At 46.3% G+C, this 144,179-nt stretch overlaps 2 protein-coding genes and 1 pseudogene across 12 annotated transcripts in view; all 3 read right to left on the reverse strand.

The window, feature by feature from the left end:
* Positions 1-8,570: 8,570 nt before the first annotated feature.
* On the reverse strand, positions 8,571-106,173 carry LOC144116282 (uncharacterized). 11 transcript variants are annotated; one of them, XR_013311814.1, is made up of 9 exons: positions 43,160-43,295; positions 38,207-38,274; positions 30,203-30,494; positions 26,648-26,749; positions 25,002-25,383; positions 20,832-21,256; positions 16,744-17,035; positions 12,762-12,872; positions 10,933-11,039 (listed from the first exon to the last, which is right to left on the reverse strand). XR_013311814.1 is itself a non-coding variant. In XM_077651019.1 (9 exons), exons 6-8 carry the CDS (start codon positions 21,141-21,143, stop codon positions 12,832-12,834), a joined length of 645 nt encoding a protein of 214 aa, XP_077507145.1. In that variant the 5' UTR covers positions 21,144-21,256; positions 25,002-25,383; positions 26,648-26,749; positions 30,203-30,494; positions 38,207-38,274; positions 43,160-43,295; the 3' UTR covers positions 10,933-11,039; positions 12,805-12,831. The 11 variants fall into 11 exon arrangements, 10 of the variants coding, with proteins under 10 accessions (XP_077507137.1, XP_077507136.1, XP_077507140.1 ...); XM_077651019.1 differs by having other exon boundaries at positions 12,805-12,872; XM_077651011.1 differs by lacking the exon at positions 12,762-12,872 and having other exon boundaries at positions 8,571-11,039; positions 43,165-43,288.
* A 24,129-nt stretch (positions 106,174-130,302) lies between these two features.
* LOC144129159 (uncharacterized) overlaps positions 130,303-144,179 on the reverse strand; it is a 22,857-nt gene continuing 8,980 nt past the window's right edge. The window contains exons 6-8 of the mRNA XM_077663110.1: positions 143,820-144,179; positions 137,676-137,961; positions 130,303-130,430 (exon numbers count right to left, since the gene is read on the reverse strand). The exon at positions 143,820-144,179 is cut by the window's right edge and continues 22 nt beyond it. Of these exons, the coding sequence (XP_077519236.1) occupies positions 130,303-130,430; positions 137,676-137,961; positions 143,820-144,128 (723 nt within the window). The 5' untranslated portion in view covers positions 144,129-144,179. The remainder of the gene's footprint in view (positions 130,431-137,675; positions 137,962-143,819) is intronic.
* Positions 141,118-143,250, reverse strand: LOC144103467 (uncharacterized; annotated as a pseudogene).

Here is a 144,179-nt window from a genome sequence, read left to right on the forward strand (position 1 = left end):
CCTGTGGCAATTAATTCAACCGCCTGGATAGCTTCTTCAGGTGACATAACTAATGACTGGAAATTATGAGAGGACATGAGCTGTTTCCTAGACCGTAGAAAATCGAATAGTGCACGTCAGTTGCCCGCCTTTGAAAGATAATCGAAGTCTTCTGAGTCATATTTTTCATTCGCGCGAGAAACTGCGTTTAAAAATGGCTGCAATAAATTTATAATCACTCCAGTTATTCGGGCATTGGTTATGAAGAAGCTTTTTCCATGCTGCCTTCCTCCGCCTGTAATCTCTTGTACAGTCTGCATTCCACCAGTTAGAAGAATTCCCTTTTGTTGGCCTCACCAGGAACTCCGACTTTTTACGGCTTTCCTCAATAGCCAGACATATGCTTGCTGACTGGTGGACTTCGGCGATGTTAGACACTGAAGCAAGGGTAGAGCGCAATGCCGTCTGAAATCTGTCATAATTTACATGTGACCGCAACTGAGAAGACGCCGGAGTAACACGACATATGATATCAAAATGAATAGGTATATGGTCAGTTGAGGTGCCGCCATCAACAGTCGACCAATTCGTTACGCCAATTCCAGTACTAATGAACATGATATCTAAAACAGATTGAGTGTATGAGCGAAGATAAGTGGCCGATCCTGAATTTAAGCACATCAGGTTGTGATCAGAAACCCAGTCCCAAAGGCGCTTGCCGAATGTATTAGTCCTAAAACCCCACGACACATGGTGAGAATTGAAGTCTCCAGCCACGAGAACTGGGTTTTTAGTTAGCGAGTAACAAGTCCAGAGGTCTGACATCCTGGACTCCATTGGGGAAATAACAATTTGCTATTGAAAATGGAGAGCACCCAGGAAGTACAAAGTCTAGTGCCAAAATCTCACAGTCAGGAGACATTTGTTGAAAAGATACCATAGCCCTGCGGCAAAATTTTGAAGAGACTAAACTTAGTAAACCCCCTCCTCTTGAATGGCGGTCTAGGCGAAATGAACGGTAATTTTTGATATGAAAATGCTTGTCGGTTGAAAGCCACGTTTCTTGCAGAATTATGACATCCGGATTAAGCTGGGTAGAAATGCAGTGTAAATCAGTGGAAGCGGAAAGAATAGAGCGACAGTTCCACTGCAGAACTCGCAACGACACTATATGGTTGCGAAAGCCTAGCAGCAGCAAATGCTTGCTCCAAAATGGTATCCTTGGGTTTAGTGCCAAGCTGCTGCTTCTTTGATTTGGGCTGGGTGCCCAGAGAAGACAACGAATGAGACATGGGGGACCCGCTGCGCTTAAGAAGCCGCGCATCAGGCTCCACCATCTCGGAATCATAGATTATACCAACATCCCTCGAAGTACCCGAGGTAGGTACAGCGGAAGGGGCAGAAGTTTGTTCCTGGGGCTGTGATGCTACTGGAATTGTAGACCGGATAAGAGGAGAGGGAATTGCTGTCGAAAGAGGTGCCAAACCGGCCTGCAAGGCATGCGTAAGCTGAGTCGCTAGAACGTTTGTAAGGCAATCCGACACACTTGCGACAATCTTTTCTACCATTTTAGACATGGAAGCCTCCACAGCAGCCACAACTGCCTGGGACAGCGTTGAGTCTAGCTAACATGACACCTTGCCGAGCGGTCACACCGGCATAACCGTGGGCACGCTCTTTGACCTCTGAAATAGCGTCACAGCGCGAACAGCGTTTTCTGTCAATTATCTCCAGAATTTGGATTTCCTGAGCTCGAGAGGGACAATTTGAGTAGTTTGCAGAGTGCGCACCACCGCAAAGGTAACACAACTCATTCTTCTCAGTGCAGGTGCTCGTTGAATGACCATCCCCACAGTTGCAACACCTCTAGTTCAATCTGCAACCGCCGGCGCTATGTCCATAGCGCCAGCAGTTGTTACACTGCAGAGGCCTAGATGACAACGGGTCTACCCGAAAAATTAGAGGCCATGCCTTGATTTCAGAGGGGCAGGAAGTGCCGGCAAAGGTAGCAGTCACTGATTCAGTGGGCATCCGCAAGTTGTTAACATCCCGGCTACAGCGGTGCACAGCAACAACACCTGCAGCCGACAGAAGCTCAAGAGTCTCTGCCGGAGACAGGGAAGAGTCTACGCCTCGTACAATACCTTTCGTGCACGCCAGATGTGAAGGGATGAAGGAACTTACCCGAAGGGAGGCAAAGGATGAGGAGTTTAGCAAATCTCTTACACAGGCGAGGTCTGGCGATCTGCACAGAATCCCCGCCGCGTCCAAACTGGCGTACCTCGGAAATTGACTCATAATGAGAAGTCGCCGACTGGAGAGCAGCCCGAACAGCACCAGGGTTGTTCATCTTGATTGCACCAAAATCCTTAGGCACCAGTGCGACAGGCATACTGCCGACACCACTGCGCAAAAAAGCTTCCAACGGCAGGAGATTAGTGGACAGAGAAGCCGACCAGAGGGAGCTCCCCTGGCCGGGAGACTGGGCCGACATAGCCCGGGCTTACTGCTTTACCGCGCAAAGACGCAGAGAGAAAAGGCCACAACCAGCCACCCGAAACTTAGCCGATCGTTCCCAGCAGAGCAGAGCTTTGTCCCCGCGTCCAAGCGTACGCGCCGAGTTATTCAGTTCTTCTTATTATTATTAGCCTATCAAAAGATGGCACATACCCACACTGGGGTTAGTGGGTGCGAGTCAGCTTCTTAAACAGTTTCTTCTTCTTCTTCACCCCAGGTATATGAACAGTTTCTTTCGGAAGCCTTTTCATTGTCTTCCTGACTTCTGGATTGTCTTCACCAAAGCGGGACAGTTTGCATCACCTTTCAACATTGAAAAGTACAAGAAATATACAAAACTGAAGCTTATTATGTAAACGAGCAATAAATGAATAACAAAATAAGCTCGAAGTCTTGCCCCCCCCCCCCCAAAAAAAAAAGTTCAGGAGTCCCCGATTGACCATATTAGGTGTTCACTGGATGGCGGTCTTTTAGTGGGTGCCCACGTAGTGGTTGACACAGTTAACCATAATATCCTTTTTCTAAAACTTGAATCATTTGGTGCTGGTCCTGCACTTGACCCTTTGTGGGACAATGGGACACGTACGTTCCTTTTGTTCTCCATCCTAGGGGCTCGTAAGAGGCAAAGGGAAGCAGCAGTCCCACTTATATGTTATGCGGCCACCTATCTTAATGTTTCAATGATTTGTTTAGAAATGGTTTCAGCTGCGTCCACTGGATGAAGTAGTGATCGACTAGAAACCTGGAAACTTCGTTCTTTTCTTCGTTCGCGTTGCAAGTTTTTGGTATATTCAATGTAGCAAAAATAAATCGAAATGCATGGTGAGTGATTCCTTTTTTCACACAACGTGCACTCGTTCAGAAGATTTGAGATGACAAGTAATAAGAGAGAAGCATTTTTTTTACCATGCTGAAAATAGCTGGGCATTTAAAGACTGAATATTGACTGGTAATATTCAAACATTAAATGTAAAGTTTGTTCTTGGGCTTCAAATCATCAATAGCCAAACCTTTAGAACTGCCTGCGGCAAGAAGCCCTTGGGAATGAACATGGAGGGTAAAAAAAAATGGCCAAAAATAGCAGTTGGCATCTCGCGTGAAGTTTGGCTCATTGGCAAAGAACACAACCTTCTGAAAGTCGAATAAAGACGTGGATACCGTTGGTGTTCCACGCGGGAAAAGTAGTGCGAACATGAGGTGGTTAGAATCATGAGGTGGTTAGAAGCCAGCTCTGGAAATCCATGTAGGTCAATGGGACAAATATATCCCATTTTCTTTATCCCACTAACTCTTTGTACTAAAATTGTGAAATTTGTTGAGAACCGTTTCTGTGCACCATCATATGCTCCTGCATTAAAAAATGTTCCACAAATTTGAAAAAAATACATGCATTCCCATAAAGGCTTAACCTAATCCGCAACTGATAGTTTGCAGGTTGTTCAATTTGGTGCCACATATTCTAACGCAAAGCTAATTGATCATGGCGTACCACAGGGGCCCCATCCTAGAGCCCCTCCTTTTCCTTGTGTACATTAATGACTTGGCAAAATATTTTTACTAGTGTAATTTCATTCGTTGTGCCGAATTCACTACCAATTTTTCCTATAATAGTAAGATAGTTACACTAAGCACGAACTTAAAAGCTGACTTCCGGAATATTTATACTTGGTGCCAAAATAACCATTTGCAAATTAATGCAAGGAAGACTACCTTTATGGTTTTCGATTCCCGCACCACGGAAGGCATTCCAGTGTCCCGGATATATTTTAGCACCCATACTATTTACCCACCTGACTTCACCACTTTTCTTGGGATCATTTTGATAGTAATTTACAATTTGATCAGCACACTAAACTCATTAGGTCAGAAACTGCTTTTGATGTTCACGTGATAACTATAGCCTGCCATATTTCAGCTACTATCCATGTACGTTGTAGTTTTTCTTTCATACATAGCCACCATACGTATTGCATATCATCTAGTTGGGGTACAACTAGTAACATTTATCATGTACCCACCACCTTCAAAATCAAGCTCTCCGTCTAATTACTTAGGTGTCCAACGATATATGAGACAGATACTGCACCATTTCCTTTCCCCCAAAACCAATTAATAATAATTAATAATAATTACTTACAGCCATTTCAGAATAGCCATCCTCGATACTTGCTACAATCTAAGCATTCTCCCATTATCATCAGAGCTTCATCTCAGGTTAACATCTCTTATCTTTCATACACATAATAAAATTGTTCTTCATATTTTTGAATTGTCCAAACTCTTCAGTGACAATCACACATGGGTTTGCCGAGCAACCAAATCTGCTACTAATGAAAGTGCATGCTAAGTATGGAAAACAAACAGCATACTTTTTAGCCATCTTTGTGTGGAACTCATAGCCATCCGTAATAAAATCGGACCATAATTTACGTTCATTTCACCATTCATTTAGGACCTCCTTAAACCCTGGCTTCATCAGCTCACTAGCGCATTTTTCCCCCTCTATGTATCTTCTTTGCCGGTGTTAACATATTAGGTAAAGTATTGTATGTGTATCTTACCTGTATTACTTTCATTTTCTACTTTGCTTTGTTCTTGTGCACTTTCTTCTTGCACTTATGTTTTGTTTGCTCGTTAGCATTGTATTATGTTTCCTTGGTTTTCATTCCTCTATTTTTGCATACTCTAATGGCCATGTAGCTTAACCACTGTAATTTTTCTCTTTTGGAGCAGGAGTTCCCACAGACAGTTATTACTTCATGATCTCCTTCAGTAACACTACAAACACCGTGTATTGAATGTACAGCCCTTGGAAATGAATGGATGAATGCTGCACACTGCAAATAAAGATTCCTGTAAGGATCTTATTACTTTAATTCCACTTTATTCTATCAAGTTTTAATTGACTGTCCACTATACGTTATAAAGCAGTTTGCTTAGTGGCAGCAGCGTTGCAGCGAGTGAAAATGAGATTCGAAAAGTCTGGCAGTCAGGTGCAGTGTATTCTAAATATTCATTATTCTTAGGCGTTTTATTTGTGGGGCATGTTGCAGTGCCATGAAAAAGTCCGGGTAGTCTAGCATGGCCAAAAAAAAATCAGGTCTGAATTTTCGGTCGGTGCCTGCACCTTTTAGAGAAAACTCTCAGAACACATTTCCTGCCGTAACATTTTATTGGCCACTGCCCCATAGCAAAGGCAGCTCTTGAAATTCAGCATCGCTGTTGCTGCACACATGCTATAGGGCAGGCAGGAGTCTTGGCAAAAGAAAGCGCTCTTTTTCTACTAGCAGTATTTCCCAGTTGTATTCGGTATATCTAGTATGAATGCTGCTGCAATGCTTGAGGCTGCTTTTGTAGACCTAACTGTTGCTTCTTTGCAGTGTGCAGCCTGGTTGCAGTCCTGTTGAGCAGAGGGGAGAGAAGAGACTTGACTACCACCGCCATGGGGAGGAGGGGTGGGCACAGCCGAACATGCAGACATGGGTCTTCAATTGGCGACCTGCGGGCGCAGCCCCTTTTTCTTAGCTTTGCACTCCAGTCGTCAGAGGCCCACTGCTGCTGCTTAACTCTGTTTCTGTTTGCTTTTGGTGCTAGGGATGAAGAAATAAAGGTTTTCTCTTCTTTTCTGTGCCCTCCTAAGAAGAATGGGCGGCCGCTCAAATCTTACCTTGCCCCTTTTCTGTCGTGGTTTAGTCAGACTTGATCACTTTGTCCACTATATGGGCATGAATCTTCATTCCTGCTGTGTAGTTGAGCAAGGGGAGAGGTGGGAGAAGCGGCAGCGGAGCATTGTTGTGGCGCAGTGTTGTGTTATCTGTGCATTGCCTGTGTTAAAACATTCCTCGCTTTTGCATGGAGGCTCCACACACCCTGTTTTATTTTTTTCATTTTCTTCTGATCTGCTGACACGTACTGCAGGCTTTATGTGGCAGCCACAGTCATCGACTCTCTGAAATTGTCGCCACTCTTGCTACTGTGCAGCTTCTTTCTAATCTACCCATGGAGTGACATGAACCTCTGGCTGTGGGTTTTCTTTTTTTTTTCCCCTCCACAAACCCACCACTTTCAGAAATTGTAGTTGTAGTCTGAAATGCAATCTAACTGCAAAGCTCAGACTGCATGGCTTTCATGCACAGATAACGCTTCTATTTTCCTGATTATGTTGCGATTTGCCTGTCCAATGTTGCCCGGCAGCTCTGGTTTTCAGGGATGTTCGGAAAGTGGGGAAAGACGAGAGACAGACAGAGCTGGCTACTTGCTTTCGGAGATTTCTCTACTGGGCTTTACTTTGCGACGAGAGTGTGTGCTGGCCGGTTGAGGTCGAGGAACTATTCTTCCCCCAAGTCGCTTGTGTGCTGCTTTTGTGTGTATGTGTGAGTGATTCATTTTGATTGTACATTAAACAAAATGGGGACAGAAAGGCTTCTCGCTCTGTAGTCCATTGTTGGTTGCAGAGTCCTGTTCACAGCCACTTGATGTCGGGTGGTTATTCGGGATGTGATAGTCTTATGCCTTTTTTGCCTTTCCAAGTATTATGGTACCTCTTTGTGTTGCAGACAAAGAACAGAGTGTTTATGCGCCAGATGCTACCATTAGCTTGTTTTGTATAGAACTCGAGGCTGTAAACAAATGCGTGCCCATTTTGTCTTGCTCTGTTCACAGCTGTGGTGATTACTTGCAGGCCTGGGAGCTGCATACAGATGTGGCTGTGTGTGTAACCTGTGCAGCACTCCTGTGACCCTAGTATTGTACGTAGGCTGTTCGGCGAGTTTAATTTTTTTTTCCCCTTGAGAAGGTTGCCGGCACCAGAATGAAAAAAAACTCCGACTTCAATTTTTAAGCAGGTTTCCACTTTTTTTTCCCTAATGTAATTATATCTTCCACCTACATAACTGAACACTGACACACATTGCAGATGACATTGCTGATAAAAGGAAGAGCTCATGAAGTGTGTGGCTGCCTCTGCTCTTATTTGCTGGTTTCTGCCATGTTGCATCAACCTGAATGCAGCACTGCTGTTGTTAAGGTGTGCAGAGTGATTGAGCTTTGAGTCTTGTGATAAGACCGTTTGGTTCATCTATGGCATAAGCGGATTTGAGCCTGGTTCTGCTATCCGCAGTAAATCCTGGGCACAACATACCCATATACATCAAATTGCTGTTTTTATTGAACACTCTGAATATCCCCTTGAAAATCCTATGCACAAGCATAACTCGTGTGCAGAACATTCCATATCTGATGGTGCACTATGCTTCTGCGAGTGGTGCTTTAAATTGCACTCTCGAGGTGTCCTTGGAACACCTGCTGCAGCGCGAACGCTGTGCAACTGCGCGACGCTGTGAACAAGCGGTCTCATACTCTATGTGGCACCACTATCGTGCGGACAAAGCAGTATTTGGTGCACAGCTTGTCATGTAGCGAGGCTAGCCCGACTGACTGAAGCCTAGCAACAAACCTCGCCCTGCTTACTTCGATGGGGAAGGAGTTGCGGAAGTTTAATGTGACGTAACTCATTCCTTACTGTGCCTTCGGCCATTGGTCATTATAAGACCGATATTTTAGTCTGCACATTTAGTTGCCAAAAATTAGGACTCCAGGACAAGCTGCGACATCTGGTTTGCTCGTATAACACTTTCTTTGGTTGCAGTTTTGTTTTGTTTAATTTTATATGAAACCTAGACCAGATGTAGTCCACCACCATTTTGTCGCACACTCCTCAAAGGTGGACGGCTACACCAAGCACTGGGGATCGAACCCCACACCTTTCACATGCAAGGCGGATGCTCAGACGACTAGGACACCGCTGCGGTACAAGAACAGACCTCTGAACAAGTGTAATGCACAGCACATCCCACATCTACCTCCACTTCATGTCCTCGCACAACTGCTTTCTGTAGTGGCACAGCAGTCATATTGCCCAGCAGTCATATAAGGGCACAGTAAGTGCAGTGTATTATGTACTCAGCTGAAAACCGCAAAAATGATAGCTAAGAGCATGTGCAACATTTTGTATATTTTAATTTTCTTTTAATCAACTTTTGGCTCGGTGCAGCGGTTTATTTTTGTTTTGCTTGTATTCTGTGTTACCAGTATACCTAACCAATAAATTTTTGCAAAGTTCTGCACACCAACTCTGCAGTCTTTTTTTCCCATTCCGAGTTATAATCAATAAGCTAGTTTGATGTATTGCACACTTGAAGAAAATTGATTTTAAAATGCTCGATATGTCATTTTTTGCACTAAGGAAACTTAATAGCACTGAGAGGTGGCTCTTGCGTGTACTAGTATTAGGGTTAGACCTGTAATAATTGGGGGGACTACTTCCAAAGCGGTGTCTGCTGTGGCTTCGATAGTCCTTTTCATAGGGTGCCTCTATGGTCAACACCTCTTTCAGGGTGAAGACTCCGCTCTCGACGGTGGCATGTTTAGTCCCCCTCTCCACCGGCTGCACTGAGTGCAATTATGCAAATTTAGTGTTGTGCCAAGACTGTTCTACAAGAGATTGTTGAACCAGTGAATTGGATCCACATAAGTGCAGCGTAAAAAATTCCGAGCACAAAAAAGGGGAGAAACACATACGACACGGTCGTATGTGTTTCTTCCCTTTTTTGTGCTCGTAATTTTTTACGCTGCAGTTATGTGGAAACAAAGTAACCAACTTGCCCAAAAGCTCGTTTTACAGTGAATTGGAGTTGCACAAAAAAATATTTTTTGCAGCCGATCTGCTGAGAAACTGTGCCTTGTCCACAGTCGTTCTTGCGCCGGGCGTAGCATATTCTGGTGCAATCTGTTGACCCGCATACTATTCATTTTGATTACTACTCCAACAATCGGGATTACTTATAACCAGCTGATATTCGCCAAAGGCTGCCAATCGGACAACTTCTCGCTCACTATGAAATCAAGTGCAGGAATTCAATTGCCTCTGACGGCTGCTATAATTATGGTAATAATGAGGGTGCAAAGTTACATTATAGCTCCAACCCCACAGGAACTTCTGGAATATTAGCCTTCCGCACGCCTTACCTTGTATGCATCGCGGAGTAGTCTGTTGGTTTGCAGCAGTCTCATTCCCACTTTTTTCTGCACGTCGCTGTCCGGAGCACAGCAAAATAACCACTGTCATTTTATAGTGTGGGCAGAACACCCTCACACAACAGGAACTCGAAGAAAGGGGTGCGGCCCAATGGCGAAATTGCCCACTTTCGCCTAGCTTTTGCATGTTTCGAGCGTTCCTTGCCGGATTTCTTCTCCCAATTAGAGACGCTTTGTTACTCGTCACAGCCCTCTTTTCTCCACATTACAGCTGTCTCTGTATAAATCGCACCTTCTGCACCAGACATGGGAAGCTGCATTTTTGGTCCACCGTACTAGAAGCACGTGCGCAGATTACAAAGGCTGTGAAAGCTGAAAGACGAGTGTTAAATCCTGCTAGGCCAAATCAAAATTTACAGTGCTTTGTTCAGAACTTGAAGACAGACTTTTCCCAGTAAGGTCCGGGCCTTTACCGTGCTTGGCTGGGGATTCATGGCCGTAGAACGCAACAGCCAACTGTGCCATGCGATGCAAAGGCACAGCGGGCACAACAGGATAACCAGGAAACTGCGGAGATGACCCTAGCGAAATAAAAGATGTAGGAAGGCAATAGCCTATCACATTACTGACAGCTAATGGTGTGAGTGTACTGGTCGTGTAGGCTTTCTGGTATATTGGTCTTATAGTCCAAAGGGTGTATTGGTCTATTCCAATAGACCTATAAGGCCAGTATGCTGGCACACCAATAGGTGTCACTAATCTGATTAGCTATTGATTTCCTAATTATATTGTAGGTCTATGGTGCATGGGTCTCATTGTCTGCTGGTCCCGATTTCTGGAGGGTAAGGATAGCAATCTTCCTTGTGCCTCCAGAGCTCAGGAGTTCCAGGAATGGAGTTGTGCAGCAGTTGCAATTACTATATACAATTCAATACTCCATGAGAGTGGCAACACATACTGGAACATCACCAAAGCTTTGACTGCAAGCAGCTCTGGATTAGTAGTAAGTGGTTTATTACAAATAATGAAAAAGGAAGGAAAGAATTTTTGCTAGCCCCAGGCATCTGCCATCGATATGAAAGCACCTGGGCTGGGGCAGAGGAAATAAAGGATAGCAGGCAGAATGGAGAAATGAAATGAAAGAGGTGAGGAGATAGATAAAAAGGATACGGGAGGAGGTACAATACACCAATAGGCCATTTATGCAATAATATATGTACATGATGAATGTGTGTTATGTTCATAATAAAGAGAAAAGCACACACGCACAACGCTACAGTTGTTGGATGTCTGGGGCTCGGAGCCGCACTCTGACGGAACCACGGTCTCGACGACGCCTGCTCCGACCACTGCCACCACCAGGACAGGACTGCCAAAGAGTTAAGAGTGGGGTGATGGGAGGAAGGTTATGAGTGGGTTTACTGACATTTTTACAAGCGTCGTCCAACTCTGGATTGCAAGATTGTGAACTCTGGCCCAATGCTGTAGTCCTTCCAAACCTAAGGCACCTGAAAAATAAAAAGCACATTGCAGTTTGCAAATTATCTAAAATGTAGGACACTGCATCACTTTTTCAAAAAATTGCTACTTCCCATTGTAGAGCAGTGACATGCGACTGATGCATGCATATAAATCTCCAACAGTAGGTCAACGTGCCACTGATCTTACCCGGTGATGGCACTGTATGTTTGGAAGGACTGTTCGAAAGCTCTGAAAGACAAATCGGGCTGTGGAATGCTCTAGAGCTGTCCACCCTGCTTTCAGTTCCAACGTGACTATGCATGCTTGGCATTGCACAATCTGCTATGCGAATGCGTGCCGATATACAGTGGACGACCGCTTTTTCGGACCCTCTAGGGACCGTGAAAACGACCGAAAAATCAGGGAGTCCGGAAAATCAAATTTCACCGAAAAAATCACGAACTTATTGCCATTACGCTGGAGGAAGAAGTCAGTTGTGTTGCACACATTCTAAAGCTCCTAATAACTAAATTTCGCCGCACGACACGTGCACAGACAACGGGCAGCGACTGCTTTCATGAGCTCGGCCTGGCTGTGCTGCCCTCGGCATGTCGCCGATGAACGCATGGGTTGGGACAAAGTCTAAATGGGAAAGCAAACATGCCGCTGCGGGAACTGCATTGTGCCCGCAATACGATGGGCCCAGAAACAAGAACTCAAAGATGGCAAAAGAATAAGAACCGAGAAACAGCCGAAGCAAGCGCTCCGCCGGCATTGGCCTCCATCATTCGGCCTAGGACTAGAGCCAAAATCTGCATCGTATTCGCCGATATGCACTCTGCGGTGGCTTGTGCATAATGAGGGGCGTAATCGAAACGCGTTATTTACGGTTTTACGAGAGGAAAGTCAGGGTTGCGGTGCGTTTTGCCACGGATACGCTGACCTCGCTTAAAAATGCAGCACCATTTCCTCCCGCGCTCGCCGTCTCCGTGAAGGTTTGTGCCTCCCACGCGCTTCGCTGCTACCGCTTTCCGTATTCAAAACGAAAGACTCGGCATAGATGAGTTCCACGAACTCTGAATGCTTTTCAAGTTCGTGGGCGGAAGACGTTCAAGAACCGTACGAACTCGAAACCACGGGGGCGCAATGTGCCGACTAGCGCAAAATTTCAGTATCGCAAGAGGCCCCCTTTAAGCTTGAAATTCGTTTTATTTGATCAAGTTTTCGATCTCTCCTGCAGTCTGAAGTAATGAGGTTCCACTGTACACATTACATGGTGGCGAGTGCAAACGAGGTCCATAAAATCGAGCAGTAAGTTGCGGTGCATCTGAAATTTTAGGCGCTCTTATACATTGGCTCTATGGGCCACGTCGCGGTGCCGCGAAGAAGTCCGAATAATCTAGCATGTCCGAAGAATCAGGCGTCCGAATTTTCGGTCGTCGAGTGTAGTCTCTTGACACGACTGTTAAGCTTGGAACACATCTGTGCAAGCCGATTACACCGGCTATCGACCTCCGAGGCGGCGCGTGCTACCGGCGACCGCCAGGGGGAGATAGTCGCGTTGGAATTGAAAGTAGGGTGTTCAGAGCATCCCCTGAACCGCAACAGCTGGTGTAATTGTATAAAGCCTGGGCACTATAATAATAGTCTCACAGAGGTGTGTCCCAATCTTAAGGAGGGTTGTGGGGCTAAAATACTGATTTTCGGAAAAAAAAAGCGGCGTTTAAGTTCGAGTTATTTTAGATTGCTTATTTAATGAATATTCTCACCAAGTTCAGTTGTTATCTGAGAAGTAGAAAAGAAGAAAATTACTTCTTTTCACGACGTAGTGGTAGGCTGTCAAAGGGGTCTATGAATGCTCTTCTCGAGACGCGGCCGCACTGCAGGCAAAAAACCAAACGAAATGTGAATGCCCGCGTTAGAAAATTTGTTTTTCGCGCTTTTATCTTCTGTCGAGAATAAGCAAGGCTACTAACGAAAAAGTAAAAAAGAAAGGCATATGGCATATTTCTGGCCGCGGCAACTGCAGAGTGGCTGGCAAACCAAAACAGAAGCTTGGAATTGCGGAAATTAACACGTGACCACCTAACGCTGTTTTTGCGCCATTCGGAGTCGCTCCCGCTTTGGTTGTGTTCGATGCTTGCTATCTGTTCCCTTTTCTTCCTTCTATGGGTCTATTGCGAACGGTGGGTGGCCAGTGGTGTGACCGGAAGATGCCCCTACTGAAGGCTTCGATATGGAGAAGTTTGGGAAGCGAAAACTCACCACGAAATCGAGAGGCTTACACATCACTGGGCGACCACCAGCAAGTGAGCGTCTGCTTGTGCGTTCGCCAGGCACAAGCCTGCTGCCGGCGACCGAAGCAAATCCTTCAAGCTCCAATGATGGTTCATCACCCGAAGACCGAATTTGCATCACTAAGAACCGTGGAGACTACAGCAGCATTGGCTGTACTAGAAATTAATGAGGGTGCACATGGCATCAAGAGAGTGTTTGACAAGCTGGAACTAGAACATGGGCGAGTCGAGACGATGAAGCACGTCCAGCGTGCAACCCATCATATTTCACGAGCGAAGGAAAGGGCAATGGAAAGCTCTAAAGCTGAAAAACAGAAAAGGCTTGAAGCATTTGCCATAGAGCAGCGTCCTGTTGAAGAGGAGGGCCCGACCTATGGATCAGGGCCCCCACTTCAATTTTCTTTACCCCAAAATAAAATTAGGTCAGATTAGAGCAGGGGTTGCACGCACCCGGTAAGAACTTGAAACAGCCAAAGCTCACTGCGTTTTTTGCACCTAAATAAAGTTTTGCTCCACTGAATACATTGTATTTTGACTTCCTCGCCGCTGCGCAGCAGTTAAAGCTCGACTGTTTTAGATTTTCTTGAGTGGTCGCTTGTATCGAATTACCGCTTATAACAAATTTTTTCGCTGCCCTGCTGACTTCGTTTTGGTAAGGGATTACTGTATAATGGCAACAAAAAACTGAACTTTGTTTTTAGAGTGATAACATTTTTATAGATATATTATAAAAAACATGCGAAAGGTCTTATCCTGCACTATAAACCATCTAGAAGGTATCTAATTAGAAAATATTAGAATATCTTCAATATTTTGGAAATGATGGTTTTCCTAAGCTGACACACCTGATTGCTTAATATGACAGCTATAACTTTTTTTCTGTTTGAGCTAAGAAGCTGATATTTTGAATATTGCCTGATGAGAAGATACACTCTTCCTAAAAATTTTATCAAAATCGGTGCAGTAATTCAGAAGTTGACTCTTCAGCCTAGCATCCCCCTAAAAAGCCATAGCAAGAGGTTATATGGACGTATATCCGTGAGGCGAGACGTGTTGCAGGGCGCCGCTACTGCGCAACACCAATGAGAAAACTGCCGAGCTGTAGCATCGCGAGCAAGAACGAAGCAAATCTCTGTACAAGTTAGCAGCTTGCTTGCCAGTGAAACGAGCGTCATTTGACTTTACTATGCAAAAAACAAAATGGGGTAGACAAGACGTATTTTAGTGGCATTAATGATGAAAAATTACTAATGAAATAGACTATCGAGTGCTCCGAGCGCGAATTACTTGACCCAACCTTCCGTTCCAAGCTTCCGGGACACGACTTGCCACTTAAGGAATACAGCGAGCAGCACAGTAGAAAGCAAAATTAAGGTTCGAAAGTTTAAACAACAATCCCAAGAAATCCTGCATACCATTTTAAAACTACCCACCGCACTCCATAATACTGTGCGATTGAAATTCCTTTGTCGCGCATGCGACAGCCATTGTCAACGCAACGCTTGATTCAAACACCCTTGTTCACGCAGGCAACAGCATTTAGCAACGCAAAGCCACAGCACAAACTGAAAGAAACTAACCTCCAGCCTGCATTCATAACGAATTCGTGCACCCGGGGTTAAAGTCAGGGTGGTCTTGGGGCGGTCTCAGACCCCCTCCAATATTGACGAGGGGTTTGAGACCTCCCTTGCCTTCATTGTCTTTGGGTATTGTTCAGAAAAGTTAAGACTGTAAAGTAGTGGTTTCATAAATATGCATACGGTAAAATTACCGACGCTTCGTTTCACTGTAAGATGTTTTACACAAGATACCATCGAGCATACTGGCAGAGCAAGAGGACCGCTTGTTTAAAGGGACGCAGAAAGGGATGTTTGAGCTTGGCTTTAAAATGCTTGCACTGTATAGAGTACAGGCCACCCAGCGTCCGTGCCACGTAAGAGACCACAAAAGCAAGCGGGAAATTAACAATACATTTTTAAAAAATCCCTCTTTCGCACCTCGCGGCGACGCACAGTCCCGGGCTTTCATGTGAAAACCTGGCATACAACATCATGCCGTGCAAGTGATGTCAGCAGCAGGGGGTTACCATTGGTTCACGGCGCCTAATTCTTTCAGACGTCATGTGCTACCACGGCCGCTCCGTGCGCCGCAGCTGGCAGAGGTAGTGGAGCGGCCGGGTGCGTGGGGCTGGCAGGGGAGTGCTGCTGTTCTGGCGTGCGAGAGGAGAGGGAAAGGCACGAAGACGCGGAAGTTCAAACTTTATCTGCATTTAACTCGCCTTCCACAGAACGAATTAAAATAATTCTTGCTGAAGGAAGCGTTACACAAAGGTGCCCCTGTGCTGTTAAAGATCCTCAGGTGGTGGAAATTATTGGAGCCCTATATTACGGCACATCTTTCCTCCTTTCTTATTTCACTCCCGCCTTTATCCCTTCCCTTACAGCACAGTTCAGGTGTCCCCGACAGTGAGAAGAATACTGCGCCATTTCCTTTCCCCAAAATCCAATTTTCAAATTCATTTTTTTCGCTTTGGAGGATGAACATAGTGCATTTCAATAATTGCACAGTTCAGGTGTCCCCGCGCCATTTCCTTTCCCCAAAATCCAATTTTCGAATTCATTTTTTTCGCTTTGGAGGATGAACATAGTGCATTTCAATAATTCCGGTCACATCTCTTTCAAGTCTCTTCCGAGGTCTTGTGTGCGGAACCACTCCCTGTGGACACATTTTGCGGTCAGGGTTTGCGGGGAACTTCTGGTGACGGCTTTTCGTTCGCAAGAGGCATGTAATGCTTTCCCACTCAATGAAAAAAAAAAAAAATTAGCTGCGGTCCAACTACTGCTAAACCTGGTTAGAGCGAAAGCTGTATTGAGCAAGAAGAGATGGCTTGGAGTCATAACATTGAGCGCGTTCCGCACACCAGATACTCAGTGCACCCACTTTGCCAGCCTAGCAGGTGGCAGTTAAATTAATGGTTGATCACAAAAGGGTCGTCCCCAAATGAACGCTGCACCTTACTGCTCCAGTGCGGCATGTCTGCCACAATGCAGAAACCGAACGTGAAACAGCATAAGAGAAGAAGTTCAATTATAAAATATTTACTGGTTGTACGCAAATAGTGCAGAAGAACCTAGTTCGTACGTTTCCGGTTCAAACAACTGTCCAAACATTTGGTATTTCAGTGACTGTTGCCTTCCCTTGTTCTTGAAGTCATTTTCAAAACCAAAATACTAGTTTTGGATCACACATTTTTCCAAAAAATAAGTCTTCGCGTCGCATTTAAAAAAAAACAACTTATGACAAGGTTCTACTGAACCACATGGTGATCCGTGTTTCACAGTAAAGTCTTATTACATCAATATAGTAATAGCATCATGTAATATCAATATTACGAGAATAAAACATGGTACTAAAAATCTGGTGTCTGTAGTCCTCTCATTTCACACTGACATACCCAGATCTTGAGGGTCCTGCAGATGGCAGTCACAGTGGGGCAGTAGGTTCGGACTGCAGCATAGCAGAAGAGGGTGCCGTGGGTACAGCGCTGCGAGAGCCATCCAGCCACCCGCCACGCCAGGGAGTGGTCCCGGATGACCAGCTTTAGGATGAGGCTGCCCCAGAGTGAGGAACCATAAATGCAGCCAGCGTAGTGGGGCAGCTGCCGCAGCACTACCGGTCTTCGCGTGATAGTCGTTCATCACCTCGCCCATCAGCATGGCAGGTATCTTCTTCAGGTTGATCAGCACCTGGTGGGTTGTTTCAAATTAACAAAACTCCACTGCATTTACCAACAGGAATTTAGATAAATTTTTTAAGCATCGAGAGCACTAAAGCACTTCCTGTTGCTTATTTGGCAAGAATTTTCACCGCAAATAATGCAGAGTGGTTGTCTTGTATGTAGTGCTGTTAGGCACTGTTAACGTCTGCGGTTCCAACGCTGTTTCCATGACATGATCCAACTACTTGCTCAGGACGTTGCCAATGGAGTTCCCACTCCTATCTTTTCTCAATCCATGGCTGGCAGCTTGGCAGTTAACTTGCTCACTTCCTACGTTTTCAGTCTTCAACTCAATTCCATCACAGACAGCATAAAACTCTTGGCACTTACAGGGCTAACCCTTAATACTTTACTAAAGAAAGCATCTACCCCCTCCCCATTATAAGAGGTGCTATATTGTTCACTGACCATCCTGCTGCTTTTTTATACACCCTTCACATCTGTCACAAAATTCGGCGCATTTTCGAAAAAAAACAGGCGCTGCGCCTAAGCAATCGTGAACGCGTGCGGTAAAATAAAACAAAAACAGCGGGGAAGGACCCCGGGGAGTGCGTAGCTTTGAGTACTGCTGCAACTCGGCTCGCCAGTGGGGCACCAAAGTAAACATAAGACACGCACGGCATCGATTTTTCTCGAATGTCGAAGTTTTCGCTCGTGGACGGAAAGGGGGTAACCTTGACAGCGCCAAAGTGATACCTCTCCCCTTCGCTCCGGCACCGATGACTCAGCGTGCTGCAAATGACCTAGATTGTTCTAGAAGGTGGTCTCCGCGCTCGACCAATGGGGTCACGCACCCGGCGCAAGTAGGAGGAGCTTGTGCAGTTGAAGCGGCGTGTGTGTGTGCGCCTGCCCTGGCGTGAAGAACAGACGCGGACTGCACCTATAAATGAGGGGCTTCAACCGCTGTCTGTTAGCCCGAGTCACCATTTAAGCTTCCGAGAAGCGCGCCCGCTCGACTCCCGGGAGAACACCACTCGACTAGCCAAGGACGGACCAGCGAGGCAACGTGCACCAGTCTGCGGATCGGCCCCGTCCTCCTGAAGTCGTTGGACTGTCGCAGTGCCCGGTGAACAAATTGCGTTTTCATTATTTGTCTCTCTGTGTGTTAGTGCACTTTAGGTGCAGGTATTTTGTTAAATTGTTATCTCTCTCTATTGTGACTGCATTAGTTGCATTGTATTTGTGAATCTCTTTGTATGAGCTTGTACGAGTGATTGTAAATTCCTCTGTATTGTCTCTTATCTGTATACTGTTTTTTTTGTGAACTTTTGGCTCCGAACTTTTGGCTCTGGCTTGCGTCCGGCGAAAGCGGGACACCAAACGACCAACCCTCGTCACTTGGTAGCTGGTCTCCGGCTGAGCTTGCCACGCTGAGTCGAAGGCATATCCTCTGTGACCGAGACCGCTACCCCCACACGCTCTTAGGTTGTCTGGGAGCGCACGCAGAAGTGCGCGAAGTGGTGACACCGTCATAACTTTGTCTACCAGTGTAATGTGCAATGAATGAGTTTTCTAGTGGTACACATTTATTATTTTATCATTACTCATTACTACTGCTGCAGTAAGCATTCATCCACTCAAGTCCCCATAGTAAATACAAATATTGATTAAGTGGAATGTTTTCCATGTTGCACAAAAAACTCCAATAGGCAGAATGTGTATGTCAGCAGTTGTTCCTCAAAAGGTTCCTGTGAATGTATCCAAGCAGGGCACACGAAAACTCAAAATTTAACAAAATACCCTTAGCCAGTGGCATGCACGACCTGCAGGTCACACAGCAAACCATACCATGGACCAAGCGAGTCTGTGGTAGTCTGCCTCCATGTGCACCCCAAGCTGCACTTCCTCTACCAGCTTACCATAAAGTTACAACATTACAACAGAGTCCATTCTCTAGGCGACCGGGCAGGCCCAAAGATGGGGACATGTGGAAAGGAGCAAGAGCCTCCGACCTCTCTACCCCCTCAGGTTAGCAGCATTGTTTGAGCTGTCGCTCAGAAGGCAGTTTTGGCCACATTATCTATGGGATTACATGTTCATCTCTAGTGAATGTTATTCCTCGGAGTTTCGCACTACAATAAGGATATCACTGCTTTTGTTACAAGTAGAGCGCTCAGTTAGTGTTGTAAAATTTGTACTGCAAAGTAAAGATACAAGACTTAATTTGGAAATGCACGAATACACGACCAGCACAAAGGAAATTTTAGTACTTTCCTTTTTAATTTTCAAAACTTTTTTATCTTGGAATTTTTGTGTGTTCTTGGGCCTCTGTGTTAGTGAAGGTTAAGTGTACATCTTAATATACATCAGAACCTACTCAGCAAAAAATACAGAAACAAAGAGCTACCTTGCAACACTAGGCTCTGTGACTGATTCATGTGTTAGCAACAATCGCTTGCTAGCTACCCTATTTACACGATTTGAAGTCGACCCGCCTACATCTATTGCGTCGAAAAAATAAAGGGCGTGCTCACAAGCGCATTCCGAATTTGTAGACTAGCGCCATCGTTCTATAACTCCCGTTGTCATCGCTGCTGCGATCCCACAGCACGTCGTTCTAGCGTCGTCGTCCAGCGAAATCATCCTCTTCGCAAATGAACACGGCACGTCGCCATCCCGCGAATTCCCACACTTAGTAAAAAGCTGCACCACAAACATCGCGAGGAAATGCTGAGAAATTTTGCTTCGTTGCAGCCGACATCCGCATCACCCATTCCGAAAAGTCAAACTAGAGTCACCATAGAGTTCTTTGTTCTTTTGACGTAAAGAATGACAGACATCTAGAATGCTTACCAGGCCCAGAGCACAAATGATTGCCGAAGCACCACATTCAAGACTCGTAAAACCTCGGTACCAGTCAAGTGAAATGTGTCAAACAGAGCCAAAGAAACCACGTGTGAGCGGTGCTGGCTCTCCGACCAGTTACCAACACTCTTTGGAAGCGTCGTCATTTCGAGTGGCGTGCCACCGCAATTGAAACAGCAGCCCTTCCGTCAACTATCGACACTCCATGAGCACCAAGTGTGCAGTTAAAAGTAAAAAAAATGAAGAAGAAACATTCTTAACATGTGTGCAGAATGGCTGAATGCTACTGGACAGAGCCGTAGGTGAAATGTAAAATTGGAACCACGCTGTAGCATCCCTGATAAATCACTTCTGTCGCATTTATTTATGCCATGCTTTGGTTTTGATTTTAAGTAGAACCCCCCATCCCACTTCGGATTTTCAAACTACAAAAAAAGGGTAAATTTACAATCTTGTAAATACAGTAAATGACGTCCAATGTGCATTAAAAGCGGCATCTAGATTTGCATATTTGCGAACTCCTAGTTGGGTTCTTTATAATGTAGCAGATATAATGCAACACCAGCAGATCCGAGAGACTGTGGATAGGACAGAACCAGATATTTGCTACTAATAAACAAAAGGAAATCTGAAAACATGTTCACAGAATGATATCTAATTGTGCCTAAGTGGGAGGTGATTTCAATTCTGACCGTTGTCCGTGTCTGCAATTAGATAACAGCTACACCTGATGAAAGCACGCATAGGAGACAAGCTTAGTATCTGAATGTATACTTAGACTTGGACATGCTTGTTCTTCAGATATTTGTGCATTCTGTCTCATGCAATAATGCACTGCATTCTGTGCTGAATGTGCTACTCTCCCCACAGCTAAGAACACAACCCATGCTCATGCATGTTTTTTCCAGTCCAAATGTAATAAAAGAAAAGAACAGACACACATGAACGTATCCACGTACCTTGAGGGTGTTGATGAATGGCACCTCCAACCGGTACTCTGCCACTCGCTGTGGGCAGGCATTGCAGAGGTTGAGGTCGACATGCAGCGACTGCTGCTCGTGCTGGAAGGCTGCATCGAGGTGGTCTCTCACCAACCACCTCAAAAGAATCTGGTGCTCGACAAATGCCCCCAGTCCCAGCAGCGTGTCCAATGAGGCAGAGAGCAGGGCCGTGGGTACAGCGCTGCTAGAGCCATCCAACCACCCGCCACGCCAGGGAGTGGTCCCGGATGACCAGCTTGAGGATGAGGCCGCCCCAGAGCGAGGAACCATGAATGCAGCCAGTGCAGTGGGGCAGCTGCCGCAGCACTACCTGTCTTCGAGTGATAGTCGTTCATCACCTCACCCAGCAGCATGGCAGGCATCTTCTTTAGGTTGATCAGCACCTGGTGGGTTGGTTCAAATTAACAAAACTCCACTGCATTTACCAACAGGAATTTAGATAAATTTTTCAAGCCTCGAGAGTACTAAAGCACTTTCTGTTGCTTATTCGGAAAGAAATTTCACCGCGAATAATGCAGACTGGTTGTCTTGTATGTAGCGCTGTTAGGCACTGTTAATGTCTGCTGTTCCAATGCTGTTTCCATGACATGATCCAACTACTTGCTCAGGACGTTGCCAATGGAGTTCCCACTCCTCTTTTCTCAATCCATGGCTGGCAGCTTGGCAGTTAACTTGCTCCCTTCCTACGTTTTCAGTCTTCAACTCAATTCCATCACACACAGCATAAAACTCTTGGCACTTACAGGGCTAACCCCCAGTACTTTACCAAAGAAAGCAACTACCCCTCCCCACTATAAGAGGTGCTACATTGTTCACTGACCATCCTGCTGCTTTTTTATACACCCTTCCCATCTGTCACAATATTTGGCGCATTTTCGAAAAAAACGGGCGCTGCGCCTAAGTAATCGTGCCCGCGCGCGGTAAAATAAAGCAAAAACAGCGGGGAATCACTCCCCGGGGAGTGCGTAGCTTTGAGTACTGCTGCAACTCAGCTCGCCGGCGGGGCGCCAAAGTAAACATAGACACATGCGGCGTCGATTTTTCTCGAATGTCGAAGTTTTTGCTCGTTGACGGAAAGGGGTAACCATGACAGTGCCGGCACCGATGACTCAGCATGCCGCGAATGACCTAGATTGTTCTAGAAGGTGGTTTCCACGCTCGACCAATGGGGTCACGCGCCCGGTGCAAGAAGGAGGAGTTTGTGCAGTTGAAGCGGCGTGTGTGCGCAGCTGCCCTGGCGCGAAGAACAGACGCGGACTGCGCCTATAAATGAGGGGCTTCAACCGCTGTCTGTTAGCCCGAGCCGCCGTTTAAGCTTCCGAGAAGCGCGTCCACTCGACTCCCGGGAGAACACCACTCAACCAGCCAAGGACGGACCTGCGAGGCAACGTGCGCCAGTCTGCGGATCGGCCCCGCCGTGCTCCTGAAGTCGTTGGACTGACGCAGTGCCCGGTGAACAAATTGTATTTTCATTAATTGTCTCTCTGTGTGTTAGTGCACTTTAGGTGCATGTATTCTGTTAAATTGTAATCTCTCTCTATTGTGACTTTGCATGAATTGCATTGTATTTGTGAATCTCTTTGTATGTGCTCGTACGAGTGATTGTAAATTCCTCTGTATTGACTCTTAGCTGTATACACTGTTTTTTTTGTGAACTTTTGGCTCTGGCTTGCGTCCGCCGAAAGCGGGACACCAAACGACCAACCCTCGTCACTTGGTAGCTGGTCTCCGGCTGAGCTTGCCACGCTGAGTCGAGGGCATATCCTCTGTGACCGAGACCGCTACCCCCACACGCTCCAAGGTTGTGTGGGAGCGCACGCAAAAGTGCGCGAAGTGGTGACACCATCATAAGTTTGTCTACCAGTGTAATGTGCAATGAATGAGTTTTCTAGTGGTACACATCTATTATTTTATCGTTACTCATAACTACTGCTGCAGTAAGCATTCATCCACTCAAGTCCCCATAGTAACTACAAATGTTGATTAAGTGGAATATTTTCCATGATGCACAAAAAACTCCAATAGGCAGAATGTGTATGTCACCAGTTGTTCCTCAAAAGGTTCCTGTGAATTTATCCAAGCAGGGCACACGAAAACTCAAAATTTAACAAAATGCCCTTAGCCAGTGGCATGCACGACCTGCAGGACACACAGCAAACCATACCATGGACTAAGCGAGTCTGTGCTAGTCTGCCTCCATGTGCACCCCAAGTTGAACTTCCTCTACCAGCTTTCCAAAAAATTACAAGAGTCCATTTTCAAGGCTACCGGGCAGGCCCAAAGATGGGGCATGTGGAAAGGAGCAAGAGCCTCCGATCTCTCTACCACCTCAGGTTAGCAGCATTGTTTGAGCTGTCACTCAGAAGGCAGTTTTGGCCACATTATCTATGGGATTACATGTTCATCTCTACTGAATGTTATTCCTTGGAGTTTCGTGCTACGAAAAGGATATCACTGCTTTTGTTACAAGTAGAGCGCTCAGTTAGTGTTGTAAAATTTGTACTGCGAAGTAAAGATACAAGACCTAATTTGAAAATGCAAGAATACACGACCAGCACAAAGGAAATTTCAGTACTTTCCTTGCTTATTTTTAAAACTTGTTTTATCTTGAAATTTTTCTGTGTTCTTGGGGTTCTGTGTTTGTGAAGGTTTAGTGTATATCTTAATTTAAATCACAACCTACTCTGCCAAAAAATACAGAAACGAAGAGCTACCTTGCAACACTAGGCTCTGTGACTGATTCATCTTTTAGCAACAATCACTTGCTAACTATCGTATTTACACAATTTCAAGTCAACCCGCTTACACCTACTGCATCAGAAAAAAAAGGGTGTGCTCACAAGAGCATTCCGAAATTGTAGTGTTGCGCCATCGTTCTCACTATTGCTGCCGTTGTCATCGCTGCTGCGATCCCACAGCACGTCGTTCTAGCGACGTCGCCCATCGAAATCCCCCTCTTCGCAAGCGAACACGGCACGTCTCCATCCCGCGAAATCCCACACTTCGTAAATAGCTACACCACGACATTGCGAGGAACTGCTGAAAAATTTTGCTTCATTGCAGCCGACACCCGCATCACCCATTCCGAAAAGTAAAACTAGAGGCACCATAGAGCTGTTTGTTTTCTTGACGTAAAGAATGACCGCCATCTAGAATGCTTACCGGGCCCAGAGCACAAATGATCGCCGAAGCACCACATTCAAGACAGGTAAAACATCGGCACCAGTCACGTGAAATGTCTCAAACAGAGCCAAAGAAACCACGTGTTAGCGGTGCTGGCTCTCCGACCAGTTACCAACACTCCTCGGAAGCGTCGTTGTTTTGAGTGGCGTGCCACCGCAATTGAGACAGCAGCCCTTCCGTCAACTATCGACACTTCCATGAGTGCCAAGTGTGCAGTTAAGTGTAAAAAAAGAAGAAAAATCATTCTTAACATGTGCGCAGAATGGCTGAATGCTACTGGGCAGAGCCGTAGGTGAAATGTAAAATTGGAACCACGCTGTAGCATCCATGATAAATCACTTATGTCGCATTTATTTATGATGCCATACTTTGGTTTTGATTTTAAGTAGAACCCCCAATCCCCCTTCGGATTTTCAAACTACAAAAAAAGGGTAAATTTACAATATTGTAAATACAGTAAATGACGTCCAATGTGCATTAAAAGCGGCATCTAGATTTGCAAACTCCTAGTTGGGTTCTTTATAATGTAGCAGATATAATGCAACACCAGCAGATCCGAGAGACTGTGGATAGGACAGAACCAGTTATTTGCTACTAATAAACAAAAGGAAATCTGAAAACATGTTCACAGAAGGATATGTAATTATGCCTACGTGGGAGGTGATTTCAATTTTGATCGTTGTCCTTGTTTGAAATTAGATAACAGCTACACCTGATGAAAGCACGCATAGGAGACAAGTTTAGTATTTGAATGTATACTTAGACTTGGACTTGCTTGTTCTTCAGATATTTTGTGCATTCTGTCTCATGCAATAATGTACTGCATTCTGTGCTGAATGTGCTACTATCCCCACAGCTAAGAACACAACCTATGCTCATGCATGTTTTCTCCGGTGCAAATGTAATAAAAGAAAAGAACAGACACACATTAAAGTATCCACGTACCTTGAGGGTGTTGATGTATGGCACCACCAACCGGTACTCTGCCACTCGCTGTGGGCAGGCATTGCCGAGGTTGAGGTGGAGGTCGACATGCAGCGACCGCTGCACGTGCTGGAAGGTTGCATCGAGGTGGTCTTTCACCAACCACCTCAAAACAATCTGGTGCTCGACAAATGCCCCCAGTCCCAGCAGCGTGCCAAGCGAGACAGAGAGCAGGGCGATGCCTCTGTTGACAGGGCGGGTGGCCAGTGGATAGGCCTCAATGGGGTTGGGCATCAACCACTGGAAAAGCCCCCTTCCACAAGGCTCCATTTTTTAAGCCGAAAGCCTTTAATGGCTCATGGTCGGCCAGAAGTGCCCATCAGCAGGGACGTGTTCACCTCACCTGCCAATAAAATGATGCCATCAATACTAAACAAAAAGCATTAAACTTAATGAAAAAAAAAACAAAAAATGAAAATGGTAAGGAATGCAAAAAATAAACAAAATAAAAACAAAAAATTCCGCACAGGAGTCGTGGAAAACAACCCGCGTTCTAGAAAGTTCCATGGTTTGGCATTCCTGCGGGTAAGCAGACTTAAAAAAAATTAAGAAATAAAAAAAATCAGAAGTATTTAAAACGAAATGGAAAGCAAGGACTGGGGGCAGGAATAAATTGCTCACACATCTGATGGTCATCGCTTGGGTCGCTGAAGAAAAAAAAAAGGATGAGGTGAAAAAATACAAGAGAACAAAGGGAAGCAAGGAATAGAGCCAGGTACAATCAGCAACGCAGAGAAAAAAAGGGAAAAGAAAACGAAAACAAAAAACATAATGAATGCAAAAATATATAAAAATAGAAACTGATAAGTAAACAAAACAGAAAAAATAAAATGGGTACAGGAGTCATGGAAAAAAAACCCGCATTCTTGAAAGTTGCATGCTTTCGCATTCCTGCTGTAAGCAGACTTAAGTGCCCTCAATTTTTTCTCTACCTGCTTCACACCATGCGTGGCCCACCTGCACGGCAATTAAATAATAGAGCTGGTGCAACATGAACCCTCAGAGCCTGTGCAACATCACCCAGCTGAGCCTGTGCCAAATTTGAAAAAACTAAATATATCAATAAAGCTGCAAACCCCTGGGCTATCTGCAATTCTTCCCTTCACCATCATGAGGTTATTTACTCCCAAGAACTATGCAATTAGGACAGGAACATAAGCACATATGGGCATGTTCAGTACAGGTCGGGTATTCAAATTGGGTTCCTCGGGAACACTGGGTTACCACTTTATTTTTTTACTAATCACACCATCATACATATAACCATATCAATTATAGAACACAAGTTGGAAGCTAGGGTGGAAGCCAAAGCACAGCATGCACAACATTCATTATGCTTGATGAACTGCATGCAGTCACGCACAGTCCCTTAACGCATTTCCATTATTTTTACAATGAGCATGATTTACAAGCACACACGCTTCGCATGCAAACAGCCCGTTGACTTTTTTTTTTTTTGAAAATGCACTCCCAAGCATTCTCTCTTTTTGGGCGAGAAAGCTGTCCAACGGTAGCTTTTCATAGCATGCTGCAATGGAAGCAACCCTGATGCATTGACAGTCGTGAGGGATGGCAAGACATTGGCATAAATATGGAAAAGGGCTCACAGTTCCATTGACCAAGCTGCGTGGTAGAAGTTCTCCAGGGAGATGTAGTGACCAATAGATATTACAGCCGTACAAGGAGGGCACATTATGCGGTGCATATCACTGCAAGGGGAGCATTTTACGCATATTTTGGACTCCACGTAGGTCACCGTCGATTGACAATTGTAATAGATGTTGACAGTCGGCTCAATGTAAACACTGTCCAGTAACAACTGACAAGCACATGGGCCATCCTCCGAGAGACGTGCAGTGGTACCACAACTGCTTTCACTGTAAGACGTTTTATTCAAGATACCATCGAGCACACTGGCAGAGTGTGGGGACCGCTTGTTTAAAGGGCCACAGAAAGGGTTGTTTGAGCTTGGCTATAAAATGCTTGCACTATGTAGAGTACAGGCCACCGAGCGTCAGTGCCACGAACGACACCTAAAAGCGAGCAGGAAGTTTACAATACATTTTTAAAAATTCCTGCTTTCGCACCTTGTGGAGATGTACGATGCCGGGCTTTCGTGCGAAAACCTGGCAAACGACGTAACACCATGGGAGTGACGTCAGAAGCCAGGGGTTACCATTGGTTCAAAGTGCCCAATTCTTTGACGTCACGCGCTACCGCGGCTGCTCAGCGCGCGCTGCAGCTGGCGGAGGTAGTGGAGCGGCCAGGTGCGTGGGGCTGGCGGAGGAGCGCCGCTGTTTTGGCGTGCGAGAGGAAAGGGAAAGGTGCGACGACGCGAGAGTTCAAACTTTATCTGCATATAACTCGGCTTCCACAAAACGCATTAAAATAATTCTTACTGGAGGATAATTATGAAGCGGCACCTTTTAATATCCAGACATATCGCAACTTTATTTACAGCCCCTTTCTGGGTCCCTTTAAGTATACTATGTTATAAACTGAGCAAAAAAAAACACCCTTAAATTCATTTCTCCCCTTTGTATAAAACTATATGTTTATGGTTTATGGGGATTTAACGTCCCAAAGCGACTCAGGCTATGAGGGATGCCGTAGTGAAGGGCTCCGGAAATTTCGACCACCTGGGGTTCTTTTACGTGCACTGACATCGCACAGCACACGGGCCTCTAGAATATCTCCTCCATCGAAATTCGACCGTCGCAGCCAGGATCGAACCCACATCTTTTGGGCCGGCAGCCGAGCGGCATAACCACTCAGCCACCGTGGCGCCTAAAACTATATGTAAAACAAGCTACCAGCTGCTTTCTCTCTCTCCCTCTATTACCCTCTCCACCTGTGCTTGAATCACTTGAGACCCCCACCTCCGATGGTGCCAGACTTTAAGCCCTGCGTGCACATTATTAAAGGCTCAATTAGCGCTAGAACGTTGATATCCACGAGAAGCACCTTGTAAAACTGAATTCTGGGCAGCGAAAACTGTGACAACTTGCGCTTTTGATGTGCGCATAGGCAAACTAAAAATTCAAAACAACTGCCTAATGTTGCCCTCCTTTGTCTACGAACTAAGGCCGTTTTGCTATATTGTGCATAAAACTCACGTCGATGAGTGAAAAGAAACACACTCAGTGCGGTCGTCTTAGTGTGTGCTATGGCAAAATTGCCTGCTAAAGTGCAATATAAAAATTAGGAAGGCACTGAAGCCTGCTTCAGAGGAGAAATGCGAAAGCACTGTGTTTGTTACTGCTGCTGAGTTTGACTATTACACCACTTCAAAAATTTCCATTTACAACATACTATGACACTTCGTTAGATCCAATCTTTACTTACGACACACTATGAGTGGCATCACAATTTAGTACAAAAATTCGTTTTTGATTGGCTTGGTTTGTGGGAGTTTAACGTTCCAAAGCGACTAAGGCTGAGAGACGCCGCAGTGAAGGGCTCTGGAAATTTCGACCACCTGGTGGGATTCTTTAACGTGCACTGACATCGCACAGTACACGGGCCTCTAGAATTTCGCCTCCATCAAAATTCGACCACCGCGGCCGGGATCGAACCCGCGTCTTTCGAGCCAGCAGCCGAGCGCCATAACCACTCAGCTACCACGGCGGAAAATTCGTTTTTGAGGTAAGGAAATGGGGCAACTCTCACATCTCCATGTCTCCGTGGACAACTAAGGTCTCAGAAAGCATGCAACTCAAGGTGCATATGTCATCGGTTCGAACCTCAGTTGCAAGCTAGCCTTCAACTTGACTAAAACATATAAGCTATAGGCAGAGAAATGCTAGGACACCACCAGGAACGGTACATGACGAACGGCTTGAAATTTTGGTGCGAATGCAGTCTGGAATGCTGCCACCACGTTGAGGTCAACCATGTGATGCCGTCGCTGGGATTTCAACTTCAACTGGGGTATGTGTTGCTGAAACCACCATCCTCGCTTCGGCGGATAAGCGGTGGCTCAGTGGATAGGGCGCTTGGCTACTGGTCTGGAGTACCTGGGTTCGAACTTGACAGCGGCGGCAGCGTTTTGGTGGAGCCGAAAAACAAAGGTGCCCCTGAGCTGTTAAAGATCCCGGGGTGGTCGAAATTATTGGAGCCCTCCACTACGGCACCTCTTTCCTTTCTCCTTTTCCCAAAAACCAATCGTTAATCTCATTTTTTTTCTTTAGGCCATGTTTCTTTCAATAATTCCTGTGACATCTCTTTACACTTTCTTCTGGGGTCTTGTGTGGGATACCACTTCCTGTGCGGTCACAGTTTGCGTGGATCTTCCAGTGACGGCTTTTCGTTCGCATGAGGCATACAATGCTTTTCCATTGAATGAAAAAAAATAAAAAATAGCTGCGGTTCAACTACTGCTAAACCTGGTTAGAGAGCGAAAGCTGTGGTGAATCTGGCAAGTAGACGTGGCTTGGCGTGTTAACATTCGCGTTCTGCACACTGGATAGGCTGAGCACCCACTGTGCCAACCTAGCAGGTGGCGGTTAAATTAATGGTTGATCGCAAGAGGTTGGTCACCCAATGAATGCTGCAGCCTGTTGCTGCAGAGCGGTGTGCCTGCCACAATGTTGTAAGCGCTAAAGTGTGCAGTCCACATCTCTCTCTCACAACCGCGACGTACCTGAAAGTGTGACTGAGGCGTCCCCTGTTCCAGGGAGCCAGTTATGAGCTTTGCTTCCTCAAAATCATAGGAGCAACAATTATATCAGCGTTTTATGCCTCTAGTGACCTATACTGAACTTTGAACTTGCAGCCATCGTTCAACTGCAGAAACCGAACGTGAAACAGCATAAGAGAGGTTAAATTTTAAATTATTTACTAGTTATATGCAAATAGTGTGGAAGAACCTCGTTTGTATGTTTCCGGTTCAAACAACTGCCCAAACATTTGGGGTTTCAGTGACTGTTGCCTTCCCTTGTACTTGAAGTCATTTTCAAAACCAAAATACTAGTTTTGGATCACACATTTTTCCGGAGAATAAGTCTTCGCGTCGCATTTAAAAAAAAAACTTATGACAAGGTTCTACTGAACCACATGGTGATCCGTGTTTCAAAGTAAAGTCTTTCACATTATTACAACGAAAAGAAAACCTGGTACTAAGAATTTGGTGTCTGCAGTCCTCTCATTTCACACTGACATACCCAGATCTTGAGGATGCTGCAGATGGCAGTCACAGTGGAGCAGTAGGCTCGGACTGCAGCATAGCAGAAGAGGGTGCCATGAGTACAGCGCTGCGAGAGCCATCCAACCACACGTCATGCCAGGCAGTGGTCCCGGATGACCAGCTTGAGGATGAGGCCGCCAGAGAGCGAGGAACCATGAACGCAGCCAGTGTAGTAGGGCAGCTGCTGCAGCACTACCGGTCTTCGCGTGATAGTCGTTCATCACCTCGCCCATCAGCATGGCAGGTATCTTCTTCAGGTTGATCAGCACCTGGTGGGTTGTTTCAAATTAACAAAACTCCTCTGCATTTACCAACAGGAATTTAGATAAATTTTTTAAGCATCGAGAGTACTAAAGCACTTCTTGTTGCTTATTCGGCAAGAATTTTCACCGCGAATAATGCAGAGTGGTTGTGTTGTACGAAGTGGTGTTAGGCACTGTTAATGTCTGCTGTTCCAATGCTGTTTCCATGACATGATCCAGCTTTGATTTAACTGCTTGCTCAGGGCGTCGCCAATGGAGTTCCCACTCCTATCTTTTTTCAATCCAAGACAGGCAGCTTGGCAGTTAACTTGCTCCCTTCCTACGTTTTCAGTCTTCAAGTCAATTCCATCACACAAAGCATAAAACTCTTGGCACTTACAGGGCTAACCCTTAATACTTTACTAAAGAAAGCATGTACCCCCTTTCCCATTAAAAGAGGTGCTATATGGTTCACTGACCATCCTGCTGCTTTTTTATACCTTTCCCATCATAAGTTTGTCTTCCAGTGTAATGTGCAATGAATGAGTTTTCTGGTGGCACACATTCTATTATTTTATCGTTACTCATTACTACTGCTACACTAAACATTCGTCCACTCAAGTCCCCATAGTAACTAGAAATGTTGATTAAGTGGAATGTTTTCCATGCTACACAAAAACTCCAATAGGCATAATGTGTATGTCACCAGTTGTTCCTCAAAAGATTCCTGTAAATGTCTCGAAGAAAGGGAAAAGAAAACAAAACATAATGAATGCAAAATATATAAAAATGAAAACATAAAAGCAAACAAAACAAAAAATACAATGGGTACACAAGAGTCGTGGAAAAAAACGCGTTGTAGAAAGTTCCATGCTTTCGCATGTCTGCACGCAAGCAGACTTAAGTGCCCTCAATCTTTTCTCTGCCTGCATCACACCATGTGTGGCCCACCTGCGTGGCAATCAAATGACACAGCTGGTGCAACATTACCCCGCTGAGCCTGTGCCAAATTTGCCACAACTAAATGAATATAATACAGGTGCAAACCCCTGGGCCATCTGCAATTCTTCCCTTCGCCATCAAAAGGTTGTTTACTCCCAAGAACTATGTGATTATGCCAGGAACATAAGCACATATGGGCATGTTCAGTACAGGTTGTGTATTCAAATTGGGTTCCTCAGGAACGCAGGGTTACCACTTCATTTTTTTACTAATCACACTATCATACATATAACCATATCAATTATAGAACACAGGTTGGAAGTTAAGGTGGAAGTCAAAGCACAGCATGCACAACATTCATTATGCTTGGCGAACTGCACGCAATCACGCACAGTCCCTTAACGCATTTCCATTATTTTTACAATGAGCATAGTATACAAGCACACACTCTTCTCATGCAAAAGCCCACTAACTTTTTTTTTTTGACAATACACTCCTAAGCATGCTCTCTTTTTGGGCAAGAAAACTGTCCAACGGTAGCTTTTCATGGTATGCTGCAATGGAAGCAACCCTGATGCATTGCCAGCCATGAGAATGGCAAGACACTGGCATAAATATGGAAAATGCCTCAGAGATCCATTGCCCAAGCTGCCTGGTAGAAGTTCTCCAGGGAGATGTGCTGACCGATAGGTTTTACAGTAATAACCATGCAAGGTGAGCATCACGCAGATTTCGTACTCTATGTTGGTCACCCTCGACCGACAAAAGTGATGGATGCTGATGGTTGGCTGAATGTAAAAGGTTTATGGTTTATGGGGGTTTAATGTCCCAAAGTGACTCAGGCTATGAGAGACGCCGTAGTGAAGGGCTCCGGAAATTTCGACCACCTGGGGTTCTTTAATGTGCACTGACATCGCATAGCACACGAGCCTCTTGAATTTCGCCTCCATCGAAATTCGACCGCCGTGGCTGCGATCGAACCCGCGTCTTGCGGGCCAGCCAGCGTTGCGGCTGTGGCTCAATGTAAAACTGTCCGGTAACAGCTGGCAAGCACGTGGGCCATCCTCAAAGGGACGTGCAGTGGTACCACAACTCCTTTTAATTGGCCCAGGAGGAATAGAAGCCTGACAGGGTTCTTTTTTTACAGCAACAGCTGTTAAGGCCCTATTGCTTGGTTACACGATACTGACGTCGGCGTAACATGGAGTTCGAAGTGGGAAAGGAATGCAGATGCCCATGGATTTGTCATAGCGTAATGCAGTGACGTCACATATGCAGTGCTGCCTCACATACAAGCCCAAATTCAGTCTAAAGTGCCGTCCTTTCCTTAAAAAGCCCCAAAAATAAGCAAACAAACAAACAAAACAAAGCCGTTTTTATTCAGAGGGAAGCCATAACGAGATATGCAACAAAGCTATAAAAAATAATACCAATCTTAAAACTGCAAATTTAAGGTACTATTTCTTCTCTTTCCTTGATGACTCCAGCTCAAACAGCACCGCTACGAGCTTTTCCTGTCCATTCTTCAGAAGGGCTTGCAACATCTGCAAAATTTTGACTTGACGCCTTTTGCGAAAAGCAGCTCAGCATTGGTGATCATATTCCTGGCCAGCTTGGTCTTCGTTCTGACCTCTTTTCTGGGCGTCCTTGTACCGTACATCAGCCTTCTTTTGCTTGTTTTGCACGTGTCACTTCTGCTGCATCTGCCTTTAACCACTGCAGCTGTCACTGCCGCGAGCTTTCACCGCTCTGATTAATCGTTGTGTCATAGGAATGGCAGCTGGATTTCGGCCGAAATGCTAGGAATATGTCATTACAGACCTAAGCCCAATTACACTTTGTATTGAAAAGGACGATCGATCTCTCTGCACTCCCCGATTTTCACTGAATTCCCTCTCCAAATGAGCATTGCTGTGCGAGAGGCAACGAAGTGCTTTTACGAGTGCCGCCAATAAAGGATATTTTCGAGCCCCCAACCTCTTGCTTGAGTTTGAAAAATTTTTGCCAGAAGTCATCAAGTCGTTCAGATTGTCTGGCTAATAACTTGTGAGACACAAAGACTACACTCATCCATCAGGGCAGAGACCTCGTGAGCTGTCATGACCTCCGTCAGCGATGACCAGCAGGGATGAAGATGGACACTTTCTTCCCACCTTTTTCTTGCAATCAGCACGGGTCTTAAACAGTGTTGCAGGCAGATGTTGGATTTAATAATAATAATGATAATAATTGGTTTTCGGGGAAAGAAAATGGCGCAGTTTACGACAATGAATTTCGGATTTGCTCTCGGCAGAGTTATTCAGTGCTGTTTTGGTGCAGGCATGGCGCAAAAGTAGGCAAGAAATCGATTTTGTAGCAGCATATAGCAGGATTTCTGATTTGGCGCAGTTTGGCGCAATCAGCGCAGCAGTTTCACCACTGTGGTTGTTATTGATGGTAGCTCAAAAATCCTTGCACTCGGGTGACGAGTGATTGAATGCCAATCTCTCATCTGCTTTATATAACCTCAATTAATTTATTGCATAGTCCCTTTAATGCGACAGCGTTAAGGAGCTCGTGTCACAGAAAAGCCGGTGTCATCGGCGTCGGCCGTGAGCGAAAAATCCTCCTCCTCGCAATCTACGACACTGCCCCAACAGGTTGCGCGCGACGGCAGCGCCTCCTGCTCGTCTCGTTCGGGCACAGCGGGGTCTTGCTGGCACGCAGGAATCACGCGGTGAGCGATGAACAACGCAGCGCACAAGCTTGTGGCTTGCTGCCCGTTCGTTCGGAGCAGAAGCTATGCTGGCGTTCGTGGCATCGACGAACTACGACTGCAACTTGAGTCCCGCGCATTTCGGCAAGGCATCTGGCAGTGCTTCTACGTGGTTTGCCACTAGGCGCGTCCGTTTCACCGTACGTAGCAGAGCGATTCGTCTCACGGGCAAGGCGTCGTGCCTAACGGGCGATGGCGTTCCGTGGACTCCCTGGCAGTGCTGCAACACGCTGTCGCGGTCCACTCTTAAAGGCGAAGCTTAAGCATCCTCCAATTTTTTATATGTGAATTTAGACAAAATTGTATAGCCAAGCAGAAGACGAAGACAAAAATTATACAAGTTTGAGCAATTAACTCTTGGCACTGTTTGAATAACCTACCACCACTTAATTGTCTCCAAAGCTTCACGGAAATTGAGGTAATGTTCTGTAAATATTTTTTAACTAGGGCTGCAGTTTATGGGGGTTTAAAGGGACACTGAGGAGAAATTGAAGTTGGCTTGTATCGTTAGAATAAAAGCTCCTGACCACAAAATGCCACTCATACTGTTTGAACTAGGCCTGCGGTTTATGGGGGTTTAAAGCAACACTGAGTAGAAATTGAAGTTGTCTTGTATCGTTAGAATACGAGTTAGAATACCATCGTTAGAATGCACGAATCTCTGAAGCTGACAAAGGAAGGTTGCGCGCTTCAATATTGAAGTAAGTTTTGTTTTGAAACCGATAGTAGACTTTTATCACACAAGGAAGAGAGACAAAAGAGAACCTGAACGTTGGAAGCAAAGAAAACCGATGCTTGGTGGCGCCACAGGCGGCCAGGAGAGTTTCGGTTTGTTATAGCGATTGGCGTCTATGAGCTTTGCGTGCCCCGTGGTTTTGTTTTTGACGCACCTCGACTTACAAGTGCCAAACAGCAGAGGAACTGCAAGTGCCGCTTCAAGTGCTTGTGAACCTTTGAAGGAGCCTGTTAACGCTGGTCAGATGATCGCCACGGTCGATGAAAAACTATAATGGCACGATGGTCGGTGATCATGCAAGGCAGTTAGCAGTACAAAGAACACGTGTGTCTTCGTAAGTTTACCCGGCGAAACGTTCCCGGCTGTGCCAGTCAACTTTGAACTACTTAAAGGAAATCGTTTATTAGGGAAGGGAGACAAGATACAAGGCAGTTAAGAAAAAAAATTGCTGATGGCCTAGCTCTGTTAGGCCAGGATATACGTAGCGAAAGCGAGGAGACTTCTGCATCGGAAGAGTGCGCCTTTATTCACGCTGAATGCTTGAGCCATCGTGGCAGAGTGGTAGCGTCTTCGCCTCAAACGCCGAAGGACCTGGTTCAGTTCCAAGCCTTGGTGCAGTTTATTTTTTTTATTTTGTGAGTGTGTGGAGGGTTTCAATGGCTCCCATAGATGCTGCCACTGAATATGTTGGTTAGCGGTTTAGTGCAAGTTCTGTTAAGGCACGTTTATACTCCGGAATAAAGCGCACGCGCGCGCTGCACGGCGACGTCACGTCGGCCAAAGCGAGACCCTCTATACTCCAACTGCGCTTGACCGCCGATGCGTTCGGTGGCTTCGGCGCACTCTGACCACACTGGCGGAGACTTGGAGCACGTCTCTATTTCTCACTGAGTATGCCAGCCGCCGCCGGCCCGGCCAGACCGGTTCGGCTCCGCAGCGAGGCGCGCATTGTGACCTCATGTGCCTCCTCAGAGCACCGCCATGGCGAAATCGAAAGTTCGCGGCAAGTAAAACTGTCGCTTTAAAAGAGATTTGGAACCTGCAGAGACCGTGACCCTGCTCTCCTCCAACTCGTTTGTTTACGGCTCTATTCAATAGCTTCGGCAGTTGGGCGGAGCTGTTCTCTTCAAGCGCTCGGTTAGTTTAATCCATTCACAGTGCACATCTGAAGGTACATGCATGTGGGCGAGAGAACACGATCCAGTGGACCCCGTACCTCCGGAAACGTGCGGAACCCGTTGAAGCGCCGTGCATCGGTTTTACTTTCAAGCCGCCAACTGTAAACGTGAGCGCCCTTGAGCACCCGTCCGTTTTTTATGGCAAAAAAAAGTAAGCAACTTGGCCATTGCAACCGTGAGAAAACTCCTTGACGCCGCCTGCTGCACCGTGCAACAGCGCCTTTCAAGGAATCACAATCCATTGGCCCAAAAGCCTCAGCCAGCCTCCGATGGGCGCGACGTGCCGACCGTGTTCTCGCCCCTCGCACTGGGGTTAAGATATTTAATTAGCAACGGCTGCTCGCTTCGGAAAGGGGAAACGACCCGCCGGCGCCTAACCTAACCGTGCTCCCTCAAAAGCATCTCACGCTCTGTGGGGCTGAGGTCGCTGAAATGCAGGCCGGAGGTTTTGCAAGAACTTCGCTGGCAGATTCGGAAACGGGATCCACGCTGGCAAGACGCTGGTGCAAACGTAAACGAAGCGACGGTAGCGACCGCCGATAGATGCCTTCAACGTGTGGCGGCGATAGCTTTTGTTTTGGCTGCTGCTAGGCCGCACCACTAGCCGCCAGAAATCATGGAGTCTGTGTTTACGTCACGTTTCCCGTCACTCCGTCCTGTGACGTCATAAGAGTCGCTGTGACGTCATAAGAGTACGCCGAGTTTGAATGCGAGGGCGGGAAAAACTTTTTCAACTTCGAATCCAAATTTAATTTAAATAAACGCACCTTTCGCTCCTGGACAAGTGGCAACAAAGCCATGAAATGCCGAACTATCAAATTTTGCTAACAAAAAAAAATTGATAGCGTTCTCCCCACTATCCCTTTAACGTCCAGAAGTGGCTCAGGCTATGAGGGACGCTGTAGTGAAGGACTCTGGAAATTTCAACCACCTGGGGTTTTCTAACATGCACTGACATCGCACAGTGCACGGGCATCTAGAATTTTACCTCCATCGAAATATGACCGCAGCCGTCGAGATCGAACCCGCGTCCTTCGGGTCAGGAGCCGAGCACCATGAGCACCGAGCCACCGCGGCAGCTGAATTAGGGCTGCATCTATATAGAATTACAATGGTTTGGCTAAGTGCAGCAGGTGCAGAATTATGAGTCAAAGAAAGCCTGATACATCATGTAGCACTTATTTTTTACTGAAGTGCAAGAAAGAAAATGCAATGCCTGCACTATTAAACAGTTCTTTCTGTAGTTCTGGGTGGTCAATTCTCATCAAACTGAACTGAACCTGTTCTCAAGTGCAATGAGGAGCAAAGTGCAGGTGTGCGGGGGAAGGAACCTGTCCTCTTCTCGCTGGCTTGTGCAACAGCCGTGACAACACAACACTGAGCAGGAAAACCAGGCATTACTGTGATAGCGTTAAGTCTCCCACTGTGCAGAATATCCAGCGTCGTCGGTGCTGTAACCGAAAAACAGGTGGCCCACGTGCCACCTAGGTCACGTGACCTTGTGATGTCATCACAAACTGCCCACCATGGCAGGTGGCACTTAAATTAATGACTGGCCGCCAGAGGTTGCTCGGCGTCCGACAAGCTGCAGCGGCAGCTGTGTTTGAAACGGCCACCTTCCAGGGCAGTGGTGCATCGCTTAACTGCTGCACCTATGTGCCAGAAGTGGTTTGAGGACTCCCACGATATATGAACACAAAATATAGAGTGACTATACTGCGAAGCAATATGCAAAGAGGACCCCAGGCCGCTAAAGAAACTCATTAATGCTATCGCGTCTTACCTTTAAGGCGGAGCTTAAGAGTTCCCTCAAGCTTTATTGTAGATTTAAGTACATTTGAATGGAGCATTATTCTTTGGAAGAATGCATGCACTGCACATGAGCCTTGGCTAGAATTGCTTTTTCATTTTTGTTAGAATTTGGAAAAAGAAAACACAAACAAGGTGCGCACTACGGCATATCTTCACTACCCTTCTTTGGGTTTAGATATGTGCCATGCACAGGTATAATGTGGCAGCTTTCATCACATATTGTCACATAGTAGTTAGTTAAAAAAATTTTAAATCACGGCATTTCTGTTGGAATACATAACTGCAGAAATGTATTCCAACTGACTTCCGCACTTACATTCTATCGAGGCTATCTTCTCAGACTGCTTCTTCAGCTTGACCTTACTTTCAGTTTGGTGGGATAATCTACAAAATATAACAAATTTTTTTGTAAGTGAATGGAAATAAACAGAAGTCCCAGAAAAAGCCCTTTTTCTTATAGGCAAATTTTAGGCTTAGAATGTGCCTTTTCTTACTGTTATACTCCCTCTCAAAGGACAGTTTGCAGCACTGGGAAAGGTACAGCACTGTCATCCAATGAGGCGCAAAGAAAACAAACAGTCGCTGAAATATACGAGAACTGTTGAGACTCTCTTATAAACAATCATTGAAGTAATGAAAAAAGTAGTTCACGATAGTGTTTTGAGAGTTCAGCGAGCATTATGTGCACTGGTTAAATTATCAGAGAAAGTCCTCAGAAACACAGCACTGCAGAGGCCTGCGCCGTCGTTTGTAAACAAGGCGTTTGCCGTGTTTTGCAGTGTTTCATGTGCGCAGAAGCTGATCAGTAGTGCTCTTTACCTCCCTGGGATGGAGGCATTGTACTGGGGTGAGGGCATGGATGAACACATTTTGCAGTGCACGCTGTTCTGGTTGGGTCAGATTGCTGCAGGCTTCACAGTGCTGCAAACAACTTGTGAGATGGAGTATAAATCTCAGCAGTGCGTTACGAGCCATTTCACAGAAAAAGGTACTAACGTGCAAAAAATAAAGATGCAAGTAAATTATGAGAATATTTTGGCATATTTTATACATGTTTTGTAACTACTGCTTCTGTGCATTACTTGTGCAAAGTTGTATAATGTAGCTTTGATCGTACCATTGATATTGTTATTTATTCTTAAGTCTCACACCACCTTAAAATGCACTTTTGCATTTTAACCTTGACTTGAGTGCTTTCTGTCCCAAGACGTCTACAGCACTCTATATTTAACAGAGAGGAAATTCACAGGATCTTTCTGCGAAGATTTCCTTTTTCAGCGAGGCACATTTGGACGTGCAAAATAAAGCTGCACGTGTCAATAGTGGAGTCGTCCCAGAAAAGAATATAAAGAATAAAATTTGCAAATGAGCAGTGGATTATATTTCAGTTGACCAACAGGTTGACTACCTATATGCAAACATATTTCATCCCAGCCGTGTCATTTATTTTCAGTGAGTACAAATTGCTCGTTCGAAGCTGATGTGACAAGCGCAAATGTGGTGAACATTCATGGGTGTGGCTAGCCACGTCTTTGTTTTCATCACGCAATACACACTCCGCAGCTATAACCGCACCTAAGTGTGCTGGCCGTTTGCAAACAGTTGGACTCAAATCCAGATTTATTTAGAAACAGATCGCAGCAACAACACGTTTCACTCTGGCAATTCTGCACACTGATTTGCACTGGCAGCGAGCAAGCAATTCTCCCTATACACAATAACGATGGAGAATCCACCTTTTTCACAAGGCCGCTCTGCGCATGTGCCTCTCTTCTCCTTCTGCTTCACTGGTTGAAAATGAAACCACCTGCTCTCACTAAGAATGCGCAGTTCAAGTTGGTAACAGGCGCATGCGACAGATGGTGGCAGATGTCAAATTCACATGTACATGCACACACATACACACACACATATTTTCCGCTTCGGAGGCACAGGTGACCCTTTGTGGAACCAGATCGCACCTGCATCTCCCACGTGCATTTGATTTCAACAACTAGCAGATTTATTTTCCCCACTCACCAGAGGGTGCCACATCTTGTGAAAAAGGCCTTATGTCACATAGGATGTATAATAGATTAGCTTAATGAGCATAGATGAACATGGTTCCAGAAGTCTAGGTAATGACCAGAAACTGATCAAGTTGAGTTTCAGAAGAGAAACCAATGTAGGACTAAAGCGAGATGAACAATCAGAGGGCAATTTTTGCTTAGAAAAGCAATTGGAAGCAGCAGCCAAACAAATTAAGAAACTAACTTTTGAGGATAATGAAACAGAATGCACTATAACCAAATTAATTCCATTACTTGAGCTAGAGCTAGCTAAGGTGCGAGTCAAGCCAAAAGGGAAAAGACGCAAGCCCAAGAGTTGGTGGAATGAAGAGGTCAGGGACATAGAGAAATGTCAGGAAGCGTCCAGCGAACACATATATTCCAATCAGAGGGGAAAACCAGAAGCTGAAGGAGACAAAAAATGGGATACCTTCATAGAGTGTAGAAGGGAAGCACCCTATTTGATTAATGAGAAAATTAGCGGAAATGGTGCCCAATGGATGTCAAAAGTAAATAAAAAGGATAGAAAAGCACCTCTAGAAATTCTGCAAACATCTAAATACAATAAGTAATAAGGCTACAGCAAAGGTTTATAGTTACAGATCAGGGTATTTGACTAGAAGGGGATGAAGCAATGAAACACATAGGAACAAGGATGACAGAAAAATTTAAAGATATATAAAAGAAAAGGGGACAAAGATGACATAAGCAACTACCGTCCCAAAACAGTGGCATCTGTGGTTTACAGGGTGGAGATGCAGATTATAAAGGACAGATTGCAGGCTTGGGTGGAGAACGAGGAGTTTCTAGGGGAGCTACAAAATGGGTTCCGGAAACAAAGGAGGTCGGAAGACAATCTGTTTTCATTGGCACAGTGTATAGAGATTGCTGAAAAGAAACACAGGCCCTTATTGCTAGTATTTCTGGATATTAGGGGAGCATACGACATCGTTATTCACGGGGATTTGTGGGACATACTGGGCACACTGGATGTGAAAGATGGATTAATTAATCTTTTAAAGGATATATATTAAGGTAACAGAGTGCTTATAGAAAGGCGAAAAATGTATCCGGGCCAACAGAGATACACCGGGGGCTTAGGCAAGGAAGTCCTCCGTCTCCTTTGTTGCTCACGTTGAACCTGCAATTGTCGGAGACCAAACTAGAGAGCATCAGACTGAGCTTCAACCTTTCTTTTTTCAAGCAACAAGAATGGATTAAACAGTCATTACTGGGACTAATGTACGTGGATGATATAGTGTTAATAGCTGACAACAAGGAAGATTTGCAGAAGTTTATAAAAACGTGCAGTACAGAGGGAGATAGATTAAGTTTCCAGTTTAGTAACGGAAAATCTGCAGTCATGACACTGAATGATGAGGGCGGCGAGCATAGGATACAGGAGTTCACGCTAGAAGTAGTGGATAATAAGTACAAGTATTTTGGGGTGTGGATAAGTAACGGTGATGAATATCTGACAGAGCATGAAAAATATGTAATGAATAAAGCTAGTAGGAATGAAGCTGTCATGAAAAATAGGGCGCTGTGGAATTACAATAGGTATGAAGTGGTAAGAGGGATCTGGAAAGGGGTGATGGTTCCTAACCTGACTTTCGGTAATGCGGTCCTGTGCATGAGACCAGATGCTCAAGCAAGGTTAGAAATCAAACAACGCGGCGTAGGGAGGCTAGCTTTGGGAGCACACAGTATTACACCGAATCAGGGGGTACAGGCTGATATGGGATGGCCGTCGTTCGAAAGCAGAGAAGCTAGCAGTAAGTTAGAATTTGAGGAACTAACGAGAGAAATAGGAGAAAAGCAGTGGGCTTGGAAAGTCTTCAGATACCTGAACATAAGGAATGTTGACACGAAATGGAGAAAGCGAACTAGAAAATTTACAAGCAAATATATGGATAGCACTCGGGGGGCAAATCAGCAATTATCGGTTAAGAAAAAGGTTAAAGAAACAGAGAAAGCTCTGTGCAAAAAACAGGGATGCACTGGGAACATAGAGGATCTTGAAGCAGAAAATTGCCAAAACAAATCTGATAATTGTAGGGAAGCTCTTTGTTGTTGGAGGCCAGGAAGGGAGCTTTGCGGATTAAGACATATAGAGTCAGGTGCTATGAGATAAACACGTTGTGGGGTGCGTGTGGAGAGGAGGAAACAGCTGAACACTTGATACTTTTCTGTAATGGGCTTCGTCCTGCAGTGCAATGAAGTGAGACTGATTTATCCAAAGCATTCGGCTTTAAGGACAATGAAGGAAAAGTAGATTTTAAGCGGGTAGGGTAGAAATAACCAAGCGGAGGTTATTTGATCCGTGGCTAAAATCATGACAAGATTAAAATTTCACAAGTCATGGCTAGGTGGCTTGAACCACTGCCCGATTTAAAGGGTTCAACTTTATCCATACATCCGAGGCAGACTCATTTCACAAAGGCAAGTACTCGTAAACATTTCATGCGGGACATATGACAACTTCGAATATGCGAAAAAAAAAAATCCTTTGCCTTTATAAAAAAGGAAAATTGCGTAGCGTTCTCTGATCTGTACCGCTGGTCTCAACTGCTTTTTCGTAACTGCATCCCCGCCTGTAATCATCTGGGCCATGAAGCTCGTTTGACACACGCGCGGTTGAGCCACGAGAAAGGCCACAACTTAAAGCGGAATGCAACGAAAAAACTGCAAATGATCCCAAGACTTAACATGCCTCTATAAAAGATCGAACGTCCGTCAGTTTGTACATTCGAACTAAAAATATCAATGACGCTAACCTAACCAGCGCTGACGCAGTTTGACAGAACAGAAGACGACGAATAGCGCTGACAATGCACGCGATCGGGCTACACCCGTTCTGAATACATCACCAACAGTTAAGAAAATTCGATCCAGAGGTAGCCTGAACTGAGCCGTTAGTTACATGTGCACGCTTGAAAACTGCATCACATGAATGAACGCAGCTGTCAAGAGCAGCGCGACCGGTGCGGCATGTCAAAGCATGCTGGGCCGACTGCTTCGGCCAAGTGAAAAAATCGCGAGCCCCGAAACGTACGGCTGCTGGGCGGCAGCAGAGCGAACGCGACGGTGTGTGCGAGTGTCACCGTGTAAGTACCTGTCAGCAAGAAAAGCACTGCAACACCTCGCGCCCCGAGACGATTAACATGGCGAGAACAATTCATTACAGTTCACTGCTTATGAGAAAAACAAATTCGCCCTACCTTACTTTTAGAGTTTACCACCTCATGGCTTCCACTGCTGCCGTCGTCTTTGTTAGTCGCAGTATCTTTGTGACACATGGAACGCGAGCACGCGACACACACATCCACTGTACTATAGTGCCTAGAATATACTGGCTAGTGTGCCGAGCGCCAGCGCTGCGCAATAGGGGCAGGTGGCACCGTTTGCAATGAAAGCCCACCGATGGCGGCAGAGGGCGCTGCTTGTCGGGAGGGTGCTGCCGCAGCAGACGACGCGGTTTTCTCGCTTCGGAAGGCAGCGACCTGGTCTTGTGCGTGCGCGATTAACCTGCTTGTGCACGAAATTTTGTTGACTGAGGTGCAGTGTATGTTATCCAGTGTGGCTCCTTGCACATGAAAGTCGACGCATCCGCTCCTCCGAGCAGTTCTGTGGTGATTTCGTCGGTTTTGTGCGCGCGTTCTGTGCGTGCGTGTATCCGTTCTGCGTGCTTTCACCGTGTAGTCAAATCATGCACTGAGCTCTCGATTGCTTTTTTTCCCGTGTCCACCACTAAACGAGCTACATGTGACTGCACAAAAAAGATGTCGAAGCCAAAGCGACAGTGCAAAGAGAAGACTTGCTTTGTGCCAATGTGTAAAAGCGGTTACCGCTCGAACAAGGAACGTGTTTCCATGTTTACTGCACCATCTGATTCTACGCGGCTTGCAGAATGGGCAAGAAACATCAAAAGAGAGGACAGAAGGTTGACGCCAGCTGCTGTGGTTTTCGAGAAACATTTTGAGAGCAGTTGTATCGAGCGCACATTCAGTGTCAGCGTAAATGGTGTTACCAGCGAGCTTCCCCGCGATAGACCGCGCCTGAAACCCGACGCCGTGCCTTCGATATTCACGCATTACCCAGAACAAATTCTGCCTAAAGTGTCAGCTAAAAGAAAAACTAGAAATCTGTGCCAGCAAGAGCCTCCAACAAAGCGTCACAGGCGTGCTGCGTCGGAAGCCTCCGAGTTGTGCTCAGGCATTGATAATGCTGAATCGGTGAGCATGGAAGCATCTGACACCAACAGCGGAGCTGCAGTAAATGAAAGGTGCACCACCCCACGCTTTGTTTCTGCAGAAGGAAGCGCTGGCGAAGCGCAAAATGCTGGTGACGAACGACCACGAACAACCAACGATCGTCTCCATCCATTCTCCAACGTCGCTATTCCAGTGACATGGATGAAAGTGCCATCCGTGACAGTCGATTCATTAGCGTACGCCTATTGTGAGGCTGAAAAAAATAACTTCGCTAACCTCTTCATTGAAAAGATGGTAGCATTTGCAAAGCCATTACTTGATGGACAATCAGTGGTAGCCACGGTTTACCTCAGGGGAAGGGAAAAGTCAAAACACATCGTCACAACTTGCTAAGAGGCCGAAACTTTGATCAAGGAAGTTGCCTTGACAAATCTTTGTGATGGATGCGGCACATAAAGCCGGCCTCAGGAAAGCACACCTCCTACAAAGGCATGATTTTTTCTGAGAAGTGTTCATTATCTGTGAGGTCTGAAGGTGAATCCTGCGCTTTCTGCAAGTACCAAAGGATTCTGGCTCAAAACCAAGCGTGCAGAAAAAAGCAAAGCACAAGTGAAATTGCCAGAAAATCTGATGAAAAGAAACAGTGCAGGAACATTTCTCGAAGCCTGTCAAGAACCAAGAAAAGATTGGCAAATGCAAGGATACAGGTGGCTCACAGGAAAGAGCGAAATGAGGCTCTTAGTGAAGAGAGATTTAACAGCAAAATTAAATCTCTTCCCTCAAAGCAGCAGCTGGTTGTAAAGAGTTGTTTCCTTGCTACAAGGCGAAAATCACACAAGGGAATGCGATACGATGATGAGTGGATTTTAGAATGTATGCTGATGAGGATGCGAAGCCCGAAGTTGTATGAACATCTCCGCAGACAGTCTATTATGGTTCTGCCAGGGCGAACTTGCCTGAAAAAGTACCTACAGCGCTTCAAGGGTGGCTTTGGCCTCAGTACAAAGGTCTTCGATGCCCTAAATGAAAAAACAAAGACCATGGATGCTTACAGTCGTCACGGTGGCCTCGTCATTGACGAAATAAAGCTTTCGGAGCACCTAAATGTGAAATCAGCTGGTGAGTATAGCTGCAATGAATTCTTGGACCGTTCTGTGTATACGGTAAAAGCTCTTTGATTCAAACCCCGCAATGCGAAAATCCGCATAATTCGAACTGCCGGCGCGGTCCCGGCAAATGCTATGCAAATCTATGGCGTTGCACGCTCGCTGTTTCGGAAGCTACGGGTCTCGCACCGGTTAATTCGAACGGGCTCCCAAAGGAGGTTGTGTACATACAGGTATCGGTTCGGCAAGCGGTCGTCCAAATAGCCCCCCTCAAAGCTGAATTCTGTGCTGCAGAATCACTCGCGCACCTCTGACTTGCGCTGAACGGCAGGCGTGATGGCGGACGGACGGCCTCATCTACAAGAGCGGACACACTGATAGTTTCGATTTTGCTTTTCTGAAACGTACGCCCAACCGCACTAGCCAGCCAGCCAAACCCAGCTACGCGCCGTTTATAGCGTTGGTTGGCTGTTTCGCTAATCTTCCCTATCCCCATTTTTTTCTTGCCGCTTCGGAGCTGCTGAGCAATGCCGTATTCATCGCCCGTGAATCTTCCGCGCTTGCGGCGTGCGATGCACTAGCGGCAGAGCTCCACCGCTAAAAATAGTGATTGTTGCGCCGTTGTCCTCTAAAATAACAAGGAACTACTGCCAAGTCTTTCACCAAGTAAATTTACCGCGATGCAAGCGGTTCTTGTCAGTTTTTTTTTTCGGGGTCATTCGATAGTTCGAACTTAATTTCAGACTATGCGAACATTTTTTCCGGTCCATTGAAGCACGAATCAGCGAGCTTTTACAGGATGAGAAAAATACGATGTTACGATGTTCTGCTAAGCACTACAATATTGCTCGAGCCGTGCAGTGCTCTGGTAATACTCGATCGTCAAGTATTTTAGCACGTGTTTCTTTTTATGCTGATTTAGCACCTTTGCCATATTCTGATCTGTGTTGAGAGATGTCTGCGCATAAAACAAGGTGTTTTTCCTGTGCTTTTTCTTTACAATTCAGGTGATATTGAAGGCTTTGTTGACCTTGGAGGTAGTACACCTGCTGACCAGAAGAATGTGCTGGCAGACCATGGGATGATTGTGCTGTTTCAGCCATTTACTGGTAAACTTTTTATTCTCTTGGTTACAGTTCGCAACTTTATACGTAAAACGCACGTACATTTGTGAGAGATTACCTTTCCGCAGGAAAATGGACGCAAATCCTCGGTGTCTTTGCCTCAAAGGGCAATGTGAAGGCCCCAACACTGGCGAAAATCATATTGGAAACCACAGTCCTTGCGGAAAAGGCTCGTCTGTTCGTGGATTGCATAACATGCGACGGCGCCAGTTGGAATAGGAGCATGTGGCGGCTGTTTGGAATACAGGGTAAGGCAGCAATTTCACGCAAAATGCAAGATTGCTTAGAGTGTGCATGGTGCTAGTGCAGATTTCATGTTTCTAATGTTTAAATATTATGATGAAGAAACTGATCGCAAGTTTTTTTTTTTCAAAGGTTCTCAATGCCACGTTCGGAGCAGCACCAAACACCCAGTGGATCCTAAAAGGCAGCTCTATTTTTTGTCAGATTTTCCACACCTTTTGAAGAATGTGAGAAATGGATTTGTTGGAAAAGGATACCTGACACCAGCTGGGCATGTTCACATTGGTATTGTACTAGCAGCCTTCAAAGCGGATCGAGAAAATGTTACACTGAAAGTTATGCCAAGCCTGACAAATGCACACCTTAAGCCAAACTGCTTTGAAGAACTGAAAGTGGACATCGCATTTCAGCTCTTCAGCGACCAGGTCATCAAAGGACTTTTCATTTATAGAGAACACATTGAAGCCTCACATAGGACCGTGCAGCCGACAGTAGATTTCGTAAAAGAAATGAATCGCCTGATTCGTGTTATGACATCGTGAACAAGCGAGAAGGCACTCAAGCCTGACAGTCCAAATGTGCAATTTCTGAAAGGCTTCCTAGAGTATCTGCAGGAATGGGAGCAAACTGCAAAACCAGCTGGTTGTGGTTTTCTTACAGAAAGCACGTCTGCTGGGCTAAGGGTTACCATCAAGAGTACACTTGGCTTGTTGTCCTACCTGACGTCGACTGTGGGTTTCAAGTATCTTTTAACATCCAGATTAAGCCAGGATAAGCTTGAAAACCTTTTTGGTATAATTAGACAGTCGTCTGGCTGTAACGACCATCCGACAGTATCACAGTTTCTGATGACTGTGAATTTACTCGCATTCTACAACCTGGCAAAGCCACCTAGAGGAGTGAACTGCACCCCAGACGTAATCAAAGCACTGCTGAGCCCAAATGAGGTGTGTGAAACTACGAGTAAGGTCCTTTCAGACAAAATAGATGACCTTCTTGACCACGGAAACGTCAGTGAAGCTGAAGATGTAGTTCAAGCTGTCGTGTCTAGCAGTGACCATGCATCGTGCATAGAGAAGAAGAGCCACAGTGCTTTGATCTACTACACTACAGGCTACGTGGCAAGAAAGATCATTGCTAAGAACTGTTGTCCACAGTGTGCAGGCTGCCTATGTGTAAGCAAAGCTGAAGCAAGTGCCGACGCCGCTTCGTACTTTACTAGCCATTTTGACAATGGGGGCCTAGTGTACCCCAGCCAGAGCTTGTCAACTGCTGTAAAGGCCATGGAAGATGCCTTTACTGTGTTTTTTAGTAAAAACAAGCTCCATGAAATGAGTTTAGTTGAATTTTCGAGTCAGCTACATACACTGTCTTTTCCTCAACTTGGCTGCTCAGAGCATGAAAAGGCAGTTTTATCTACCGTTGTAAAGTTTTATGTTCTCTTAAGGTTTCGTTTTTTTTTTGTCAAGGGCCTCAACAAAGGGAGGGAAGCGCAAAGGCAGCGGCATAAGTTTCTAAAACAGCGTCGCTGCCAATAAATGCTTCTCAAGTGCACATATGGGCCCTGGTTGCTGTACTTCTGTAACATGTCCGCGATTGATATTGCACGCGAATAAAAACGAGTGTTGCACGACTGTGTTTCCTGCGTTATTCACATTGCATGTGTTTACTCGTTCGCAAATGTAGTACGTGCACAGCGAGAACACCTAAATATAACCCAATAAAATTAACCGAAGCGTTTCGCCTACTTTATTAGAGAAAATGTTACCGAAAAAGTACTTCATATATATATAAAAGATATCTATGTACAGCACAAGTTTCGCGTTTCGAAACACGAAGTTGTGCTGAATTTCACAGCAGCTTTCGCGCAAGCGACAAGTGCTAAATGTGCAGCTCCTCGACAGAGAATCAGAACAAACCCTGAAACCTATAGTCAGCTGCCTCCATGACAGCTTTGGTCGATTACAGCTGAACGAAAGCAAAAATGCACTAGTCCTCTTGCCGATGTTGCGAGAGCGTTGCGGCTCGGCGGCACCCTCCCGACTTGCAGCGCTCCATGCGGCGGCCGTCGGCATTCATCGCTCGCGGTGCCACCAGGAAGGCCACGGTCGGCACACTAGCCATTCTAGGCACTATAACTGTACCACGTTTCGACAGCACGAGTAAGGCCACCTTAGCACGACTACTGCGCTGCACGCGCCAGCGGCGACTGACTGAGAGAACTTTTTGCTGCCAGTCACAAAAGTAAATGAAGCCAGCTGTTTAATGTTTGACTGTATCGAATGAGCCAGGTATCAAAAGTTTAGAGGTTGTAACCTTTTTCTCGTGATTAGCTTCTTGTTTAGATGACCAGAGAAGTTTTAACAACGGACTACTTTTTTTGTCGTGGAGGAATTCTGTGCGCCGATTCTAAATGTGGGCGGAGCTTCACTGACTACATATTAATGGTAAGAATCTCTTGGACTATTTTTTAAACCGAAACTGATCTACACTCGCAGGCTCGTGTAGACGAGTGGAGGGCGTGCTAAAGTAATAACGTAAAGGCGCTGCACTCTTCTGTACGAGCGTCAGCCAATAGTGTGATACTGAACGGCGTCTTCTGCACGAGAAGACTACAACGACCACAAATTTCGATCGTATTCCGACACTGTTAGGTAGAATAAACAGTTGATTAGTAAAAAAAATGATATTCTGTCGTGGTTACGATAGCAGAGAAATGCTAAAACCACCTTGGTCATTTCTCTGTAAGGCGAAGCACACCGCAACTTGTGTAGTCTGCATAACGCGAACGTGGAGCGCGTCTACGCGATAGCTGCTGAGTCTTTTTGCGACTCGTCTTCTTCGTCAGAGGACGAAAGTGATGATGAGGCAGCTATTCTGAGGCATGAAGCATCCTTGCTTCTGCTGAGATTGGACAGGAACCGCGTCCCCATTTACGTAGAGAGCGATCGAACGTTGTTCCACGGTACTTGGCCACCGAGTTTCAACGACTCTTTCGGCTCACTCGCGAGACAGCCCGCAACCTGACTGACCGTTTTGATGCGTCGGCGTACTATTCGAGAGGCGAGCATGGAAGGCTACAAATAACAGCGGAGAAGACTATGTTGATTGGTCAAGCCGGTCGTGGTGCACGGCCGGCTTTCAAGTAATAAAGCCGGTCGTGGGTCTCACATACCTGGCCACTCAGATGACCGTCAACCATATCGCCGACAAGTTCGATGTCGCCGAGTCATCTGTAGAGGTGTGCCTAAATCGGCTGCTGGAATTCCTCTTCAGTATCTCGGCGGAGATCATTCGATGGCCCACGCCAGCCGAGCGCGAACGAAGTACGGAAGAATTCCGAGCTCTGGCGACCACGAAGATCGGCAGGCAAGGATTATACCAACGTACGTCATCGGGTGCATGTACGCGACGGGTGACATATAGAAATTCCGAAGCCTGCGAATTCTGAGCAGTCGTACTACAACCGGAAGAAGTACCATTCTGTTGTCCTGCAGGGCATCTGTAACGAAAACAAGAAGTTCATTGACGTTTTTGCCGGGTTCCCGGGTTCCGCGCATGATGCGTGAGTGCTCCAGAACAGCTTCTTTTACGAAGGGGCTCTGCTGCTGATGTAGGCTTTCGACCTGCCTGATAAATTCAAGCGCCTTCTGCAGAGTAAGATCAGCGTTAAGTTGCAGTCTCGCTGACAATTTCTGGTCTTGAATGCCGACGACCAGTCTGTCTCGAACCAGTTCTTCTCGGCGGGTGCCGTGCTCACAATGGTTCACAATGGTTGGAAAGTGTGTGCAGCGCAGTTTCGAAGTCTTCCACGGATTCTCCTTCGCTTTGGACCCTCGTGTTGGAGCATGGCCGTTCAAAAATGACGTTGCGCCGTGGTATGAAATAGCTGTCAAACTGCTTTAGGACGACTTGTAAAGTTCTTGGCGCTCTCTCTGACGAGTTTGAAGGTTCAGAAGACATTCTCGGCCTGTCGTCCATGAAGTAAAGGAGCGTGTCGACTTGGTGTAACCCTGACTTAATTGTCGCAGAGACCGGAAGCCGTGTAGAAACGCTCGAATTGCTTCCTCCATTTCGGCCAGTCGGCAGGAGTCGTCTTCCCATTTCAATTCGTTTTATATTGCCGTGAATATCTTTGCCCCGTTTGTTCGTTCGCACTCAAAATCGCCGGCACACGGCTTTATCAATTTGTTTTATAATACAAGATGCCACCATTACCTCCATTAATCGTGACGTGCAAATGCTCCTACAATTTTCCAGATTGTTGTAGTTGCTTTTGGTTCTTTATCTCGAAGTTCCATGCCAGCTTTAAATTAAGCGCGGCCAAGAACTGCACGCATTTAGTTCGATGACCGTCAAGCACGCTTGTGGCCATCGCTGCCGCCGAGTCATTGTTGTTCTTGTTAGCCTATCAAAAGATGGCACATACCCACACTGGGGGATCGGCCAAAAATCGGGTGGCTGTTCACCTGAACGCAGTTAATAAAAAGGAAAAGCACGTGGGAGCGCAACCTCGTCATGAACAGAAAAGGGATGAGAGTTTTGATTTCCAAATTATAAGAATAATAATAAAGAGAGGGATTAATAATAATGATTAAGTCAAAATGTAATAATTGATAGAAAAGTTTGGAACACTTAGCAAGGCAGTCGGTGAGATTCTATCAGGAAATTTAGAACAGCGGTACAAACAGATCTGTGGCTGAACCCAAATGTGGTGGCGCCAAATGATAGCAAGAGCGGGCTGCTCAAACTAAGGCCAAGATGCTGCAAGGGCTCCTCCAGCAACCTTTTTCTCAGAGAGTTGAATCGGGGACAATGCAGCCAAAAATGTTCTATAGATTCAGGCTCACGGCAAAATGCACAAAGAGGAGAGAGCGCCAAACCCGACTTGTGTAAATAGAAATTTAGAGGGGGGATGCGGCAGTGCAGCCTTGTCAGTGATACTTCAAGCTGCCGAGAGCAAGAAATTTTCCTGTTCCAATAATATTTAAGGTGCTCATAATCCGCCGATGTTAAAAGTGTTGTGTCTTGCGTGCTTAAAAACTCACGTCGCCGAAATCTAGATGCTGTAATATAGGCTGTAGCCGGGATGATTGGCAACACGGGGCCGCTGAGGGAAGCCTTTGCGAGATTGTCAGCAATCTCATTTACTGTCACACTGCTGTGACCGGGAACCCATACTAAATGAACAAGGCTCAAATGCGGAGGAAGTAGGGATAACAAAGTTATTAAAATGGGACCGTCAACATGTGCAGCGAGGGACGAACACAAAGATAAAGAATCAGTAATTACTGCAACTGCAGTAATAGAGGGGTCTAGCTTGCGTAGAGCAAGTACAACTGCTAGAAACTCTGCTTGATGAATGGGGGTGAAATCTGGAAGGCGCAGTGAAAGGGACCAGTCTAAATGCGAGCAAAATATTCCCTCATCTGCTTTTTCATTGCATTGCCATGCGTCAGTGGCTGTTGCTATATCTGTAGGTAGGGTCCTCAGATAATCTTCTAGAAGACCATTTAGAATACTCGGTTGCAAAAGTTTTGCAATTTTTGGGAATATGTCGTCGAAAACAAAGTGGATAGCGGGCCCATTGCGAAGCGCAGGAAGGATATCATAAATGTTTACATCTAAAGGCTGAAGTAATCTTTGCACAAACACTACCTGAGGGGAATTGAAACGAGACCAGGGGACACCAAAAAAGGAGGTCGGCTGACAACAGAAAATGCTTTGGGAACGGTGGAAATGGGATTCATAGATCCTGAGGTAAGTTTGCACAGTTAAAAATTGAAGTCGTGATAAGAGAGGCAGAATGCGGGCTTCAAGGTACGGGACATTGATAGCCACAAATTTTGGAAGGCCGAGGCACACGCGAAGTGCTTCCCTCTCTAAAAGGACGAGAGGACGAAGTTTATATGTAGCCGAGCCTGAAAACAACACTGATCCAAATTCTAAAATTGGCCTGACATACACAGTGTAGATCATTAATAGCGCATCGCTGCGCATGCCGTACCGGTGATGACATAATCTCCGTAAATGCCCACGGCACGAGCCCCTGTCGCCGCGACATGGTCAATGTGAGGTCGCCAGGTGAGTTTGTTGTCATAAATGACCCCTATGTATTTTAGGGATTGAACCTGCGGTATTAATTTTAACTGGCAAGTGAGACAGACTACTACAGGAGCGTATAGAGGGAAAACAAGGGTCGCGCACTTGCAAACATTTAACTTCAGGTGTAATGCGCTCAACCAGTGCTCAAGTGTATTCAAATATGACTGCAACAGACCATACAGGGAATGTATATCCGGCGCAGCAGCAAAAAACGCAATGTCGTCCGCACAGACGTAAGTGCGTACATGGCGGTGGAGAGGAATTGAGCTCAACAGAATATTAAAGAGCACAGGAGAAAGAACAGCTCCTTGCGGTACACCTCGCGTTTGTCTGTACCTCTCTGAATGAACACCATTATGGACGCAAAAGAATTCCCTGTTATAAAGAAATGCAGATATCCATGCAACTATATAATCTGGAAATTGAAGAGACTGTAGCCTATGTATAAGGATGGAGTGTTCTACACTGTCGTAAGCTTTGGCGACGTCGAACGTAACCAAAGCCGCGACCAGGCGTTGACGACGAGCAAGGAGAATTCTGCTCTCAAGACCAGCATGTACATTCCATATCGAACACCGTGGCCGGAAACCGAGTTGGCACGGGCTGAGTATAGATTTGCGGTACACAATGGCTGACACCCGAATTAGTAACACCCTTTCTATCAACTTTACCACGTTTGATGTTAAAGAAATTGGCCTAATATTATCCAATTCATAGCCTCCCTTCTGATTTTTAAGTAAAGGGATCACCTTGGACAGCTTCCACTCAAAAGGTATCCAAGCGTGTTTGAGAGAGTAGTTTATTAGGTGCAATAAGGAGTTGGGAGACTCTTCAAAGAGAATCTTGAGCATCTTTATAGTAACACCATCAGGACCAGGAGCAGCAGCTGGCAATTTCTGGACAACTTGTGAAAGCTCTGATAGATTTACTTGTGAGGCATTATCATTTGGTACGACTGGTGCAAACAACATTGGGCGCAAAGGTAGTAAAGACGAGAACCGCTTTTGCTGGCCTGTGGCAATTAATTCAACCGCCTGGATAGCTTCTTCAGGTGACATAACTAATGACTGAAAATTATGAGAGGACATGAGCTGTTTCCTAGACCGTAGAAAACCGAATAGTGCGCGTCGGTTGCCCGCCTTTGAAAGATAATCGAAGTGTTCTGAGTCATATTTATCCTTCGCGCGAGAAACTGCGTTTAAAGGTGGCTGCAATAAATTTCTAATCACTCCAGTTATTCGGGCTTTGGTTATTAAGAAGCTTTTTTTATGCTGCCTTCCTCCGCCTGTAATCTCTTGTACAGTCTGCATTCCACCAGTTAGAAGAATTCCCTTTTGTTGGCCTCACCAGGAGCTCCGACTTTTCACGGCTTTCCTCTATAGCCAGACATATGCTTGCTGACTGGTGGACTTCGGCGATGTTAGACACTGAAGCAAGGGCAGAGCGCAACGCCGTCTGAAATCTGTCATAATTTACATGTGACCACAACTGAGAAGACGCCGGAGTAACACGACATATGATATCAAAATGAATAGGTATGTGGTCACTTGAGGTGCCGCCATCAACAGTCGACCAATTCGTTACGCCAATTCCAGGACTAATGAACATGAGATCTAAAACAGATTGAGTGTATGAGCGAAGATAAGTGGCTGATCCTGAATTTAAGCACATCAGGTTGTGATCAGAAACCCAGTCCCAAAGGCGCTTGCCGCATGTATTAGTCCTAAAACCCCACGACACATGGTGAGAATTGAAGTCCCCAGCCACGAGCACTGCGTTTTTACAGTTAGCGAGTAACAAGTCCAGAGGTCTAACATCGTGGACTCCATTGGGGAAATAATTTGCTATTGAAAATGGAGAGCACCCAGGAAGTACAAAGTCTAGTGCCAAAATCTCACAGTCAGGAGACATTTGTTGAAAAGATACCATAGCCCTGCGGCAAAATTTTGAAGAGACTAAACTTAGTAAACCCCCTCCTCTTGACTGGCGGTCTAGGCGAAATGAACGGTAATTTTTTATATGAAAATGCTTGTCGGTTGAAAGCCACGTTTCTTGCAGAATTATGACATCCGGATTAAGCTGGGTAGAAATGCAGTGTAAATCTGTGGAAGAGGAAAGAATAGAGCGACAGTTCCACTGCAGAACTCGCAACGACACTATGGTTGCGAAAGCCTAGCAGCAGCAAATGTCTGCTCCAAAATGGTATCCTTGGGTTTAGTGCAAAGCGGCTGCTTCTTTGATTTGGGCTGGGTGCCCAGAGAAGACAACGAATGAGACATGGGGGACCCACTGCGCTTAAGAAGCCGCGCATCAGGCTCCACCATCTCGGAATCATAGATTATACCAACATCCCTCGAAGTGCCCGAGGTAGGTACAGCGGAAGGGGCAGAAGTTTGTTCCTGGGGCTGTGATGCTACTGGAATTGTAGACCGGATAAGAGGAGAGGGAATTGCTGTCGAAAGAGCTGCCAAACCGGCCTGCACGGCATGTGTAAGCTGAGTCGCTAGAACGTTTGTAAGGCAATCCGACACACTTGCGACAATCTTTTCTACCATTTTAGACATGGAAGCCTCCACAGCAGCCGCAACTGCCTGGGACAGCGTTGAGTCTAACATGACACCTTGCTGAGCGGTCACACCGGCATAACCGTGGGCACGTTCTTTGACCTCTGAAATAGCGTCACAGCGCGAACAGCGTTTTCTGTCAATTATCTCCAGAATTTGGATTTCCTGAGCTCGAGAGGGACAATTTGAGTAGTTTGTAGAGTGCGCACCACCGCAAAGGTAACACTTCTCATTCTTCTCAGTGCAGGTGCTCGTTGAATGAACATCCCCACAGTTGAGTTTCCCCTTCCGGTGGCGATGAGAGGAAACTACTTGATGATGAAATCCGGGTTTCTTGATGACCCGGTGGTTCTACTCGCAAACATTCACATTACTCAAGGAAAGGAGAAGGTTAACTATTTATTTACAACATAGGTAAAAATCGAGAAGAAACAAAGCAAGGAGAAAACTATTTACATGTCTAAATCGTGGATCAGACGAATTCAGCCTCCGCTCAACCCAGAGCGCTTGGTTTTAAACCCTCTGTCTCCGCCCTTAGCGGGGACAGCAACCAATAAGATAACAAACGACCCATCTCGCCAATCAGTGGTTAGGGAATGGAAAATAAGGTCCGCCCACTGATCAGAGATTGGGGAAAAAGTTCTGATTAAAACATTTGGGAAGGAGGTTTCAAATAACCACAAAAACAACACAAATGCGACTTCCGTTCCCCACGCCAACCACGGCACCACAGATGCTAGAATTGTGCCGACGAGGCGATGACTCAGGTTGTTGACTGCAACAAAGAGAACACAGTCGTTAAGGGAATAATCCGTTTCCTGGTCACCCAGCACTCGGTCCCCACCCAGCTGTATCTCTCCCGCATCGCCGAAGTCTCGTCACCCCTTGACGACGCACACCTGTGGACAGCTGTATCTGTTTAGCGTTTTTCCCGGCGGGTCATCCCCGTGACGGCGCGGTTTAAACGAGGACGTCCGCCGCACGAAGGGGAGGCAGGGACGGGACGGGCCCCTTTGTTGGCGACTTCCGACCCCCCTGGAGCGGCCTTCCTTGCGAACACAAGACCAACGAGTTCGCGGAATGGTCAGCGAACTCCACACCTCCCAACCAAGAATGTCACGCGGACACTTGCTGTCAGTGTGACATAAAAGTCCAGCCACAGTTTCCCGGAACAGAATTACACACACACGTGCACATGTATGCTCAGCTGTTCAATCAGACTACAAACACGCGCACACTCGCGCATATTGCGGTTAATTCAATCCGCACACACAAGGTTAGGACACCAATCTGCACATTCCAGAATCCACCATGTCAGATCGGTGCGCTAAATTGGCAGAATGATTTCTAGCCACCTACATCTCGAAAAAGAAGATGTTTCCTTTTAGCTTTGTCCAAAAGATTGGACCAAAATTCCAATTTATCCGGCACAGCGCCGGTTGTGAAGGCTACCGCCGCTATCGGGTATACATCGTCGTTTTCATCAAAAGCAACAAAGCTCACCAGCTCCCTGCATTCTACCAAGATTGCTGCTGCCATCGTGTCTGCGTTCTCTGCCTCTTTGAATTTCACAGTTGGGAAAGGCCTGTCACCGGCTACTTCACATGCAGTTTTACATCGCTCTTCAGGTAGCGCTAGCTCCCTGTGCGGCTAGCAGCCGGCATTCTCTTCAAAGAAAACCATGCCCTTAAGCATTCTTTTCTCCCATTTACCTTGACCAGCTTGCTCCCGCTCTTCTGGTAATGAGGTCTTATGCTCTATGTTTAAGCTTGCAGGGATGGGTGCAGTATCCGAATCCCCCAGTTCTCTATCTGCTGCGAAACTCGCAGCTGTTCCTGTTAACTCCCAATCTGCTGCAGGAACATTTGCAGCGTTCGGATCTGCCTGAAGCTCTACTAAAGCCTCGGGTTTGTCGCGAACCGAATCGTGGGGACTTTCGAAATGCTCTTCGAAAACTGAACTGTAATTTTCTTCTTCAAGCTGCTCCCTTTCAGAGTGCTCTGTTAGTGCGTGTGTTTCCGGTGTTACCAGCTGCCCTACACCTCTAGCTAGATCTGCTGTCACTTTGAGTGCGCACAGTGTCAGCACCGGCTGGTAAGACAACTCCTCTTTGGCAGCTAGATTTCCATCGACTGCAAAGCACGTTCTCGCACTCAGATCGGCCTTCTCGTCCTCGACCCTTACTACTGCGTCAGAGTTAGCGCACACAGACTGGGTCACGATGCTGAACTCTTGATCGCGAGCAACACACTCAAGTGCCTCCTGGGTCTGCTCTATATTCGGTTGCTCTGACAGCACGTTCGCCACAGGAGTGACTAATGCCCCTATGACTACAGTACACTCTTTTGGCTCGGCACAAAACGTTAGATCAGCTCCTGCTCTATGGAGAACCCCAACTTCCTGTTTTGTTATTTCGGTCCCTGAATCCACACAGGCTTCAGAACTCTGACCTTCGGTATGCAAGTCTCCGCATGCCAGATCATCCGTCCCATCTGGTTGACTGACCTTATTAACAGTCATCTCCGACTGGGAATGTAGCTTATCAGGCGCCAGCATCTTTACCTGAGCTACTAGTGTGCACACATCTGCCCTCACCGCGGGAACATCTGGTTCTTGCTTTGAGTTCGGACAGACAATCATCGAATGTCCAAATTTCATGCAGTTATAACATTGAACTGCTGCGAATAAGACCTCGCTATCAACTTTCGTCCCTTGCCTTAATTTCAACTGCATCTGTGCAAGTTTTATCTTTTCTAGCTCAATTTGGAGTTTCAAATTTTCAATTTCACTCAGCTTTTCTGCCTCCTCCTGCTCAACGCGTCGCATCATGCCCTCCCGATCATACCGTACGGCAGCTATCTCCGTTTTCTGTGCTATCGTTTGTAGCACTAAACACTACACCGACATGGTGAATTCGGAGAAAGCATAAAGGTCTCCTACCTCACTCGTTGCTCTCTGCCACGGTGATCTCGCCGTCCTCAGTGAAAACGACAGGCTCCTAGATGCGGACGGCTTGAGCCCTGGATCTCTAAGCAGCTCGCTGACTCCTGCCTGGTTTGACTGGCTTGACTTGGTCGCCTGGTTACTTTTCAGCAGCTCGCTGACTCGAACCCGTTCGATGTGGACGCCTGGTTCTTTTCAGCAGCTCGCTGACTCGAACCCTCGATGGCTTGTTGTTGCCCGGCTCCTTCAGCACCTAGCTGACTTGAGCCTCCGACGTCCTCTCGAACTCGACCCGTGATCCTGAAGCTTTCCACGTCAGTCTTGCTACGCAACTTCACGTTTTCTCCTTTAGGACAAACAGCTTGTCCACCGACTTGTTCTTTTAAGAAGTTGCGATCCTGTGTCGACTGCGCCAGTTGAGTTTCCCCTTCCAGTGGCGATGAGAGGAAACTACTTGATGATGAAATCGGGGTTTCTTGATGACCCGGTGGTTCTACTCGCAAACATTCACATTACTCAAGGAAAGGAGAAGGTTAACTATTTATTTACAACATAGGTAAAAAAACGAGAAAAAACAAAGCAAGGAGAAAACTATTTACATGACTAAATCGTGGATTAGACGAATTCAGCCTCCGCTCAACCCAGAGCGCTTGGTTTTAAACCCTCTGTCTCCGCCCTTAGCGGGGACAGCAACCAATAAGATGACAAACGACCCATCTCGCCAATCAGTGGTTAGGGAAAGGAAAATAAGGATTTCCGCCAACTAATCACAGATTGCGGAAAGAGGGCTGATTAAAACATTTGGGAAGGTTTCAAATAACCACACAAACAACACAAATGCGACTTCCGTTCCCCACGCCACCCACGGCACCACAGATGCTAGAAACATGTGCCGACGAGGCGATGACTCAGGTTGTTGACAGCAACAAAGAGAACACAGTCGTTAAGGGAATAATCCGTTTCCTGGTCACCCAGCACTCGGTCCCCACCCAGCTGTATCTCTTCCGCATCGCCGAAGTCTCGTCACCCCTTGACGACGCACACCTGTGGACAGCTGTATCTGGTTAGCGTTTTTCCCGGCGGGTCATCCCCGTGACGGCGCGGTTTAAACGAGGACGTCCGCCGCACGAAGGGGAGGCAGGGACGGGACGGGCCCCTTTGTTGGCGACTTCCGACCCCACTGGAGCGGCCTTCCTTGCGAACACAAGACCAACGAGTTCGCGGAATGGTCAGCGAACTCCACACCCACAGTTGCAACACCTCAAGTTGGATCTGCAACCGCCGGCGCTATGTCTATAGCGCCAGCAGTTGCTACACTGCAGAGGCCTAGATGACAATGGGTCTTCCCGAAAAATTAGAGGCCATGCCTTGATTTCAGAGGGTCAGGAAGTGCCGGCAAAGGTAGCAATCACTGATTCAGTGGGCATCCGCAAGTTGTTTACATCCCGGCTACAGCGGTGTACAGCAACAACACCTGCAGCCGACAGAAGCTCAAGAGTCTCTGCCGGAGACAGGGAAGAGTCTACGCCTCGTACAATACCTTTCGTGCCCGCCAGAAGGGATGAAGGAACTTACCCGAAGAGAGGCAAAGGATGAGGAGTTTAGCAAATCTCTTACACAGGCGAGGTCTGGCGATCTGCACAGAATCCCGCCGTGTCCAAACTGGCGTACCTCTGAAATTGACTCATAATGAGAAGTCGCCGACTGGAGAGCAGCCCGAACAGCACCAGGGTTGTTCATCTTGATTGAACCACCATCCTTAGGCACCAGCGCAACAGGTATACTGCCGACACCACTGCGCAAAAAAGCTTCCAGCGGCAGGAGATTAGTGGACAGAGAAGCCGACCAGAGGGAGCTCCCCTGGCCGGGAGACTGGGTCGACATAGCCCGGGCTTACTGCCTTACCGCGCAAAGACGCAGAGAGAAAAGGCCACAACCAGCCACCCGAAACTTAGCCGATCGTTCCCAGCAGAGCAGAGCTTTGTCCCCGCGCCCAAGCGTCCGTGCCGAGTCATTCAGTTCTTAGTGGGCGCGAGTCAGCTTATTAAACAGTTTCTTCTTCTTCTTCACCCCAGGTATATGAAGTTTCTTTCAGAAGCCTTTTCATTGTCTTCCTGACTGCTGGATTGTAGTCACCACAGCGGGACAATTTGCATCACCTATCAACATTAAAAAGTACAAAAAATATACAAGACTTAAGCTTATTATGTAAACGAGCAATAAATGAATAACAAAATAAGCTCGAAGTCATGCCCCCCCCCCAAAAAAAAAAAAAGTTAAGGAGTCCCGGATTGACCATATTAGGTGTTCACTGGATAGCGGTATTTTAGTGGGTGCCCTCGTAGTGGGTGACACAGTTAACCATAATATCCTTTTTCTAAAACTTGAATCATTTGGTACTGGTCCTGCACTTGACCCTTTGTGGGACAATAGGGCACGTACGTTCCTTTTGTTCTCCATCCTAGGGGCTCAAAAGAGGCAAAGGGATGCGGCAGTCTCACTTATATGCTATGCAGCCACCTATCCTAATGTTTCAATGATTTGTTTAAAAATGGTTTCAGCTTCGTCTACTAGATGAGGTAGTGATCGACTAGAAACCTGGAAACTTCGTTCTTTCCTTCGTTCGCATTGCAAGTTTTTGGCTATATTCAATGTAGCAAAAATAAATCGAAATGCATGGTGAATGAATGCTTTTTTCACACAATGTGCACTTGTTCAGAATATTTGAGATGACAAGTAATAAGAGAAGCAATTTTTTTTTACCATGCTGAAAATAGTTGGGCATTTAAAGACTGAATATTGACTGGTAATTTTCAAACATTAAATGTAGAGTTTGTTCTTGGGCTTCAAATCATCAATAGCCAAACATTCAGAACTGCCAGCGGCAAGAAGCCCTTCGGAATGAACATGGAGGGTAAAAAAAAATGGCCAAAAATAGCAGTTGGCGTCTCGGGTGAAGTTTGGCTCATTGGCAAAGAACACAACCTTCTGAAAGTCGAATAAAGACGTGGATACCGTTGGTGTTCCACGCGGGAAAAGTAGTGCGAACATGAGGTGATTAGAATCATGAGGTGGTTAGAAGAAGCCAACTCTGGAAATCCATGTAGGTCAATGGGACAAATATATCCCATTTTCTTTATCCCACTAACTCTTTGTACTAAAATTGTGAAATTTGTTGAGAACCGTTTCTGTGCACCATCATATGCTCCTGCATTAAAAAATTTTCCACAAATTTGAAAAAATTCATGCTGTCCCATAAAGGTTTAACCTAATCCGAAACTGATAGATTGCAGGTTGTTCAATTTGGTGCCACATATTCTAACGCAAAGCTAATTGATCATGGCGTACCACAGGGTTCCATTCTAGGGCCCCTCCTTTTCCTTGTGTACATTAATAACTTGCCAAAATATTTTTACTAGCGTAATTTCATTCGTTGTGCCGAATGCACTACAAATTTTTCTTATAATAGTAAGATATTTACACTAAGCTTGAACTTAAAAGCTGACTTCCGGAATATTAATACTTGGTGCCAAAATAACCATTTGCAAATTAATGCAAGGAAAACAACCTTGATGGTTTTCGATTCCCGCACCAAGGAAGGCATTCCAGTGCCCCGGATATATTTTAGCACCCATACTATTTTCCCATCTGACTTCACCACGTTTCTTGGTATCATTTTGATAGTCATTTAAAATTTGATCAGCACACTAAACTCATTAGGTCAGAAACTGCTTTTGATGTTCACGTGATAAATATAGCCTGCCATATTTCAGCTACTATCCTTCGTACGTTGTAGTTTTCTTTCATACATAGCCACCATACGTATTGCATATCATCTAGTTGGGGCACCACTAGTAACACTTATCATGTATCCGCCACCTTCAAAATCAAGCTCTCCGTCTAATTGCTTTCAGCCATTTCTGAATAGCCATCCTCGATACTTGCTACAATCTATGCATTCTCCCATTATCATCAGAGCTTCATCTCAGGTTAACATCTCTTATCTTTCATACACATAATAAAATTGTTCTTCATATTTTTGAATTGTCCAAACTCTTCAGTGACAATCACACATGGGTTTGCCGAGCAACCAAATCTGCTACTAATGAAAGTGCATGCTAAGTATGGAAAACAAACAGCATACTTTTTAGCCATCTTTGTGTGGAACTCATAGCCATCCGTAATAAAATCGGACCATAATTTACGTTCATTTCACCATTCATTTAGGACCTCCTTAAACCCTGGCTTCATCAGCTCACTAGCGCATTTTTCCCCCTCTATGTATGTTCTTTGCCGGTGCTAACATATTTAAGGTATTGTATGTGTATCTTACCTGTATTACTTTCATTTTCTACTTTGCTTTGCTCTCGTGCACTTTCTTCTTGCACACATATTTTGTTTGCTCGTTAGCATTGTATTATGTTTCCTTGGTTTTCATTCCTCTATTTTTTACAGTCATTACTTCATGATCTCCTTCAGTAACACTACAAACACCGTGTATTGAATGTACCGCCCTTGGAAATGAATGGATGAATGCTGCACACTGCAAATAAAGATTCCTTTAGGGATCTCATTACTTTAATTCCACTTTATTCTATCAAGTTTTAATTGACTGTCCACTATACGTTATAAAGCAGTTTGTTTAGTGGCAGCAGCGTTGCAGCGAGTGCAAATGAGATTCGAAAAGTCCGGCAGTCAGGTGGAGTGTATTCTAAATATTCATTGTTCTTAGGCGTTTTATTTGTGGGGCATGTTGCAGTGCCATCAAAAAGTCCGAGTAGTCTAGCATGTCCAAAAAAAAATCGGGTCCGAAGTTTCGGTCGGTGACTGCACCTTTTAGAGAAAACTCCCAGAACACATTTCCTGACGTGACATTTTATTGGCTACTGCCCCATTGTGAAGGCAGCTTTTGAAATTCAGCATTGCTGTCGCTGTGCACATGCTATAGGGCAGGCAGGAGTCTTGGCAAAAAAAAGTGAGCAATGAGTTAGTGTGCGTTCTCGCTCTTTTTCTACTAGCAGTCTTTCCCAGTTGTATTTGGTATAGCTGGTGTGAATGCAGCTGCAATGCTTGAGGCTGCTTTTGTGGACCTGACTGTTGCTTCTTTGCAGTATGCAGCCTGGGTGCAGTCCTGTTGAGCAGAGGGGAGGGAAGAGACTCGACTACCACTGCCATCGGGAGGAGGGGTGGGCACAGCCGAACATGCAGACACGGGTCTTCAATTGGCGACCTGCGGGCGCAGCCCCTTTTTCTTAGCTTTGCACTCCAGTCGTCAGAGGCCCACTGCTGCTGCTTAACTCTGTTTCTGTTTGCTTTTGGTGCTAGGGATGAAGAAATAAAGGTTTTCTCTTCTTTTCTGTGCCCTCCTAAGAAGAATGGGCGGCCGCTCAAATCTGACCTCGCCCCTTTTCTACATGCCGTGGTTTAGACAGAGTTGATCACTTTTTCCACTATATGGGCATGAATCTTCATTCCTGCTCTGTAGTTGGGCAAGGGGAGAGGTGGGAGAAGCGGCAGCGGAGCATTGTTGAGTTATCTGTGCATTGCCTCTGTTAAAACATTCCTCGCTTTTGCATGGGAGGCTCCACACAACCCGTTTTCTTTTTTTCATTTTCTTCTGAGCTGCTGACACGTACTGCATGCTTTATGTGGCAGCCACAGTCATCGCACTCTCTGAAATTGTCGCCACTCTTGCTACTGTGCAGCTTCTTTCTAATCTACCCAGTGACATGAACCTCTGGCTGTGGGTTTTCTTTTTTTTTTCCCCTCCGCAAACCCACCACTTTCAGAAATTGTAGTTGTAGTCTGAAATGCAATCTAACTGCGAAGCTCAGACTGCAAGGCTTTCATGCACAGATAACGCTTCTATTTTCCTGATTATGTTGCGATTTGCCTGTCCAATGTTGCCCGGCAGCTCTGGTTTTCAGAGATGTTCGGAAAGTGGGGAAAGACGAGAGGCAGACAGAGCTGGCTACTTGCTTTCGGAGATTTCTCTACTGGGCTTTACTTTGCGACGAGAGTGTGTGCTGGCCGGTTGAGGTTGAGGAACTATTCTTCCCCCAAGTCGCTTGTGTGCTGCTTTTGCGTGTATGTGTGAGTGATTCATTTTTATTGCACATTAAACAAAATGGGGACAGAAAGGCTTCTCGCTCTGTAGTCCATTGTTGGTTGCAGAGTCCTGTTCACAGCCACTTGATGTCGGGTGGTTATTCGGGATGTGAAAGTCTTATGCCTTTTTTGCCCTTCCAAGTATTATGGTACCTCTTTGTGTTGCAGACAAAGAACAGAGTGTTTATGCGCCAGATGCTATCGTTAGCTTGGCTCTGGTTTTGTATAGGACTCGTGGCTGTAAACAAGGCGTGCCCATTTTGTCTTGCTGTGTTCACAGCTGTGGTGATTACATGCAGGCCTGGGAGCTGAATACAGATGTGGCTGTGTGTGTAACCTGTGCAGCACTCCTGTGACCCTAGTATTGTACGTAGGCTGTTCGGCGAGTTTAATTTTTTTCCCCTTGAGAAGGTTGCCGGCACCAGAATGAAAAAAAAAACTCCGACTTCAATTTTTAAGCAGGTTTCTACTTTTTTTCTCTAATGTAATTATATCTTCCACCTACGTAGCTGAACACTGACACACATAGCAGATGACATTGCTAACAAAAGGAAGAATTCATGAAGTGTGTGGCTGCCTCTGCTCTTATTTGCTGGTTTCTGCCACGTTGCATCAACCTGAATGCAGCACTGCTGTTGTTAAGATGTGCAGAGTGATCGAGCTTTGAGTCTTGTAATAAGACCGTTTGGTTCATTTATGGCATAAGCGGATTTGAGCCTGGTTCTGCTATCCACAGTCCATCCTGGGCACAACATACCCATATACATCAAATTGCTGTTTTTATTGAACACTCTGAACATCCCCTTGAAAATCGTATGCACAAGCATAACTTGTGTGCAGCAGAAAATTCCATACCTGATGGTGCACTATGCTTCTGCGAGTGGTGCTTTAAATTGCGCTCTCGAGGTGTCCTTGGAACACCTGCTGCAGCGCTAACGCTGTGCAACTGCGCGACGCTGTGAACAAGCGGTCTCTTACTCTATGTGGCACCACTATCGTGTGGACAAAGCAGTATTTGGTGCACAGCTTGTCATGTAGCGAGGTTAGCCTGACTGACTGAAGCCTAGCAACAAACCTCGCCCTGCTTACTTCGATGGTGGAGGAGTTGCGGAAGCTTAATGTGCCGTAACTCATTCCTTACTGTGCCTTCGGCCATTGGTCATTATAAGACCGATAATTTAGTCTGCACAAACTTTATTTGCCAAAAATTAGCACTCCAGGACAAGCTGCGACATCCGATTGGCTTCTATAACACTTTCTTTGGTTGCAGTTTTGTTTTTTCATTTTCTATGAAACGTTGACCAGATGTAGTAACCACCATTTTGTCGCACACTCCTCAAAGGTGGATGGCTACACCGAGCACTGGGGATCGAACCCCACACCTTCCACATGCGAGGCGGATGCTCAGACGACTAGGACACCGCTGCGGTACAAGAACAGAACTCTGAACAAGTGTATTGCACAGCACATCCCAGATCTACCTCCAGTTCATGTCCTCGCGCAACTGCTTTCTGTAGTGGCACAGCAGTCATATTGCCTAACTTGAAAGGGCACAGTAAGTGCAGTGTACTATGTACTCAGCTGAAAAACGCAAAAATGATAGCTAAGAGCATGTGCAACATTTCGTATATTTTAATTTTCTTTTAATCAACTTTTGGCTTGGTGCAGCGGTTTATTTTTGGTTTGCTTGTATTCTGTTATTAGTATACCTAACCAATAAATTTTCGGAAGGTTCTGCACGCCAACTCTGCAGTATTTTTTTCCCATTCAGAGTTATAATCAATAAGCTAGTTTGATGTATTGCGCACTTGAAGAAAATTGATTTTAAAATGCTCGATATGTCATTTTTTGCGCTAAGGAAACTTAATTGCACTGAGAGGTGGCTCTTGTGTGTACTAGTATTAGGGTTAGACCTGTAATAATTGGGGGGACTAGTTCCAAAGCGGTGTCTGCTGTGGCTTCGATAGTCCTTTTCATAGGGTGCCTCTATGGTCAACCTCTTTCAGGGTGAAGACTCCGCTCTTGACGGTGGCATGTTTGGTCCCCCTCTCTTCACCGACTGCACTGAGTGCAATTCTGCAATTTCGCCATTGGGCCGCGTCCCTTTCTTCGATTTCCTGTTGTGTGAGGGTGTTCTGCCCACACTATAAAATGACAGTGGATATTTTGCTGTGCTCCGGACAGCGACGTGCAGAAAAAAGTGGGAATCACAGATCAAGCGAGACTGCTGCAAACCAACAGACTACTCCGCGATGCATAGAAGGTAAGGCATGCGGAAGGCTAATATTCCAGAAGTTCCTTTGTGGTTGGAGCTATAATGTAACTTTGCACCCTCATTATTACCATTATTATAGCAGCCGTCAGAGGCAATTGAATTCCTGCACTTGATTTCATAGTAAGCGAGAAGTTGTCCGATTGGCAGCCTTTGGCGAATATCAGATGGTTATAAGTGATCCCGATTGTTGGAGCAGTAATCAAAATGAGTATGCGGGTCAACAGATTGCACCAGAATATGGTACGCCCGTCGCGAGAACGACTGTGGACAAGGCGCAGTTTCTCAGCAGATCGGCTGCAAAAAATATTCTTTTGTGCAACTCCAATTCACTGGTTCAACAATCTCTGGTAGAACCAAGTCTTGGCAGAACACTAGAGATTGTTGAACCAGTGAACCAGTGATTGTTGAACCAGCGCTTGCGAGTTTCGAGTGAGGTGAGCTTTCGGCAACGAACTGAGCTGCTCCCTGGCTGCCGTAGTCGTTGCTAAGTCTAACCGTTTCACATCGGCCAAAGCAGACGAAACACTCGAAAGTGCGCGAACGTCATTCCCGAGAGTTTACAACGGTGTTGTTCAGCTGCTGCCAGGCCGCACGCCCTTTGCCGTGTTCGATGCGAGGAGCTACGTTATCAAATCAGGAAGATGACTTTCCGGAAGACAGTCTAGAAGTTTGTCGCTCGTCATAATCGGCCTTCAACACAATAAAACGCCGCCCCTAGCTTCGTTGCACTTTTGATGGTTCAAATCGACTGATTACTTGCCAAAAACATGACAAAATCCGAGCGTCGCCAGCGGCGAGTAAGGTTGCCAAAATGCGTGTCAACGCAACCACGGTGTTTCCCCGGCGATTTTCTCAAGCCGGTCATGCTTGATTCGCCCCATCCAACTAGACAAACTGTCTAAATCCATGATAGGGTCAATGAATTTTGTTCCTAGACATCTGTCAATGGCACGGACGCGACGCTGCGCGAACACTAACCCCCGAACCGTAGAATTAGCACGTCATCGACAACGGTGCGCCGAAAAACCCAACTGGAAAGTTCACAGCTGTACACCTCGGGAACAAAGCTGCCCGTAATCATGCGAAGCCCCTACTGCAAAACCGTTCAGTTTTCATGATCGCGCTGCGTACCTACAATGAGCGGCTAATCGTTTTTTGAGCACAACAAACACAACCTCAGACTCGAGCTACGGCATTTCCGCTTGAAAGCGGCCACTGCCTTCGCGATTAGAAATAACCCGAAGGTTGAATGCATGGGCGGCGACCACGGCCTCGTGCAATGCTTGGTCAGATTAGAGCAGGGGTTGCACGCACCCGGTAAGAACTTGAAACAGCCAAAGGCCACTGCGTTTTTTGTACCTAAATAAAGTTTTGCTTCACTGAATACATTGTATTTTGACTGCCTCGCCTCTGCGGAGCAGTTAAAAGCTCGACTGTTTTAGATTTTCTGGGGTGGTCGCTTGTATCGAATTACCGCTTATAACAAATTTTTTCGCTCTCCTGATGACTTCGTTATAGTAAGGGATTACTGTATAATGGCAACAAAAAAACTCAACTTTGTTTTTAGAGTGATAACATTTTTATAGATATTGTACAAAAAACATGCGAAATGCATTATCCTGCACTATAAGCCTAGAAGGTATCTAATCAGAAAATATTAGTATATCTTCAATATTTTGGAAATGATAGTTTTCCTAAGCTGACACACCTGATTGCTCAATATGACAGCTATAACTTTTTTTATGTTTGAGCTAAGAAGCTGATATTTTGAATATTGCCTAATGAGAAGATACTCTTCCTAAAAATTTTATCAAAATTGGTGCAGTAGTTCAGAAGTTGAGTCTAAAGCCTAGCATCCCCCCAAAAAAACCAAAGCAAGAAGTTATATGGATGTATATCCGCGAGGCGAGACGGGTTGCAGGGCGCCGCTACTGCGCAACACCAATAAACTGCCGAGCTGTAGCGTCGCCAACAAGAACGAAGCGAATCTCCGTGCAAGTTAGCAGCTTGCTTGCCAGTGAAACGAGCGTCATTTGACTTCACTATGCAAAAAACAAAATGGGGTAGACAAGACGTATCTTAGTGGCATTACTGATAAAAAATTACAAATGAAATGGACTATGAAGTGCTTCGAGCGCGAATTACTTGACCCAACCTTCCGTTCCAAGCTTCCAAGACAGGACTTGCCACTTAAGGAATAAAGCGAGCAGCACAGTAGAAAGCATAATTAAGGTTTGAAAGTTTAAACAACCCCTCAAGGAATCCTGCATACAATTTTGAAGCTCTCCACCGCACTCCATCATACTGTGCGATTCAAATTCCTTTGTCGCGCATGCGACAGCCATTGTCAACGCAACGCTTGATTCAAACACCCTTGTTCGTGCAGGAAACAGCATTTAGCAACGCAAAGCCACATCACAAACTGAAAGAAACTAACCTCCAGCCTGCATTCATAACGAATTCGTGCACCCGGGGTTAAAGTCAGGGTGATCTTGGGGGGTCTCAGACCCCCTCCAATATTGACGAGGGGTTTGAGACCCCCCTTGCCTTTATTGTTTTTGCGTATTGTTCAGAAAAGTTCAGAAATGCGACCTTTATCCATGTTTTCAAAAAGACTGTAAAGTAGAGTTTTCATAAATGTGCATACGGTAGAATTACCGACGCTTCATTTCACTGTAATGTTTTACTCAAGATACCATCGAGCACATTGGCAGAGCAAGGGGACCGCATGTTTAAAAGGATGCAGAAAGGGATGTTTGAGCTTGGCTTTAAAATGCTTGCACTATATAGAGTACAGGCCACCGAGCGTCCGTGCCATGTACGAGACCACAAAAGCGAGCGGGAAATTTACAATAAATTTTAAAAATTCCCTCTTTCGCACCTCGCGGCGACGCACAGTCCCAGGTTTTCATGTGAAAAAATGGCATACAACATCATGCCGTGCAAGTGATGTCAGCAGCAGGGGGTTACCATTGGTTCACGGCGGCTAATTCTTTCAGACGTCGTGCTACCGAGGCCGCTCCGCGCGCCGGAGCTGGCAGAGGTAGTGGAGTGGCCGGGTGCGTGGGGCCGGCAGGGGAGCGCCGCTGTTCTGGCGTGCGAGAGGAGAGGGAAAGGCACGAAGACGCGGAAGTTCAAACTTTATCTGAATGTAACTCGGCTTCCACAAAACGCATTAAAATAATTCTTGCTGGAGGAGGAAGCGTTACACAATGGTGCCCCTGTGCTGTTAAAGATCACCAGGTGGTGGAATATCTTTCCTCCTTTCTTATTTCACTCCCGCCTTTATCCCTTCCCTTACAGCACAGTTCAGGTGTCCCCGACAGTGAGAAGAATACTGCGCCATTTCCTTTCCCCAAAATCCAATTTTAAAATTCATTTTTTTCGCTTTGGAGGATGAACATAGTGCGTTTCAATAATTCCGGTCACATATCTTTCAACTCTCTTCCGAGGTCTTGTGTGCGGAACCACTCCCTGTGGACACATTTTGCGGTCACGGTTTGCGGGGAACTTCCGGTGACGGCTTTTCGTTCGCACGAGGCATGTAATGCTTTCCAACTCAATGAAAAAAAAACATTAGCTGCTGATCAACTACTGCTAAACCTGGTTAGAGCGAAAGCTGTATTGAGCAAGAAGACGTGGCTTGGAGTCATAACATTGAGCGCGTTCCGCACACCAGATACGCAGTGCACCCACTCTGCCAGCCTAGCAGGTGGCAGTTAAATTAATGGTTGATCACAAAAGGTACGTCCCCAAATGAACGCTGTAGCCTACTGCTGCAGTGCGGCGTGTCTGCCACAATGCAGAAACCGAACGTGAAACAGCATAAGAGAAGTTAAATTTTAAATTATTTACTAGTTATATGCAAATAGTGTGGCAGCACCTCGTTTGTATGTTTCCGGTTCAAACAACTGCCCAAAAATTTGGGGTTTCAGTGACTGTTGCCTTCCCTTGTTCTTGAAGTCATTTTCAAAACCAAAATACTAGTTTTGGATCACACATTTTTCCGGAGAATAAGTCTTCGCGTCGCATTAAAAAAAAAAAACTTATGACATGGTTCTACTGAACGACATGGTCATCCGTGTTTCAAAGTAAAGTCTTTCACATTATTGCAACGAGAATAAAGCATGGTACTAAATATTTGGTGTCTGCAGTCCTCGCATTTCACACTGACATACCCTGATCTTGAGGGTGCTGCAGAAGGCAGTCACAGTGGGGCAGTAGGTTCGGACTGCAGCATAGCAGAAGAGATTGTCGTGGGTACAGCGCTGCGAGAGCCATCCAACCACCCGCCACGCCAGGGAGTGGTCCCGGATGACCAGCTTGAGGATGAGGCCGCCATAGAGCGAGCAACCAAGAACGCAGCTAGTGTAGTGGGGCAGCTGCCGCAGCGCTACCGGTCTTCGTGTGATAGTCGTTCATTACATCGCCCAGCAGCACGGCAGGTATCTTGTTTAGGTTGATCAGCACCTGGTGGGTTGGTTCAAATTAACAAAACTCCACTGCATTTACCAACAGGAATTTAGATAAATTTTTTAAGCATCGAGAGTACTAAAGCACTTCCTGTTGCTTATTCGGCAAGAATTTTCACCGCGAATAATGTAGACTGGCTGTCTTGTATGTAGTGCTGTTAGGCACTGTTAATGTCTGCGGTTCCAATGCTGTTTCCATGACTTGATCCAACTATTTGCTCAGGACGTTGCCAATGAAGTTCCCACTCCAATCTTTTCTCAATCCGTGGCTGGCACCTTGGCAGTTAACTTGCTCTCTTCCTGCGTTTTCAGTCTTCAACTCAATTCCATCACACACAGCATAAAACTCTTGGCACTTACAGGGCTAACCTTTAATACTTTACTAACGAAAGCATCTACCTCCCTCCCCATTATAAGAGGTGCTATATTGTTCACTGACCATCCTGCTGCTTTTGTATACACCCTTCCCATCTTTCACAAAATTCGGCGCATTTTCGGAATAAACCGGCGCTGCGCCTGAGAAATCGTGCCCGCGCGCGGTAAAATAAAACAACAACAGCGGGGATGGAACCCCCGGGGAGTGCGTAGCTTTGAGTACTGCTGAAACTCAGCTCGCCGGCGGGGCGCCAAAGTAAACATAGACACGCGCGGCGTCAATTTTTCTCGAATGTCGAAGTTTTCGCTTGTTGCGGACGGAAAAGGGGTAAACTTAACGGCGCCAAAGTGATACCTCTCCCCTTCGCTCCGGTACCGATGACTAAGCGTGCCGCGAATGATCTAAATTGTTCTAGGTGATTTCCGCGCTCGACCAATGGGGTCGCGCGCCCGGCGCAAGAAGGAGGAGCTTGTGCAGTTGAAGCAACGTGTGTGTGTGCACCTGCCCTGGCGCAAACAACAAACAGACGCGGACTGCACCTATAAATGAGGGGCTTCAACCGCTGTATGTTAGCCCGAGTCACCGTTTCAGCTTCCGAGAAGCGCGCCCGCTCGACTCCCGGGAGAACACCACTCAACCAGCCAAGGACGGACCAGCGAGGCAACGTGCGCCAGTCTGCGGATCGGCCCCGTCGTGCTCCTGAAGTCGTTGAACTGTCGCAGTGCCCGGTGAACAAGTTGTGTTTTCATTATTTGTCTCTCTGTGTGTTAGTGCACTTTAGGTGCTGGTATTTTGTTAAATTGTAATCTCTCTCTATTGTGACTTTGCATGAGTTGCATTGTATTTGTGAATTTCTTTGTATGTCCTCGTACGAGTGATTGTAAATTCCTCTGTATTGTCTCTTAGCTGTATAAACTGCTTTGTTTTGTGAACCTTTGGCTCCGACCCATTCTCTGGCTTGCGTGCGTCGAAAGCTGGGCACCAAACGACCAACTCCCTTGTCACTTGATAGCTGGTCTCCGGCTGAGCTTGCCACGCCGAGTCGAGGGCATCTCCTCTGTGACCGAGACCGCTACCCCCGCACGCTCTAAGGGTGTCTGGGTAGAGCACGCAAAAGTGCGCGAAGTGGTAACATATTCTGGCGTCCACGACAGATTGTTTGGTGCTTTGTAAGCGCAGAGAACGGAGAAAGAGTCGGAAGGAGTTTACGAAGAGGCTGTAAACGAGTGTTTAGCAGCAGAGCGATATTGTGAGGTGCCCCGCTGAATTGGTTATCGAGGTTCACCGTATAGAGGTAATCTTTGTCTTGAGGAGTTCGTTCTCCAAATATGAGCTTGAAGGAACTAGTTGAGGTTGGCACCCAGATGGGGTTGTCCGGGGCTGAACTACGGAAATGGGTAAACCAGGAGAGAGAGAGAAGGCTGAAAAGGAGAGACAGAGGGCTCGAGAAGCCGAAAAGGAGAGAGAGGGCTGAAAATGAGAGACAGAGGGCTCGAGAAGAAGCCGAAAAGGAGAAAGAGGGTTGAGAAAGAAAGAGAGAGAATTCGAACGGGAAAAACAACTGCTTGCCATGAAGCTTGAGCTCGAATGGGCTGGGAACCACTCAGCGGAAGTCCATAGCACTAGAGAAGAAGGCAGCGGCCTGCGGATAGATGCCAGCAGACTACTTTTCAGATCTGATGAAAAAAGGAATGACCTCGACGCGTTCCTCATGCGATTCGAAGGGATCGCGGGAAGTCAGAATTGGTCAGACGGTGAATGTGCTACCGTTCTTAGCACGTCTCAGCAGGGAAGCTCTAAGCGAATTCGGGCGACTTTCTCCGGACGATGCTGCTAGCTACAGCAAGGTAAAGGCCGCCTTGCTTAAGCGATTCCGACTAACCACCGAGGGATTCCGACATAAATTAAGAACAGGGAAGCCTGCAGATGGCGAAACAGCAACCCAGTATACGGGAAGGTTAAGCCAAAACTTTGATTGGTGGATAGAACTTTCAGAGATTTCTCAGGAATACAGCACATTTCGTGAGCTATTTATCAAAGGACAGTTCCTGAGTAGCTGCCACCCGAACTTGTCGCTGTACCTGAAGGAAAGAAGAGCCAAGACTCTCCGAAATGCTAGTTCTTGCCGACCAATTTCTAGAAGCTCAAGGAGGAGCGAATCTGACCAAGATTAAGAATACGAATTCGAAGAGCGCGGGGAAAACCGACAGCCGTGATGCCCGATTTAGCCCAAAGGCTCCACCAAAGTGCTATCTACGCAACAAGTTAGGCCGCTATGCGTCTAACTGCCACAACAGCGCTACGAGCAGTAGCCCAAAAGCTTGTTTTAAGTGCGGCCAGAGGGGGCACAGAGCCGCGGTTTGTCCGAACCCAAGCAAGCCCACCCCCCAGGTATTGTGCGTACGGGCCTCCTCAGATGACCACCTGGAGGAAGAAGAGGAAAATGGCTTCGTAGAACTGAAGAACGGCAAGAAGGTACCAGTCGTGAACACCGTAGTGAACGCGATGCCCGAAGCCGAAATGAACAGAATGCCTGTCCTGAAAGGGAAGGTAGGAGAAAAAACGATTACAGTGTTGTGAGACACGGGAAGCAGCGCTGTAATCATAAAACTAAGATTAGTGAGAGATAAAGATCTCACTGGAACAGAGAGCCTTGTGCGGCTAGTGGACGGCTCGTTTCAGCGCTTGCCGGAAGCTGAAGTACATGTGTTGACTCCCTACTGCAGCGGGAAACTGCACTGGGCATAGAGCGCCCCATATACGACCTATTATAGGGCAAAGTAAAGGAGGCAAAATTTTCAAAGGACCCAGAATGTAGCCACGAGACAAAGAAATCCGAATCCTGCTCTTCGGAACGGCGCAGTGATCGCCAAGCGAAAAGAAAGTGGCGAAGGAAGCGCGAGCGTGCTAGCTCAAGCAAACGAGCAGTGAAGCAAGCAGTCAAGCATGAAGAACGGAAGAGTCCCGCGAATGAACGCCCCGAGGAAGAAAAAAAGTTTTCGCTGGAAAGGATGGGCACTGTAGGAGAAAGCCGTGCGGAAGCGAAAGAAAGGCCACGGAATGGTCACAAGGAAGCAGCGAAACGCGAAAGAGAGCTCAAGAGGACAAGGTGTCTGGAACTCCGGCTAGGCCCAGCTTGGCGCAGGTTGTGAACGTGTTCATCGTGCTGTTGTACACATTACTTCAGCTGCCTTTCGATCGCACAGGAAAATTCTGGAATATGACCAAGTGTGCATTCACACTGGTCAATAACGTGAGCCTGTGTGTTTTGATGCACGTGCCCTAGAATCCATCGATTGCCTTATTTGTGTGTGCATGTCTCAGCGCACAATCCCTTTCCGAGTCGGAAAGTTTATCTGGAGGGTTCAGGTTGGGCGAAACAGAAGCCCAGGTTGACCGAGAAAAAGACCCGCGAGTCGAAGAGACTCTTGGAAACTGTGAAGGTCCTCACGCACGGAACCGCAAGTAGGAAATGTATCTGAAAGTATAGGCACAAGCATGCGTTGAACTCGAATTCCCTCTGTTTGTGTTGTGTTGATGTGTTGCCGAGTTGCGGTATGTGTTGAAGTACATTGTGATTATTGTCAAGTGCCATGTATGTAAGAACATGATTGAATGTATGTATTCTGGCATCCGCCATATAGATTGTGAGCGCAAGCATGTGCGCACGAATTTTGTGTTTTGTGAATATTGTTGCACAATATTCTTAAGGAAGGAGCAGTGTCACAAAATTCGGCGCATTTTCGAAAAAAAACGGCGCTGCGCCTAAGCAATCGCGCCCGCGCGCGGTAAAATAAAACAAAAAAAAGCGGGGAATGACCCCCCGGGGAGTGCGCAGCTTTGAGTACTGCTGCAACTCAGCTCAACGGCGGGGCGCCAAAGTAAACATAGACACGCGCGGCGTCGATTTTTCTCGAATGTCGAAGTTTTTGCTCGTTGTCAACGGAAAGGGGTTAAACCTTGACGGCGCCAAAGTGATACCTCTCCCCTTCGCTCCGGCACCGATGACTCAGCGTGCCACGAATGACCTAGATTGTTCTAGAAGGTGGCTTCCGCGCTCGACCAATGGGGTCGCGCGCCCGGCGCAAGAAGGAGGAGTTTGTGCAGTTGAAGCGGCATGTGTGTGCGCGCCTGCCCTGGCGCGAACAGACGCGGACTGCGCCTATAAATAAGGGGCTTCAACTGCTGTCTGTAAGCCCGAGCCGCCGTTTAAGCTTCCGAGAAGCGCACCCTATCGACTCCCGGGAGAACACCACTCGACCAGCCAAAGACGGACCAGCGAGTCAACGTGCGCCACTCTGCGGATCGGCCCCGTCGTGCTCCTGAATTTGTCGGACTGTCGCAGTGCCCGATGAACAAATTGTTTTCATTATTTGTCTCTCTGTGCGTTAGTGCACTTTAGGTGCAGGTATTTTGTTAAATTGTAATCTCTCTCTATTGTGACTTTGCATGAGTTGCATTGTATTTGTGAATGTCTTTGTATGTGCTCGTACGAGTGATTGTAAAAGACATAAGAGCACAAACTGGCAACACGGACAAGGAAGGGAACAGGACGAGCGCTACTAGCGCTCGTCCTGTTCCCTTCCTTGTCCTTGTTGCCAGTTTGCGCTCTTATGTCTTTCACAAATATGCACCAACAAGCCCAGTTGCAAGTACTTCTGAGTGATTGTAAATTCCTCTGTATTGTCTCTTAGCTGTATAAACTGTTTTGTTTTGTGAACCTTTGGCTTTGAACCATTCTCTGGCTTGCGTGCCGCGAAAGCTGGGAACCAAACAACCAACCTCCTTGTCACTTGGTAGCTGGTCTCCGGCTCAGCTTGCCACGCTGAGTCGAGGGCATCTCCTCTGTGACCGAGACGGCTACCCCCCCACGCTCTTAGGGTGTCTGGGAGCGCACGCAAAAGTGCGCGAAGTGGTGACACCATCATAACTTTGTCTACCAGTGTAATGTGCAATGAATGAGTTTTCTAGTGGTACACATCTATTATTTTATTGTTACTCATTACTACTGCTGCAGTAAGCATTCATCCACTCAAGTCCCCATAGTAAATACAAATGTTAAGTGGAATGTTTTCCATGTTGCACAAAAAACTCCAACAGGCAGAATGTGTATGTCACCAGTTGTTCCTCAAAAGGTTCCTGTGAATTTATATAAGCAGGGCACACGAAAACTCAAAATTTAACAAAATGCCCTTAGCCAGTGGCATGAACGACCCCCAGGTCACACAGCAAACCATACCATGGACCAAGCGAGTCTGTGCTAGTCTGCCTCCATGTGCACCCCAAGCTGCACTTCCTCTACCAGCTTACCATAAAGTTACAACAGAGTCCATTGTCTAGGCGACCGGGCAGGCCAAAAGATGGGGACATGTGGAAAGGAGCAAGAGCCTCCGACCTCTCTGCCCCCTCAGGTTAGCAGCACAGTTTGAGCTGTCGCTCAGAAGGCAGTTTTGGCCACATTATCTATGGGATTACACATTCATCTCTAGTGAATGTTATTCCTTGGAGTTTCGTGCTACAAAAAGTATATCACTGCTTTTGTTACAAGTAGATAGCTCCGTTAGTGTTGTAAAATTTGCACTGCAAAGTAAATATACAAGACTTAATTTGATAATGCACGAATACACGACCAGCACAAAGGAAATATCAGTACTTTCCTTCCTTATTTTCAAAACTTTTTCTATCTTGGAATTTTTCGGTGTTCTTGGGCCTCTGTGTTAGTGAAGGTTTAGTGTACATCTTAATTTCCATCAGAACCTACTCTGAAAAAAATACAGAAACGAAGAGCTACCTTGCAACACTAGGCTCTGTGACTGATTCATGTGTTAGCAACAATCGCTTGCTAGCTACCGTATTTACACGATTTCAAGTCGACCCGCCTACATCTATTGCGTCGGAAAAAGAAGGGCGTGCTCACAAGCGCATTCCGAAATTGTAGTCGTGCGCCATAGTTCTCACTACTACTGCCGTTGTCATCGCTGCTGCGATCCCACAGCACGTCGTTCTAGCGTCGTTGTCCAGCGAAATCCCCCTCTTCGCAAATGAACACGGCACATCACCATCCCGCGAAATCCCACACTTAGTAAATAGCTGCACCACAAACATGGCGAGGAACTGCTGAAAAACTTTCCTTCGTTGCAGCCGACACCCGCATCACCCATTCCGAAAAGTCAAATTAGAGACACCATAGAGCTGTTTGTTTTTTTTTGACGTAAAGAATGACAGCCATCTAGAATGCTTACCGGGCCCAGAGCGGAAATGATTGCCGAAGCACCACATTCAAGGCTGGTAAAACCTCGGTACGAGTCAAGTGAAATGTGTCAAACAGAGCCAAAGAAACCACGTGTGAGCGGTGCTGGCTCTCCGACCAGTTACCAACACTCCTTGGAAGCTTCGTCGTTTCGAGTGGCGTGTCACCGCAATTGAAACAGCAGCCCTTCCGTCAACTATCGACACTTCCATGAGCACCATCTGTGCAGTTAAATGTAAAAAAAGAAGAAAAAATCATTCTTAACAGTGCGTAGAACGGCTGGATGCTACTAGGCAGAGCCGTAGGTGAAATGTAAAATTGGAACCACGCTGTAGCTGTCACATATATTAATGGGCCTAAATTAAATTTTAAAGGAAAAAGGTGTCAAGAAGATGACGCGAATTAACCGAAGAATAAAGAAGAAGAAGCATTCGTTGAGGTGGAGAGAGATGATTGGTGGAGAAGTATAAGGTGACGTGGAGAGAGATGATTGGTGGAGAAGAGAAGACGACGACAAGGCTTACGTCGAGGCTAGAAAAGGGCGAGCGAGAGCGAGGCACAGGGGGGAACAGCAGAGAAGCGGAGGCTCCGGCGGGTCAGGGACACTTTGGCTGGAAGAGAGCGACGCCGGCTACTGCTCCGGTGAGCTCGCGTTCTACGACTCCGCATCGTGGACTGCCTGCCGTGCCTGAGCCCGTTCCGGGGAGTCAACAGAGGACGCTACCACCTGCTACGGCCAGGGGTGTCTCCAGCGCTGTTGCAACCCATCCGGGTGGTGCCCCCAACGCCAACAACACCGGCTTCACCTCCACGGGCGCTTGGACCTGGAGCTTGTTCGACGCAGCCAGCGACGCCAGCCCAAGCGCGTCGAACGCCGCCAGCGACGCCAGCCCAAGCACGGCGAACGCCGCCTCGACGCCGGCTACGGGATCGATACAACGCCGCAGCCACACCGAACCAACCGTGAGCACGAACGCCGACCGCTAATAGTAGAACACTAGTAGTAGACGCTGGTAGCAGTGTGCCCGGGTCGTGTGTATTTATAGCCTTTGTGTGTTGTGTTAGTTTTGTTAGTATTGCGTTCTAGTGTGTGTCACGTAGGGTGTATTAAATGTGCGTTTGTGTGGGTACACCCGTCGCCTAGTCAATTCTTTCAGTCGGAGTGTTCTCCGGAGATATCCGTGACAAAGATAATTGGCGAGCCTGTGCCAGGATTCATTTCATTTTTCCTTTTTTGCTTTGTCTCGGATTTTTCCGATCTCTCGACGGCAGAAAGTATGGATTTGGCAAAAACGTTAGAACTGGCACTCAAGCTAGGGTTAAGCAAGGAAGAGGCGATGCGTCTCTATGACGAGGAGGGAAAGAGGAAGAAAGAGGAGGCAAAGAGGCAGAAAGCGCAATTAGATAGGCAGAGAGAGGAAAGGGCGCAACCATGCGCAGACGCTCTCGAGGCAGAAGAGTGAGAAGCTTGAAGAGCTCGCGAGGCAGAAGAACAGGAGAAAAGAAGGATAGAACGGGAGGAGTTTATTTTGTGGAAACAGGCGCACGTCGCGAGAGGATATGAGGAGATCACGGACAATGATCAGCGTTCCTTAGCGGGTACAGAATCTCCTAGACCAGCCAGAGTTTGCCCAAGGAAGCTGATGGCTCCTTTTGATGACAAGAGAGATGATTTGGATGAATATCTGCAACGATTCGAGCGGATAGCTTTGGGGCAAGGCTGGGAGCGCAGTGAATGGGCCACGGCATTAAGCATGTGTTTAGTTGGAGAGGCGCTGAATGTGTTTGGAAGGATGCCCGCTGCTGATTCCATGGACTACGAGAAAGTCAAAAAGGCACTCCTCCAAAGATTCAGGCTTACGGCAGAGGGTTTTAGTGAGAGATTTCGCACCACGAAACCTGAGGATTCGGAAACCGCTAAGCAGTTTTCCTGCAGGCTATCCAACTATTTTGATAGGTGGCTTGATATGTCAAACACAGAAAAGAGTTTTGAAGGGGTGCGTGACAAGCTGGTCACAGAGCAATTTTTAGCGTGTTGCAGCTCAAAGCTGGCGCTATTCCTGAAGGAAAGAAAGTTGTGTTCATTAGAAGAGTTCGCCCACACTGCAGACCAATTCCTCGAGGCTCAAGGGCTAAGAAATTTGAGTAAGGCAAAGGAGGAAACCCAAAAGGTCCTAGAGACAGATGCGGCAAAACCAGGAGCTTATGGCGGTGCGTCTAAGGCGCCAGTAAGGTGTTTTCTCTGCGGCAAGGTGGGACACCGTGCAGCTGACTGTCGGACTGGTAGCGCTGTCGAAAAAACACAGATTGTCTGTCAAGAATTTAAGAGGAGGGTTCATACTCTGGATGAATGCCGATGCAGAACGCAGGACCGAGCTGCATGCGTTGTCGACTCAAGGGTGGAACTTGCCACGCCACCCGAAGTTCCACAGCTGAAAGGAGAGCAAACGCCGCTGGAAAATGAGGGAGTGAGTGGAACACCAAAGTCGAAAGCAGCAATGACAGTGGTGGTTGGGCAAATAGGGGACCGTCTTATATTGGTGCTTAGAGACAGCGGAGCTAACACAGTCTTGGTTCGTAGAAGCCTGGTGAAGGACGAGGATCTTACAGGGGAAGCGTCGGCCGTCACTCTTGTAGATAGCACAGTGAGATACCTTCCTGAAGCCAGGATCCTAGTGTCCACGCCATATTATACTGAGCAGGTAGTGGCAAAATGCGTAGATCAACCCATCTACGATCTCATCTTGGGGAACATTACGGGTGCAAGAGGTGTCGAAGACCCCGATCCCGAGTGGAGGATGCTCGGCGGTGAAGAACATCCAAAGGAGGAAAGGCCTGCGACAGCTCAGACGGGTGCAGTGAGTTTTTCGTCGGCAGTGGAGACAAGAGCTCAAGCGACAGCCCGAGCAACGCAGCCTCCGCTCTCTGCTCCTGTTACGATGTGCCTGACCGTAACACCGGGCGAAATTGCAATTAGGCAAAAGGAAGACCCGAGCTTGAAGGCTTGCTTCGAAAGAGTCGGGGAAAGAGTGAAAAGAAAGAAGAGTTGGACGTCATTCGAGTATCAATTGGTAAATGGTCTTCTGCACAGGGAATGCATATTTAGTTCAGGAAGGCGGGTCCAACAGCTTGTGTTACCGAGAGATATGCGAGAGACCGTGTTGCGCTCAGGTCATGACGCCATTATGGCCGGACACCAGGGTGTTCAAAAAACGGTGTCTAGGATCACCGAGGAGTTCTTTTGGCCGGGTCTTCAGAGTGACGTTAAGCGCTTTGTTCGCTCATGTGATGTGTGCCAGCGCACAGTTCCGAAGGGAAGAGTATGTCCCGTACCTCTGGGCAAGATGCCAGCCATCGACCTACCGTTTCAGGGAGTTTCAGTTGACATTGTGGGGCCAATCTTTCCAGTATCCGCCAAAGGCAATAGATATGTGCTTACTCTAATTGACGTGACCACTCGTTATCCTGACGCTATTCCACTGAGAACTATTGACAGTATCCAAGTGGCGGAGGGTCTTGTGGAAATGTTTTCGCGTTATGGGTTCTCGAGGGAAATATTGAGTGACCGGGGCTCTAACTTCACATCGGAACTAATGAAGGAGGTTAACCGCCTTTTGTCAGTGAGGCAGTTACGGACCTCGCCTTACCATCCCATGTGTGATGGGCTTGTAGAGCGGTTCAATGGCACCCTCAAAAATATGATCAAGAAAATGTTCCAGGACAGACCTACTGATTGGGATAGATATCTCCCAGCTCTTTTGTTCGCTTACCGCGAAGTACCACAAACGAGTCTTGGTTTCTTGCCCTTTGAGATGTTGTATGGGAGAACCGTTAAAGGTCCACTTATAATACTCAAGGAGCTGTGGGCTAATAAGGAGATTGCATCAGATCTCAAGACAACCTACACTTACGTTCTTGAGTTGCGGGTCAAGTTGGAAGAAACATGCAGGCTTGCACATCAAAGCCTGGAAAAGGCGCGTAAACTCCACAATTGATGTTATGAAAAGAAAGCCATTCACAGAAATCTGAATCCGGGCAACAGGGTTCTTGTGTTGCTACCCATGGATCATGATAAGTTAATGATGCTGTGGAAGGGCCCGTACCTTGTGACGCGGAAGAAAAAGGATATCGATTATGGGGTATTGATAGATGGCATTAAGAGGGTTTTCCATGTAAATATATTGAAGAAATATGAAGAAAGAGGTCCCGTACGGCGGTACACCCCCAGGGCAACTTGTTCGGTAGTGGCCAAGGAGACAGGTGATGCTGCCGAGGTGTCCACGTTCAGTGGGAAGAAAAACGCAGGAGGGGATGAGGTACTGAAGAAGCCCAATTTCAATGCAGACAGAGGATTACAGCCCTACTCCAAATCAAGAGGGAGACGTTTTGGGATGGGCCAAGACAAATTGAGGTCATATGTCACAAATTAGACTTGTATAGAGATATAGCTAACTGGTCAGCTCTGGGTGTCTCGGGGATATATGTTGTTGTTGTGTTAATGTATCTCTAGGATTTATTTTGTTGTTGTTGTTGCTGCTGTTCGTGGTACGTGATTATACAAGGGAGTGTGTTGTGGACACGAACATGTTTATTAAGGACTCTGTGCGGACAGCGGCAGTGGTGTGTTCTGGAAACGCAATTTGGTGTGCTGTGTTAGTGGTGTGCGTTTGGCGTGTGGTGGACCTCTGCGGTGTGTTGTGTGCTGGGTCCAGAATCGTCACAGAAGATAGTCGGTTGGCAGGATGGCTTGAAGATGAGGATGCCGTGAGCAGTTTTTCATGGAAAAACTCTTGAGAGAGGGGGCCCTTGTCACATATATTAAGGAGCCTAAATTAAATTTTAAAGGAAAATGGTGTGAAGAAGACGACGTGAATTAACCGAAGAATAAAGAAGAGGAAGAAGAAGCATTCGTTGAGGTGGAGAGAGATGATTGGTGGAGAAGCATACGGTGATGTGGAGAGAGATGATTGGTGGAGAAGAGAAGAAGACGACGACAAGGCTTACGTGGACTAACACCGAGGCTATAAAAGGGCGAGCGAGAGCGAGGCACAGGGGGTAACAGCAGAGAAGCGGAAGCTCCGGCGGGTCAGGGACACTTTGGCTGGAAGAGAGCGACGCCGGCTACTGCTCCGGTGAGCTCGCGTTCTACGACTCCGCATCGTGGACTGCCTGCCGTGCCTGAGCCCGTTCCGGGGAGTCAACAGAGGACACTACCACCTGCTACGGCCAGGGGTGTCTCCAGCGCTGTTGCAACCCATCCGGGTGGTGCCCCCAACGCCAACAACACCGGCTTCACCTTCACGGGCGCTTGGACCTGGAGCTTGTTCGACGCAGCCAGCGACGCCAGCCCAAGCGTGTCGAACGCCGCCAGCGACGCCAGCCCAAGCACGGCGAACGCCGCCTCGACGCCGGCTACGCGATCGATACAACGCCGCAGCCACACCGAACCAACCGTGAGCACGAACGCCGACCGCTAATAGTAGAACACTAGTAGTAGACGCTGGTAGCAGTGTGCCCGGGTCGTGTGTATTTATAGCCTTTGTGTGTTGTGTTAGTTTTGTGTTCTAGTGTGTGTGTCACGTAGGGTGTATTAAATGTGCGTTTGTGTGGGTACACCCGTCGCCTAGTCCATTCTTTCAGTCCGAGTGTTCTCCGGAGAGATCCGTGACAGTAGCCTCCCTGAAAAATCACTTCTGTCGCATTTATTTATGATGCCATGCTTTGGTTTTGATTTTAAGTAGAACCCCCATCCCACTTCGGATTTTCAAACTATAAAAAAGGGTAAATTTACAATCTTGTAAATACAGTAAATGACGTTCAATGTGCATTAAAAGCGGCATTTAGATTTGAATATTTTCGAACTCCTACTTGGGTTTTTTATAATGTAGCGGATATAATGCAACACCAGCAGATCCGAGAGACTGTGGATAGGACAGATCCAGTTCTTTGCCACTAATAAACAAAAGGAAATCTGAAAACATGTTCACAGAATGATATCTAATTGTGCCTAAGTGGGAGGTGATTTCATTTCTGACCATTGTCCTTGTTTGCAATTAGATAACAGCTACACCTGATGAAAGCACGCATAGGCGACAAGTTTAGTATCTGAATGTATACTTGGACTTGCTTGTTCTTCAGATATATTGTGCATTCTGTCTCATGCAATAATGCACTGCATTCTGTGCTGAATGTGCTACTATCCCCACAGCTAAGAACACAACCCATGCTCATGCATGTTTTCTCCAGTCCAAATGTAATAAAAGAAAAGAAGACACATATGAAAGTATCCACATACCTTGAGGGTGTTGATGAATGGCACCTTCAACCGGTACTCTGCCACTTGCTGTGGGCAGGTATTGCAGAGGTTGAGGTTGACATGCAGCGACTGCTGCTCGTGCTGGAAGCCTGCATCGAGGTGGTCTCTCACCAACCACCTCAAAACAATCTGGTGCTCGACAAATGCCCCCAGTCCCAGCAGCGTGTCCAATGAGGCAGAGAGCAGGGCCGTGGGTACAGCGCTGCGAGAGCCATCCAACCACCCGCCACGCCAGGGAGTGGTCCCGGATGACCAGCTTGAGGATGAGGCCGCCCCAGAGCGAGGAACCATGAATGCACTCAGTGTAGTGGGGCAGCTGCCGCAGCACTACCGGTCTTCGTGTGATAGTCGTTCATCACCTCGCCCAGCGGCATGGCAGGTATCTTCTTTAGGTTGATCAGCACCTGGTGCGTTGGTTCAAATGAACAAAACTCCACTGCATTTAACAACAGGAATTTAGATAAATTTTTTAAGCATTGAGAGTACTAAAGCACTTCCTGTTGCTTATTCGGCAAGAATTTTCACCGCGAATAATGCAGAGTGGTTGTCTTGTATGTAGTGCTGCTAGGCACTGTTAATGTCTGCTGTTCCAATGCTGTTTCCATGACATGATCCAACTACTTGCTCAGGACGTTGCCAATGGAGTTCCCACTCCAATCTTTTCTCAATCCATGGCGGGCAGCTTGGCAGTTAACTCGCTACCTTCCTACGTTTTCAGTTTTCAACTTAATTCCATCACACACAGCATAATACTCTTGGCAATGTCAGGGCTAACCCTTAATACTTTATTAAAGAAAGCAACTACCCCCTCCCCACTATAAGAGGTGCTATATTGTTCACTGACCATCCTTCTGCTTATTTACACACCCTTCCAATCTGTCACAAAATTCGGTGCATTTTCGAAAAAAACGGGTGCTGCGCCTAAGCAATCGTGCCCGCGCGCGGTAAAATAATTGAAAAACAGCGGGGAAGGACCCCCCGGGGAGTGCGTAGCTTTGAGTACTGTTGCAACTCAGCTCGCCAGCGGGGCGCCAAACATAAACACGTGCGGCGTCGATTTTTCTCGAATGTCGAAGTTTTTGCTCGTTGTCGACGGAAAGGAGGTAACCTTGAAGGCGCCAAAGTGATACCTCTCTCCGCTCCGGCACCGACGACTCAGCGTGCCGCGAATGACCTAGATTGTTCTAGAAGGTGGTTTCCGCGCTCGACCAATGGGGTCGCGCGCCCGGCGCAAGAAGGAGGAGTTTGTGCATTTGAAGCGGCATGTGTGTGCGCGCCTGCCCAGGCGCGAAGAACAGACGCGGACTGCGCCTATAAATGAGGGGCTTCAACTGCTGTCTGTTAGCCCGAGCCGCCGTTTAAGCTTCCGAGAAGCGCTCCCGCTCGACTCCCGGGAGAACACCACTCGACCAGCCAAGGACGGACCAGCGAGTCAGCGTGCGCCACTCTGCGGATCGGCCCCATCGTGCTCCTGAAGTCGTCGGACTGTCGCAGTGCCCGGTGAACAAATTGTGTTTTCATTATTTGTCTCACTGTGTTAGTGCACTTTAGGTGTAGGTATTTTGTTAAATTGTAATCTCTCACTATTGTGTCTTTGCATGAGTTGCATTGTATTTGTGAATGCCTTTGTATGTGGTTGTACGAGTGATTGTAAATTCCTCTGTATTGTCGCTTAGCTGTATAAACTGTTTTGTTTTGTGAACCTTTGGCTCCGACCCATTCTCTAGCTTGCGTGTGGCGAAAGCTGGGCACCAGACGACCAACCCCTTTGTCACTTGGTAGCTGGTCTCCGGCTGAGCTTGTCACGCTGAGTCGAGGGCATCTCCTCTGTGACCGAAACCGCTACCTCCACACGCTCTAAGGGTGTCTGGGAGCGCACGCAAAAGTGCGCGAAGTGGTAACATATTCTGGCGTCCACGACAGAATATTTAGTGCTTTGTAAGCGCATAGAACGGAGAAAGAGTCAGAAGGAGTTTACGGAGAGGCAGTAAACGAGTGTTTAGCAGCAGAGCGATATTGTGAGGTGCCCCGCTGAATCGGTTATCGAGGTTCACCGTATAGAGGTAATCTTTGTCTTGAGGAGTTCGTTCTCCAAATATGGGCTTGAAGGAACTAGTTGAGGTAGGCACCCAGATGGGGTTGTCCGGGGCTGAACTACGGAAATGGGTAAACCAGGAGAGAGAGAGAAGGCTGAAAAGGAGAGGCAGAGGGCTCGAGAAGCCGAAATAGAGAGACAGGGCTGAAAATGAGAGACAGAGGGCTCGAGAAGAAGCCGAAAAGTAGAAAGAGGGTTGAGAAAGAAAGAGAGAGAATTCGAACGGGAAAAACAACTGCTTGCCATGAAGCTTGAGCTCAAACGTGCTGGGAACCACTCAGCGGAAGTCCATAGCACTAGAGAAGAAGGCAGCGGTCTGCGGATAGATGCCAGCAGATTACTTCCCAGATTTGATGAAAAAAGGGACGATCTCAATGCATTCCTCATGCGATTCGAAGGGATCGCGGGAAGTCAGAATTGGTCAGACGGTGAATGTGCTACCGTTCTTTGCACATGTCTCAGCGGGGAAGCTCTAATCGTATTTGTGCGAAGTTCTCCGTACGATGCTGCAAGCTACAGCATGGTAAAGGCCGCCTTGCTTGAGCGATTCCGACTAACCACCGAGGGATTCCGACATAAATTAAGAACAGGGAAGCCTGCAGATGGCGAAACAGCAACCCAGTATACGGGAAGGTTAAGCTACTACTTTGATCGTTGGATAGAACTTTCAGAGATTGCTCAGGAATACAGCAGACTTCGTGAGCTACTCATCAAAGAACAGTTCCTAAGTAGCTGTCACCCGAGCTTGTCGCTGTACCTGAAGGAAAGAAGAGTCAAGACTCTCTCCGAAATGCTAGTTCTTGCCAACCAATTTCTAGAAGCTCAAGGAGGAGCGAATCTGACCAAGATTAAGAAAACGAATTCGGAAAGCGCGGGGAAAACCGACAGCCGTGATGCCCGATTTAGCCCAAAGGCTCTACCAAAGTGCTACCTGTGCAACAAGTTAGGCCAATACGCGTCTAATTGCCGCAACAGCGCTACGAGCAGTAGCCCAACAACTTGTTTTAAGTGCGGCCAGAGGGCGCACAGAGCCGCGGTTTGTCCGAACCCAAGCAAGCCCACCCCCCAGGTATCGTGCGTACGGGCCTCCTCAGATGACCACCTGGAGGAAGAAGATGAAAATGGCTTCGTAGAACTGAAGAACGGCAAGAAGGAACCAGTCGTGAACACCGTAGTGAACGCGCTGAACGAAGCCGAAATGAACAGAATGCCTGTCCTGAAAGGGAAGGTAGGAGAAAAAACGATTACAGTGTTGCGAGACGCGGGAAGCAGCGCTGTAATCATAAAACGAAGATTAGTGAGAGATAAAGATCTCACTGGAGCGGAGAGCCTTGTGCGGCTAGTGGACGGCTCGTTTCAGCGTTTGCGGGAAGCTGAAGTACATGTGTGGACTCCCTACTGCAGCGGGAAACTGCACTGGGCATGGAGCACCCCATATACGACCTAGTATTGGGCAACGTAAAGGGGGCAAAATTTCCAAAGGACCCAGAATGTAGCCACGAGAAAAAGAAATTCGAATCCTGTTCTTCGGAACGGCGCAGTGATTGCCAAGCGAAAAGGAAGTGGCGAAGGAATCGCGAGCGTGCTAGCTCAAGGAAACGAGCAGTGAAGCAAACAGTCAAGCACGAAGAACGGAAGAGTCCCGCGGATGAACGGCCCGAGGAAGAAAAAACGTTTTCGCTGGAATGGACGGCCACTGCAGTAAAAAGCCGTGCGGAACCGAAAGGCTACGGAACGGTCACAAGGAAGCAGCGAAAGAGAGCTTAAGAGGACAAGTTGTCTGGAACTCCGGCTAGGCCCAGTTTGGCGCAGGTTGTGAACGTGTTCATCGTGGTGTTGTGTACATCACTTCAGCTGCCTTTCGATCGCACAGGAAAGTTCTGGAATATGACCAAGTGCATTTACACCGGTCAATATCGTGAGCCTGTGTGTTTTGACGCAGGTGCCCTGGAATCCATCGATTGCCTTGTTTGTGTGTGCATGCCTTTGCGCGCAATCCTTTTCCGAGTCGGAAAGTTTATCTGGAGGGCTCAGGTTGGGCGAAACAGAAGCCCAGGTTGACCGAGAAATAGACCCGCGAGTCGAAGAGACTCTTGTGAATTGTGAAGGTTCTCACGTGTGCATTACAGAACCGCAAGTAGGAAATGTATCTGGAAGTATAGACCTCTTTCACCCCGCAACGTCACGAAGATGCGGTGGCATTGATGTCAGCAGCGACTTTCGCATGGTAGGCAAAACAGCTACGGCCAGCCGGTGCCTACCGCAGCTGCTGCAGCTACCGGCGGCCGCATATCATGCCTGCGCACTGCAGAAGCAGCATGTATTGATCAGCTGCGTCACTGTTCGATCCACGTAGTAGCATAAAAGGAAATTTAAATTAGCCATGATAGGCTTCTCGCGATAAATACCGCATTAGTAAACTGGCTAACGGGTAATGGGCCGCGGTACTAAAACGCGAAGTGTGGGAGTCGATCGGCACTGCCACTCAATGTACTTAATATAAGCATGTGAGTTAGTGCGTTCATTCATCCGAACATCAGTATAGTACGCTTATAACTGCGCAAGGAAAAAAAGCACGTATGTAGCTGCGCACGCATTTATCACCTTGAGCCGGTGTGCACGGGGTCCCCGCCGGAAGGTTCACTCGCCCCCAAGGAATGCGTTCGTTTGTTAATAGCACAGCATGTTTTAATGGAACGTTTTATGGCATTTGACATTTACTAGAAAGTGTTTCTTAATATGACAGACGTAATTATTTGATTCGAGTAGAAAGAAGTCTGATAAGTTCATGCCCAGTCACGTTGGCGTGCTTAGATTAGCGTACCTTAATTAAATGTGTTAAAAGCCACATGCTTTTTCATTGCATCATGCATGTGTCATGTTTCATGATGCAGTCCATGACCGCGAAGCTTGTTTGGAAAGAAGCAGCCGCAGACGTGCTACTAACAGACGCGTCGAGATTAAGAGGGGGCGCGGCAATGAAGAGTATGTTCGTTATTTATGCACGCGATATGAAACTAAATTTGGTGCAGATATAAAATTGCTACGCTAGTTTCAGTAATGCCTTTTATTTTTAGCTATATCTGGTGCAGTTCCTGGGTAATTATAATTACCACCCTCGTCAAGTCACCTCAAGATCTTAACTAATTGAGTAGAAAATGCACAAATTTTTTATGCCAGCATGTTCACAAAGCCCTGTTCTGTATATGACGCTATTACTTCTTTTTTTAGATGATCATGTACTTATGCATGCATAGTTACGTGAAAACGTTTCTTACAAAAATAACGAACATAATACGTACTGCACGTGTAGGAAAAAAAACGAGATAAATTACACTCCTCAGCGTCTCAGGAATCGTTTGCGACAAATAGAATCATTCTATTTTCATGCGTTGCGAAATTACGAAGGTGTGAGTGATGCCAATCGCAGAAAATGTGAAAGGTCAGAAAACAAACCTTATAATTAACGTTTATTTCCTCGTTTCTGGCCTCTTCGCTTGCGCTTTGGTTAAAGAAATTCGGCCCTGATTCAAAGAAAGACTCAAAGGAATTACCTCACAATTTTCGACGACACCGCATCTCGAAAGCGTACTTTATAAATTTCTACTGAATATATTTTGCTATAATTCTTCGTCACGAGATAGAACACCCCAGAGCTAAGAAAAAAAATAATTCCAGAAATCAAATATTTTCACCAAATCGATCAGTTTAACAAGGGGAGAAGTCCGCCTGGCTGGTGCGTGATCCTGTGGATAAAAACAGCGCTTAAGCGGGACAGATAGAGGAGTTTAAGGACACGACGCTGTCCCCACTTTTCGCACAGCACGACACCTACGTATGTCAGCAGATGGTGAGCGCACGTCTGCTCTGCCGAAAGATCACCAGCACATCCTATCACTACTGTCCCGAAGCAAAATCATTCTGGCTAGAGCAGAGTGTCAAAAACTTCCTATTTTATTCAATGCTTAGCGTAGAAATGAACGGCAGAAACGCTTTCTGTTTACTACTAACTATATATACAATACACAGTGGCGAACTATTTCTCTGAATACGCCGCAAGTGGCCAACGCGAGCTCGTGTACTTCAAAAAATTACTAAGCTGTAACCATCAACCATTGCTGTGATTCGCAGAAGCTGAAAACGCGCCTACAAGCCTTGAAAACCCGCGCTCAACACATCTCCGCGACGACACTCCCTGGCTTTTTGCCTACCACGAGCCCGCTAGCGACTGCAGCGCCACCTCGTTTGTTTACAAACATGCAGGAGGTCTATAGGCACAAGCATGCGTTGAACTCGAATGCCCCCTGTTTGTGTTGTGTTAATGTGTTGCCGAGTTGCGGTACGTGTTGAAGTACATTGTGACTATTGTCAAGTGCCATGTAAGAACATGATTGAATGTATGTATTCTGGCATCCGCCATATAGATTGTGAGCACAAGCATGTGGGCACAAATTTTGTTTTGTGAATGTTGTTGCACAATATTCTTAAAGGAAGGAGTAGTGTCACAAAATTCGGCGCATTTTCGAAAAAAACCGGCGATGTGCCTAAGCAATCGCGCCCGCGCGCGGTAAAATAAAACAAAAACAGCGGGGAAGGAACCCCCGGGGAGTGCGTAGCTTTGAGTACTGCTGCAACTCAGCTCGCCGGCGGGGCGCCAAAGTAAACATAGACACGCGCGGCGTCGATTTTTCTCGAATGTCGAAGTTTTTGCTCGTTGTCGACGGAAAGGGGGTAACCTTGAGGGCGCCAAGGTGATACCTCTCCCCTTCGCTACGGCACCGATGACTCAGCGTGCCGCGAATGACCTAGATTGTTCTAGAAGGTGGTTTCCGCGCCCGACCAATGGGGTCGCGCGCCCGGCGCAAGAAGGAGGAATTTGTGCATTTGAAGCAGCATGTGTGTGCGCGCCTGCCCTGGCGCGAAGAACAGACGCGGACTGCGCCCATAAATGAGGGGCTTCAACTGCTGTCTGTTAGCCCGAGCCGCTGTTTAAGCTTCCGAGAAGCGCTCCCGCTCGACTCCCGGGAGAACACCACTCGACCAGCCAAGGACGGACCAGCGAGTCAACGTGCGCCACTCTGCGGATCGGCCCCATCGTGCTCCTGAAGTTGTCGGACTGTCGCAGTGCCCGATGAACAAATTGTTTTCATTATTTGTCTCTCTGTGTGTTACTGCACTTTAGGTGCAGGTATTTTGTTAAATAGTAATCTCTCTATATTGAGGCTTTGCATGAGTTGCATTGTATTTGTGAATGTCTTTGTATGTGCTCGTACGAGTGATTGTAAATTCCTCTGTATTGTCTCTTAGCTGTATAAACTGTTTTGTTTTGTGAACCTTTGGCTCCGACCCATTCTCTGGCTTGCGTACGGCGAAAGCTGGGCACCAAACAACCAACCCCCTTGTCACTTGGTAGCTGGTCTCCGGCTGAGCTTGCCATGCTGAGTCGAGGGCATCTCCTCTGTGACCGAGACCGCTACTCCCACACGCTCTTAGGGTGTTTGGGAGCGCACGCAAAAGTGCTCGAAGTGGTGACACCATCTTAACTTTGTCTACCAGTGTAATGTGCAATGAATGAGTTTTCTAGTGGTACACATCTAGTATTTTATCGTTACTCATTACTACTGCTGCAGTAAGCATTCATCCACTCAAGTCCCCATATTATCTTTACTCATTACTACTGCTTCAGTAAGCATTCATCCACTCAAGTCCCCATAGTAAATACAAATGTTGATTAAGTGGAGTGTTTTCCATGTTGCACAAAAAACTCCAACAGGCAGAATGTGTATGTAAATAGTTGTTCCTCAAGAGGTTTCTGTGAATTTATCCAAGCCGGGCACACGAAACCTCACAATTTAACAAAATGCCCTTAGCCAGTGGCATGCACGACCTGCAGGTCACATAGCAAACCCTACCATGGACCAAGCAAGTCTGTGCTAGTCTGCCTCCATGTGCACCCCAAGCTGCACTTCCTCTACCAGCTTTCAATAAAGTTACAACAGTCCATTTTCTAGGCGGCCGGGCAGGCCCACAGATGGGGACATGTGGAAAGGAACAAGCGCCTCCGACCGATCTACCCCCTCAGGCTAGCAGTATTGTTTGAGCTGTCGCTCAGAAGGCAGTTTTGGCCACATTATCTATGGGATTACATGTTCATCTCTAGTTAATGTTATTCCTTGGAGTTTCGTGCTACAAAAGGATATCACTGCTTTTGTTACAAGTAGAGCGATCAGTTAGTGTTGTAAAATTTGTACTGCAAAGTAAAGATACACGATTTAATTTGAAAATGCACGAATACACGACCAGCACAAAGGAAATTGCAGTACTTTCCTTCCTTATTTTCAAAACTTTTTTTATCTTGGAATTTTTCGGTGTTCTTGGGCCTCTGTGTTAGTGAAGGTTTAGTGTACATCTTAATTTACATCAGAACCTACTCTGAAAAAAATACAGAAACGAAGAGCTACCTTGTAACACTAGGCTCTGTGACTGATTCATGTGTTAGCAACAATCGCTTGCTAACTACCGTATTTACACGATTTCAATTCGACCCGCCTACACCTATTGCGTCAGAAAAAAAAGGGCGTGCTCACAAGCGCATTCCGAAATTGTAGTCTTGCGCCATCGTTCTCTCTATTGCTGCTGTTGTCATCGCTGCTGCGATCCCACACCATGTCGTTCTAGCGTCGCCATCCCGCGAAATTCCACACCTAGTAAATACCTGCACCACGACATCACGAGGAACTGTTGAAAAATTTTGCTTTGTTGCAGCTGACACCCGCATCAACCATTCCGAAAAGTTATACTAGAGGCACCATAGAGTTGTTTGTTTTTTTGACGTAAAGAATGACAGCCATCTAGAATGCTTACCGGACCCAGAGCACAAATGATTGCCGAAGCACCACATTCAAGACTCTCAAAACCTCGGTACCAGTCAAGTGAAATGTGTCAAACAGAGCCAAAGAAACCACGTGTGAGCGGTGCTGGCTCTCCGACCAGTTACCAACACTCCTTGGAAGCGTCGTCGTTTCGAGTGGCGTGCCACCGCAATTGAAACAGCTGCCCTTCCGTCAACTATCGACACTTCCATGAGCACCAATTGTGCAGTTAAGTGTAAAAAAAGAAGAAAAATCATTCTTAACATGTGCGCAGAATGGCTGAATGCTACTGGGCAGAGCCGTAGGTGAAATGTAAAATTGGAACCACGCTGTAGCATCCATGATAAATCACTTATGTCGCATTTATTTATGATGCCATACTTTGGTTTTGATTTTAAGTAGAACCCCCAATCCCCCTTCGGATTTTCAAACTACAAAAAAGGGTAAATTTACAATCGTGTAAATACAGTAAATGTGTAAATACAGTAAATGACGTCCATTGTGCATTAAAAGCGGCATCTAGATTTGCATATTTGCGAACTCCTACTTGGGTTCTTTATAATGTAGCAGATATAATGCCCCACCAGCAGATCCGAGAGGTTGTGGATAGGACTGAAGCAGTTATTTGCTACTAATAAACAAAAGCAAATCTGATAACATGTGCAGAGAAAGATATCCAATTGTGCCTACGTGGGAGGTGATTTCAATCCTGACCGTTGTTCTTGTTTGCAATTAGATAGCAGCTACACCTGATGAAAGCATGCATAGGAGACAAGTTTAGTATCTGAATGTATATTTAGACTTGGACTTACCTGTTCTTCAGATATTTTGTGCATTCTGTCTCATGCAATAATGTACTGCATTCTGTGCTGAATGTGCTACTATCCCCACAGCTAAGAACACAACCCATGCTCATGCATGTTTTCTCCAGTCCAAATGTAATAAAAGAAAAGAAAAGACACACATGAACGTATCCACGTACCTTGAGGGTGTTGATGTATGGCACCACCAACCGGTACTCTGCCACTTGCTGTGGGCAGGCATTGCAGAGGTTGAGGTGGAGGTTGACATGCAGGGACCGCTGATCGTGCTGGAAGACTGCATCGAGGTGGTTTCTCACCAACCACCTCAAAACAATCTGGTGCTCGACAAATGCCCCCAGTCCCAGCAGCGTGCCAAACAAGATAGAGAGCAGGGCGATGTCTCGGCCGACCGGGTAGGTGCCCAGTGGTTAGGCCTCAATGGGGCTGGGCATCAACCACAGGAAAAGCCCCTGTCCACCCGGCCCCATTTTTTAAGACGAAAGCCTTTAATGGCTCATGGTCAGCAAGAAGTGCCTGTCAGCAGGGACGCATTCGCCTCACCTGTCAATAAAATGATGCCATCAATACTAAATTAGCAAAAAGCATTAAATTTAATGAAAAAAGAACAAAAAGTGAAAACGGTAACGAATGCAAAGAAAAATAAACACAATAAAAAACAAAAATTTTATACAGGACTGTGGAAGACAACCCGCGTTCTAGAAAGTTCCACGGTTTGGCATTCCTGCGGGTAAGCACACTAAAAAAATGAAGAAATAAAAAAATGAAGAGAAGTATTTAAAACGAAATGGAAAGCAAGGACTGAGGGCAGGAATAAATTGCTTACACATCTGATGGTCATTGCTTGGGTGGCTGAAGAAAAAAAAGAACGAAGAGGTGAAAAAATACTAGAGAACAAAAAGAAGCAAGGAATAGAGCCAGGTACAATCAGCCAGGCGTTCAGCAATGCAGGGAAAAAAAGAGAAAAGAAAACGAAAACAAAAACATAATGAATCCAAAATATATAAAAAATAACAAGTAAACAAAACAGAAAAATTACAATGGGTACTGGAGTCGTGGAAAAAAACCCAAATTCTTGAAAGTTGCATGCTTTCGCATTCTTGCATGTAACGAGGCTTAAGTGCCCTCAATTTTTTCTCTACCTGCTTCACACCATGCGTGGCCCACCTGCACGGCAATTAAATGATAGAGCTGGTTCAACATGAACCATCAGAGCCTGTGCAACATCACCCCGCTGAGCCTGTGCCAAATTTGAAAAAACTAAATGAATATATCAATACAGCTGCAAACCCCTGGGCTATCTGCAATTCTTCCCTTCGCCATCATGAGGTTATTTACTCCCAAGAACAATGCAATTAGGACAGGAACATAAGCACATATGGGCATGTTCAGTACAGGTCAGGGATTCCAATTTGGTTCCTCGGGAACACCGTGTTACCACTTTATTTTTTTACTAATCACACTATCATACATATAACCATATCAATTATGGAACACAGGTTGGAAGCTAGGGCGCAAGCCAAAGCACAGCATGCACAACATTCATTATGCTTAGCGAACTGCACGCAATCATTTATAGTCCCTTAACACATTCCCGTTAATTTTACAATGAGCATGATTTACAAGCACAGACTCTTCCCATGCAAATAGCCCGTTGACTTTTTTTTTGACAATGCACTCCCAAGCATGCTCTCTTTTTGGGCAAGAAAGCTGTCCAACGGTAGCTTTTCATAGCATGCTGCAATGGAAGCAACCCTGATGCATTGACAGTCGTGAGGGACGGCAAGACATTGGCATAAATAAGAAAAAGGGCTCAGAGCTTAATTGACAAAGCTGCATGGTAGAAGTTCTCCAGGGAGATGTAGTGACCAATAGATATTAAAGCCATACAAGGAGGGCACATTATGCGGTGCATATCACTGCAAGGGGAGCATTACGCATATTTTGGACTCCACGTTGGTCCCCCTCGATCGACAATTGTAATGGATGTTGACGGTCGGCTCAATGTAAACACTGTCCAGTAACAACTGGAAAGCACATGGGGCATCCTCCAAGAGACGTGCAGTGGTACCACAACTGCTTTCACTATAAGATGTTTTACTCAAGATACCATCAAGCACACTGGCAGAGCATGGGGACCATTTGTTTAAATGGACGCAGAAAGGATTGTTTGAGCTTGGCTTTAAAATGCTTGCACTATGTAGAGTACACGCCACCGAGCGTCAGTGCCCCGAATGAGACCTCAAAAGCGAGCAGGAAATTTACAATACATTTTTAAAATTCCCACTTTCACACCTCGCGGAGATGCGCGGTTCCGGGCTTTCGTGCGAAAACCTGGCCTACGACGTCACGCCGTGCAAGTGACTTCACCAGCCGGGGGTTACCATGGGTTCAGAGCACCAAATTCTTTCAGACGGTCACGCGCTACTATGGCCGCACCGCAGCTGGCGGAGGTAGTGGAGTGGCCGGGTGCGTGGGGCCGGCGGAGGAGCGCCGCTGTTTCGGCGTGCGAGAGGAAAGGGAAAGGCGCGACGACGTGGCAGTTCAAACTTCATCTGCATATAACTTGGCTTCCACAAAACGCATTAAAATGATTCTTACTGGAGGATAATTATGAAGCGGCATCTTTTAACATCCAGACATATCGCAACTTTATTGAGAGCCTCTTTCTGGGTCCCTGTAAGTTCTGTATAAAACTGTTAGAAACTGAGCAAACCCCCCCCCCCCCCCCTAAATCATTCCTCCACTTTGTATAAAACTATATATAAAACAGGCTAAGTAGAATCTCGATAATACGATTACGGTTGACACCAATTTCGGGATGATACGAATTTTGAAGGAGTCCCGAACAGTCTACATTGTACAGAATACGTTACAATTCGGGATTATACAAACAAATTTTCAGTCCCGCGCAGATGATACGAACGTGCGACCACCCACGCCAGCAAGCGAGCTCGCACAGTTCGTCTCGGGGAGGAGCGCAACCCCCCTTTCCCTCCGTGCGAATGTCCAGCGGCAGATTTTCAAACCCGCGCCACCCACGCAGGTGGAGCCAGCACACGCGGTTGCATCGCGCCCAGTCCCAGCCCCTGCCACCAATGTCCGGAGGCCTCCGCGGCACCGACCGATCCGGATGCTAGGCCCGCCCATTCTCTTTCGTGTCCAGCAGGACGACGCACGTGGGCGATGCCACTCAGTTGCTGATTGGATCTTGCAAGCTGTCGCAGCTTGTTGCCGCTGCCCCGCCCCCACCTCTGCTCTCCTCCGCCGATACATTCCTCCGTTTGCTGCTGCCGTGTGTTTCGTGTTGTGCGACGACTTACTCTGCCTGCCTAAACGCGACCAGACAAGGACGCTAGCTAAGTGTGCGCCGAAGACCGGATCGTTCAAATACAACATGTCTCAGAAGCGGAAGTCCCTTTCTTTTAAAGAAAAACTCGAAATTTTGAAGAAGGTTGAAGAAAACCCGAAGAAAAAACGTCTCGACTTGGCAAATGAACTAGGAGTAGCACCTTCGACGCTCTGCACTATTGTCGGGCAGCGGGAAGTCGTTTTGAAGAATGCCCAGCACTTCGGTGTCAACGTCAAGCAAGCGAAGACTGCTACACATGTACAGTTGGAAGAAGTTCTACTGACGTGGTTTCGCGAGGTGACTGCAGCCGGTGTGAACGTGGACGGCAAAGTGCTAGGGGAGAAGGCTGACCACATTGCACTTTCTCTTGGCATCGAAAATTTTCAAGCGTCCGGAGGATGGCTGCATCGCTTTAAAGAAAGGTACGGGCGTGTTTATAAAACTGCGGAGAGGGTAAGAAAGTGGACGAGACGGCGGTTGGCTACTGGATCGACTCACTGCCGGCGCTGACCTCGGGGTACGCGCCGTGCGACATTTTCAATGCCGATGAGGCAAGCATCTTTTTCAACCTGCAACCGAGCAAGAGTTTGTGTGTGAAGGGCCAGGCTTACCAAGGCGGCCAGAAAAGTGAGGAGAGTGTCTGTACTTTTCTGTTGCAACGCCGATGGTTAAAAAAAAATGACTCTGACCGTCATCGGCAAGGCTAAGCGACCGAGATGCTTTCGATTAGCTGGATGTTTGCCTTGCTTCTACAAGGCTAATAAGAAAACCTCGATGACTGCGGATTTTTCTCGAGAGTTTCTTACCGGCTTAGATCAGAAGATGTCATCGAAGAAGAGAAAAATTTTGCTTTTTGTCGATTAGTGCTCAGCCCACCTCAAGAAAGTGACATTAAACAATGTCACAGTCATGTTCTTGCCTGCGAACACGATGACCCACCTGCAGCCGTTCGACACAGCGATAACGCGGAACGTAAAACATCACTTCAAAGGCCTTTTAGTGAGGCGATTACTCACAAAGATTGATTGCAAAGATGACAAATTGCAGATTAGTCTGCTGGACACAATTAATTTTCTGGCGATGTCTTGGGACAGTGTGACTACGCAAACAATGGCGAACTGCTTCCACAAGTGTGGATTCACGACTGCACTGGTAGCAAAGTACATTAAAAAGAGGCATCTAGATTTGCATATTTGCGAACTCCACCTTGGGTTCTTTATAATGTAGCAGATATAATGCCCCACGAGCAGATCCGAGAGATTGTGGATAGGACACAACCAGTTATTTGTTACTAATAAACAAAAGCAAATCTGCAAACATGTTCACTGAAGGATATCTAACTGTGCCTACATGGGAGGTGATTTCAATCCTGACCGTTGTTCTTGTTTGCAATTAGATAACAGCTACACCTGATGAACGCACGCATAGGAGAAAAGTTTAGTATCTGAGTGTATAATTAGATTTGGACTTGTTCTTCAGATATTTTGTGCATTCTGTCTCACGCAATAATGTACTGCATTCTGTGCTGAATGTGCTACTATCCCCACAGCTAAGAACACAACCCATGCTCATGCATGTTTCCTCCAGTCCAAATGTAATAAAAGAAAACACACACGCATTAAAGAATCCACGCACCTTGAGGGTGTTGATGTATGGCACCACCAACCGGTACTCTGCCAATCGCTGTGGGCAGGCATTGCAGAGGTTGAGGTGGAGGTCGACATGCAGGGACCGCTGCTCGTGCTGGAAGGTTCCTCGAGATGGTCTTTCACCAACCACCTCAAAGCAATCTGGTGCTCGACAAATGCCCCCAGTCCCAGCAGCGTGCCAAATGAGACAGAGAGCAGGGCGATGTCTCGGTCGACCGGGCGGGTGGCCAGTGGATAGGCCTCAATGGGGCTGGGCATCAACCGCTGGAAAAGCCCCTTTCCCCCCGGCCCAATTTTTAAAGACGAAAGCCTTTAATGGCTCATGCTCGGCCAGAAGTGCCTGTCAGCAGGGACGTGTTCGCCTCACCTGTCAATAAAATAAAGTCATCAAAACTAAATTAGCAAAAAGCATTAAAAATCAATTAAAAAATAACAAAAAATGAAAACGGTAACGAATGCAAACAAAAATAAACAAAATAAACAACAAAAAATTGCGTACAGGAGTCGTGGAAAACAACCCGCGTTCTAGAAAGTTCCATGGTTTGGCATTCCTGCGGGTAAGCAGACTTAAAGAAAAAAATAAAGAGAAGGATTTAAAACAAAATGGAAAGATAGGACTGAGGGTAGGAATAAATTGCTCATTAAAGCTGCGAACTGGGCGAGTTGGTACTGATTCATATTTGAACAGCGCAATAAAACAACGGGAGGCAACGAAGAATGGACACCACAAGCGGTGACTCGCAACTAGATTTTTAATTCACGTCAAAGGCATCTTAAATACTAAGTAAGCCAAACGCAAACAAGAGGGAAAAACCAAAAGAAAACAACACAAAAGGTAATAATCATGCCCCCAATGGTGGCAATCGGCACGAGCGCGAAACTGCACATCTTGGCCGGATAAGAACATCATCTCTCTATCAGTGAGTGTGACAGAAGGATCACTAATGCAACTATCTGATTCCAAGCGGATGTGAAAAGCCTCCAAAATCTCCCGCGTTAGGCTGTCATTATGTTTTCCTAGGATGACGGTGTTAGACAACAGACGGGTGCAAGTGCCTTGCCCGTCACTGGAGAGAAGGTACTTGCACACCTCTGTTGTCTAACACCGTCATCCTAGGAAAACATAATGACAGCCTAACGCGGGAGATTTTGGAGGCTTTTCACATCCGCTTGGAATCAGATAGTTGCATTAATGATCCTTCTGTCACACTCACTGATAAAGAGATGATGTTTTTATCCGGCCAAAATGTGTAGTTTCGAGCTCGTGTTGATTGTCACTGTCGTAGGCATGACTATTTGCTTTTCTGTTGGTTTTTCGCTCTTGTTTGTGTTTGGCGTACTTAGTATTTAAGATGCCTTTGACGAAAATTAAATATCTAGTTGCGAGTCAGCGCGTGTGGTGTCATTTTTTTGTTGTGTCCCGTTGTTTTATTGCACTGTTCAAATATGAATCAGTATAAATTGCTTACACATCTGATGGTCATCGCTTGCGTGGTTGAAGAAAAAAAGAACGAAGAGGTGAAAAAATACAAGAGACCAAAGGAAAGCAAGGACTAGAGCCAGGTACAATCAGCCAGGCGTTCAGCAAAGCAGAGAAAAAAAGGAAAAAGAAAACGAAAACAAAAAACATAATGAATGCAAAAATATATAAAAAATAACAAGTAAACAAAACAGAAAAAATACAATGGGTACAGGAGTCGCGGAAAAAACCCGCATTCTTGAAAGTTGCATGCTTTCGCATTCCTGCATTTAAGCGGACTTAAGTACCCTCAATTTTTTCTCTGCCTGTGTCACACCATGCGTGGCCCACCTGCGTGGCAATCAAATGATACAGCTGGTGCAACATGAACCCTCGGAGCCTGTGCAACATCACCCCGATGAGCCTGTGAAAAATTTGCCAAAACAAAATGAATATAATAATACAGCTGCAAACCCCTGGGCAATCTGCTAACCTTCAACTTGACTAAAACATGTAAGCTATAGGCAAAGAGAAATGCTATGATACCACCAGGAACGGTACATGACGAACGGCTCGAAATTTTGGTGCGAATGCAGACTGGAATGCTGCCACCACGTTGAGGTCAACCATGTGATGCCGTCGCTGGGATTTCAACTTCACCTGGGGTATGTGTTGCTGAAACCAACATCTTCGCTACGGCGGCTAAGCAGTGGCTCAGTGGATAGGGCGCTTGGCTACTGATCCGGAGTACCTGGGTTCGAACTTGACAGCGGCGGCAGCGTTTAGGTGGAGCCGAAAAACAAAGGTGCCCCTGAGCTGTTAAAGATCCCGGGGTGATCGAAATTATTGCAGCCCTCCACTACGGCACCTTTTTCCTTTCTTCTTTCCCCAAAAACCAATCGTTAATCTCATTTTTGTCTTTGGGCCATGTTTCATTCAATAATTCCGGTCACATCTATATACACTCTCTTCTGGGGTCTTGTGTGGGATACCACTTCCTGTGGAGTCACGGTTTGCGTGGATCTTCCGGTGAGGGCTTTTCGTTCGCATAGGGCATATAATGCTTTCCCATTGAATGAAAAAAAAGCTGCGGTTCAACCACTGCTAAACCTGGTAAGAGAGCGAAAGCTGTGGTGTATTTGGCAAGTAGACGTGGCTTGGCGTCTTAACGTTCGTATTCTGTACACTGGATAGGCTGAGCGCCCACTCTGCCAGCCTAGCAGGTGGTGGTTAAATTAATGGTTGTTGCAAGAGGTTGGTCACAAAATGAATGCTGCGACCTGTTGCTGCAAAGCGGCGTGCCTGCCACAATGTTGTCAGCGCTAATGTGTGCAGCCCACATCTCTCTCACAACCGCGACATACCTGAAAGTGTGACTGAGGCGTCCCCTGCTCCAGGGAGCCAGTCATGAGCCTTGCTTCCTCAAAATCATCAGAGCCACAATTATATCAGCGTTTTATGCCTCTAGTGACCTATAATTAACTTTGAACCTGCAGCCATCGTTCATCTGCAGAAACCAAACCTGAAACAGCATAAGAGAAGTTAAGTTTTAATTTTCTAGTTATATGCAAATAGTGCGGCAGAACCTCGTTTGTATGTTTCCAGTTCAAACAACTGTCCAGACATTAGGGGTTTCTGTGACTGTTGCCTTCCCTTGTTCTTGAAGTCATTTTCAAAACCAAAATACTAGTTTCGGACCACACATTTTTCCGGAGAATAAGTCATCCCGTCGCATTTAAAAAAAAAAAAAACTTACGGCAACGTTTTACTGAACCACATGGTGATCAGTGTTTCAAAGTAAAGTCTTTCACATCATTAAAACGAGAAGAAAACTTGGTACTAAAAATTTGGTTCCTGCAGTCCTCTCATTTCACACTGACATACGCAGATCTTGAGGATCCTGCAGATGGCAGTCACAATGGGGCCGTAGGTTCGGACTGCAGCATAGCAGAACAGGGTGCTGTGGCTACAGCGCTGCGAGAGCCATCCAACCACCCGCCACGCCAGGGAGTGGTCCCGCATGACAAGCTTGAGGATGAGGCCGCCACAGAGCGAGGAACCATGAACGCAGCTAGTGTAGTGGGGCAGCTGCCGCAGCACTACCGGTCTTCGCGTGATAGTTGTTCATCACCTCGCCCATCAGCATGGCAGGTATCTTCTTCAGGTTGATCAGCACCTGGTGGGTGGGTTCAAATTAACAAAACTTCACTGTAATTACTAGCAGGAATTTAGATCAATTTTTTAAGCATCGAGAGTACTAAAGCACTTCCGGTTGAATATGCGGGAAGAATTTTCACCGCGAATAATGCAGAGTGGTTGTGTTGTACGAGTTAGGCACTGTTAATGTCAGCGGTTCCAGTGGTGTTTCCATGACATGATCCAACTGCTTGCTCAGGACGTCGCCAATGGAGTTCCCACTCCTATCTTTTCTCAATCCATGGCTGGCAGCTTGGCAGTTAACTTGCTCCCTTCCTACGTTTTCAGCCTTCAACTCAATTCCATCACACACAGCATAAAACTCTTGGCACTTACAGGACTAACCCTTAATACTTTACTAAAGAAAGCATCTACCCCCTTTCCCATTAAAAGAGGTGCTTTATGGTTCACTGACCATCCTGCTGCTTTTTTATACACCTTTCCCATCATAAGTTTGTCTTCCAGTGTAATCTGAAATGAATGAGTTTTCTGGTGGTACACATTCTATTATTTTATCGTTACTCATTACTACTGCTGCAGTAAGCATTCGTCCACTCAAGTACCCATAGTAACTAGAAAAGTTGATTAAGTGGAATGTTTTCCATGCTACACAAAAACTCCAATAGGCAGAATGCGTATGTCACCAGTTGTTCCTCAAAAGATTCCTGTGAATATCTCAAAGAAACGGAAAAGAAAACAAACATTAATGAATGCAAAATATATAAAAACGAAAACATAAAAGCAAACAAAACAAAAAATACAATGGGTACACAAGAGTCGTGGAAAAAAAAACGCGTTCTAGAAAGTTCCATGCTTTCGCATGTCTGCACTCAAGCAGACTTAAGTGCCCTCAATTTTTTCTCTGCCTGCATCACACCATGTGTGGCCCACCTGCGTGGCAATCAAATGACACAGCTGGTGCAACATCACCCCGCTGAGCCTGTGCCAAATTTGCCACAACTAAATGAATATAATAATACATGTGCAAACACCAGGACCATCTGCAATTCTTCCCTTCGCCATCAAAAGATTGTTTACTCCCAAGAACTATGTTATTACGCCAGGAACATAAGCACATATGGGCATGTTCAGTACAGGTCGGGTATCCAATTTGGTTTCCTCAGGAACGCAGGGTTACCACTTCATTTTTTTACTAATCACACTATCATACATATAACCATATCAATTATAGAACACAGGTTGGAAGCTAAGGTCGAAGTCAAAGCACAGCATGCACTACATTGATTATGCTTGGCGAACTGCACGCAATCACGCACAGTCCCTTAACGCATTTCCATTATTTTTACAATGAGCATGGTTTACAAGCACACACTCTTCCCATGCAAACAGACCGCTAACTTTTTTTTTGACAATGCACTCCCAAGCATGCTCTCTTTTTGGGCAAGAAAGCTGTCCAAGGTAGCTTTTCATGGTATGCTGCAATGGAAGCAACCCTGATGCATTGCCAGCCATGAGAATGGCAAGACATTGGCATAAATATGGAAAATGCCTTAGAGCTCCATTGCCCAAGCTGCCTGGTAGAAGTTCTCCAGGGAGATGTGCTGACCGATAGGTTTTACAGTAATAACCATGCAAGGTGAGCATCACGCAGATGTCGTACTCTATGTTGGTCACCCTCGACCGACAAATGTGATGGATGCTGATGGTTGGCTTAATGTAAAAGGTTTATGGTTTATGGGGGTTTAACGTCCCAAAGTGACTCAGGCTATGAGAGACGCCGTAGTGAAGGGCTCCGGAAATTTCGACCACCTGGGGTTCTTTATCGTGCACTGACATCGCATGGCACACGAGCCTCTTGAATTTTGCATGGAGGCGAAATTCGACCGCCGTGGCTGGGATCGAACCCGCGTCTTTCGAGCCAGCCACCGTGGCGGCTGTGGCTCAATGTAAAATTGTCCGGTAACAGCTGGCAAGCACGTGGGCCATCCTCAATGGGACGTGCAATGGTACCACAACTCCTTTTAATTGGCCCAGAAGGAATAGAAGCCTGGCAGGGTTCTTTTTTTACAGCAACAGCTGTTAAGGACCTATTGCTTGGTTACACGATGCTGAAGTCGGCGTAACATGGAGTCCGAAGTGGCAAAGGAATGCAGATGCGCATGGATTTGTCATAGCGTAATGTAGTGACGTCACATATGCAGTGCGGCCTCACATACATGCATGAGTGAGCATGCATGACAATGCATGATGCACTGTCACATGTGGATGCACAGCTGTGCATTTAGGCATGCCTACCCTACACCTCTGCCCCAAGTCCACACTCCAGTTATGCCACCCCAGCCAGAGTTACTAATCACTCTGACTATCAACAGCTTTCGCACTGGCTTAGCTGTCACTGAAATTCTCATCTCCACGAGGATTAACGTGACGATGTTTTGTTTTAATGAATATAACCCACACCACACTCCATGTGAAAAATAAGCCCTGCGACCACTTTTGCACTTGTGCTACAGTTATAGTAGAACTTTTTGTGTTTTGAACTTGTATGTTGTTTCAAGGATGATTCTTGGCTATATTTTGTTCTCAACCTCCCACTGCGTTACAATCAGCAATTGTGCTGCCGCTTCTCTGTAATCAACTTCTGACTATCATATTGCAATTCTTTATTTCACAATATACTTCTTTGTTTCATAATTTACTGCTTGGTACTGCCCAAGCTGTGCTTGGTTCACTAATGTGCTTCTTTCTGCTTTCTTTTTGTGAGCATATTTTCAACTCAGGGTTGTAATCGTGCAGTGTGTTCTAATTCACATTCACCGCTTTATACTGTTTTACACCGAATGCTGTTGTACCTTTGGTTTAGCCATATCGCCCATCATTCTACCATGGAATCTACATTGCTAGACATAAGACCTCAATTAGTAAATAATTTAGCTTGACTGCATTCAATCGAAGTTCAGTGAGTTATATTGAATGTTTGCCACTGCCACGGTTGGCAGATGGAAAGGCGAAGAGAGGAAAATCTCACTCTAAACATTTAGGAGAGAAGGAGAGGGTAGAGAGAGACCGGTGGGACGTGACGGGCAGCTAGCCCAGAAGGAAGAGGCTGATGGGACGAGAGGAATGCACAACCACTGCACAACCGGAATGTGGTTCCATTGCAGAATGCAGAGAATACTCAGCATTTCTGCACAAAAGCATTTTCGACCAGGAAACCATTTATGAACGGACTTTTCCATATAATGTAACATTTCAATAGAACAATCAACACACCTCCTGATCACCCGAGGGCAGTCTGATTTTTTGTTTCTATTAATGTTTTTCCTATCATCAAAAGTATTCCCGGTTGGTTTTTTATGGGAGTCTTAACTGTTCGATGCGACCGGTAGAAACGCTTTATAAGAAAGATTTCGCTACATATAAGAAGAATGGACTATTACCTTCAATATTAATGTAAAAGTATCTTCGAATATTTCACTTTTTCAGACTTTTCGTCTGAAATTGGTGGAAATGTATATAGCCAAATAAAAGCTATAAGAGCTTTCACTGATTCACACTCTAAACCGATGAGCCTAGCTCAACAAATTTTTCTACCCAAAGACCTAGTACAGAACTAGCAGTAAGTAATAAAATGAAAATAAAATAAGCCATGTGAAGTCCAACTCGGAACTAAGCCCCCACCTGCTGGTACTTGTAGGACAGGTTGAACCACATAGTAGCCGGCCACTCAGTCGTGCAGTCCACCTGGTGTATGGCCTCTTCAGGGACTCTTGACAGGCTTCCGGTACACTTCACTGAGCACGAAGGGTGCGTCAAAGTCCAGTAGAGGCACTTGCTTTGCAAAGAAGGCTCGGTGCTTTATTAATACAGAAAAAGCAAGAAAATAAAACATCAGCAGTACCGCCATCTGCTGTTTTCACAAGCAAACTTCAATGACATCAATACAGTTCTTAAGGTTGCGGATATCTCAGGCTGGGTGATGCCGTCATTCAGTGTCAAACAGTGACCACAGAGTCCATTTTTCAGTATAGACACAATTCTGAACAGAGTGGCGGCAAGAAAGTGTTCCATTGTTAAACACAACTTTTATCAGGAACAAATGCTTCTATTGGTGGATAACGTATAATCGATTCTTTACAACGAACAAGAAATGAGAGAGGATGTCTCTAGAGTCCCTTTAAAAACTAAAACAATAATAAGAAACTTCGGATCCCAAGGCTAGTGTGTGGTAGTAGAGGGCTCGCCACCACCGATATGAGCGCCAACCAGTTCTTTATTAAAGAGCGCCAATTTCTCAATGCACGGCCGTTTCGCATATTGTGTGAACTGAATTGCATTTGACACGACCAGACATTGAACATGCCAACTAATGCTTAGCACCACAACAGCAGTGGAAACCTAACCAGACAAGCAAATGAGCGCTGGCACAGGAGACGTTACAAAGCGTGCACCACTGCAACAGCCCCGTGCAACCATAATCGCATACCATGAGTCTGACGTTCTCTTGTACTGTGCACAGCACAGTATACACAATGGTACACTGCATGTGCGTTTATTTACTGTCAGTACCTCAAATGTCTTAGGAGTGGGGTATTACATGAGGGATAAACAGCATTAAAACATGAGGATTTCGCAAAACTTTTATTACCTAATGATAATGGCACCTCATTAAAGGGACTATGCAATGAATTAAAAGTCAAGTCTCTTGTAAACGTTTTCAGCGCTTAGAAATGATGCTAAGGATCAATCACACTAAGTACAACTCTTCGCAGCTGAGCTGACAATTTATAAACAGCATTAAAACATGAGGGTTCTGCAAAACTTTTATTACCTAATGATAATGGCACCTCGTTAAAGGGACAATGCAATGAATTAAAAGTCAAGTCTCTTGTAAATGTTTTCAGCGCTTAGAAATGATGCTAAGGATCAATCACACTAAGTAAAACTCTTCGGAGCTGAGCTGACAATTTATTATGAATTTTTATAACCATGTTTTTCAAAATTCGCATGCCGATTGGTGTTCTCGTAGTGACGGATTTTGCAACTAAAATCGTGAAAATAGACGTCACTAGTTCCGCAACTTCGGCAGGCCCCCACACGCTCCGATTCGCTGGAGCCACAGCAGCCACGACGTCACGAACACACTTCCGGTAGCCGTCAAAGTCGTCTGCTCGTGCCGCTGCGCGAGCCCCTCGGGCAAGCGCAAGCCAGGTCATTGCGTTCGTGCATATGGTTTCAATTTACCTCTGCCACCTCTTTCTGTCGGGAGTTCCGGAGCCACCCGAAGTGTCTTTTTCGTCCGCAACAACAGACAACAAGCAAAAGAATCTGACGCGGGCCGCAATCAAGGAAGGCGAAGAGAGACCGCGGAGACGGTGCCGATGCTGCTGCTGGGGCGCTGGGTGCGACAGCCGGAAACTGCAAACCGAACGCCAGCGGATGTCGTGTTCATAGGCGGGGCCCAGTCCCATACCTGTTTTCTTTATTTTTTTCTGGTGCCCCGCGTGTACAAGTTGAGGGGGCAGAGGAGGAGCGTAATTTTTAATCTTCTATATCTTGGTTGTTATTGATGCTAGCTGAAAACTTCTTGCACTGGGGTGACGAGTGATTGAATGCCAATCTCTCATCTGCTTTACATAACCTCATTTACTTTATTGCATAGTCCCCTTAATGCGACAGCGTTAAGAAGCTCGTGTCGCAGAAAAGCCGGTGTCGTCGGCGTCGGCCGTGAGCGAAAAATCCTGCTCCTCCTCGCAATGTACGCCACTGCCCCAACAGGTGGCGCGCGACGGCAGCGCCTCCCGCTCGTCACGTTCGGACAACGCGGGGCCGTGCTGGCACGCAGGAATCACGCGGTGAGTGACGAACAACGCAGCGCACAAGCTTGCGGCTTGCTGCCTGTTCGTTCAGAGCAGAAGCTACGCTGGCGTTCGTGGCATCGCATTCGTGGCATCGACGAACTACGACTGCAACTTGAGTCCCGCGCATTTCGGCAATGCGCCTGGCAGCGCTTCTACGTGGTTTGCAGCTCCGCGCGTCCGTTTTACTGTACGTAGCAGAGCGATTTGTCTCATGGGCAAGGCGTCGTGCCGAACGGGCGATGGCGTTCCGTGGACTCCCTGGCAGTGCTGCAACATGCTGTCGCGACGGTCCACTCTTAAAGGCGAAGCTTAAGCGTCCTCCAATTTTTTATGTGAATTTAGACAAAATTATATAGCCTAGCAGAAGACGAAGACAAAAATTATACAAGTTTGAGCAATTAACTCTTGGCACTGTTTGAATAACCAACCACCACTTAATTGTCTCGAAAGCTTCACGGAAACTGAGGTAATGTTCTGTAAATATTTTTGAACTAGGGCTGCAGTTTATGGGGGTTTAAAGGGAGGAGAAATTGAAGTTGGCTTGTGTCGTTAGAATACCAGCTCCTGACCACAAAAACGCCACTCTTACTGTTTGAACTAGGGCTGCGGTTTATAGGGGTTTAAAGGGACACTGAGGAGAAATTGAAGTTGGCTTGTATCGTTAGAATACCAGCTCCTGATCACAAAAACGCCACTCTTACTGAAAACAAAGCTCTTGTAAGGTAGAAAATTGCAAGAACCAAAATACAGGTATCTGCGCCACAAGCCAATCTCGCAAGTACAAGCGTGATTACATCATAGGACAAGATACGCCACCTTGGAGGAATTTCCCTTACTCCATGGAATGCACAAATCTGAGGCTGACAAAGGAAGGGTGCGCAGTTCAATATTGAAGTAAGTTTTGTTTTGAAACCGATAGTGGACTTTTATCACACAAGGAAGAGAGACAAATGACAACCTGAACGTTGGAAGCAAAGAAAACCGATGCTTGGTGGCGCCATAGGCGGCCAGGAGAGTTTCGGTTTGTTATGGCGATTGACGTCTATGAGCTTTGCGTGCCCCGTGGTTTTGTTTTTGACGCACCTCGACTTACAAGTGCCGAACAGCAGAGGAACTGCAAGTGCTGCTTCAAGTGCTCGCGAACCTTTGAAGGAGCCTGTTAAGGCTGGTCAGATCATCGCCACGGTCGATGAAAAAATATGATGGCACGATGGTCGGTGATCATGCAAGGCAGTTAGCAGCATAAAGAACACTTGTGTCTTCGTACGCTTACCCGGCGATACGTTCCCGGCTGTGCCAGTCAACTTTGAACTACTTAAAGGAAATCGTTTATTAGGGAAGGAAGACAAGATACAAGACAGTGAAGAAAAAAAATTGCTGATGGCCTAGCTCTGTTAGGACAGGCTATACGTAGCGAAAGCGCAGAGACTTCTGCATCGGAAGAGTGCGAATTTATTCACGTTCAGTGCCTGAGCCATCGTGGCAGAGTGGTAGTGTCTTCACCTCAAACGCCGAAGGCCCTGGTTCAGTTCCAAGCCTCGGCGCAGTTTATTTTTTTTTATTCTGTGAGTGTGCGGAGGGTTTCAGTGACTCCCATAGATGTCGCCACTGAATACGTTGGTTAGCGGTTTGGAGCAAGTTCTGTTAAAGCGCGTTTATACTCCGGCGTAACACGCACGCTGCACGGCGACGTCACGTCGGCCAAAGCGAGACCCTCTATACTCCAACTGCGCTTGACCGCCGACGCGTTCGGCGGCTTCGACGCACTCTGACCACACTGGCGGAGACTTGGAGCACGTCTCTATTTCGCACCGAGTACGCCAGCCGCCGCCGGCCCGGCCAGACCGGTACGGCTCCGCGGCGACACGCGCATTGTGACCTCATGTGCCTCCTCAGAGCACCGCCATAGCGAAATCGCAAGTTCACGGCAAGTAAAACTGTCGCTTTAAAAGTGATTTGGAACCTGCAGAGACTGTGACCCTGCTCTCCTCCAAATTGTTTGTTTGCGGCTCCATTCAACAGCTTCGGCAGTTGGCCGGAGCTGTTCTCTTCGAGCTCTCGGTTAGTTTAATCCATTCACAGTGCACATCTGAAGGTACATGCAAGTGGGCGAGAGAACACAATCCAGTGAACCCCGTACCTCCGGAAACGCGTGGAACCCGTTGAAGGGTCGTGCATCGGTTTTACTTTCAAGCCGCCAACTGTAAGCGCGAGCGTCCTTGAGCACCCGTCCGTTTTTTATGGCAAAAAAATAAGCAACCTGGCCCTTGCAACCATCAGAAACCTCCTCCGTGCAACAATGCCTTTCATGGAATCACAATCCATTGGCCCAAAAGCCTCAGCCAGCCTCTGATGGGCGCGACGTGCCGACCGTGTTCTCGCCCCTCGCGACTCCCAGCACTGGGGTTAAGATATTTAATTAGCAATGGCTGCTCGCTTGGGAAGGGGGAAACGACCCGCCGGCGCCTAACCTAACCGTGCCCCCTCAAAATCATCTCAAGCTCTGCGGGGCTGAGGTCGCTGAAATGCAGGCCGGAGTTTTTGCAAGAACTTCGTTGGCAGGTTCGGGAACGGGATCCACGCTGGCTAGACGCTGGTGCAAACGTAAACGAAGCGACGGTAGCGAGAACCGATAGATGCCTTCAACGTGTGGCGGCGATAGCTTTTGTTTCGGCTGCTGCTAGGCCGCACCACTAGCGGCCAGAAATCATGGAGTCTGTGTTTACGTCACGTTTCACGTCACTCCGTCCTGTGACGTCATAAGAGTCGCCGTGATGTCATAAGAGTACGCTGAGTTTGAATGCGAGGGCCGGAAAAACTTTTTCAACTTCGAACCCAAATTTCATTTAAATAAACGCATCTTTCGCTCCCGGACAAGCGGCAATAAAGCCATGAAATGCCGAACTATGAAATTTTGCTAACGAAAAAAATTGATAGAGTTCTCCCCGCTGTCCCTTTAATGTCCTGAAGCAGCTCAGGCTATGAGGGACGCTGTAGTGAAGGGCTCTGGAAATTTCAACCACCTGATGTTTTCTAACATGCACTGACATCGCACAGTGCACGGGCCTCTAGAATTTCACCTTCATCGAAATATGACCGACCCGTCGAGATCGAACCCGTCTTTCGAGTCAGCAGTCGAGCACCATGAGCACTGAGATACCGCGGCAGCTGAATTAGGGCTGCATCTATATAGAATTACAATGGTTTGGCTAAGTGCAGCAGGTGGAGAATTATGGGTCAAAGAAAGCCTGATACATCATGGAGAACTTATTTTTTACTGATGTGCAAGAAAGAAAATGCAATGCCAGCACTATTAAACAGTTCTTTCTGTAGTTCTGGGTGGTCAATTCTCATCTAACTGAACTGAACCTGTTCTCAAGCACAATGAGGAGCAAAGCGCAGGTGTGTGGAGGAAGGAACCTGTCCACTTCTTGCTGGCTTGTGCAACAGCCCTGACTACGCCACACTGAGCTGGAAAACCAGGTATTACTGTGATAGCGTTAAGGCTCTCATTGTGCAGAAAATCCAGCGTCGTCGGTGCTGTAACCGAAAAAGCAGCTGGCCCACCTGCCACCTAGGTCACGTGACCTTGTGATGTCATCACAAACTGCCAACCATGGCAGGTGGCACTTAAATTAATGACTGGTCGCCAGAGGTTGCTCGGCGTCCGACAAGCTGCAGCGGCAGCTGTGTTTGAAACGGCCACCTTCCAGGGCAGTGGTGCATCGCTTAACTGCTGCACCTATGTGCCGGAAGTGGTTTGTTGACTCCCACGATATATGAACACAAAATAGAGAGTGACTATACTGCGAAGCAATATGCAAAGAGGACCCCAGGCCGCTAAAGAAACTCATTATTGCTATCGCGTCTTACCTTTAAGGCGGAGCTTAAGAGTTCCCTCAAGCTTTATTGTAGATTTAAGTACATTTGAATGGAGCATTATTCTTTGGAAGAATGCATGCACTGCACATGAGCCTTGGCTAGAATTGCTTTTTCATTTTTGTTAGAATTTGGAAAAAGAAAACACAAACAAGGTGCGCACTACGGCATATCTTCACTACCCTTCTTTGGGTTCAGATATGTGCCATGCACAGGTATAATGTGGCAGCTTTCATCACATATTGTCACATAGTAGTTAGTTAAAAAAATTTTAAATCACGGCATTTCTGTTGGAATACATAACTGCAGAAATGTATTCCAACTGGCTTCCGCACTTACATTCTATCGAGGCAATCTTCTCAGACTGCTTCTTCAGCTTGACCTTACTTTCAATTTGGTGGGATATTCTACAAAATATAACAAATTTTTTTGTAAGTGAATCGAAATAAACAGAAGTCCCAGAAAAAGCCCTTTTTCTTATAGGCAAATTTTAGGCTTAGAATGTGCCTTTTCTTACTGTTATACTCCCTCTCACAAGAAAGTTTGCAGCACTGGGAAAGGTACAGCTCTGTCATCCAATGAGGCGCAAAGAAAACAAACAGTCGCTGAAATATACGAGAACTGTTGAGACTCTCTTTTAAACAATCTTTGAAGTAATGAAAAAGTAGTTCACGATGGTGTTTTGAGAGTACAGCGAGCATTTTGTGCACTGGTTAAATTATCAGAGAAAGTCCTCAGAAACAAAGCACTGCAGAGACCTGCGCCGTCGTTTGTAAACAAGGCGTTTGCCGAGTTTCGCAGTGTTTCATGTGTGCAGAAGCTGGTCACTAGTGCTCTTTACCTCCCTGGGATGGAGGCACCGTACTGGGGTGAGGGCATGGATGAACACATTTTGCAGCGCACGCTGTTCTGGTTGGGTCAGATTGCTGCAGGCTTCACAGTGCTGCAAACAACTTGTGAGATGGAGTATAAATCTCAGCAGTGCGTTACGAGCCATTTCACAGAAAAAGGTACTAACGTGCAAAAAATAAAGATGCAAGTAAATTATGAGAATATTTTGGCATATTTTATACATGTTTTGTAACTACTGCTTCTGTGCATTACTTGTGCAAAGTTGTATAATGTAGCTTTGATCGTACCATTGATATTGTTATTCATTCTTAAGTCTCACACCACCTTAAAATGCACTTTTGCATTTTAACCTTGACTTGAGTGCTTTCTGTCCCAAGACGTCTACAGCACTCTATATTTAACAGAGAGGAAATTCACAGGATCTTTCTGCGAAGATTTCCTTTTTCAGCGAGGCACATTTGGACGTGCAAAATAAAGCTGCACGTGTCAATAGTGGAGTCGTCCCAGAAAAGAATATAAAGAATAAAATTTGCAAATGAGCAGTGGATTATATTTCAGTTGACCAACAGGTTGACTACCTATATGCAAACATATTTCATCCCAGCCGTGTCATTTATTTTCAGTGAGTACAAATTGCTCGTTAGAAGCTGATGTGACAAGCGCAAATGTGGTGAACATTCATGGGTGTGGCAAGCCACGTCTTTGTTTTCATCACGCAATACACACTCCGCAGCTATAACCGCACCTAAGTGTGCTGGCCGTTTGCAAACAGTTGGACTCAAATCCAGATTTATTTAGAAACAGATCGCAGCAACAACACGTTTCACTCTGGCAATTCTGCACACTGATTTGCACTGGCAGCGAGCAAGCAATTCTCCCTATACACAATAACGATGGAGAATCCACCTTTTTCACAAGGCTGCTCTGCGCATGTGCCTTTGTTCTCCTTCAGCTCCACTGGTTGAAAATGAAACCACCTGCTCATACTAGGCATGCGGAGTTCAAGTTGGTGACAGGCGCATGCGACAGATGGTGGCAGCTGTCAAACGCACATGTACATGCAGAAATATGCTTGCCACTTCGGAGGCACAGGTGACCCTTTGTGGAACCAGATCACACCTGCATTTCCCACGTGCATTTGAGTTCGACAACTAGCAGATGAATTTTCCCCACTCACCAGAGGGTGCCACGTCTTGTGAAAAAGGCCTTATGTCACATAGGATGTATAATAGATTAGGCATAATGTGCATATATGAACATGGTTCCAGAAGTCTAGGTAATGACCAGAAACGTATCAAGTTGAGTTTCAGAAGAGAAACCAATGTAGGACTAAAGCGAGATGAACAATCAGAGGGGAATTTTTACTTAGAAAAGCAATTGGAAGCAGCAGCCAAACAAATTCAGAAAGTAATTTTTGAGGATAATGAAACAGAATGCACAATAACCAAATTAACTCCATTACTTGAGTTAGAGCTAGCTAAGGTGCGAGTCAAGCCAAAAGGGAAAAGACGCAAGCCCAAGAGTTGGTGGGAAGAGGAGGTCAAGAAGGAGATAGAGAAACGTCAGGAAGCATCCAGCGAACACATATATTCCAATCAGAGGGGGAAGCCAGAAGCTGAAGTATACAGAAAATGGGATACCTTCACAAAGTGTAGAAGGGAACCATCCTATTTGAATAATGAGAAAATTAGCGGAAATGGTACCCAATGGATGTCAAAAGTAAATAAAAAGGATAGAAAAGCACCTCAGAAATTCTGAAAACATCTAAATACATTGAGTAATAAGGCTAGAGCAAAGGTTTATAGTTACAGATCAGGGTATTCAACTAGAAGGGGATGAAGCAATGAAACACATAGGAACAAGGATGACAGAAAAATTTAAAGAAAGGAATGTTGCACATAATTTGCCGAACGAGGATAAAACAGTAACTGCAATTGCCCCACTTGAGCAAAGAGAGTGGGAAAGGGCAGAGAACTTTCCTAGAGGCACGTCAACAGGACCAGATGGTATTCTTATTATGTTAATAAAGAAGCTAGGACCAAAATCCAACCCAACATTAATACAGGTAGTGAATAAAATGATAGTGGATGGGAAAGTCCCCGATGAATGGCAGTTAAGTAGAATGAACATGATATATAAGGGAAAAGGGGACAAAGATGACATAAGCAACTACCGTCCCAAAACTGTGGCATCTGTGGTTTAAAGGGTGGAGATGCAGATTATAAAGGACAGATTGCAGGCTTGGGTGGAGAACGAGGAGTTTCTAGGGGAGCTACAAAATGGGTTCCGGAAACAAAGGAGGACGGAGGACAATCTGTTTCCATTGGCACAGTGTATAGCGATTGCTGAAAAGAAACACAGGCCCCTATTGCTAGTATTTCTGGATATTAGGGGAGCATACGACATCGTTATTCACGGGGATTTGTGGGACATACTGGGCACACTGGATGTGAAAGATGGAGTAATTAATCTTTTAAAAGATATATAATAAGGTAACAGAGGGCTTAGGCAAGGACGCCCTCCGTCTCCTTTGTTGCTCACATTGAACCTGCGATTGTCAGAGACCAAACTAGAGAGCATCAAACTGGACTTCAACCTTTCTTTTTTCAAGCAACGAGAATGGATTAAACAGTCATTACTGGGACTAATGTACGTGGATGATATAGTGTTAATAGCTGACAACAAGGAAGATTTGCAGAAGTTTATAAAAATGTGCAGTACAGAGGGAGATAGATTAAGTTTCAAGTTTAGTAAGGGAAAATCTGCAGTCATGACACTGAATGATGAGGGCGGTGAGCATAGAATACAGGAGTTCACGCTAGAAGTAGTGGATAATAAGTTTAAGTATTTTGGTGCGTGGATAAATAACGGTGATGAATATCTGACAGAGCATGAAAAATATGCAATGAATAAAGCTAGGTGGAATGCAGCTGTCATGAAAAATAGGGCGCTGTGGAATTACAATAGGTATGAAGTGGTAAGAGGGATCTGGAAAGGGGTTATGGTTCCTAACCTGACTTTCGGTAATGCGGTCCTGTGCATGAGACCAGATGCTCAAGCAAGGTTAGAAATCAAACAACGCGGCGTAGGGAGGCTAGCTTTGGGAGCACACAGTATTACACCGAATCAGGGGGTACAGGCTGATATGGGATGGCCGTCGTTCGAAAGCAGAGAAGCTAGCAGTAAGTTAGAATTTGAGGAACTAACGAGAGAAATAGGGAAAAAGCAGTGGGCTTGGAAAGTCTTCAGATACCTGAACATAAGGAATGTTGACACGAAATGGAGAAAGCGAACTAGAAAATTTACAAGCAGATATATGGATAGCAGTCGGGGGGCAAACCAGCATTTATCGGTTAAGGAAAAGGTTAAAGAAACAGAGAGAGCTCTGTGGAAAACAGGGATGCACTGGGAACATAGAGGATCTTTAAGCAGGAACTTGCCAAAAGAAATATCTGATAATTGTAGGGGAAGCTCTTTGTTGTTCGAGGCCAGGAAGGGAGCTTTGCGCACTAAGACATATAGAGTCAGGTACTTTGAGATAGACACGTTGTGGGGTGCGTGTGGAGAGGAGGAAACAGCTGAACACTTGATACTTTTCTGTAATGGGCTTCGTCCTGCAGTGCAAAGAAGTGAAACTGATTTATCCAAAGGATTCGGGTTTAAGGACAGTGAAGGAAAAGTAAATTTTAAGCGGGTAGAAGTAACCAAGCAGAGGTTATTTGATTCGTGGCTAAAATCAAGACAAGATTAAAATTTCACAAGTCACAGCTAGGTGGCTTGAACCACTGCCCGATTTAAGGGGTTCAACTTTATTGATACATCCGAGGCGGACTCATTTCACAAAGGCAAGTACTCGTAAACATTTCATGCGAGACATATGACAACTTCGAATATGCGAAAAAAAAATCCTTTGCCTTTATAAAAAAGGAAAATTGCGTAGCGTTCTCTGATCTGTACCGCTGGTCTCAACTGCTTTTTCGTAACTGCATCCCCGCCTGTAATCATCTGGGCCATGAAGCTCGTTTGACACACGCGCGGTTGAGCCACGAGAAAGGCCACAACTTAAAGCGGAATGCAACGAAAAAACTGCAAATGATCCCAAGACTTAACATGCCTCTATAAAAGATCGAACGTCCGTCAGTTTGTACATTCGAACTAAAAATATCAATGACGCTAACCTAACCAGCGCTGACGCAGTTTGACAGAACAGAAGACGACGAATAGCGCTGACAATGCACGCGATCGGGCTACACCCGTCCTGAATACATCAGCAACAGTTAAGAAAATTCGATCCAGAGGTAGCCTGAACTGAGCCGTTAGTTACATGTGCACGCTTGAAAACTGCATCACATGAATGAACGCAGCTGTCAAGAGCAGCGCGACCGGTGCGGCATGTCAAAGCATGCTGGGCCGACTGCTTCGGCCAAGTGAAAAAATCGCGAGCCCCGAAACGTACGGCTGCTGGGCGGCAGCAGAGCGAACGTGACGGTGTGTGCGAGTGTCACCGTGTAACTGTCAGCAAGAAAAGCACTGCAACACCGCGCGCCCCGAGACGATTAACGTGCTGAGAACAATTCATTACAGTTCACTGCTTATGAGAGAAACAAATTCGCCCTGCCTTACTTTTAGAGTTCACCACCTTATGGCTTCCACTGCTGCCGTCGTCTTTGTTAGCCACCGTATCTTTGTGACACATGGAACGCGAGCACGCGACACACACATCCACTGTACCACGTTTCGACAGCGTCACAGCACGACAGTATGTTTGACTGTATCGAATGAGCCAGGTATCAAAATTCTAGAGGTTGTAACTTTTTTCTCGTGATTAGCTTCTTGATTAGATAACGGGAGATAACGGACTACTTTTTTATCGTGGAGGAATTCTGTGCGCCGATTGTAAATGTGGGCGGAGCTTCACTGACTACATAGAGTTTCTTGCGATTAATAGTAAGAAACTCTAGGACTATTTTTTAACCTAAACTGATCTACACTCGCAGGCTCTTGTACAGTATTGTGCGTTTTTATCGCTGACACTTTCAAAAATTTCCCCGCCTCAACCGCTGGCTCGTTTGCGGTGAAACTGCACACAGAGCTTGCGTATTATGGTAACTTTTGTATAGTAGCAAGTTTGACAATGGTAATTACTTATTTCAGGAGCACATGATGCGAAAACGTAGGCGTCTACGAGAGATCGGCGAGCCAAAACCCGCAGATGACGCTTTTTTCGATGAGAACCGGCAGTGGCGCCATCTGTTTTCGGCAGCGGAAAGCGTCCCGACTAGGCCGCCGAGGCGTGCGTTGCAAGGAGCGCGGGCCCTTTGAATATGCCGTTCGGCATTTGCGTCTGCTTCAACTGAAGCGCTTACAACATTTTCGGCTAATTGAGCGGAAAAATATCAAAACAACTGATTTAAAGAGGCTTTACCTTAATAAGAATATTGTTTGATCTCTTCTGCCGAGTGGCTTATCCAATTCAGCTCATTTCGTCTGCTTTCGGGACTCTCTGAAAGCATCGGAGGGTGACACCACGAAGTCCTGAGCTGCTGTTCTCGTTTAATTTCGTTGTGTGGTGCGAACTTTTTATTGTTCCCTGCTGTTTAGACGTGTTCGTTGCACTGTGTTGTGTGTTGAGCTGCGGTATGCCAACTTACAGTGCGAAAGAGAAAGCTGCGGCAGTGGTGTGGCTAATTGAGAGAAACTCAATGCACTACGACCGCAAACAATTTATGGTGCGGTTTCGTCGGCGGCCACCGTCTCACACAACCGTTTCGGAATGGCGCCATAAGTTTGAAGACACTGGATTCGTGAATAGGCAAGCAAGAAAAGATAAAGGAAAGGGACACCGTGGAATCGGTGATGCGGTTGAGGGGGTCTTTGAAACCAACCCTCGTATGACATGCACCCGTGCTGGGCTTCTTTTCGGCGTAGCCCCATCGACGGTGAGCCGATCACTTCAGATTAAAGGATGGCGTCCGTACAGGGTGCGTGTACACCAGCAGTTAAGCCCAGCAGACAAAGCCCAGCGGGTCTCATTCTGTCGCTCAGAGCAGCAGAGACTGGCAGCAGATCCTGGACGCCTCGATTTTTTTATATTCAGCGACGAGGCTGTTTTTCACCTGGACGGCCAAGTAAACCGGCAGTGCACACGTTTCTGGTCGAAAAACAACCCGCATTTCACTCACACCAGGGCCGTGAACTCGCCACGAACTGTTGTCTGGTGCGCAATTTGGCGAGAGGGAGTGGTCGGCCCGTTCTTCTTTGAGGACACTGTGACTGCTGACTCTTATCTGCGCCTGTTGAAGGAACGATTTCTGTCGGAGCTGGTGGAGTACCACATGCAGCAGCAGCTATGCATCTTCCAGCAAGATGGCGCCCCTGCTCACTACGCAAGCAAAGTTAGACAATGGCTCAATGAAGAATTTCCGGGCCGGTGGATGGGGCGTGGGTCGCCCAATATGTCTTGGCCACCGCAATCGCCAGACTTGACGCCGTGCGATTTTTTCGTGTGGGGATACATAAAATCGCGCGTCTACAGGGCTGGAAGCCTTCACAATGTTGAACGTCTTCAGGAGCATATAAAAAAAGAATTCGACACGATAAGCGACGACATGAGAGCTGCAGTGTTCAGCGAATACGCTCACAGGTTGCAGCGATGCATAGACGCTGCAGGAGGCTACTTTGAGGATTGATTGCTTTGCAGCCTGAACGTCTTTTACTTGCCAGCTTTCCAAACAATGCAGCTGCAAGGGTGAGTCGGTGGCAGATCATTCTTAAAACAGTTCAGAAAGATACAGGCACATGAACGGAACGTACACACGAGCGTACGGCGTGTACTGCCAATAAATTAGTATTGTTTCTTTCAACAGCTCACACCATTCCCTTCCGACGACGGAGCGTCCTGCGAGAAAAAGAGCCGTTCTTCCGGCCTAATGTGTGTATATCGTTTTAATAGGGCAAATGATGAGATACGGCTGGAATTGGTTTGTTTTTCAGTGCTATAATTTGAAAATACTTAAGGTGAAGCATATGCCGAACGGCATATTCAAAGGGCCCGCGCTCCTTGCAACGCTCGCCTCGGCGGCCTAGTCGTGACGCTTTCCGCTGACGAAAACAGATGGCGCCACTGCCGGTTCTCAGCGAAAAAGCGTCGTCTGCAGGTTTTGGCTCGCCGATCTCTCGTAGACGCTTACGTTTTCGCATCATGTGCGCCTGAACTAAGTAAGTACCATTGTCAAACTTGCTACGATACAAAAGTTACCATAATACGCAAGCTCTGTGTGCAGTGTCACCGCAAACGAGCCAGCGGTTGAGGAGGGGAAATTTTTGAAAGTGTCAGCGATAAAAACGCACAATACTGTATACGAGTGGAGGGCGGGGCTAAAGTAATAACGTAAAGGCGCTGCACTCTTCTGTCCGAACGTCAGCCAATAGCGTGATACTGAACGGCGTCGTCTGCACGAGCAGACTACAACGACCACAAATTTCGATCGTATTGCGACACTGTTAGGTAGAATAAACAGTTGGTTAGTAAAAAAAATGATATTCTGTCGTGGTTACGATAGCAGAGAAATGCTAAAACCACCTAGGTCATTTCTCTGTAAGGCGAAGCACACCGCAACTTGTGTCGTCTGCATAACGCGAACATGGAGCGCGTCTACGCGATAGCTGCTGAGTCTTTTTGCGACTCGTCTTCTTCGTCAAAGGACGAAAGTAATAATGAGGCAGTTATTCTGAGGCATGAAGCATCCTTGCTTCTGCTGAGATTGGACAGGAACCGCGTCCCCATTTACGTAGAGAGCGAACGTTGTTCCACGGTATACTTGGCCACCGAGTTTAAACGAATTCCGGTTTACTCGCGAGACAGCCCGCAACATGACCGACCGTTTCGAGGCGTCGGCTTATTATCCAAGAGGCGAGCATGGAAGGCCACAAATAACAGCGGAGAAGAGCTGTGTTGATTGGTCTCACATACCTGGCAACTCAGATGACCGTCAACCATATCACCATCAAGTTCGATGTCGGCGAGTCATCTGTAGAGGTGTGCCTAAATCGGCTGCAAGAATTGCTCTTCAGTATCTCGGCGGAGATCATTCGATGGCCCACGCCAGCCGAGCGCGAACGAAGTACGGAAGAATTCCGAGCTCTGGCGACCACGAAGATCAGCATGGCAAGGATTATACCAACGTACGTCATCGGGTGCATGTACGCGACGGGTGGCATATAGAAATTCCTAAGCCTGCGAAGTCTTAGCAGTCGTACTACAACCGGAAGAAGTACCATTCTGTTGTCCTGCAGGGCATCTGTAACGAAAACAAGAAGTTCATTGACGTTTTTGCCGGGTTTCCGGGTTCTGCGCGTGATGCGCGAGTGCTGCAGAACAGCTTCTTTTACGAACTGGGGCTCTGCTGCTGATGTAGGCTTTCGACCTGCCTGATAAATTCAAGCGCCTTCTGCAGAGTAAGATCAGCGTTAAGTTGCAGACTCGCTGACAATTTCTGGTCTTGAATGCCGACGACCAGTCTGTCTCGAACCAGTTCTTCTCGGCGGGTGCCGTGCTCACAATGGCTGGAAAGTGTGTGCAGTGCAGTTTGAAGTCTTCCACGGATTCGCCTTCGTTTTGGACCCTCGTGTTAAAGTGTGGCCATTCAAAAATGACGTTGCGCCGTGGTATGAAATAGCTGTCAAACTGCTTTAGGACGACTTGCAAGTTCTCGGCGCTCTCTCCGACGAGTTTGAAGGTTCAGAAGACATTCTCAGCCTGTCGCCCATGAAGTAAAGGAGCGTGTCGACTTGGTGTAACCCTGACTTAATTGTCGCAGAGACCGGAAGCCGTGTAGAAACGCTCTAATCGCTTCCTCCATTTCGGCCAGTCGGCAAGAGTCGTCTCCCCATTTCAATTCGGTTTATGTTGCCGTGAATATCTTTGCCCCGGCCGTTTGTTCGTTCGCACTCAAAATCGCCGGCACACGGCTTTATGATTTTGTTTTGTAATACAAGATGCGACCATTACCTCCATTAATGTGACGTGCAAATGTTTCCACAATTTTCCAGATTGTTGTAGTTGCTTTTGATTCTTTATCTCGAAGTTCCGTGCCAGCTTTAAACTAAGCGCGGCCAAGAATTGCAGGCATTTAGTTCGATGACCGTCAAGTACGCTTGTGGCCATCGCCGCCGCCGAGTCATTCACTTCTTAGTGGGTGCGAGTCAGCTTCTTAAACAGTTTCTTTCGGAAGCCTTTTCGTTGTCTTCCTGACTGCTGGATTGTCGTCACCACAGCGTGACAGTTTGCATCACCTTTCAACATTGAAAAGTACAAAAAATATACAAAACTGAAGCTTATTATGTAAACGAGCAATAAATAAATAACAAAATGAGCTCGAAGTCTTGCCCCCCCTAAAAAAAAAGTTCAGGAGTCCCTGATTGACCATATTAGGTGTTCACTAGATAGCGGTCTTTTAGTGGGTGCCCTCGTAGTGGGTGACACAGTTAACCATAATATCCTTTTTCTAAAACTTGAATCATTTGGTGCTGATCCTGCACTTGACCCTTTGTGGGACAATGGGACACATACGTTCCTTTGGTTCTCCATCCTAGGGGCTCGTAAGAGGCAAAGGGATGCAGCAGTCCCACTTATATGCTATGCGGCCACCTATCTTAATGTTTCAATGGTTTGTTACAAATGGTTTCAGCTGTGTCCACTAGATGAGGTAGCGACTAGAAACCTGGAAACTTCGTTCTTTTCTTCATTCGCGTTGCAATTAAGTTTTTGGCTATAATCAATATAGCAAAAACAATCGAAATGCATCGTGAGTGGTTCCTTTTTTCACACAACGTGCACTTGTTCAGAAGATTTGAGATGACAATAGTAATAAGAGAGAAGCAAGTTTTTTTTTACCATGGTGAAAATAGTTGGGCATTTAAAGACTGAATATATTGACTGGTAATTTTCAAACATTAAATGTAGAGTTTGTTCTTGGGCTTCAAATCATCAATAGCCAAACATTCAGAACTGCCAGCAGCAAGAAGCCCTTCGGAATGAACATGGAGGGTAAAAAAAAATGGCCAAAAATAGTAGTTGGCGTCTCGGGCGAACTTTGGCTCATTGACAAAGAACACAACCTTCTGAAAGTCGAATAAAGACGTGGATACCGTTGGAGTTCCACGCAGGAAAAGTAGTGTGAACATGAGGTGGTGAGAAGAAGCCAACTCTGGAAATCCATGTAGGTCAATGGGACAAATATATCCCATTTTCTTTATTCCACTTAACTCTTTGTACTAAAACTGCGAAATTTGTTGAGAAACGTTTCTGTGCACATCATATGCTCCTGCAATCAAAAAGTTTCCATAAGTTTGAAAAACTATATGCTGTCCCATGAAGGTTTAACCTAATCCGCAACTGATGGATTGCAGGTTGTTAAGTTTGGTGCCACATATTCTAACGCAAAGCTAATTGATCATGGCGTACCACAGGGATCCATTCTAGGGCCCCTCCTTTTCCTTGTGTGCATTAATGATTTGCCAGAATATTTGTACTAGTGTAATTTCATTCGTTATGCCGAATGCACTACCAATTTTTCCTATAATAGTAAGATATTTACACTAAGCACGAACTTAAAAGCTGACTTCTGGAATATTAATATTTGGTGCCAAAATAACCATTTGCAAATTCATCCAAAGAAAACAACCTTTATGGTTTTCCATTCCTGCAACAAAGAAGGCATTCCAGTGCCCAGGATATATTTTAGCACCCATACTATTTACCCATCTGACTTCACCACGTTTCTTAGTATCATTTTGATAGTCATTTAAAATTTGATCAGCACAAACTCATTAGGTCAGTAAGTGCTTTCGATGTTCACGTGATAATTATAGCCTGCCATATTTCAGCTACTATCCTTCGTACGTTGTATTTTTCTTTCATACATAGCCACCATACGTATTGCATATCATCTAGTTGGGGCACCACTAGTAACACTTATCATGTATCCGCCACCTTCAAAATCAAGCTCTCCGTTTAATTACTTTTAGCCATTTCTGAATAGCCATCCTTGATATTTGCTACAATCTAAGCATTCTCCCATTATCATCAGAGCTTCATCTCAGCTAGGTTAACATATCTTATCTTTCATACACATAATAACATTGTTCTTCATATTTTTGAATTGTCCAAACTCTGCAGTGACAATCACACATGGGTTTGCCAAGCAACCAAATCTGCTACTAATGAAAGTACATGCTAAGTATGGAAAACAAACAGCATACTTTTTAGCCATCTTTGTGTGGAATTCATAGCCATCCGAAATAAAATCGGACCATAATTTACGTTCATTTCACCATTCATTTAGAACCTCCTTCAACCCTGGCTTCATCAGCTCACTAGTGCGTTTTTTTCCCTCTATGTAAGTTCTTTGCCGGTGTTAACATATTAGTTAAAGTATTGTATGTGTATCTTACCTGTATTACGTTCATTTTATATTTTGCCCTGTTACCCTGTTACCACCGGCCGACCTCTCCGCCTTTCTTTCATTAAAATTCCCTTCCTTTGCTTTGTTCTTGTGCACTTTCTTCTTGAACATATGCTTTGTTTGCTCGTTAGCATATTGTATTATGTTTCCTTGGTTTTCATTCCTCTATTTTTGCATACTCTAATTGCCATGTAGCTTAACCACTGTAATTTTTCTCTTTTGGAACAGAAGTTCCCACGGACAGTTATTACTTCGCGATCTCCTTCTGTAATACTAAAAACACCGTGTATTTAATGTACCACCCTTGGAAATGAATGGATGAATGCTGCACACTGCAAATAAAGATTCCTTTAAGGATCTCATTACTTTAATTCCACTTTATTCTATCAAGTTTTAATTGACTGTCCACTATACGTTATAAAGCAGTTTGTTTAGTGGCAGCAGCGTTGCAGCGAGTGCAAATGAGATTCGAAAAGTCCGGCAGTCAGGTGCAGTGTATTCTAAATACTCATTATTCTTAGGCGTTTTATTTGTGGGGCATGTCGCAGTGCCATGAAAAAGTCCGAGTAGTCTAGCATGGCCAAAAAAAAGCGGGTCCGAAGTTTCGGTCGGTGACTGCACCTTTTAGAGAAAACTCTCAGAACACATTTCCTGCCGTGACATTTTATTGGCCACTGCCCCATAGCGAAGGCAGCTCTTGAAATTCAGCTTTGCTGTCGCTGTGCACATGCTATAGGGCAGGCAGGAGTCTTGGCAAAAAAAAAAGTGAGCATTGAGTTAGTGTGCGTTCTCGCTCTTTTTCTACTAGCAGTCTTTCCCAGTTGTATTTGGTATAGCTGGTGTGAATGCAGCTGCAATGCTTGAGGCTGCTTTTGTGGACCTAACTGTTGCTTCTTTGCAGTGTGCAGCCTTGGTGCAGTCTTGTTGAGCAGAGGGGAGAGAAGAGACTGCCAAGGGGAAGAGGGGTGGGCACAGCCGAACATGCAGACACGGGTCTTCTATTGGTGACCTGCGGGCGCAGCCCCTTTTTCTTTGCTTTGTACTCCCGTCGTCAGAGGCCCACTGCTGCTGCTTGACTCTGTTTTTGTTTGCTTTTGGTGCTAAGGATGAAGAAATAAAGGTTTTCTCTTCTTTTCTGTGCCCTCCTAAGAAGAATGGGCGGCCGCTCAAATCTGACTTTGCCCCTTTTCTGTCGTGGTTTTAGTCAGACGTGATCACTTTGTTCACTATATGGGCACGAATCTTCATTCCTGCTGTGTAGTTGGGCAAGAGGAGAGGTGGCAGAAGCGGCAGCGGAGCACTGTTGTGGTGCAGTGTTGTGTGTTATCTGTGCATTGCCTCTGTTAGAACATTCCTCGCTTTTGCTTGGGAGGCTCCACACAACTTTTTTTTTTTTCATTTTCTTCTGAGCTGCCAACACGTACTGCATGCTTTATGTGGCAGCCCCAGTCATCGCACTCTGAAATTGTCGCAACTCTTGCTACTGTGCAGCTTCTTTCGAATCTACCCAGTGACATGAACCTCTGGCTGTGGGTTAGTTTTCTTTTTTTTTGCCCTCCACAAACCCACCACTTTCAGAAATTTTAGTTGTAGTCTGAAATAAAATCTAACTGCAAAATTCAGACTGCAAGGCTTTCTTGCACAGATAACACTTGTTTTCCTGATAATGTTGCGATTTGCCTGCCCAATGTTGCCCGGCAGCTCTGGTTTTCAGGATGTTTGGAAAGTGGGGAAAGACGAGAGACAGAGCTGGCTACTTGCTTTCGGAGATTTCTCTACTGGGCTTTATTTTTCGACGAGAGTGTGTGCTGGCCGGTTGATGAACTATTCGTCCCCCAAGTCGCTTGTGTGCTGCTTTTGCGTGTATGTGTGAGTGATTCATTTTGATTATACATTAAACAAAATGGGGACAGAAAGGCTTCTCGCTCTGTAGTCCATTGTTGGTTGCAGAGTCCTGTTCACAGCCACTTGATGTCGGGTGGTTATTCGGGATGTGATAGTCTTATGCCTTTTTTTCCCCTTCCAAGTATTATGGTACCTCTTTGTGTTGCATAAAAAGAACAGTGTTTATGCGCCAGATGCTACCATTAGCTCGGCTTTGGTTTTGTATAGAACTCGTGGCTGTAAACAAAGAGTGCCCATTTTGTCTTGCTGTGTTTACAGCTGTGGTGATTACTTGCAGGCCTGGGAGCTGCAGACAGATGCGGCTGTGTGTGTGTGTAAACTGTGCAGCACTCCTGTGACCCTAGTATTGTACGTAGGCTGTTCGGCGAGTTTAATTTTTTCCCCTTGAGAAGGTTGCCGCACCAGAATGAAAAAAATACTCAGACTTCAATTTTTAAGCAGGTTTCTACTTTTTTTTTCTCAAATGTAATTATACCTTCCACCTACATAGCTGAAAACTGGCACACATTGCAGGTGACATTGCTAATAAAAGGAAGAATTAATTCCTGAAATGTGTGGCGGCCTCTGCTCTTATTTGCTGGTGTCTGCAGTGTTGCATCAACCTGAATGCAGCACTGCTGTTTTCAAGGTGTGCAGAGTGATCGAGCATTGAGTATTGTGAGAAGACCGTTTAGTTCATTTATGACATAAGCGGATTTGAGTCTGGGTCTGCTATCCACAGTCGATCCTGGGCACAACATACCCAGATACATCAAATTGTTGTTTTTATTGAACACTGTGAACATCCCCTTGAAAAACCTATGCACAAGCATAACTCGTGTGCAGAACATTCCATATCTGATGGTGCACTATGCTTCTGAGAGTGGTGCTTTAAATTGCGCTCTCGAGTTGTCCTTGGAACACCTACTGCAGCGCTAACGCTGTGCAACTGCGCGACGCTGTGAACAGGCGGTCTCATACTCTATGTGGCACCACTATCGTGCGGACAAAGCAGTATTTGGTGCACAGCTTGTCATGTAGCGAGGCTAGCCCGACTGACTGAAGCCTAGCAACAAACCTCGCCCTGCTTACTTCGATGGTGGAGGAGTTGCGGAAACTTGATGTGCCGTAACTCATTCCTTACTGTGCCTTCGGCCATTGGTCATTACAAGACCGATGTTTTAGTCTGCACAACATTTAGTTGCCAAAAACTAGCACTCCAGGACAAGCTGCGACATCTAGTTTGCTTCTGTAACACTTTCTTTGGTTGCAGTTTTGTTTTGTTTCATTTTCTATGAAACTTTGACCAGATGTAGTCCACCACCATTTTGTCGCACACTCCACAAAGGTGGACGGCTACACCGAGCACTGGGGATCGAACCCCACACCTTCCACATGCGAGGCGGATGCTCACACGACTAGGACACCGCTGCGGTACAAGAACAGAACTCTGAACAAGTGTAATGCACAGCACATCCCACATCTACCTCCACTTCATGTCCTCGCGCAACTGCTTTCTGTAGTGGCACAGCAGTCATATTGCCTAGCTTGAAAGGGCACAGTAAGTGCAGTGTATTATGTACTCAGCTGAAAATCGCAATAATAGCTATGAGCATGTGCAACATTTTGTATATTTTAATTTTCTTTTAATCAACTTTTGGCTCAGTGCAGCGGTTTATTTTGTTTTGCTTGTATTTTGTGTTACCAGTATACCTAACCAATAAATTTTCACAAAGTTTTGCACGCCAACTGTGCAGTCTTTTTTTCCCATTCAGAGTTATAATCAGTAAGCTACAGTTTGATGTATTACACTGCACACTTCCTGAAGAACATTATTTTAAAATGATCGATGTCATTTTTTGCGCTAAGGAAACTCAATTGCACTGAAAGGTGGCTCTTGTGTGTACTAGTATTAAGGTTAGACCTGCAATGATTGGGGGGACTAGCTCCAAAGCGGTGTCTGCTGTGGCTTCGATAGTCCTTTTCATAGGGTGCCGCTATGGTCAACACCTCTTTCAGGGTGACGACTCCGCTCTCGACGGTGGCATGTTTGGTCCCCCTCTCTTCACCGGCTGCACTGAGTGCAATTCTGCAAATTTAGTGTTCTGCCAAGACTTGGTTCTACCAGATTGTTGAACCAGTGAATTGGAGTTGCACAAAAGAATATTTTTTGCAGCCGATCTGCTGAGAAACTGCGCCTTGTCCAGTCGTTCTCGCGACGGGCGTAGCATATTCTGGTGCAATCTGTTGACCCGCATACTCTTCGTTTTGATTACTGCTCCAACAATCAGGATTACTTATAACCAGTTGATATTCGCCAGAGGCTGCCAATCGGACAACTTCTCGCTCACTATGAAATCAAGTGCGGGAATTCAATTGCCTCTGACGGCTGCTGTAATTATCGTAATAATGAGGGTGAAAAGTTACATTATAGCTCCACTCCCACAGGAACTTCTGGAATATTAGCCCTCCGCATGCCTAACCTTATATGCATCGCGGAGTAGTCTGTTGGTTTGCAGCAGTCTTGCTTGACCTGCGATTCCCACTTTTTTCTGCACGTCGCTATCCGGAGCACAGCAAAATAACTACTGTCATTTTATAGTGTGGAAGAACACCCTCAAAAAACAGGAACTCGAAGAAAGGGGCGCGGCCCAATGGCGAAATTGCCCACTTTCGCCTAGCTTTTGCGTGTTTCGAGCGTTCCTTGCCGCATTTCTCCTCCCGATTAGAGACGCTTTGTTACACGTCACAGCCCTTTTTCCTCCACATTACAGCTGTCTCTGTACAAATTGCACCTTCTGCACCACACATCGGAAGCTGCATGTTTGGTCCATCGGACCAGAAGCACGTGCGCAGATTACATAGGATGTGAAAGCTGAAAGACGAGTGTTAAAACCTGCTAGGCCAAATCAAAATTTGCAGTGCTTTGTTCAGAACCTGAAGACGAAGACTTTTCCCAGTAAGGTCCGGGCCTTTACCGTGCTTGGCTGGCGATTCATGGCCGTAGAACGCAACAGCCAACTGTGCCATGCGATGCAAAGGAACAGCGGGGACAACAGGATAACCAGGAAACTGTGAACATCTGGCACAACAGGATAACCAGGAAACTGTGAAGAGATGAACCTAGCGAAATAAAAGATGTAGGAAGGCAATAGCCTATCAGATTACTGACAGCTAATAGTGCGAGTGTACTGGTCGTGTAGGCTTTCTGGTATATTGGTCTTATAGTCCAAAGGGTGTATTGGTCTATTCCAATAGACCTATAAGGCCAGTGTGCTGGCGCACCAATAGGTGTCACTAATCTGATTAGCTATTGATTTCCTAATTGGATTGTAGGTCTATGGTGCATTGGTCTCATTGTCTACTGGTCCCGGTTTCTGAAGGGTAAGGATAGCAATCTTCCTTGTACCTCCAGAGCTCATGAGTTCCAGGAATGGAGTTGTGCAGCAGTTGCGTGTACTATACACAATTCAATACTCCATGAGAGTGGCAACACATACTGGAACATCACCAAAGTTTTGACTGCAAGCAGCTCTGGATTAGTAGTAAGTGGTTTATTACAAATAATAAAAAAGGAAGGAAAGGATTTTTGGTAGCCCCAGGCATCTGCCATTGATACGGAAGCACCTGGGCTGGGGCAGCGGAAATAAAGGATAGCAGGCAGAATGGAGAAATGAAATGAAAGAGGTGAGGGGATAGATAAAAAGGATACGGGAGGAGGTACAATACACAAATAGGCCATTTATGCTATAATATATGTACATGTTGAATATGTGTTATGTTCATAATAAAGAGAAAAGCACACGCGCTCAATGCTACAGTTGTTGGATGTGTGGGGCTCGGAGTCACACTTTGACGGAACCACGGTCCTAACGACGCCCACTCCAACCACTGCCACCACCAGGACAGGACTGCCAAAGAGTTAAGAGTGGGGTGATGGGAGGAAGGTTATGAGTGGGTTTATTGACATTTTTACAAGCGTCGTCCAACTCTGGATTGCGAGATTGTGAACTCTGGCCCAATGCTGTAGTCCTTCCAAACCTAAGGCACCTGAAAAATAAAAAGCACAATGCAGTTTGCAAAAAAAATAATCTAAAATGTAGGACACCGCACCACTTGTTCAAAAAATTGCTACTTCCCATTGTAGAGCAGTGACATACGACTGATGCATGCATATAAATCTCCAATAGTAGGTCAACGTGCTACTGATCTTACCTGGTGATGGCACTGTATGTTTGGAAGAACTGTTCGAAAGCTCTGACAGACAACTCGGGCTGGAGAACGCTCTAGAGCTGTCCACCCTGCTTTCGGTTCCAACGTGACTATGCATGCTTGGCATTGCACAATCTGCTATGCGAATACGTTTCGATATACAGTCGACCGATTTTTCGGACCCTCTAGGGACCGTGAAAACGACCGAAAAATCAGGGAGTCCGGAAAATCAATTTTCACCGAAAAAATCACGAACTTAGTGCCATTACGCTGGAGGAAGAAGTCAATGTGTTGCACACATTCTAAAGCTCCTAATGACTAAATTTCCCCGCACGGCACGTGCACAGACGACGGGCAGCGACCACTTTCACGAGCTCGGCCTGGCTGTGCTGCCCTTGGCATGTCGCCGATGAACGCACGGGTTGGGACAAAATCTAAATGGGAAAGCGAACCTGCCGCTGCGGGAACTGCATTGCGCCCGCAATACGATGGGCCCAGAACAAGAACGCAAAGATGGCGAAAGAATAAGAACCGAGAAACGGCCGAAGCAAGCGCTCCGCCAACGTTGGCCTCCATCATTAGGCCTAGCGACTAGAGCCAAAATCTGCATTGTATTCCCCGATATGCACTCTGCGGTGGCTTGTGTATGAGGGGCGTCATCGAAACACCAGTTATTTACGGTTTTACGAGAGAAAAGTCAGGATTGCGGTGCGTTTTGCCACGGGTACGCTGACCTCGCTTAAAAATGCAGCACCATTACCTCCCGCGCTCGCAGTCTCCGTGAAGCTGAGTGCCTCCCACGCACTTCGCTGCTACCTCTTTCCGTATTCGAAACGAAAGACTCGGCATAGATGAGTTCCACAAACTCTGACTGCTTTCCAAGTTCGTGCGGCGGAAGATGTTCAAGAACCACACGAACTCGAAACCACGGGGGCGAAATGATCCGACTCGCGCAAAATTTCAGTATCGCAAGATGCCTCCTTTAAGCTTGAATTTCGTTTTATTTGATCAAGTTTTTGATCTCTCCTGCAGTTTGAAGTAATAAGGTTGCACTGTACATATTATATGGTGGCGAGTGCAAGCGAGGTTCATAAAATCGAGCAGTAAGTTGCGGTGCGTCCTAAATTTCAGGCGCTCTTATACATTGGCTCTATGGGCTATGTCGCGGTGCCGCGAAAAATTCCGAATAATCAAGCACGTCCGAAAAATCAGGCATCAGAATTTTGACGCGACTGTTAAGTTCAGAACACATCTGTGCAAGCAGATTACACCGGCTATTGACCTCCGAGGCGGCGCGTGCTACCGGCGACCGCCATGGGGAGATAGTCGCGTTGAAATTGAAAGTAGAGTGTTCAGAGCATCCCCTGAGCCACTACAGCTAATGTAATCGTATAGTGCCTAGGCACTATAGTAATAGTCTCACAGAGGTGTGTCCGAATCTTAAGGAGGGATGCGGGGCTAAAATACTGATTTTCAGGAAAAAAAACGGTGTTTAAAGTTCAAGTTATTTTGGATTGCTGGTTTAATGAATATTCTCACCAAGTTCAGTTGTTATCTGAGCAGTAGAAAAGAAGAAAATTAATTCTTTTCACGACGTACTGGTAGGCTGTCAAAGGCGTCTATGAACGCTCTTCTCGAGACGCGGTCGCACTGCAGGCAAAAAAACCATACGAGATGTGAATGCCCGCGTTACAAAATTTGTTTTTCGCGCTTTTATCTTCTGTGGAGAATAAGCAAGGCTACTAACGAAAAAGTAAAAAAGAAAGGCATATGGCATATTTCTGGCCGCGGCAACGGCAGAGTGGCTGCAAATCGAAACAGGAGCTTGGAATGACGAAAATTAACACGTGACCACCTAACGCTGTTTTTGCGCCATTCGGAGTCGCTCCCACTTTGGTTGTGTTCGATGTTTGCTATCTGTTCCCTTTTCTTCCTTCTATGTGTTTATTGCGAACAGCGGGTGGCCAGTGGTGTGACCGGAAGATGCCCCTACTGAAAGCTTCGGTATGGAGAAGTTTGGGAAGCGAAAACTCACCACGAAATCGAGAGGCTTACACATCACTGGGCGACCACCAGCAAAGTGAGCGTCTGCTTGTGCGTTCGCCAGGCACTAGCCTGCCGCCGGCGAGAGAAGCGAATTCTTCAAGCTCCGATGATGGTTCATCACCCGAAGACCGAATTTGCATCACTAAGAACCGTAGAGACTACAGCAGCCTTGGCTGTACTAGAAATTAATGAGGGTGCACATGGCATCAAGAGAGTGTTTGACAAGCTGGAACTAGAACATGGGCGAGTACAGACGATGAAGCACGTCCAGCAAGCAACTCATCATATTTCACGAGCGAATGAAAGGGCAATCGACAGCTCTAAAGCTGAAAAAAAGAAAAGGCTTGAAGCATTTGCCGCAGAGCAGCGTCCTGTTGAAGCGGAGGGCCCGACCTATGGATCAGGGCACTTCAATTTTTTTTTACCCCAAAATAAAATAGCACGCTCTGAAATCTTTGAACTCATTTTTCTCAGTTTGCACTTCTTGGAAAACAAAACCATTAGGAAAACTATCATTTCCAAATTGCATCTCTAAAAGCTGCTTTCAAGGTGGTTTCTCGACTGAAATTTTCTTGGGAAAAAGATAAGGTACTTTTTAGGTTGCTAAATATTTTTTAACTCAAAATATTTTGAGATGTCTGACATACAGTAATCCCTCATTATAACGAAATCGCTTTACTCGAAATATCGCTTTATTCGAAAATTCTTGCGGGCCCGACCCAACACATAGATTTTAGGCCGCATTACTCGAAGTACACGAAGAGCTTGACCCGCTTAGAGCAAAGTGGCGAGCGGAGGCATTGCAACCGCGGCGATGAGCCTTTTGCGCATGCAGTAACAAATTATACCGCCGACAAATTAGTCTCAGGCAGGCACAGAACAAGCCACAAAAGTACTGAACCTACGACCGATGACCCCAGCTGTTTACAGCGGATGCGGACAAAAGCGCGCCCGAATCGGTCGCAGTCGCATCACTGGTGTTTCACGAGATAGAATCCGAATGAACAAAAATTTTCGTGACGCTTTGCGATGCCAGAAAACCGCAATCTCTTGGATGCCGAAAAGTGGCAAAATGACTGCGGGCAGACTTGCGCCGTAGCATTCCAAAGGGTGCGCCCGGTGAGCAAAATTTTACCGCTCTAAAGAACATTTCTGGCGCTTTAACGTGCCAAAAAGCATAAAAGAAATGTCCCTCTGATTATGAGCCCGTTCGCGCTTGCGAGTTGCGAGCGAGGTGAGCTTTCGGCAACGAACTGAGCTGCTCCCTGGCTGCCGTAGTCGTCGCTAAGCCTAACCGTTTCAAATCGGCCAAAGCAGACGAAACTCTCGAAAGCGCGCGAACAACGTGAATCCCGAGAGTTTACAACGGTGTTGTTGAGCTGCTGCCTGGCCGCACGCCCTTTGCCGTGTTCGATGCGAGGAGCTACGTTAACAAAACGGGAAGACTACTTTGGGGAAGCCGGTCTAGAAATTTGCTTGCCGCTCGTCATAATCGGCCTTCATTGCAAGAAAACACCGCCCCTAGCTTCGTTGCACTTTTGACGGTGCAAATCGACTGATAACTTGCCAAAAACATGATAAAATCCGAGCGTCGCCAGCGGCGAGTCAGGTTGTCAAAATGCACGTCAACGCAACTATGGTGTTTCCCCGGCGATTTTCTCAAGCCGGTCATGCTTTATTCGCCCCATCCAACTAGACAAACTGTCTAAATCCGTGGTAGGCTCAATGAATTTTGTTCCTAGACATCTGTCAATGGCACGGACGCGACGCTGCGCGAACACTAACACCCGAACCGTAGAATTAGCACGTCATCGACAACGGTGCGCCGAAAAACCCAACTGCAAACTTCACAGCTGTACACCTCGGGAACAAAGCTGCCCGTAATCATGCGAAGCCCCTACTGCAAAACCGTTCAGTTTTCATGATCGCGCTGCGTACCTACAATGAGCGGCTAATCGTCTTTTGAGCACAACAAACAAAACCTCAGACTCGAGCCACGGCATTTCCGCTTGAAAGCGGCCACTGCCTTCGCGATTCGAAATACCCCGAAGGTTGAATGCATGGGCGGCGACCACGGCCTCGTGCAATGCTTGGTCAGATTAGAGCAGGGGTTGCACGCACCCGGTAAGAACTTGAAACAGCCAAAGGCCACTGCGTTTTTTGTACCTAAATAAAGTTTTGCTTCACTGAATACATTGTATTTTGACTGCCTCGCCTCTGCGGAGCAGTTAAAGCTCGACTGTTTTAGATTTTCTGGGGTGGTCGCTTGTATCGAATTACCACTTATAACAAATTTCTTTGCTGTCCTGCTGACTTTATTTTAGTAAGAGATTACTGTGTAATGGCAACAAAAAAATTAAACTTTGTTTTTAGAGTGATAACATTTTTACAGATATTGTACAAAAAACATGTGAAAGGTCTTATCCTGCACTATAAACCATCTAGAAGGTATCTAATCAGAAAATATTAGTATATCTTCAATATTTTGGAAATGACAGTTTTCCTAAGCTGACACACCTGATTGCTCAATATGAAAGCTATAACTTCTTTTCCGTTTGAGCTAAGAAGCTGATATTTTGAATAATGTCTAATGAGAAGATACACTCTTCCTAAAAATTTTATCAAAATCGGTGCAGTAATTCAGAAGTTGACTCTTCAGCCTAGCATCCCCCTAAAAAGCCATAGCAAGAGGTTATATGGACGTATATCCGCGAGGCGAGACAGGTTGCAGGGCGCCGCTACTGCGCAACACCAATGAGAAAACTGCCGAGCTGTAGCATCGCCAGCAAGAACGAAGCAAATCTCTGTGCAAGTTAGCAGCTTGCTTGCCAGTGAAACGAGCGTCATTTGACTTTACTATGGAAAAAACAAAATGGGGTAGACAGGACGTATCTTAGTGGCATTACTGATAAAAAATTACAAATGAAATAGACTATCGAGTGCTTCGAGCGCGAATTACTTGACCCAACCTTCCGTTCCAAGCTTCCGGGACAGGACTTGCCACTTAAGGAATAAAGCGAGCAGCACAGTAGGTAGCAAAATTAAGGTTCGAAAGTTTAAACAACCCTCCTAAGGAATCCTGCATACAATTTTAAAACTCTCCACCGCACTCCATCATACTGTGCGATTCAAATTCCTTTGTCGCGCATGCGACAGCCATTGTCAACGCAACGCTTGATTCAAACACCCTTGTTCACGCAGGCAACAGCATTTAGCAACGCAAAGCGACAGCACAAACTGAAAGAAACTAACCTCCAGACCGCATTCATAACGAATGCGTGCACCCGGGGCTAAAGTCAGGGTGGTCTTGGGGGGGGGGGGGGGGGTGTCTCAGACCCCTCGTCAATATCGGAGGGGGTCTGAGACCCCTCTTGCCTTCATTGTCTTTGGGTATTGGCGAATGTTCAGAAATGCTACCTTTATCCATGTTTTAAAAAAGACTGAAAAGTAGTGGTCTCATAAATATGCATACGGTAAAATTACCGATGCTTCGTTTCACTGTAAGATGTTTTACACAAGATACCATCGAGCAGACTGGCAGAGCGTGGGGACCGCTTGTTTAAAGGGACGCAGAAAGGGATGTTTGAGCTTGGCTTTAAAATGCTTGCACTATATAGAGTACAGGCCACCGAGCGTCCGTGACACGTACGAGAGCACAAAAGCGAGCGGGAAATTTACAATACATTTTTAAAAATTCCCGCTTTCGCACCTCGCGGCGACGCACAGTCCCGGGCTTTCGTGCGAAAACCTGGCATACAACATCATGCCGTGCAAGTGATGTGAGCAGCAGGGGGTTACCATTGGTTCACGGCGGCTAATTCTTTCAGACGTCACGTGCTACCGAGGCCGCTCCGCGCGCCGGAGCTGGCAGAGGTAGTGGAGTGGCCGGGTGCGTGGGGCCGGCAGGGGAGCGCCGCTGTTCTGGCGTGCGAGAGGAGAGGGAAAGGCACGAAGATGCGGAAGTTCAAACTTTATCTGCATGTAACTCGGCTTCCACAAAACGCATTAAAATAATTCTTGCTGGAGGAGGCAGCATTACACAAAGGTGCCCCTGTGCTGTTAAAGATCCCCAGGTGGTGGAAATTATTGGAGCCCTCCATTAAGGCACATCTTTTCTCCTTTCTTATTTCACTCCCTCCTTTATCTCTTCCCTAACAGCACAGTTGAGGTGTCCCCAACAGTGAGAAGAATACTGCGCCATTTCATTTCCCCAAAATCCAATTTTCAAATTCATTTTTTTCGCTTTGGTGGATGGACACAGCACATTTCAATAATTCCTGTCACATCTCTTTCAACTCTCTTCCGAGGTCTTGTGTGGGGTACCACTCCCAGTGGACACATTTTGCGGCCACGGTTTGTGGGGAAGTTCCGGTGACGGCTTTTCGTTCGAACGAGGCATGTAATGCTTTCCCACTCAATGAAAAAAAAATTAGCTGCGGTCCAACTACAGCTAAACCTGGTTAGAGCGAAAGCTGTGGTGTATTGGGCGAGAAGATGTGGCTTGGCGTCTTAACGTTGAGCGCGTTCCGCACATCGGATACGCTGTGCACCCACTCTGCCAGCCTAGCAGGTGGCAGTTAAATTAATGGTTGATCACAAGAGGTACGTCCCCGAATGAACGCTGCAGCCTACTGTTGCAGTGCGGCGTGTCTGCCACAATGCAGAAACCGAACGTGAAACAGCATAAGAGAAGAAGTTCAATTATAAAATATTTACTGGTTGTACGCAAATAGCGCAGCAGAACCTCATTTGTATGTTTCGGTTCAAACAACTGTCCAAACATTTGGGGTTTCAGTGACTGTTGCCTTCCCTTGTTCTTGAAGTCATTTTCAAAACCAAAGTACTAGTTTTGGATCACACATTTTTCCGGAGAATAAGTCTTCGCGTCGCATTTTAAAAAAAAACTTATGACAAGGTTCTACTGAACCACATGGTGATCCGTGTTTCAAAGTAAAGTGTTTCACATTATTACAACAAGAATAAAACATGGTACTAAAAATTTGGTGTCTGCAGTGCTCTCATTTCACACTGACATACCCAGATCTTGAGGGTCCTGCAGATGGCAGTCACAGTGGGGCAGTAGGTTCGGACTGCAGCATAGCAGAAAAGGGTGCCGTGGGCACTGCGCTGTGAGAGCACACCCCGCCACGCCAGGGAGTGGTCCCGGATGACCAGCTTGAGGATGAGGCCGCCCCAGAGTGAGGAACCATGAACACAGCCAGCGTAGTGGGGCAGCTGCCGCAGGACTACCTGTCTTTACGTGATAGTCGTTCATCACCTTGCCCAGCAGCATGGCAGGTATCTTCTTCAGGTTGATCAGCCCCTGGTGGGTTGGTTGAAATGAACAAAACTCCACTGCATTTACCAACAGGAATTTAGATAAATTTTTTAAGTATCGAGAGTACTAAAGCACTTCCTGTTGCTTATTCGGCAAGAAATTTCACCACGAATAATGCAGAGTGGTTTTCTTGTATGTAGTGCTGTTAGGCACTGTCAATGTCTGCTGTTCTAATGCTGTTTCCATGACATGATCCAACTACTTGTTCAGGACGTTGCCAATGAAGTTCCCACTCCCATCTTTTCTCAATCCATGGCTGGCAGCTTGGCAGTTAACTTGCTCCCTTCCTAAGTTTTTCAGTCTTCAACTCAATTCCATCACACACAGCATAAAACTCTTGGCACTTATAGGACTAACCCTTAATACTTACTAAAGAAAGCATCTATCCCCCTCCCCACTATAAGAGGTGCTATAATGTTCACTGACCACCCTGCTGCTTTTTTATACACCTTTCCAATCATAAGTTTGTCTTCCAGTGTAATCTGAAATGAATGAGTTTTCTGGTGGTACACATTCTATTATTTTATCATTACTCATTACTACTGCTGCAGTAAGCATTCATCCACTGAAGTCCCCATAGTAACTACAAATGTTGAGTAAGTGGAATGTTTTCCATGTTGCACAAAAACTCTAACAGGCAGAATGTGTATGTCACCAGTTGTTCCTCAAAAGGTTCCTGTGAATTTAACTAAGCAGGGCACACAAAAACTCAAAATATAACAAAATGCCCTTAGTCAGTGGCATGCACGACCTAGAGGTCACACAGCAAACCATACCACGGAGCAAGCGAGTCTGTGCTAGTACGCCTCCATGTGCACTCCACGCTGCACTCCCTCTACCAGCTTTGCATAAAGCTACAACAGAGTCCATTTTCCAGGCAACCGGGTAGGCCCAAAGATGGGGACATGTGGAAAGGGGCAAGAGCCTCCGACCTCTCTACCCCCTAGGTTAGCAGCATTGTTTGAGCTGCTGAGAAGGCAGTTTTGGCCTCGTTATCTATGGGATTACATGTTCATCTCTACTGAATGTTATTTCTTGGCGTTTCGTGCTACAAAAGGATATCACTGCTTTTGTTACAAGTAGAGCGCTCAGTTAGTGCTAGAAAATTTGTAGTGCAAAGTAAAGATACAAGACTTAATTTGAAAATGCATGAATACACGGTCTGCACAAAGGAAATTTTAGTACTTTCCTTCCTTATTTTCAAAACTTCTTCTATCTTGAAATTTTTCTGTGTTCTTGGGGTTCTGTGTTGGTGAAGGTTTAGTGTACATCTTAATTTACCTCAGAACCTACTCTGCAAAAGAATACAGAAACGAGGAGCTACCTTGCAACACTAGGCTCTGTGACTGGTTCATCTATTAGCAACAATCGCTTGCTAGCTACCGTATCTACACGATTTCGAGTCGACCCGCCTCCACCTATTGCGTCAGAAAAAAAAGGGCGTGCTCACAAGCGCATTCCAAAATTCTAGGCTTGCCATCATTCTCACTATTGCTGCCGTTGTCATCGCTGCTGCGATCCCACAGCACGTCGTTCTAGCGTCGTCGTCCAGCGAAATCCCCCTGTTCGCAAACAAACACGGCACGTCGCCATCCCGTGAAATCCCACCCTTAGTAAATAGCTGCACCTCGACATCGAGAGGAACTGCTGAAAAATTTTGCTTCGTTGCAGCCGCCACGCGCATGACCCATTACGTCAAACTAGCGGCACCGTAGAGTTGTTTGTTTTTCTGGCGTAGAGAATGATAGCCATCTAGAATGCTTACTGGGCCCAGAGCACAAATGATGCCGAAGCACCACATTCAAGACTGGTAAAACCTGGGTATCAGTCATGTGAAATGTGTCAAACAGAGCCAGAGAAACAATGTGTGAGCGGTGCTGGCTCCCCGATCAGATACCAATGCTCCTTGGAAGCGTCGTCGTTTCAAGTGGCGGTGCCGACACAATTGGAACAGCAGCCCTTCCGTCAACTATCGACACTTCCATGAGCGCGAAGTGTGCAGTTAAATGTAAAAAAAGAGGAAAAAAATCATTCTCAACATGAGTGCAGAATGGCTGAATGCTACTGGGCAGAGCCGTAGGTGAAACGTAAAACTGGAACCACGCTGTAGCATCCCTGATATATCATTTCTGTCGCCTTTATTTATGATGCCATGCTTTGGTTTTGATTTTAAGTAGAACCCGCCCCCCCCCCCCCCCCATCCCACTTCGGATTTTCAAACTACAAAGAAAGGTGAATTTACAATCGTGTAAATACAGTAAATGACGTCCGATGTGCATTAAAAGCGGCATCAAGATTTGCATATTTTGCAAACACTACTTGGGTTCTTTATAATGTAGCAGATATAATGCCCCACGAGCAGATCCGAGAGATTGTGGATAGGACACAACCAGTTATTTGTTACTAATAAACAAAAGCAAATCTGCAAACATGTTCACTGAAGGATATGTGACTGTGCCTACGTGGGAGGTGATTTAAATTCTGACCATTGTCCTTGTTTGCAATTAGATAACAGCTACACCTGATGAAAGCACGCATAGGAGGCAAGTTTAGTATCTGAATGCAGACCTGCCAACCCGACGATGCTAAATCTACTATAGAGGATGCCAAGAAATACTAAAATTCGGTGAAAAATACTAATATTATGTTTTAGTACACCAAATTTCTTATTTGGCTATGAAAACTATTTGGTTTTAGTCACGGTAACCCGATAGCACGCATCAGTGGCCACACGTCAGCTTACAACAACTCATTTTTCCCCAACGCAATAGCACTATGGAATTCACTGCCTAACGACATCGCTGCATGCACTGATCACAAAACATTCCGCGAGAAAATAAAAATTCACCTCACATAAATCTTGATCACTTCTGCGCTCTTTTGTAGCGAGTATTGCTTGACATATCTTTGTAAAATGATGTATCACTTGCTGGAAAACCCTGATATGACTACAACCCCTTTTATGTTTGTTTGTATGTTTGTTCTTTTTATTGTTATGCATGTTCCCATCATCGCCGTTGGAAACCAATATGCCCCCCCTTATGTAATGCCTTCGGGCCTTTAAGGGATCAATAAATGAAAAATGAAAAAATGAAAACAAAGCAACTTCAACTGGTGTTTCAATACATCACGCAAACAACTTCAGAAAGATGTCTTCGAAGTGGAAGGTTGGGACAACACTGAGGATGTTGCTGCTTTTGCCTTCCTCAGAAAGTCCTTGTCGAACACCTGATTGTGACAGACTACAGACTCCCTACATTTCACAACTAACAGCTGTTCTAGGCTCTTTTCTGACATGGATGAGCGAAACTGAGTGCAAGTCTTCTTCACTTTGCTGAATACTCTTTCACAGTCTGCGTTACTGTGTGGGAGAGTCAGAATCCCTAACATAACTTTTGAGATCTTATCATACTTAAAAGTACGGTCAATGTCCTGAATACTGGCAATAGCATGCCACTGCTCGTCTATCCGCACCTGTGTAGTTACTTGTACTGGAAGTTCTTCGAGCTGAAGGCGGCTTAACTGGGCTTGGATGTCATCCAGGTCCGAGTCATCATCCTGCCCCTCAGAAACTGGCAAGAGAACTGGAAAGCGATTGATGAAGTACCTGACATCAGCAAACTTTGCTGTCACAATGCTGGAAAGCCTTGCCACTTCTGCTTTCTTCAGATTCTCTGACTGCAAGGGGAATTTCGGGATGATGTAATCGCTTACCACCACAAAAAATTTTACTCGTGTAAGAAACTGTTGCTTGTCAGCAATCTTCTGCCTTTCTAAGATTTGTAGAGTTTGGCTGCCGATTACAAGGTCATCATCATCCCTCTGGTTGCCAGAAGACTTGTAATCAATATCTGTCAGCTCACAACTACTCTTAATACCAGATGGTTTCACGAACCGCAGTAAAATCTCCCTGAGCAGGCTGTTCAAAACTTCCAGAAGCACATGTACTTGGGGAGCTCCAGACTGCAAAAAGGTGTTTGTCTTTTCAAATTCTGGTATGACTGACAGCAAGAAGGCGCAGTATGCCTTGTTGACATCTGATGAAAGGAACATGAACAGTCTTTCTTGCCTATTTAAGACCTTGGCCACTTGCTGCTTCAGAGCTTGCTGCGAAGGAGCTAAGTCGATGTCCAGCCTTGGTCGCTTGTTCTGATGTGCGATTTGTGCTGTCCGCGTCGACTTCGGAGAGTCCATCTCTGGATTTCGTTGTTCACTTGGTGATTCCAAGGGTTTCTTTGATGGCTTCACTTCACTGTGAAAGAAGCTGAGCAGTGGCTGCCACTGCTCAACAAGCCGTTTCAAGCTCCTACCAAGAGATAACCAACAAGTGTTGACATGTTTCAGGATTTTTTTTTACTCTACATCATGCAAGCATTGAAAAGCTCTCAGTTTGTCTTTCCTTTTTGAACTCTTCTCCAAGTAGTAGTAGACATCAATCAGCACCTCGTCCACACTTACAGGAAGGCAGGCCGAACCCTTCTGAGCTGCCAAATTGATTAAATGGCAACAACATCCAAGGATGGCAATGTTTTCATGGTTTTCTTTGAGAACAGCAGCAACCCCATTCTTAGATCCGATCATCACTGGCGCGTTATCGCACACCATGCCGACGCAGTTCCGCACAGGCACGTTGTTGGCCTTCAGCGTGTCTACAACAAGTGCACCAATGTTCCGTCCAGTTGAGTCTCCCTCGAGTGTAGGCATTGCTAGCAAAGCAGTACGAACAATGCCGTCGACGAATGTGACAACAATCGGGTAGAGCTTTGCATCATTGCCAGCGTCGTTGCACCCGCCGGTAGCGACCGAAAACGGTCCGGATTGAAGACAGCTTACAACACTACTGACCTGTTGATTGGCCATTTCCTTGGCGATTGCAGCCATTTTTGTACGAGCGCAAGCGTAGGCCACTGCCTCTTTGGAGTTCGGAAACATTTTCCTGAAGAGGTCTCCCGCATGGTCTGCAGCAGTGAATGGCACGTTGTGCTCGATGAGGAAAGCTGTGAAAAGACATTCCGCTCGAATAGTGCCTTGGTCCACTGAAGCGCTAAAATATCCACCGAGCTTCTCGTTGGTGTCAACGATCTGCGCCGAGTCCTTGTGCTTCTTTGTTCCGAGATGCAGGAGGATGTCCCGACGACCGGCGTGCGCAATGTTCAGATCACAGCGGCAGACAGTGCAGAAAGCATGTTTTTCACCCTTGCGAGATTTCTGAATGCACGGATAATCCGTCGAATAACTTGGTATGAACACTTGAAAGTACTTCTTGCCGGACATCTTACAACGACACCCGCAGCAACAACGCTGCACGCCGCGGAAATCACAACGCCGCCGGCAACACAACAGGCCTAACAAGCCCGGCTATGACCACACCAAACGAACCATTTCAAACGGGCAAACACAACAGAAGAATGCGAGGAAGTTCTCTCCTTCCTGCATGAACGCGATGGTGGTGATGACGATGGCTATCCCGTTTGCGAGCCACCAAAAGCCTCAGTGTTGCCAACACAGAAACAGAATGTACGGTGTGCAGCCGCTGAACGACAAAAATAAACAAAAATCGTAAAAATAGAGCGACATTACGATACTCGTAAAAAAACGCTGGAAATCGGGCACTTTACGATGAAATCGTAAAACTTGGCAGGTATGTGAATGTATACTTAGACTTGGACTTACTTGTTCTTTAGATATTTTGTGCATTTTGTCTCAGGCAATAATGTACTGCACGCTGAGCTGAATGTGCTACTATCCCCACAGCTAAGAACACAACCCATGCTCATGCATGTTTTCTCCCGTCCAAATGTAATAAAAGAAAAGAACACACACGCATTAAAGAATCCACGCACCTTGAGGACGTTGATGTATGGCACCACCAACCGGTACTCTGCCACTTGCTGTGGGCAGGCATTGCAGAGGTTGAGGTGGAGGTTGACATGCAGGGACCGCTGCTCGTGCTGGAAGGTTGCATCGAGGTGGTCTTTCACCAACCACCTCCAAACAATCTGGTGCTCGACAAATGCCCCCAGTCCCAGCAGCGTGCCAAACGAGACAGAGAGCAGGGCGATGTCTCTGTCGACAGGGCGGGTGGCCAGTGGATAGGCCTCAGTGGGACTGGGCATCAACCACTGGAAAAGCCCCTTTCCACCCGGCCCCATTTTTTAAGACGAAAGCCTTTAATGGCTGATGGTCGGCCAGAAGTGCCCGTC

Source organism: Amblyomma americanum, chromosome 1, assembly GCF_052857255.1.
Source record: "Amblyomma americanum isolate KBUSLIRL-KWMA chromosome 1, ASM5285725v1, whole genome shotgun sequence".
Taxonomy (NCBI): Eukaryota; Metazoa; Arthropoda; class Arachnida; order Ixodida; family Ixodidae; genus Amblyomma; species Amblyomma americanum.

Coding starts and splice junctions, on each gene's coding strand:
- LOC144116282 (XM_077651014.1), bottom strand. CDS start 21,143: ATGGTTCCTCGCTCTGGGGCGGCCTCATCCTCAAGCTGGTCATCCGGG. Junction 17,036..20,831: donor CATTCATCAACACCCTCAAG/GTACGTGGATAC, acceptor ACAACCCACCAG/GTGCTGATCAACCTGAAGAA. Junction 11,040..16,743: donor GCAGGACCCTCAAGATCTGG/GTATGTCAGTGT, acceptor TTTATTTTTCAG/GTGCCTTAGGTTTGGAAGGA.